Raw genomic sequence first — 116,682 nt, 5'->3', positions numbered from 1 at the left:
ACGTTTGCTAGTTCAGTACCCTTATCTCAAAATGACATATAATTCGATACTCTTTTGTGAAGTTATCCTTAAAACTTATTTGAACAGGTGGGTTTCATATCAACCAAGGACAGAGGGAGGGGAGCTGGCAAGGGCATGCCCCCCCCACCAATTTCCTTAAAAAAAAAAAATATATAAAGTGGGAAAAAAATTTATAAAAAATAAAAAAATATAAGGTAAAAAATAAAAATTTAGCCTATTAGCCTCTACCAAAAAAAATTTGGTCATTAGCCCTTGCCCATAAAAACTTCGGACTCCATCCCTGATATCGACTCTCTCATATTTACTGTCCACATCTAATTTGAACAAGTGGATTTCATATCAACTTTTTATTTACCGTCCAAATCTTATTTGAATAGGTTGTTCCATATCACATTTTTTATGTTTACTGTTCAAATTACTAACAATTTAAGCACGAACATGTTAAAGTATTGATTAAGTGATGAAATTTATTTGTTCCTATTAACTTAAATTTTTAAGACAAGTAATAATTTATAACCATTAATATGGATGTCTATCCTTTGAAGTGCCATTATTGTGTTCCCCATTTTCTCTGGTGGAAGCCCACCTTATGATTCGATCATTCGATAGTGATAGTGATAGTGTTGTCTAGGCATTTCATCTTTAACCCCATCCCTTGCTCAGTTGTTCGTAATAGGAACGTAATCCAACATGTTAGTTAAATATGAGGAACAGGAACCACCTTAATTAAACTAGGAGATTTTATTATAAGAATTGAATCTCAAATCTTGAAAATTAATTAATCTTACAAATTTGCCCATCAGATTGTATAACCATGAGTTATATATATATATATATATATATATATATATATATATAAGGAAGAGGTTCTTGACCGAGATTTACAATTTCAAATTTAAAAACCGATAAATTATAAGAATTTTTGAGATATGATTTGTCTTTCAAAATGAGTAAACCGAAGCACGATAATTGTAAGGCCTTGCAATGGCGGACATGTGGTGGTTGCACTGTCTTTCAGAGTTGCCAAATCACCGCCACGGCAGCCACCGTGAAGTAATAACTTTTTATTTTATTATATACAAATATTTCTTAGTTTTTTATTTTTCAGAAACACCCTTCAAAATTTTACCAAAAGAATTTTCTTTTGTGAACCCCACATTCTTTTAAAATATGGCGCCCACCTAATCAATTATCACTTTTTACCTTTTTCAAAATTCAAATCACTTCTCAAAACTTTACCAAATCAAAAGGTTTAATATAATCATGTTGAGCTTATTTTATCAAAAATATGAAAAAGACCAAGCCTCTAGCTTGGCATCAATGACAAGACTAACCCCCAAGACAATGGGGGTGGGGGGGGGGGGGGAACCCAAAAAATGGTCAGTGGAATAATTCAAAGGGAAAAGCTACTCAGAGCCCCTTGTTAATAACAATAACAGCAATAATTAATAATTGCAAATAATAACAAGATTCCCAGCACCCGACCAGCTAAACAGGTCGAACGTGAGAACGAGGAGCAACTGATATGCAGATAAATAACCCAATTCCCCACTCAAACAAAGACTACTAGATGCTAGAAAATTATGCAGCACCCCAAGGATTGCCTCCAAAGAATCTAGCACAAGAAGGGTCACAATCCCTAAAAAAAAATTAGGTATAACCTTTACAACCCTTAAAAAACACTATTGAATTTCTCTTTCAAAATATTATATGACTTAACCATTAAAGACTCTTTACTAGCTCCCGGACATATATGCGCCACTTCAATGGTCTAATCCTTAATTTAGAAGACATTCATCATCTATATTTCATTTGAAATTAATAATTTTATTTATTGTCTAGATGACGTTAATATTAACACGTCTTTTAAAATATTTTTAAAATGTAACATCATGCACACTTTAAATCCTGATCGTTGATTCCATCCGAATGCACGAAAACCTGCTTCATCATTTATCAGTGCGGACTGGCTGCAAGCCTGCAACTTAATTATGCGCCCACTCATTGATTTGGGTCCACTCGAACAGCTCGTCCAGACTTAAATATTTTCTTAGTAGCTTTTGATTGTCTGCTGTAGCTAGGCCTTGTTTACTTCCTATTTAGTTGGGCCTGGGTTGATGAATGCAATTCTAGAGATTTGGGCTTGGAAGGCCCTAGTTGTCGGTCCAAGCAGTCATTTCCAACACAATTGGGTCCCATGAAGCACGTTTCATTATTGAATTCTACCAGGCCCTTGCACATGGAATTGCAGTCCAAAAGCAGCCACTCCTTTCATTTCAGGCCCATTTGCCCAAGACACTTCCTCCACGGACAAGTTTCTAGCCTACCTTTAGGGTTGTTTTCTTGGGGTTTTAGCGTTTCTCCCTATTCTGATCCAGTTGGGCTTCAAACTTACTGTCCTTGAAATAGATATAATTTGCTTCCACTGTGTTTTCTTACTCCCGACGGTTTTATCTATCATTTTGGGCTGCATCCTTCTTTGGTTGCATTCCAATATAATTACATAAAATTCTCTTACTCTTGATAGTTGTAACCATCATATTGGGCTACATCTTTCCCTAACTGCATTTCCGCTCGATTTTCACCAACTTGATTTCTCTCAATTGCAATGAGGTGCTAGTTGTTTGTTTAGTTTGAGTGTTCCGGTTGAGTTGATTGTATTACACAAGCCTTTCTTACCGTGCTTGCTAGATATACAAACAAATTAAACCACATAAGAAAAGCAAGCTCCCTATATGCTTCCCATTTTCCTTGCTCTACCTATTAAGTGACACAAATTATCTAACTTGAAAGGGCAACTGAACATAAACAAAACACATATTGGCAGTCTAGTATTTAGTTAAAAAAAACATAGGGGCCTAGCTTGTTTGATAACTAGAGCCTAATACATAAACAAAATACAAGTGTCCACTCGTGCTTTCAGGTGGGACAAAGTCGGATTTTAACTAAACCGACTTGAAGAAACGAATGCGGTCTCTCTCTCTCTCTCTGTGTAAATACTACCATAATTAGGTCACAGACAAACAAGAAAAAGAGGGGAAAACGTTTTATGTTGAATGTGGATTAATTATGTGGATGGGAAGCTCTATAAAAATGGAGAATAATTATGGAGGCGAGGCCGATGCACGTCCTGAGGTGGCCGGGGATAAGCCCCCCTTCGTTTCACCATCCACTGTCGTTTTTGGCAGGCAGCACATGCCGCAGATACTCGCTCATGGGTACTTATCTGTCACACGCGAGACGTACGGTCCATGACAACTCTCACAATTATTGTTATTTTGTCCGCAACCGATCGACCATGTGCCATTTTTTGGATTTTTGTGGATCCGTAAATGATTCGGTTCTTTCATCACATCATGCCAGCTCATACTGTCCCCCTCCAACATCCTTAAGCCGCAAGAAACAAAAAATATCGTCACAGTTTTCACTTCTAGACCTACTTTAATTGTGTGCCCTCCCACGCGTTGATTCTCATTTCTCCGCACTTAATTATTTTTCACGAACTACATTAAATTTTACAATTTTAATTTATGGAAAATAATTCCGTTTTCTTCGTTCTGTAAAGTGAGAATGTTTGGTTTTAAGAATCTTTTTTTTAAAATTAAATTTAAGGGAAGACAGAAAAATACGGAAACATGTGACAGTCGAGAAAAATATACGCACATCGGCACATGATAGTGTCGTTTATGAATCGAATGAAGGTGGCATACATTGTATGTTCCTCCATCGAGATTCTGTATTGTCTGAGGTCAAACTAAGTGGCCGGGTTTACGTCTCTTTCTTAACTTAATAAGGTCTTAGATATATATATGAGCATCGAGCACCGGCCAAGAAGAAGATATTTATAGGTCATTTTCGAACAATATTCGATAAGCACAGAAAGAGATAAAATGCCTCAAAGCCTTTGATCTATGGAGCTGATTATCAAGTGCACCAAAAAGTCATCTTTCTTTTTGGACAGAAACACAAGTCATAGTTGAAATCTATCACTTAATCACAGTCAAAAACTTTAAAGAAATAATGTAGGTTAAAAACTTAAACACGTAATTCTTTATAGGTCATAGTTGATTATCAAGTGCACCAAAAAGTGATTCCCCAATGGCACCAGCCGAGACGTGTTTACCATCTGTCACCATGCATGTACATAACAACAACATCAACATAAGTTCGTATCAATCATATTACGTGTATATCTTTTGTTACCACAGGACGACAACAACAATCATATAAGTCCGTACAATCAACAAAAGGTATAAAGACATGTAACGTATATATCTTTGCACGTTGATCAATTTTATTTTTTTTTATCATGTCCGGCCTCAAAAAATAGCATAAAAGAGTAAAAGACCAGAAGAGATGGGTAAGATGTAGGTTGAATTTAAGAAATAATAAATGGGAAACAAACAAGGCTCACCTTGCCCATCTACTTTCGTTTCTTTTGAAGAAATTAAATGGGGTAGTACTTTCAGGGTCCCCCACCCCGTCCATGCATCTCCTTTAATTTCTTTTGCGAGCTAGCTACCAAACACAAAAAATAATAAGCTAGACTGCAAAAGCAATAGGTAGGACTATGGCCTGAGTGCACCAAATGATGCCAAATTGTCCTATCAATGGCCATGAATGAGGTACTTTAAACGGATAGACATCTTCCTTCCCCACTTTTCCTCAATTTTCCTGACTAGATGGTTAGCAATGGGACAGAAAATAAAAGTGCGAGAGTTTCTACGTGATTATATATGCTATTCAATTAAGATATGATACAATATTTATAACTTTTAAATAATTTTTATATAATTTTAATATTTTTTGTAGATTAATTATTAGATATTTAAGACCCACATGTAAGAAAATAGATTCAATGATTAGTTTAAAAAAAAAGTTGTTAGAGTTATACAAAAATCATTTCTCATTCAAATAAGGGGCTAAAAAACTCATAATTTATATAGAACTCAGTTGTTAGGTAAGTGGTTAGACAACTCAAAATTTATTTAGACATATGAGTTTTATGAGATATGTTATTTTTACAACTCTTACATAATAATTGCATAACAATGCTGATGTGTCCAGTATTTTTTTTTTAAAAAAAAAATATAAAATGATGGATACATCAGCATTATTGTGTAATTGTTGTGCATCTAACATATCTCAAAATTTATATGGGCTATGTCACAATTGTTAGCAATTATGTGTGTATGAATGTGAAACATGATATATATTTGTTAAAATATTAATTAAACGATTATATGCCGGGATTATTCTTAACATATTTGAATTCTTTGTTAATTCTAATAAACAAACCTTCAAATATCAAAATTTATCGATTAACAAATAACTAAAATCTATAATTGGATGGACTTATTATAGATAGTGTATTAACGTTGGAGTTTGTGGTGCCTTTCTCTCATTTACTCATATATATATATATATATATATATATATATATATATATATATATATATAATGATTTTCATTGAATTTATCAGAGAAAAGTATCAAACCAACAAATAGGTATACATACTTGATCAAAACATCAAAGTGAATTCTTATGAATTATTGAGTGATTAAATTCTAAAAAAGTATACAAAATAAATTAAAATCACCATCTTTTCTATGGAAAAACAACCTTCTGAAATTTTTTAATTTCGATATTTTTTATTTCTTGCCACCAGCCTCATTAGAGTAGAATACGGTCCTTAAATAGAGAGTATAGAAATGTCTCATGCACAACAATTGTCCAGGAATCATGTCTCGAGTATATTGGTTATGTTTAGCAAAGACATGACATAAATAGAATAATGGGTTGTTAGTGAGTAGTTAATTTTGAAATTATAAAAAGTGATAAATGTGATATAAAGTAAAAAGTATTTGTATAGAAAAATGAAAAATAAAAATAAAAAATTGTATTGTAATGAATTTTTTATTTGAATAATAATAAAAAAAATTATTAATGTGATATAAAAAATAAATAAATATTTTAATATCGATTGTTATTAAAAAAATATAAAAATGAAACAAAAAATATAAATTTTTTTTCTCCCACTACTTTTTCCATGGCATACCTTTGCCAAACATAGCCATTGGGTTCTGTTGAAAGGTGCAGTACAAAGATGTACAGAGTACCCGAAGCCCTGTTACGGATCATGGGACTGGGCCCCACCTCTACCACGGCGACCACGTGGCGGGCCCCAGCTGGCATGTCCTTTTCCTTTGTATTTATATTGCAGCCTTTTCGCAGGGCAATCAGGGATCAAAATGTTTGGAAAGGACATGGCGGCCTTGATTTTCTAGTGTCGATTCAGTTTTTGTGACATTCGACGTCTGTAATTATATTTAACAACTACATTATATTTCAAAAAAAAAAAAAAAAAAAAACTACATTATTAAATAAAATAAAATAAAATTTTACCCATAAAATAAATCTTTCCTATTCCTAGTCCACTGTTATTGAATTCGAATTTGAAAATAAACGGGAGAATAGCCGATTTCATATAATTGGGAGGCGTTTTTGTCCAACAAAAAGTAAAATACCATTCAAATATAACTTTTCTTTAGTTTACTTGAACCAAAGAGAATTGAGATCATTAAATTCATTATTGTTTTCAAAATATAATGGGTGTGTTTGATAAATCTTTTGTTGTGTTTTTATTTTTTTTAATGTTCTGTTTGTTTGTTTTGATGTAAAATATTTTCTTTCGATGAAATTATTTTTTAGAAATTATGATTTTTCGTAAAATATTTTTCGACGTTTGACTCGTACGAAAAAATTGTCAATGGCATAAAACAGAATGTAGCAACGTCCGGCCGTCATTGCTAGATTCCGACAAATCAAATTCTAAAAAGCTTTTTTAAAAAATATTTTATACCGAAACAAACAGAACATAAACAATAATAAAAAAGTGATTAATGTGATATAAAAAATTAAAATGTTTTGAATTTAATTTTTTTTTTTTTTTTTTTTTTTAGGTTGTGCGTGATTGTAGTTAACAGATATATTTCAAAAAAGATAATAAAATGTTATCAAAGTAATACTCGAGAGTAATTAGGACATTTTATATTTTGGACACTTGCCTAAAGATATAGTTTGAGAAGTGGCCATGTATAATTGGACGGTTCACCCGCCCCAATGGTAAAAAAGTTGATGAGTGAGTTCAGCAATAATAATGATCAAGTCTCCAAGATTTTTATGGGGTAAAATCCAAATGTAAACTCTCAACCGATCAAGATTTTTATGAGGTAAAATCCAAATGTAAACTCTCAACCCATCAAGATTTTTATGACTTTACTAGTTTTCATAATATATATATATATATATATATATATATATATATATATATATATATATATATATATATATATAATTTTTGAATGGTTAACAATTTAGATAATAAATATAAAAAAAAAATGAATATATGATCTATTTATTTATGCAAATTTTGGACGGTCCACTTATTTGTTCTCGCATATTTTATATTCAAATTGTTAACTATTCGGACAAAAAATTGTTGAAGATTGGAATATGAACACTATAATTATGTTAATTGATCTCTAGCTTTGAAAGATGAACCAAAGTCATCCTGATCAAGACTGTTGCTTACAATTTTTTTTTAGCGGTCGTAAAAAATAATTGATGTGATATAAAATATAAAAAAATTATAAGAAAAAGTGAAAAAAAAAAAAAAAAAAAAAACTCATTACATTTTTTTTTTTTTTTTATTAAGTACATCAGTAACCGATTACAAGGAAAAATAAATAACACAAATACAATAGGGTATGGGCAACCCAAATATTAAACTAAGAACGTAAGTACGCAGGGGCAATGCTTTCGAAGATGCGGGCCCTTTGACTCGAGGCACGGATGCCACAAAGTCGGGGTCACCATTAAAGGTGATTTCACAAGTATATTGAGTTACAAGGATCCAAACACTAAAACAGGGGTAAACAGGGGGAGAGGGGTACAACAAGTAAGCCCAAAAAAACAGTAATACAAAAACATTAAAATAAACAGTAGCAGTCCAGAGGAAGGCGGGGTGGGAGCCGTCCATGACGGCGCGTGGGGAACACGCGCCGCCAAGGAGAGGCCTCTCATCAGCCGGATTCGCCGGCGTGGCCCAGAAACACCGGACACGGTCGAGGGGGGAAGTGGGGAGCGCAAACGTGGCATACACGCGCGAAGGAGAGCAAAGAGCTCGCTGGAGCGTGTGTGCCACGCGCGGGGGAGCAGAAGACGGCTGAGGAAAAAACGACCGTCGATGGAAACCGGAGACGCCGGTGAACTCGGTGGTGAGGCGCGTGTCTTGTAATTATTTGCGGAGGAGTGTAGATCTAAATCTGAAAAATTGAAACAAAACCCCTTGCAAAAAATTACAAAAAACTCGGTAGAAGGCGGAGGAAAATAGCCTGAACAGACGTTGTAGAGACACAAAAACCAGTAAAAAGCATGTAAGATAGGTGGGTAGATGGAGCTTATGCCTTAACTCCAAAGGCTTGAAAAACTGGAAAGAAGGTAGAAGGTTGAAGAGATAGATGATGGAAAGTGAGAAGTAAGGGTGGTCGGATATTGGGGTGGAAGAAGAAGAGAGGAAAACGGAGATGGGTGGTGGGGAGGGAAGCACAGTGCTTCCCTCCCATGGCGGCTTACACAGGAAAAAAATCAGGGAGAAAAGGATGGAGGAGAGAGAATGGAGAGTTTTTTTTTTGGTCAAATTAATTTAGATTGAGTTTTTTTATTTGAATAGTAATAAAAAGAATTGTTGATGTGAGAAAAAATTAAAAAAAAAATTATATATATAAATTTTTTTTATTTAAAAAAAAAAAAAAAAAAAAAAAAAAAAAAAAAAAGGCTGGTGGGGGTGGAGGGGAGAGAGAGAGGGGGTTGTGAAACGAGGCCTTGTCAACATTAATTAGGAGGAATCTATCGAAGATTTCCCAAGCGATACAAGTGAATTTGCAAGCATCCACGCAAACCATATGGGACCAAATCTCATCTACCCAAACTTGATCATTTCACTCCATCAATTTTGATAGCCGTCTCCGTCTATTGAGAAAAAGATTTGTGTTGTTAGTGGATATAAAAAATAGAAGAAAAAAGATGCTAGATTTATTATCCATTAAAAAAAATAATAATAATAAATTGATGTCGCAACAGGATCTGCCGATATGGGACTGCCACATCCACTCCCAAATGAGTAATGCTACGAGTAATGCTAAAAGTTCATCTTATGTCCCTTTAATAATGAGGTGATTTTTAAAATTACTACTGGACTTGTGATTGATTACTATTGAATTTTGACCAAATTATAATTTTAAAAGACACAAAAATAACATATGAAAAACTTCTAAAAATTTAAAGTAATTCTACAAGTCCTTCATTTATCATTTTTGTGTCCCTTTAAAAGTAATAGCATTATATTACTCTATTTTTATCCTTATCCTTGTAAAAGTGCCCTGCCACGCCAGTGAACTTTTAGCAAAGAGAAAGTGAACTAAAAGTGTAAGGGTAATCAATTATTTAAGAAATGTTACTCTAAGTGGCCACCACTTTAGTCACTAATTAAATAAATAAAAAATGAATTAGGATGATGAACACCACATAAATAATGAATGGCCAGAATGTTTATAAAGTAAAATCGTATAGTTTCTCCATCAAGTCACTGACCCTGATCACTCTCGATCAATCAACGCCAGGGCTTTAATTAGAACGGTGCATATATTTTCTAAATGATCGACAAAATGTAGAAGTTCATCGATCTCCCATCATGTTATCTTGTTATTAGCACCACTTACAACATAAATGGACCCTAATGACCAATGACCATGGGGCACATGCCCTTTTCAGGATAAGCTTTTGTTGATCCAGGAAGCTAGCATCTATATATATTGGATGCTGAAAAGAAGACAGAGGATTAGAAATGTCTATTGAAAGTTCAGTAATTAAGACTATTTTTTTGATGCTTAAGTCAGTGAAAATAGATGTCTACCTGGTGAAGTATCATCTGCAGGTAATGAAAAAATAAGAAAGACATTGGGACAATCTGAAGGTAGTTTTGACGGTACTTCACCTCAGCAATTCAAAACTTCTGGACGATACGAAGACCTTCCGAGCGTTATATATCAAAGAAATTAATATAAACTCAAACTATTAATATAACTGATGAATGGTCAAACCATAAGATGTGTAGATTATTTCACCTTAATATTATATGGTAAACACGCTAAACAACACACGTTATGAGCAAATATGGCATCTTCCTCGATGTAAGGATATTGAATAGAAAACAAATAAATATCTACAAAAATAACATTAAAAAAATAATAAAATAATAAAATACAAATAAATGGGTTCAACTGTTCAAGACCTACTCCAAGTACAACCTTACCAAATTAAGCAGCCCTTTGCCCCTTTCGATCCAACTGTAATGCGCAAAGAAACTTTTTTTTCTTAATAATTTTTTAACCAGGGCTAATCCAACCATGATTAGACTTTATCACTTAATTTTATGAAATATTTATAATATATGCGGTAATAATGGCATGTAATAATTGTAGACTTTATGATCACTTAGAGAGCAAAAGAAGACTAAGTAGCTGGGTGTCAATGGGAGAGGTTTCACGCCTCCCTCTCTTAATGGTGTTTCCCTGGCCTCCTTGCCCTTCTAGGGTGAGAGAGATTTTTTGCTCATCTTTGACAAGAGTTAGTGGAGTTTTTGATGTTTTCCATCTATTAGGACATTAGAGTTTTTGTTCCCCCCGAGTTAGACTCGATAGTGGTTAATGTTTCCAGACAGAAGACTTCATAGAATTTGAGTTGGGGAGCGACTTTCTGGTGTGTTTTCTAGCGGAGTTTCTGACTTTGTTTTTTTTGTTTAGGTTTCTTTATTTGGAGTCAAATCTGCTCACTTCGGCTAGTTTTTCCATGACACGCGTCTTTCCACTGTGGTCGCCGACTTCTTTTGATCCAGCAGCCTCCAGCCACAGCCGTGCCGGTTTTTCACGCTCGGTGCGTGGCTTACACACGCCAGGGAGGTCACTCCCTGGACCAGGGCTTGTGGGTCATGGCTTGTCTTCCAGGGTGCGGTTGGGAGTTTTTCAGCGGATCAAAGGTCTTCTAACAGATTTCTGCTGCAGAGAAGGTCTCCGGTGGCAATGCGTGCTGCCTGCGACAGCGCCACCTGACGCCAATCCCCGTTTTGGCTTCTGTTTAGGATGTTTTATGTTTTCTTTTCTTTTCTTTTCACAGTTGGCCTCTATGATGCTTAAATGTTACTGAACTATTTGTTGGCTTACGTGCTAGATTTACCCTCTTTTATTTGTTGATTATGCTTAAATGTAAAGAGTGGCTCAGTGTTGTCCCTGTAATGGTTATGTATTGCTTTGGTTGTTGTTCAAGTCAGATTTATCTAGCTTAGGGTGTATAAGTCTTGTACTTCTGGTTTTCATCCTTGCTCTGGGGCTTTCTTAAATAATATATGATAGCACATGTTATTTGTTCAAAAAAAAAAAAAAAAACCACAACTTAAAAAATAGAGGGGTGGTAAAAGGCCGTTCAACCATCACCAAAAGAGAATAGTGAGTGGTCGAAACACTCGAAACTTGTCAAGAAGTGACTGAACCAACCCTTATGATTGAAGGGTAGTTGGGCCACCCATTTATATGTTTTAATGAAAAATACATATATCTAACTCAAACTAATATCCAATTTGTAATGTTTCTTGAACTATCAATTGCTTCAATGTTTCTCCCAAAATTATCAAAAAATTTCAATGTATCCCTTGTCCCGGAAAAAATGTAAAAATGGCCATAATTTTTTTTTGAAAAGACAAATATCTTTATAAATTCAAAAAAGCAAACAAAAAAAAAAACACGATGAATAGGGCAGGGTATTAGTTAAATCGGTGATGGTAGGGTATTTTTTTCCTACCGAACCCAAAAAGCCGGTTAATCATTAGCTTTTATATTGGACCAAACATATTTTTATGAACCAAAATGGGTCTTTTTGGCGTAAACAATTGTTTTTTGGACTAAACAAATGTTTATTGGACATGCTTTTGGACTAAACAAGTAATTAGAACTTGGTTCGGTTCGATTAACTAATGAAATAAAATTTCTACAGGCTACCGAATCTAACCGACGCTAAAACACTTTTTTTATACTGACTGTCGAAAGTACGTTAGTAGGCCGTTCGTAGTGGTTACTAGATAGCAATCGGATATTTTGCGCACCCCTAACGGTGGCCGTGGGTCACTAATTTTTTTTTTTTTTTCTAAATTTTGATAAAGGGTATTTTTGTTATTTTTTGTACAAATTATGTGCATTGTAATTTTTTTGTAGTTTGAGAGATATTGACGAAATATTTAGTGTAGTTTTTTTTTGGTGGGGGAGGAGGAGTTCGTTACAAATTTACAAATAGAGTCTTAGTTCGAGCATGTAAGTGTACATTTTCCTCTCTCTCTCTCTCTCTCTCTCTCTATATATATATATATATATATATTTATTTATTTTTTCTGTGTTGCTATATTTTTTTGGGTTAAATCCCTCTTTTGGTAACGAGATTTTGGACTTTTATCAAATGAATTTTCAAAATAATCAGAAGTTGTGCAGTTGTTCCAGTAACTTTTTAATCCCTCCTCCAATATTCGGTTCAAAAATTTAATGACATGCCATATCAACGCTTATTAAAAACACAATGCCAAATGAGATATGATTCCCTGCTAGCTTTTCACACAATTAAAAACATAATTATCATATGTAGCAGGGAATCATACTCTTTAAAAAAAAAAAAATAATAATTGTTTTACATTACATTACTCTACAACAATCTTACATAAAGACATATAGGGTGTGAGACTCATGCATGTAAGTCTTATATACATGAGTTCTACACCCCGTGTATCTTGGTGTAAGATTAATATAAAATAATGCGATATAAGAATAACACATCTCGAAAACTATATTTTATGCCAAATATTTCATATACCATGTCAGCATTATTTTAAAAGTAAAATTTAAAATTTAAAATTTAAAATTTAAAATTTAAAATTAAAAAAAAAAAAAAAAAAGAAAAAAAAATAAAAAAAAGAAAAGGTAGTTGGGGAGGGGATCCCACCCATCGGCAGGGGATCTTCTCCCTCATGGGTGGGTAAAATTTAGGATTTGACACTTAGCACTAAGCTAAAAAATGATATCGTACTATCTGATCTGTATTTAAAAATATGAACCCCCTATTCCAGTAAAATGAGTTTGCTTTAGCTTCTGACCAGAAAAAACGTCATATTAAATCCTCTGTCAATGGCCTTTTCTAGCTGTAAGCCTGTAGTGTAAGATAAACATCAAATAGAAAATAGACAAAAATAATAAATAATAATAAAAATAAAAATAAAAGAAAAAGGGCCCCACACTACTTTGGTACTTTAATGACGTACCCACGTTTTATAGACAAGTGTCTGAACTTTCTCTGTTGCCTTCTCTCTTATAAATACCGCCTCATTCCTTACCAAAACCACCACCACCACCACCACCACAAACGCCTCTAAGCACCACCGCAACGCATCTTCTTCGCTAAGATTTTTTCGTTGTTTTCAATTAATATCACTAGCTTTTGCATGGCAGTGAGCTTGTTGGCGCATGTGGTATCCGACCTCTGTCTCGGCAAGCCAGCCCTGAGGTCCTTGACCGTCTCCGCCACCGTCGCTGACGCCTTGGCCGCCTTGAAAAACTCCGACGAAAACTTCATCAGCGTATGGGACTGTGTCCACCACTCCGCCAAGGCTGGATTTGGTGACGACCACGGCGCCGGCAGCGTTGGCGACGAGTGCCGTTGCGTTGGCAAGCTGTGCATGGTGGACGTGATATGCTATCTTTGCAAGGATGAGAACCTGTTGTCTCCGTCTGCTGCTCTCAAGGCACCTGTCTCTTCGGTCTTGCCAAAGATTCCAGGACTCGTGATTCATGTGGAACCATCTTTGAGGTACTGATATAGACTCATAATTTTGTCTCTGTCTCTGTTCTCACATTGGATTAGCTTTTCCAATGCAGGGTGTCAAAAATCTCATTTGGGTTTTCCTTCAATTTCGGTTTTAATATCTCCATAGGAGTTTTTCATGATTTTAAATGGTCTGTTGAAAGTCGAGCGTTATATTTGTTTACACTCTGTAATTTTCATCATCGCAGCTTATCCCTGCCATTTCATTCAATTCTTGACAATTCCTGTTCGAAATTAACTTTTCCTCTTGAAATTCCAGTTGGTTTCTTTAGCTTCCTGAATGTTTTGATTTCCTTGTAGCATTTCTAGTTTTAATCTGAATTAGCAGAAAGACGAAAGCAACTTTACCCAATTAAACCAAGCCTCCTCTGTTTCAATAAGTTTAATTGCATAACGTGAATCTCTTTTTTTTTTTGTGTGTGTGTTTCAGCTTACTAGAAGCCATTGATCTCATCCTTCAAGGAGCCCAGAACCTTGTGGTACCAATACAAACAAAACCAAGCAGCTATTCAAGAAGAAAACAGCTCCAAAAGCCCTCAACCACCGGCCCTACCATCCACAACGGCCATGAATTCTGCTGGCTAACTCAAGAGGACGTGATCCGGTTCCTCCTCAGCTCCATCGGCCTGTTCTCCCCAATCCCGGCGCTATCCATCGACAGTCTCGGCATTATCACCAACGACATCTTGGCCATCGAGTATCACTCCCCTGCCTCTTCGGCTGTTAAAGCTATATCGCGCTCCCTCGCAGAGCAAACTTCCGTGGCAGTGGTCGACAGCGACGGATGCCTGATCGGCGAGATCTCACCCTTCACCCTCGCCTGCTGCGACGAGACGGTGGCAGCAGCCATCGCCACCCTGTCCTGCGGCGACCTCATGGCCTACGTGGACTGCGGAGGACCCCCGGAGGACCTTGTCAGGGTCGTGAAGGCCAGGTTGAAGGAAAAGAACTTAGAAGGCATGTTGGAAGAGTTCACCATTCTGTCTGATTCGGGAACTTCATTGTCGTCGCCTTTTTCGTCGGACGAGGAGTCCATGTTATCTCCTCCACGGTCAGGGCGGTATGGCAGGTCAATGAGTTACTCGGCGAGGATGGTAAGAAGGGCAGAGGCCATAGTCTGCCACCCCAAAAGCTCCTTGGTGGCGGTGATGATCCAGGCAATTGCTCACCGCGTGAATTACGTTTGGGTCATTGAGGATGACTGTAGCTTGGTTGGAATCGTCACCTTTTCTGACATGTTGAAGGTTTTCCGGGAACATTTGGACACCATGGGATAGGAAGCAAGGTTTTCGTTAATTAATCATCATGGGGGGCCAAGAAAAAAAAAAAAAAAAAATGCTGTGAATAGGTAAACTTTTTTGGGTTTTTAATTTAATGGGAAGTGAAGTTGGGTATGATCCTTCGTATCGTGTATTTTTCTCCATTTTTTTTTTTTTTTGTAGTGTTTGTTGTCATGAAAGAGCAGAAAATCAGGCACCGGCAGATTTGATCTTTTTGGCTCCTTGTTAATTGTTTCCATTTATTTGAAGGTTTTAATTTAATTATTATTATATATTACATATAATGTCTGATGTCTCTCAGATCGAGAATGGGGTTAAAAAGGTCAATAAATAAATCAAAAAGAATTCTGGATCAACTGTATGGATTAAAAAGTTGGCTTTGATGTCCCTGTGTAGCAAGTCTCCTGCCTCAAAAGGGTTTCAAGGGGCTCCTTTTATAGGAGTCGTCCAACTCTTCATGATGACAGCTCATGTCATGACTCATGACTGGACCGCATCCCACTTTATCTATCATGCATTAACCTCGAATTCCATGGCCATGGCCATGTTGGAATGGCTATATACCATATTTGATTATGACTATAATATTTTGCACACTTCAATGTGTATGATTTTTCGCATTAAGTTATTATGCGGGTCGTACCTGAATGTTGACCTAATTGCTTTACAAAATGCATTATTTCTTTTTTCTCTAATGACATAATAACGTAGATAACACTTACCAATTTATTCAAAAATCATGTTATTTCTAGAGCGACATTCTTATTGGTTATTCTCAATTAGACCAGGCTTACTACACGAGCTAAGTTTCGTTTGTGATTTACTTGTTGAGTCATAAATTTACGCAGTTATTTTTGTAATGCTTCTTAATTTAATTAACTCGATATATCTCTTCGAACCTATTTATCAAGTAAATAAGCCCCAAGTGATGCTTCTACTTCTCAATAAGAGAGAACTAAGTAGTAGAAATACATGACTTTTCTTCTATTCTACTAACATTAACCATTACGACCAGAAAATTTACTAAGAACCATCACATTAACTTTAAAAATAATTACATTGTACACATCATTGCTATAAATAAGATCCTTACTAAACCTTAATACACTATCGCATCTCAAAATACTAATTTTGCAACGTCGCCCAAAAGTACTAATTACTATGAGCAGTATGCAAAATTCTATAATGAGTCCTCAAAGAATATTTAGATCAATATCATTATGCCAAACCACCACATCTGCCCTGAGGTTCTTTTTACCTAAAACCTAATTGGCTCATATGTAAAACGAAGATGTTTTACAGGTGAAGAAGGTAAATCGTAAGTCCATGACTTAGTAAATAAGTAAGCTAGTACTAGTGTGTGACTATGAACATTTCATTATGCAGATAAAAGTATATGTAATGCAATGTTCTTTTCCAAAATTAACTTTTTAGAACCTTTGTAAGTATCACCATTTCTTACATAGAGTATCCATACAAATATCACAAGCTCTGCATCACGCCCAAAGCAAGGTTGTGCTTGTTCTACACATCACCTTTCAACAATGATTGGTCCATACATCCCCTATTTGTGGAACCCTATCAGCCTAGCCCTTTTTTCTTACGGCAAACGGCTGATAACAACATATCCCAACTAATAGTGTGTTAAATATCCTCCATATATATTAAATTACATGATACTAGTGTCAACATTCATTACTTTATTTCATATTTCATCTATTTTTCATAACATTTTGCATATAACTATATATAAGCATTCATATATGTATAAAAAGCAATCGTTAAAATATTTCGTTTGTGATTTGAGACAACGTTTATAAAAGTAAACCATGCTACACATTTCGTACATTTCAAGATGCTTAGAAGATAACCCAGGCTTTTCTTTGAAAACCTTACATAACATTGTACATAAAATGAGCCGGTTCAATATTTATAAAATTATTAGCACAGTGATAGCTTGTTTACCTCGGTCACTTAAACTCCCCTTTCGGCTCTAATCGTTGCGTTTGTCCTATTATTGTATTCAATCCATTGAAAATCCTCTTGAAGTCCTTACACAAAACCCTTCAACTTTTTCACATAATTTCCTTAATTAGAAATGTCCCTTATAAAAACCCTGGATTTGTTTGTTAAACTCAGGGACAATACATAATAGTGTCTGTCACTATTCACATTTATTTTATTTTATTTTTTTCATTTTTCATTTTCCAATAACAATCAACATCAAAACATTTCCACTTTTTCACTTTTTATATTACATCAATAATTTTTTATTACTATTCAAATAAAAAAATTCACTACAATACAAAACTTTTTCACTTTTTTTATACAAATTCTTTTTATTTTATATCACATCATCACTTTTTACTAATTCTAAAACTAACAACCAACTACTCTGTTCTGTTCTGTTCTTTGCCAAACAAGCCCCCTATCTTAGTGCCTAACCCCAAAAAAGTGCACTACACCTTGGCACCGCTCAATTGTTACTAATACAAATCAATTGCTTTTGTAGTGCCATAGATTATTAATAGGGTTAATTAGGTCTTAATTAGAAATCATGACTTTTTGACTTTTGCGTTGACTGAACTTTCGTTTTGAATTGAAAATGTTCGAAGTTCCTACCGAGAATGTTCGATGACGTGTTGTATTGTGTATCAGAAGGTACGTCCCACACTTTCGGCATGTGTGTCAGATCATACATTAAACGATCGAAATCGTACAAAGAATGTTCGTCTTAACCTAAATAATACAAGTGCACAAACATTCGAGCCTCGCTTGACGAATGTTTTCTAATTGATAGATCAATTTATCCTTATCCCCTACTACTTTTCCCCAATAAATACCCTTGCCCCTCTGTTTATTGTGTATTTCCGACTTTTGGAGCTAGTGTTACTCCGCTAAGAGTGTGTGAGATCGTTTTGGTGTGAGAGAAGCATTTTCGCTTTAAGGAGGTAATGCCTCCACCCTTGTGTCAAACTAACCATAAGATTTATTTTTCTACATGTGGGTGACAATGGGTCATACTTATTCAATGGTTAATTTTAAAAAAAGTTGTTGTCGTTGTACAAGAGTTGTATAGAAGTTGTAAACGTATCATATCTCTTAGTAATTTTTTACACGAACAAATCTGTTAGGAATGAATTCCACTCAAAATCGGGATCAAAACTCTACTTGAAGTCGAATTGAGGGTAGGAGTCACAATCCGAGGACTCATTGAAGAATCTGGTCAATGGTCCTACTCCCAGTTTGTTTTGGATAGGACTCTCATACCAAATCAAACTTTAGGAACTCTTAGTTTAAGTTGGAGTACAAAACTTAATTCATGTTTGAATCCACCTCTTTCCTTAAAAATATGATTATACCCCATGTATAAACTACAGACTGAATATTTTATGCATAAAACATATTTTAATCTCAGGGACTGACTTAGGCATCAGAGCGAGATCCCTATAAGGGTTTCTTGATTTTAGTTTGCAGTATTTTTTGGGAACGTGAAGAACATCGAATAACTTGCTATTCACATCGTACCAGAATCTATTCTAACAAAATCTAGCATAAAATTAAAGGGTTAAGATTAAAGATCTGACTTATTTAATTAAATGGGTCCGATTATGATTGACTTATATAGTCTTATACCCATATTTCGACATGACTCAAACTCGACACGCGATATAATGCAAACGGTTTTTGACCTGAGCTTCAAACCATACATAAATCCAATACAAAATTAAAAGATTAGGATTGCGAGGCTTGACCCATTTAATTAAATGGGTCGGATTAAGGTTGACCTATATAGTCTTATACACACGCTTTGACACGATTCGAACCTAACACGCAAACATGAACAATCAACCGTACTTTTAAACCAACAACATAATTTAATATAATATTAGAATAAGTTTATTTGTTATGTACCTTTGTTTTGAGTAATTCTTTTTTTTAAAAAAAAAAAAAAAAGAAGTTAGAACCTCAAAAAGAGTAAATGAATTGCCTCCTTTGTGCGTCCAATAAATAAGCAAAATATATATTTAAAGTAGTGAATGCAGTTGTTTGTCTAAATTAATACCATTGAATTTTCTTATTTAGATTTTAATTCTTGGCATGCACTAGAAGAAAATCAAACTGACATGAGCTAATGTTTCAATCCCCATTGAATTTAATGGCAATTAAAATGGCCTTTGTTGGTAGTTATTCAAAACTATGCTTCTAATGATCTTAATTAAGTAATAAATTCCCTTTCCACTTTACTAATCCTAATTAATTTATCCTTAATCGTGCAAGGGTTGCGTCTCTTCGATCTTGACATGCAGCACGGTCCACCTGACCAACTCGTAAACCTAATCAACCAATTTGCAAATTTTTAACACATTTTTCTTGCCAATTAATATATAAAGCATGCGAGCATGATGATGCTAACAATTTTTATTTATTTATTTATTATTATTTTTTTAATTTTAATTATTTTTAATTTATTTTTTTTGTACTTAATTTGAGAAACGTGGAATTGCCGTCACAACGAGTCCCAACACGCGCTTGCGTTAACTGCAGCATAATTGCATTATTAATTTTGTTTTTCTTCTGTTGACGAAATTTAACGTATCGATTAATATGGGGTGGAGCTGTTGCCAAAAACGTTAAAGAATATTATATATACAAATGGAGGGATTTGCGAGACTAATTTAACCAATATTTCATACACCCACTAAGAAAAATGAACGGCAATATGTGTAATTAAAATCCCAAAAGCCTAAAAGAAAAAGGTTATATATATATATATAGCTCATAAATGCTTCATTTATATAGACAAGTAAATCCGCTATATAAGTTTCTAATTTTCTTAATTAATTCAATGAAGTTTTATCCATATATACTTTAATATAATAGAGATAAATGTTAGAGTTCTTTATAGTGTCATTCTGAATGATGTAAATTTAATTTTTTTCTTTAAAAAATTAGATTTTGTAAGTCACCTTTTGAGATAATTTTTTATTTTTATTAAATCCATTTCATCTGGAAGGACGCTAGAAGAAGTTCTAGCATTTATAGGCCCATCCGCTCAAATTTCCATTCTGCTTTTCACGTGCAATTTTAGACGTGAAAGACCACAATCTCCAACAGATCAATTCATAAAATACCATACACTTGAAAAAATTACCCAAAAAAAAATAAAAAAAATACAAACAAATAATAATAATTAAAAAAAAAAAAAAAAAAGAGGCCGCTCTCTCAAACAATTATATTTTTATAAGAATATTATATATATATATATATACGTCTTTTTGGATGAGAATCAGAATGGGTGTCGGCGGGAGGGGATGAGATGGATTCCCAGCAATTCGGCGGAAGGAGCCAAATTCCGATGCCATTCCTCATTAGGAGTAACACGTGCGCACGCGCGCACGCACGCACAGGCTCATATTTAATTATTAGATTTATTGTTCATCTTTCCTGCTCCCACGATCCCCTCGCCAAAGACATTGAGACAACTTATCATCACGTCTTCATCATAAAAGATATTATTATTTTTTTTTTCTATTTAATCATAAAAGATATTAAATGTAAGTAAATATACTTCAATCTTGCAGGACAGTAGGGGGTAGTTCAATCAAAAATTGAACCAAAATAATTTTTTTTTCCATAAAAGTTGGAGTTTGAAATTCCAACACCCACCTAAATGTTAGATGATGAATAATCAGCTTCAAACAAAATTGAAAGGCCAATTGCAAATAATCATATTTTTTTGAGACATGATTAAGAGTGGTAATTCGTGTTTGGATTCGTTTCGAATTCGTAGATCGTATAAAAAATTTCTACCTTTTATGTTGCATGTCGAGTTCAATTCGTATCGAGACATGAGCATATGATTATATAGGTTAACCTAACTCTACCCATTTAATTAAACGGATTAAAATTTTCAATCATAACTTACTAATTTTAAGTTGAATTCGTCTCGAATTTGCAAGTTGTAAAAAATTGTCAGCTGTAGACCTAATGGTAATTTCTTGTCATTTCCCAATGATACGAAGCGAGACTAGTCACTTTTGAGGTTATTTCTTCAATCATCTCAAATTTCTTCATCTTATAAGAGCATTCACAGTAACTTCCTTTGAAGGATTCTGTTCCTTAAATTTTAGGAAAAATCTTTAAAAAGTCACAAAAAGCCATCTACATTAGCTTCCCTATATTTTTCTGTTAGTTAGGAATGTTGAAGCACTAGCATTCGCAAGGCATTATTAGAGTACTCCCATCAGTTTCCGAACCATTTTCCCTATATTTAGGGAACAAAACTACTTTTTGTTTCCCTATAAAAAAACACCCCACAGTAGATTCCTTAAATTTTTCTTATATCAATTAAATACTCTTTCTTTATCTTATTTTATTATTTTTTCTCTTTCTTATTTTATTTCTTTATTTTTTTTTATTTTTATTTTTTTTCCTCTCTTCCCCTCTCTTGTCTTCTCTAGAAACTTCCTCAAATCCCTCCTCTCTCGCCTCCGCCTCCCTCACCCTCCACGGCCTCCTCAATCCTCTTCCCAAATTCCACCACTCCTCTCACCTCCAAGCGTATGACACGATCCATTTTAGGAATAAAGGCTGATCTTCCACAGTGGGTGGAGGTACGAGTCCTCTCGCTTTCACTTTTCGCCGCATGAAACGGCGTCATCCTCCGATGTTGGTTGGGGATTGGACGGTTCTTGTTGGGGTGGGCGAAGGGGTTGGGTGGTGGAATCGTCGCCGTCCATTTGGAGAGGAGTGGAAGGTCGAAAGTTTAGAGTTTGAGTTCGAGATGGTTCATTATCCGGTCGCTTTTCGCCGCATGAAACGGCGTGATCCGCCAATGTTGGTTCGGGAATGGACAGTTCTTGTTGGGTGGTGGAATCGTCGCTGTCCATTTGGAGAGGAGTGGAAGGTTAAGGGTTTAGGGTTTGGGTTGGAGATGGTTCGTTATCCGGAGATGACGCCATTGGAGCAACTGGCTGTGCTATGGTGCTAGGAGAGAGGAGAGAGCCGTTTTCTTTTTTTATTAGAATAATGGGTTGGGAAGTAACAATGCTTCCCAACCAAAAAACCCAAATTTAGGGTATCTGCTAGAGGTTAGTTTTTGGTGTTTTTTATGATATTTTCCCTAAACATAGGGAAAGGAACTATTTTAGGGAGTCTGATGGGAGTGCTCTTAGAGCATTCCTAACAGCTTCCCAACCATTTTTCTTAAATATAGAGAACAAAACTACTTTTTGCTTCCCTCTAAAAAAATATCTCACAACAGCTTCCCATTACTTTTCTCTATAACATTAAAATATTGTTTTTTTACTTACTTTTACTTTTTCTTTTCCTTCTTAATTCTCTCTCTCGTTGTCTTTGTCAAGCAAGCCCCTCATCCCTACCGTGCTCAGTTTATTAACCAATTCATGTACAAACAAACACAAGAAAATCGAAAAGCATAGCAATAGAATAAGTATCAAACTCGCAATTTTTTTTTGGATTTTGGTTTCTTCTGGGTACTAGGTTTTTATTTTTCCTCAAAAATTTTCTTATTTTCCATCTGATTTCCCCAAATTCCTTCTGATTCCTTCTCTTGATATTCCAATTGGAAAGCAATCTTGCAAAGTTCAGTTGGAGAGTGGAGTTTGGCCGTTTTGAAGATTACCCATTTGATTATTTGCTTAATAGATTCTTTCTTTGGAATCGCTTTGATGGTTGATCCTATATTGCAAGCTTTGTCCAGTTCATGCAGGAATCTAGTGCGGAGGGTGGCCTCAAAAAATGATTCAGGCTTAAAGAAGGCGAAGCAATCGGCGTGCTCCGTCCAGGGAGGACGCTGGGCGAGGCCATGGCCCATGGAGGTCAAGCTCCCTCCAGAACCGCAAGATGCAGACCCATCGTCGTCTCCCTCAGTCGATTCAACCCCCTCCGCTGGCCCCACCCAACCATCCCTCCTCGTCGGCGGTTCTGGAGGGCATGGGTCGTCGTGGTGGAGGAACACAGAGAGAGAGAGAGAGAGAGAGAGAGAGAGAGGTAGAATTTTGGAGCTTGATATTCAGAGTTGAGAACGAGAAGGGAGATGGGAGAGACGTTGAAGGAAGAGAGAGAAGGAATTTTGTGAATAAAAAAATGCGTTGGGAAATGAACAATGCATTGGGAAGCACTGTTCATTTATTAGGGAATAGAAAATTTTAGGGAAGCTACTGTGGAGGGGTTTTTGTGACTTTTTTTGAAATTTTTCCTAAAATTTAGGGAACAGACCCCCATTAGAGCACTCTCGTCAGTCTATGTATATTGGTTCCCTTCCCTATATTTAGGAAAAATATCATAAAAAACACCAAAAACTAACCCACAGCAAATACCCTAAATTTGCATTTTCTGGTTGGGAAGCATTGCTGCTTCCCAACCCATTATTTTAATTAAAAAAAAAAAAAAAAAAAAACGGCTCTCTCCTCTCTCCTTCCCCCTTCCTACGTCCGAAAGATGAGTTCGCTGGAAACGATTTTCCAACACCATTGCCAGATGACTAAGAAGCTTGTTACTGATTTTCCTTCACTTTCTCACCAAACAAACAAATAACCACCTTAATCACACACACAAAATCCACAAAATTCAACTGTGAGAACAATTGGAAAGAAAGAAAAAAAAAAAATCTCAAATCCATGTCTTCCAAACAAAGTAATCAGAATACAGATTCATTGAAGGAGAACTACCAGATCTTGTAGTCTTGTGGAACCACACCATGTAGTTCGGCAATCCTTGTCGGAAAATCGGCTCTACTCAACTGGAAATCGCGTCTCCTCCGTCAATCCACGGGAAATTCGGTCCTTGTGTCACCAACAACACCCAACGGAGATCCACTGGAGATTCGGTGCCTTTGCTCTCCCCTTTCAACTTATCGGGTCTTCGAGTCTTCGTGGATCAACCCTTCTGCATCTTCGATTCTCTCTCTCAAGCTCTGGCTTTCCGTCTCTATTTCATTCTCTCCCTCGATCTCTCTCTCTCAGTATATCTCTCTCTTGGTTTCTGATGAGAGTAAAGAAAGGTAACTGGAAGAACGGAGAAGGTTAGTTTTGAGAGAGAGAGAGGGGACGGAGAAGACGAGGAATTTTTTTTTTTTTTTTTTTAAAATAACAATAATAAAAAAATAAAAGTAGGAAAGAGAAAGAATAATAAAATAAAAGTAAAAAATAGTATTTAATTGATATAGAAAAAAATTAAGGGAATCGTGGGGTATTTTTTTTAGAGGGAAACAAAAAATAGTTTTGTTCCTTAAATATAAGAAAAATGGTTGAAAATCTACTGTGAGTGCTCTTAGGGAAGCTGCTAGGAATGCTCTTATAATCATAAAAAAAAAAAAAAAAAAAAAAAAAAAAAAAAAAAAAAAAACTAACTCTCTCCTCTCGCATCTTTTCACGCTCCTTTCTTTTTTTTTCTTCGTCCATTCTTCTTCTTCTTCGTTGTCCATTGCCGTCCTGCTTCTTCTTCTTCGTTTTTTCTACTTCTTCTTCTTCTTCGTTGAAGATGGACTCGGATAAGAGTTCTTGCTGGAGGGTTGTGATGAGAGAGGACAGATCCAGAGTGGGTTCTTCTTCCTCTGCCTCGAGCAGAGAGAGAACTCAAACCAAACCCCCTAAAAATGCTGCAACCTTCGGACATACAGAACTCGAACCTGACCAAACTCGAACAATAAGGCGTTGTTGTCGTCCTCTCCTGAGACCCAAACCCACAAAGCGTGAGACTAGAATCCCCATGACCTCAACTCGATCGATAATTCTCTGCCATTTTTCTCATTCCTCCAATTCATGGGCTCCAAAGTTCTTCCTCAGGTTCTCTCTCTCTCGTATTCTCAATTTTTTGTTTATTCGAAAACGCTTTGAATGAAGTTTACGCTTTGTTGTCAGAGAAGAATCAAATCCTGAGGCCGAAGAAGAAGCGAATGCGGAAGCAGAGGTGGCTAAGAGTGTTGATTTCCTCTGAATTCTGCTTGCTCCGGTTGATTTCCTCTGATGAGCTTGAATGTAATACCCTTGATATTTCTTAGGCAACTTTTCCAAAGAACGACCAGAAATGTAATGAATAAAGAAAGAATGAATGAAGAAAGAACTGTGTATATTATTGCAAGTAAGGTAGGTTGACTCGAGCTCAACCTAAGCTCCAAAGAAAGAAACAAAAGAAAACAAATGATCCAAGATTTTCATGCTGAATTCAGAATCTAACTCTGTTTATAAAGCTTGACACTTACAACTGAAACTAACTGTTACAACTGAAACTAACTGTTACAACTGAATACCGCTCGGCTAACTTCTCTCTCAGTGAGCACTACATTGAACCAGACTGAACTCGACAAAGGCTCCTTTTTCTTTTTGATTCACACCAGCAGTTGAGATCGAAAATTCGTAAGTCACGATCTGACATCCCCAAACCCCGAAAATCTGACGAATTTATAAAACAAGGAATTAAAATTGATGCTGACACCCTCTGCCACTCACATGCAACAGGGCCTACTTTTCATGACATGAACACTATCGCTCTCTTCTTGTTTTTATTATTTCAAAGAAAAATGTGCCAAAAAAATTATGGATTCAATAGAACTACGAGGCATTTGACATGCAGAGATGGTGAATGTTTAATAGATGAAGAGTGAAGACTATCCAGAACTTGATAATTTAGAAAAGTATCACATGCTACAATTAAGTTCATCTTTTAAAATAATAATAATAATAATAATAATGATAAGAATTTATCAAACATTCACAATTACAATTTTATGCAAATCTACAGGAATGACGGGGAAAGAAAATCTTATGGTGCTCACTTATGATACAAAACTAAAACAACAAACCAGCAGAAAGCCGCCGATGGGAGCTCCCTGAGCGTCATCCGCTTTCTAAAACAACTTGTGTGTCATCTGCCATTTCTGGGATAAAAATTTCGGTGGGCTCGAGGCATCCTCTCAATGTGTCATGCCCAAGTTGTGCTCTTTCATTGTCTCCAAACCCAAAGAGTTGTCCACGGTTAGTGACTACAACAGTGTGGTACAACCCAGTGCTAATTTGAGAAACATGGTGAGCTCTTAAGCATTCAAGGATTTGAGGCCTCATTACTTTTTCGGATACTCCCCGGTCTGGGAACCCGAGGCTACCAAACCCCATCCACCCAAAGCCATAAACTGAACCATCATCAACCAGAACATAGGTTTTCCTCTTTCTGGCACAGACCTACATCATATAGGCATCAAGCATTGTCATGGATGGCAATCAGCAGTTCAGTCACAAGAAAGGAGTAAAGCAGGAGGAGTTGGACAAAAATGGTTCTAGCTTGACAAAAGAGATGCCAGACAACAGCAGTTTACTTGATATGTAATGACAAATTTAATCATAAATGATAAAGTATATGGACGAAACAACCTGCACAGCAAGATGGCTCTTAAGGCTGTCCAATAGTTCTGGAGTAGTCTTATCAACCTCATCTCCATGTCCTAATGCACCACAGTAGCCTTTGCCCCAAGTATATACCTGCAATCACCATAGCAGAAAGTTAGATCTTCCAAGAACTGAAAGATTAATCAAAATCATGCATAATCAATTTCAATCAATAAGAAAAGGAAAGCTCTTAGCCCATATTAAGAATAATAATATCTTGAGCACGGAGACTAACAAGTCCATTGGAATCTAGTGCCACAGCATGCTCGTCACCAGCAGAGACATGGACCACGTGAATACCCTTTCTCCGAAATGTCTGGATTACACGTGGCTGGAACTCATCATGCTGCTCTCCATGGCCAAGACAAAAATTAGAACCCGATCCAAAAGAGTAGGCTGTTCCATTGTCAGTAACAGCTAAGACATAACTTGGACCTGCAGCAATCTGAACTACAGTTCCAACTCCCTCAAGTACTTCAATGATTTTGGGAGTTGGTCTGTCTAAGGTGTCACCATGACCAAGCTGGCCATGTGTGTTGGCCCCACACGTATAAACCCGGCCTTGTCTTGTGAGGAACACTGTAAAATTAAGCCCCGCAGCAACCTGAAACAAGTTCCAACTCCTTAAAATTAACTACTTATGGCAAGATTCATAATGAACCCTTCTTATTTAACACTTCAGAATGAGAAAGACAAATATATCATTGGAAGAAAACACATTTAGACATGGCTTAGAGTGTCAGAACCAGCCAGCATAAACTCATTAATAAATTATAAATTTCACTGATGGTTCATGTCCGGACTCCATGCATATATTTCACCTCTGAACCACAACATATATCTGTTAAGTGCAGCAGAAAATCATTGAGCATAAAAAGCAAGACAACAATAGTCTTGAGAAGGAAAGTTACGCTTTGTGAGGTAGGACATGCGATGTAGGACATGTGCGGTCATAAAAAAAATAAATAGTTTTATTTATTTATTATATAATATTTTCCTTCTAGGATTATGTTTACTATTACTGCTAGGATTATGTATCTATTGCTACTAAGAATAGGTTTACTATTGCTACTAGGAATAGGTTTCTTTTCTCTACAAGTATTTCTCTTCTATAAATAGGCTTGCTATGTAAAACTCAATCAATTGAATTATTATCAATTCAGAGACTTCTCTCTCAAATACTCTACGGAGTCCTATATTTCTTTTAGCCTGTGAGCTTGTTTTTATCTTCTTTTTTTTGTAGAAGATGAAGACGTTTCTCCTTGCAGAATCAAAAACACTACACTTTGATTAATTACCTTAGTTTTCTGCTACGTCACTTTGGATGACAACTAATCAATCATAATACCAGACGATAACCAATAACTCCAATTCAAAAACTTCCTTGTTCACTATTAAAATTGAAGGAAAACAAAATGGAAAAAGAAATTATGCTATGATATGTGAAAGCTAACACACATTAGCATGCCAATCTGTATCAACTATATTATATACATTAAACCTGGAATCCAATTAACGATATTCTCCACAAATTTTTATTTTAAAATATAAGAATGGTGGTATGCAAATACCTGCTTGCAATGAACTCCCTTCAATGCTTCAACAAGCCTAGGCCTAAAAATGGGGCGGCTTGTATCTCTATGCCCACAACAAAATGACGAATTGTCTCCGCATGTGAAAACCTGCATCAATAATGGCCAACATCACATGATTATGGCAGCCACTTCATCAAAATCGAACAAAGTATGCATCTCAATGACACAGAGCAAAGTAAAATATATCTGAAAACTTGTCACTAAAATATCAAGGCTCAGGAATTTAGGCAACAGAAAAGTAGAAAAATATCAAACACGTCTTATCACCAACATGTAAGCTTCATTTTAGCCACTTACCCTGGATAATAATCTTGAAGAAAATCAGATATGGTACCCTAAGCTCTTTTTTCTTTTTCTTTTTGACTGGTAAGTCACAACACACCCACTGGTTCTTAAATTGATGACCTCACCCTTAATCAGTGGAGGAGCCAGGTTTTATACCTTGGGGAACCAGACTAATATATAGAAAGCCAACGAACAAAGAAGCAAACAAGAGTTAAGAAATAGGTACCTTAGAAATTTGTTATGTACAACAAACCAAACCAAAGAACTGGGAAAAGAGAGAAAAAAGAAGACAATTTTCCTTCCCAAAACTGAAACATAAAGATACAAAAACTCTTGCACACTGTTTTTGCACTCTCTCTCTCTCTTCTGAGAGTTATGTTTTTGCAAATTGTTCAGCCTCACAAACCATACCTTCCAACACATGAAAGGAGAATGGTAATACCACAATTAACATCTCACTTTCCTGTTTCATAGGCACAAGTAGTGTCATAAATAACATACGGTCTAAACGAATTAAAAACACATTTATATTTACAAGAGGCTTGATACAGTTTCTAGACACGTAATATTCACAAATATCTTTTCTTGACATTTCCAAAACATTTTTTTTTTTTTCTATAGGCAATCCTTATAAATCCTAGTCAATCTTCCTTATATTTTGATAGAAAGAGTTTTCTTCCTATACCAAAAGACTAAAAAGATTGACTAAATTCCATTAATTAAAATAAATGTGAACAACACAATTATTATAAACACTAATTGAACAAATGAGAAAAGCATAATTTTAACAACATTAAATTAATTTGAGGGGCCATGTTCAAGATTTTTGGGGGGCCATCCCCCAGCCCGCCCCTATCTTCTTTGTTGCCCTCAATTCTATCCTTACATGTGCAGAGGTGCCATTTGAGCAAGAACTCATTGGCAGATATGGTGCCCTAAACTAAACCACCTTGAACCCGCTAATATCTAGTAGTTTGTTCAGAATAAAATGGTTTGAAAAAATGTGAGCAGTGACTAACCTCTCCAGACTCCGTGACAAAAGCAGCATGATTTTGGGAAGCTGAAACTTGCATGACATGAGCCAAAGTTGGGAAATCAATCCGGGTAAATGCTACACATTGTGTTGTTTCAGGACCATGACCAAGAACACCACACAAGCTGGAACCACAAGAATAAACTGATGAATTGTTGATCAGCAATGTGTGATACCTTCCAGTGGTAATCTGCATCTGCTTAGAAAATTTAATAATAAATTACTCCTAGCCTACAAGTCTTCATCAAATAAAGGAGGAGCATAATGACAACATTACAATTAAAAAAATCAGTCAACTATCTTGCAGATTATTATTATTATTATGTTTTTTCTTAAAAAAAAATTAGAGATGCTCAAACAATATTCTCATGATTCCATGCTCAATAGCTTAAGGGTTGTTGGGTTGCAATTCCAGATTGGTCAATGTAATCGCACATGATATTCATTCCAGAGCAAACAATTTCTAACAATGATACAACCGTTATTTAACATGCAAAAAGTGGAGGAGGGGAAGGGGGGAGCAAATGCCCTCAAATGAGCTTGTCTTACACGCAAATTCATTTAAAAACAAAGCAAGGGATGCAAACAAGAAGTATACAAAAGAGGAGCACCTCAGACAACAGGAAAAAAAAAAATGGTATCTTCTTTTCACATGTTTGAGGTACCATATCAAGTAAAAACTCAAAAGTAAGCAAATGCGATCTCCACCCAAATTCCAATATAGTCAGATATTATTGCTTCCCATAGGATAATCAAACTAGTTATTTATCTATGAAGCCCAGCTCCCAATAATGTGCATACAACAGTTCATTCATTTAAAAGCAACAGCAAGTATAAAAGAAGTAGTACATTGCCTGATGTGGTCTCGACCATCTCAGACGATTGCTCCACTGACTGCAAGAACCTCAAAACCCGCTTCCAGTTCCCATTACACCGATCAAACAACTCTCTCTGAGCATTGCAACTCATCCGAGCATATATCATATTGGACGTGCACAGCTGATACGCCGCAAAGTCCACCAACGACCGGAACTTATGAGGGTACAATCCATGACTCCCACCAAAAGCCCTAGAAGTCAACTCTAAACAAACAAGATCAATTGATCTGAGCCGGCCTGCCGTCAAAATCTCCAATATCAAATGGGATGGCAAGTCCTCGATAGAAACCGACCTAAAGCGATCCCCCATTTAACTAAATTCTCAGTCTCTCAACCCCACAGGTAGAAACCCAAATTATATTTTTTCTCAAGTACTTCCCTTTTAAACGTTAATTCAAACTAAGCAAGCAATTTACCGATCGAACGCACAAGAAATATCAAATTTTTAGGCGAAATCTAAGGCAATTAAAGCAGCATATAAAGAAGACATCAGAGGGAAGAAAAATATAGGAAATTGAGTAGGATAATGGGGGTCTAGATGAAAAATTCACTGGTGGTTGAAACAGTGTCCGGAAATAAATCATCAGAAGAGTAAAATCCACACACCGGACTACCGTAAATTCGAATAAATGCGAAGTTTTACCTGCAAAGTCAGCACAAAAACCAATCAAATAATAGAAAATTATAACAACAACAACAACAAAAATAGATTAATAGCTAAAGATACAGAAATTGGCTCTGATTCAGAAGAAAAAAAAAATAGCTACTTGGTAATTGCAGGTGATGGAGAATGTAGGTTATGGGGAAAGAATTTCCATGAAATAGCTAAAGAAAAGCACATAATTGACGACATCTTACCGAGAAAAAAGTGAAATTAGAGAAGCATTTCGGTGCCGATCCCTGACTTGTTCGCCGAAAAATTGGTAAACTAAGCTCTAAATTAGAAAATTCTAGAAACTGAAAAAAGAAAGTGGAAAAAGAAGTAATTGGGCGAGTGAGATTGGTGACAAAGTTTGCCACTAAGAGAGAGAGAAGTTAGGGTTTAGAGCTCTCTTTATGGCGACATTTCCTCGCTGTCATGCTTTCTCACGCTCCCTGTCCGTGACCTTTTCTTTTCTCTAGCTCCACTCTAAGGAATCTCCGTGCGTGGAATTTCATGGTCTGGCCTGCTCCTGGATTCGACTTCGTTGTTTTCTGTGTGGTTTGACACGTGGAGGTCTCTGGTTGTGCCGCGTGAGCAGAATGATGGCACTGTTGCGTCAGAGGGCACTATTATTGGTGTTTGGTATTACGGGACGGGAGGATTATACGAAAGCTGATCGCGCGGGTGCTCTAGAAACTAAACTCGCGCTCTCTGAGGACCACGTGTCCAAGACCCGGAGTTGAGAGTATAAGAATACCATGTCACGTCCGTTACAGGAGTTGCCCAAATTGGGATGTGACCCGAAAGAGAAAAATAAAAGAGGTGAGGTGAGTAGAATTAATTTATTATTATTTTTTTAAAAAAATAACTTTGTAAAAATTTATCGAACTATCAACTGTTTTGATAAAAAAAAAGTACTAAAGATTTAAGCATGGGTAGTTTTATAAATTTCGCTAAATTCTTACCAACACCTAAATTTTAGCAATTTTTTTTTTTATTTCCTAAAAGAAAATGGATATTTCAAGATTTTACAAGATTTAACAGCAAATCCTGACGAATTATCTTTTATTAAAACGTTTAAAAATTTGGATACTCTAATTTGAGACGTTTAGAAGCTCAGTATCATTTTTTAAAAAAAAGTCGATAATTCGATACCATTCTATAAAATTATCTTTAATTTTTTAGTAATTAGCCTCGGAATTCGCATTATAATTGAATTCAAATTTAAAAAAAAAAAAAAATCCAACACCTAACGTACCATAAACAATAGAAAAATGTATAATCCCGAAAGTGTCAAACGCTGTTAAAGTCCACTTCAGTGTAGACTAAAAAATCATTAGGCCGTAAAAAATAAGCTGTCAAAAGTTGAATAAATTGTGTTGGTAGGTTGGAGAACAATACATCAAGTGGTGCGTCTGTATTCACAAAGCGGCTCATCACTAAAACACAAATCATTTCTTTTTTCTCCAAAACACGTCTCTCTTCACTGAAAACACACCTCTCAACAACATTTATTTCTCCTCCTTCACCCAAATCTTCTTTTACATTTCTTTCTTTCTCGGTCACTCTTAAGAATTATTAGTCTTATTGCATGTGTTTTGTTTTTGTTATTAATCTTAAGAATTACTCTACTTGCACGTGAAATGAATGTTCTTTCATATGTGTTTGTTTTTGTTTGTACGTGGTTTTCATATAGATAATAACTTCTATGTGGTCTTGGCAGAAAGCTCCAATGAAGAATGGACACATAAGCATGTTAAACCAAATCAAATAAACACACACACACACACACAAAAAAAAAAAAAAAACACTTATTATCCTCAAGTATCACAAAACTCTATTCTTTCCCATTTAGACCTTACCCATTACCCCCCCACTGCCCACACCACCGACCCCACGCCTCTCCTCTGAAATCTAGGGTGAAGAACGTGATCGTCTCCATCAACAAGTTCCTCTTCGCGTGCCATTGCTACTTCGTCAAGTTTTTCTCCAAGTTGGTCGATTCGTCACCCCCAACCTAAACTGCCACCACAAGGACCAAGCGCTATCGACTCCACCACTAATTGCACTAAAGAGAATGGTGGTTTTGGGCTTAGACAAGACCCTGATAGACCAAAATGTCGGACCGGTTCGACTTCCTGGTGAGGCCGAGGATCGATGACGAGATCATGAACTTCTACCTGCTACAGCGATCAAGTGTCAACGATCCTACTAACTGCGTTGGGTGAATGATATTGAGGCTGTGACGCTCCATGTGAGTGCTGATAAGGATGGTAAATCACTTTGATGGATAGTAAATCACATTCTTCGCCAAAGATTTCAGCGGAGGAGAGACGGTGAGGTCGGCGGCACTCGACAGTAACGTGGACAGTGAGTAAGGTTTGAACGGAAAAGAGAAGAGTTTTGTTATACCTTGAAGAGTAATAGTGCGTTTATATGTTTATTTGATTTGGTGTAATAAATATGCTGATGTTTCCATTCCTTATTGAAGGGCACAAAGGTCTTGGTTTATGCCAAGACCACATAGAATTCGTTCTCTTTCATATATGTGTTTGTTTTTTCCGTTGATTAAGTGTTTGCAAGAATATAATAAAAAGAAAAATGAGAAATAATATTTAAAAGCAAATAGAGAAGATAATAGAGAATCTGCTAAAGTGTGTATAAAAAAAAAAAAGTAGTAACTAAAGTAGAAAGTTGTACTTTTTTAGTAGCTATTTCAGCTACTATTGCTGGAGTTGCTCACATTTATAACCATTTTTGGGCTTATTATAAATACATTCACTAAATGTATTGAGAATTCAGTACTACTATTCCCTAATACAAGCCTGACAATTCAAAAATCCAATGTTGTATAATTATATAAAGATATAACTTATGAAAAAAACTTTTTCATAAACATCATTTCAACGAAATAAAGCCATGATGATTTTTTTTTTTAGTCTATAAGATTCTCTATTTTCACTCAAGCTTTCTAAAGTTTTACGAAAAAAAAAAAAAAAAAAAAAAAAAAAGGAAAGAAGAAGAAGAAGAAGAAAGAAAGGAAGGAAGGAAGGAAGGAAGGAAAGCCAAGGAAAAGGTTGGAGCGCGTGGCCTACTCCTCGTGTTGGTGCACGCGCTAGCTTCGGTTGTTTATTGTAAATTCGGAGTCATCCCCAGCGTGGAGCAAGGGGTTGGTGGACTGCTTAAAACCAAATAAACCCTTCAAAAAAAAAAAAAATAAAGACCAATAAAAGAGAGAGAGACACCGAATGACCCAATGCTGGCCCTGGCCCGGGCCCTGGTCAACTGGTCATGCCTTAACCTTTAAGCTTGTTATAGATTTAAAACTTATTAAATCAGCTCAAGCTATTGAATTCAAACTTTGCTTCAGATGCAAGGAAATGTTGAAGAGGATTCCATTATATTTCAAGGGAAATTAAAAGGATACAACTGTTTTTTTTTTTTATATATATATATATATAAAGTCCAAATTACTGAAAGTTAAATTTGTAGTACAAAAATACACTTGTACGTGTTGTGCTAATCTTGTATTTTACAAGAATAATGATTCATTACCACCTAAATATACAACTTTTCACCACCTTGCCTATGTGGCAAGGTGGTTCCCCACTACTTTTTAAGTTTTTTTATTTTTTAAAAATAAATTAAAGTGGAAGACCACCTTGCCACATAGACAAGGTGGTAAAAAGTTGTATATTTAGGTGGTAGTGAATCGTTACTCTTAAATCATACCTGTATTACTCCTTTTTACGATATGGAGCTACTCCTGTGTAGTGTACACATGGAAACACACGTCCTAAATAGGAAGAACCAGAACCACATGAGTACAAAAAAAGAGAAATACAGTGAGTATGTTTGGTAAATATTTTTTAAGTGTGTTTTTTTTTTAATAGTAAAAAAAGTTATTGATATGATATAAAGTAGAAAAAAGTCTTAAATTTTTTTTTTATAAGAAAAAGTGAAAAAAAAAAAAAGGAAAAAAGAAAAAAGGTTGTTAAACAGTGATTGATGTGACTTAAAAAGTAGGAAAAATTACAAAATTACTCCGTTAGATTTACTTTATTTATAATTAACTCTATGCGGTATCAAAATGAACTCAGGAGTATGCAAAAAATACAAATAATTCTCTACAGTCAAATTCTGTCAAAACACTAGACGGATTCTGTTAATGCGCCACGTCAGTCCAAATAAAATGACGACATAATAATAATAATAATAATAATAATAATATATTGTATGAATTTCATTTTTTCACAGCGGCTAATCTGAAAGTAGTTTGCATATTTTTCTACTATTGTCATCAACCCTAAATTTGATTTTTGTTTCCTGCAGATAGCAAAGTTCAGTAGCCAAGTGCCACAGGAGAAGGCTTTTTGCGTATTGATACTCCACGATTCTCCATTTTAGTTTGAAATAGATAGCTCTAGAAGTCTGCAAAAGAGCCTAATCGCCTCTTTGTGAAAATGCATCCATGGCAGCTCTTAAGTTGTTTGCAATCAGGTTTCATTCTCAGAACTCCTTTAGATTTTCGCTAACCGTCTTTGAATATGAAGGACGCAAGATTGTTATCTTCTCTAGAATTCCCCCAGCCACCTCTGGTGGTGGTTGCCAAGCCACCCATTAGTTTTTTTTTTTTTTTAATATATATTTTATAGTTTTTATTAACAACACATCATCATTTTATTGGCACTGACATGGCACACTAACATAATCCGTCAAGTGTTTTAACAGAATTTGACTGCAGGGAGTGATTAGTATTTTTTGCATAATCTAGGGACCTCTGAGTTCATTTTGATATCACAAAAGTTAATTGTAAATCAGATAAACCACAATGACTTTTTACAATTTTTTTTTTTTCCTAGAAAGTAGAATGTTTTGAAGCCCTATAAATCCCACGGACTCTAGTTAAGTAGTGGACTGACTTGAAGTTGCATTTCTGTATCACTTGGCATCTAATGTTTCAATAAGCATCCTAAACAAGGGCACTCCCCAACTGGCAGAAAAGGAATATTTACAAAATCAGGACGGTTCAAAAAGAACCCATACATCTTTTTTTTTTGTGTTTAAAAAACAGAAAACAGTTTTTGAACTAGTTTGATCAGACCCAAAGGTTGTATTGCTACTCGCCATTCCTATAATGTAGTCAAGAAACTTAAGCAATGGCTCCGATTCCTAGTTTAAGAGTCTGAATGGATTTTGGAAACGCCAGAGGAAATTTCATTGTGAACTTACTCATTTAGCCTGCTCAGCTGTTGCAAATTGAATGTCAGTATCAGGTGCCAATCTAAACTTTAGAATCTTTTGAAGCTGCGCTACCGGTTTCACATGATTGCTTGGAGTTTGATTTGGATCTATTATACATTTTCCTGAGAAAAGGTTTGCTTCAGACGGCCCAGTTTCTTCATGAACCACTGGGGTACCATCTGCAAAAGAACCCAATTTAGCAGAAATTCTTAGTCAGCAAAAGAGAGGAAAGAAGATTTTGTGCAACATAACTCCATTTCAGTGAAACATATACGACAAATAAATCTAAAGATGATACAATCTTGGATCAAATGGTCAACATGACTTCTTGTGTCATATAGGTGGCTCAACACAGCTTCAGTGATCATTCAAGTGATATTGATCTACAATGACTGCAACACAACTAATCACATGCCTACCACAAGAATATTAAGCACGCATTTCATGAAGGCCTCCCAAAATAGTCTATTATAAGGGTTCGTTTGGTTTAGCATATTCAAGACGTGCGATTTGAAAAATAGCAATTTCAAAACACAATTAATGAAAATGTGATTTTTAAGAACGTAGTGTAGAGTTTGGTAAAATCACGATTCAGTCTTTAAAATCGTGTGTTTTTAAAAACACCCCTTTACCTAAGATTTAAAAAGGTGAATTTTTCCACGTTTTCAAACCTTTATTTTTTTTCAAGCAGATTCCCAAACGGGACACCTTCTACGATTTTTTTTAAAAACAGACTTTTGGCCTGCGAAATTGCAGGGCCAAACCAACTCTGAGAATCATAGCATGCAATGGAGTTAGCAAGGATGCAAGACCAGATATGAGTTGAAAGTTTTGCTTCCAGGTAAACTAATGCATGCCTAAGGGAAATTGAGTAAATTGTAGAATAAATTGCTGGATAGGCCTTCCTCTGAATAATTCTATTCATCACTAACCCCCTCCCCCCCCCCAAAAAAACCCCCCTCAAAGCCTATCTGGTGTGGTCCCCCCAACTAAAAAACCAATCTTCATGCACCAAATGCTATGGGGGACCACGCCACATAGGCTTGGGGGGAGGATGTATAGCATTACTCGCCTTCCTCTAGCCTCTGGCCCTCTTTAAGAAAAGGCTATGTTTGTTAAAAGTTTTGAAAACTTTTTATTTTAATTTGAAAAAGTTTTTCATGCGGCAGAAAGTTGAGAAGTGTTTTCAATGGGGTCCACATTTAGAAAATGTTGTCCGTGGTGTCAGCTTAAGAAAATTGTTTGGTAAACATTTTGAAAATAGCTCTGTTTTCAAAGAAACAAATACTAACATGCAAGACCAATTTATTTTTTCAAGTGTGGAGGCTGACTTTCTTACTCATAAAAGATAAATAAAAATAAAAGAGGGAGGGAGGGAGGGAGTGGCCACACGGCCACCCTCTCCTCCGTTGGGGGTGGCAACTCTCTCTATTTTATTTTTTTGATAAGAAAAATATATTGAAAATGCGCAAAGGGGCGCAACCCAAAGTACACAGGATGTATACAAGGAACCCCTAATGTAAAGAACATAGAGAACATCTATCTAAGAAATCAAAATAGGAACAGTCATGCATAAACTTGATTCTATCTCTCCACATAAACAACATTTGAAGCATCTTTCTCTTCAGATTAGACAAACCAGTCTCACAATCTTCAAAACAGCGAGCATTCCGTTCCCTCCAAACGCACCACATCAAACACAACGGAGCCATGCGCCAAATCTGTATCGAAGTCCGCTTACCCTTCTGGCCCCTCCAACTCCCCAACATGTCTTTCACCGACCCCGGCATAACCCACTCCACCCCAAACAATTGCAGAAGCGCCCTCCACAATTCTGTAGCCACAATTCTCTCTATTTTATTTAGAAGTAATAAATCATCCTCTGAGAAAAAATAAGTATATGTTTTTTCAAAATATTCTTATAAGGTGTAGGAAGTTTTCTAAAAAGTGTATTGTGTTTTATCTTTTGAAAAGTATTGTGTTTTTTTTTGGAAAACAGAAAAGCCAAGCTTCTTATTATCTGAGTTAAGAGTTCAAAAAACTATGACTTTAACTTCAGATAGTAACAGAGGCAATAGAGTTCAAAAAAGTATGAGTTAAGCAGTACTGATATGAGAAATATTCAAACATGTTCCATCCCCTATGAGGATTTGGTCCTGGCCGTGGTACTCCTCTTGGGCTAAGTTGAGATTCTGAAGATGGCCGGTGAGATGGTGAGTTGCACCGGTGTCAGGATACCACAGTTCTTCAGTTGGCAGTACGGGTGTGGAGTAATAACCTTGGGGATTGGACAGCTAGTACGACTCGGGCTGTTGAGACAACTCAGGTTGGTCCTGTGGGTAGTAGCAACGGACTGCTGTGTGTCCAAGCTTGCCACAAATTTGGCAGGTATGTCGAGAAGATGCTGCATCCGTGGAGAAATAGGAACCTTGTCCTCTGTTGTGGAAAGATCCACGTCCCCGATTGTAGGAATGACCACCACGACCACGGAAACCTCGACCGTGAAAATTTGACGTGCGGGTGGTGATGTTCGCAGCAGGTGGGTGAACATCAACGCTCGGGATTTGTTGTTCCAGTCGCATCTCGTGAGCAAGTAAGTGGCTGTAAAGTTCATCAACGGACAATGGGTTGACTCTGGTTGTGACCGATGTCACAAAAGGATCGTAATCGGAGCCGAGCCCTTTGAGAAGAAAAGAAACACTCTCAAAATCGTTGAGAGGCTGTCCGGCGGCAGAAAGGGTATCACTGAGCGTCTTTATGGTCTGAAAATACTAAGGATCATCTGATCCCGTTGGTTCCAGGCGAGGAAGCCAGGGTTGACGACGGTAGCAAGAGCTCCGACAATAGTGTTCGGATTCGGAATCGTCTGGGCAAGAGGTAGAGAGGAACCATCAAGGAATCCATAAGCGTCTTGGCCTTTAATATAGGCAAGAATTTGAGTCCGCCAGGCCATGAAGTTACCTTTGGTGAGTTTGATACTAAGGTTATGGTTCATATTTGGGACGGAAAAGACGACAGTGGACTGGACGGGTGGTGGGGGATGTGACGCCATGGATTCGGTGTCGTTAGCCGTGGATCATGACGTTGGTCGATGATTGGGCTCTGATACCATGATAGAAATAATGTATTAGGCTGTAAAACCGTGCTCTATAGATGAGCTTTCATTGAATATATATAGGAGTATTACAAGAGATAAACATAAACAAGGACTCCTATACATAATTGATCTAGGACTTCTTTAGCTCTCAACTAACTAGAATACAATTTATCTTAGAACTCTATCTTCAGATTAGGACTCCGGATAGGATTAGAACTCTTCTCAATAGTCTTCAAATTGTGTTGTGCCGCACAACACTCATAAGTGGAATTGGAGTCTTGTGTTGGAGTTGTGTTAATAGTCGGCTAGAACATTGAGACCATACTTTCTGACAGTTATACCACATAGATAATGAAGCAAGATTCAACACATATAGAGAAACCATGTGACGTATAGAGAAAGATTCAACACATAATAGAGAAACCAAGTGAAAAGGTGAATGACCCTAGCATGGGGGCAGTTAATCCTGCTTATGTAACAGAACCTACTCCTAATTAATGAAATGGAGGAACTAACTTCTTGGCAAACAAATTAAGTGTGACACATAACAAGCTCACCTTCTTCCTTGAAAACCAAGCATGTGCCAATTGTTTCTTCATATTCTCCTATCTGTAAAAAGACCAGAATCAGTAAAGGTCTGAAGGGAACCATGAGTCAGGCCTCACAAATTAACATGAGACTCGATGAGAAAAACAAAAGCAGAGCCAATAGGACTTAAAGAAACCAAAATGCTAAATTATAAAGTTATTCCAGCAACACAGCAAGCTCCCCAATCTTCATCCTGACGGTTATACTAACTAACAATAGAATGAATAGATCAAAGCTAAAATTTCCACTTAGACTATCATGGAGCAAGTAAAGAGAATGGTAGATATGAGAAATGCTACACACACTCCCAAGTACACACTCTCTGACGCGGCACTAAAACTCACCATTAGATTTTGAATGGATCACTATTGAATTTTGGATCCAATTGTGATTTTTAGTGCCATATCAAAGAATGTGTATTTGAGAGTGTAGGAGTAAGGGTGCGTGTATCATTTCTCTGATACATATAAGTAATTTCTGACTATTTCTAGCTGAAAGACTAAATTATAAAGGTCAGCCATGGTTTATGAAAGATACAGACATCTCCACAAAATTGAGTGGTTAAAGGATGCATAATATGCTCTGTCGGGAGCCACTGTGACCGCGGATCCGACTTTGTCAGCTATTCTTGGGTGCTCTCTTCAGACGGAACCACCATCGTTGCCTTCTCTTGGGGCGGTTCCGTATCTGCCTTCTTCCGGGAGAGGGGCTAGCGTTTTCTTCTTTCCCCCAATGCCGGCTTCTGATCCGTCTTGTCCGGCAGATCCAACTCCTTCTCCGGTTCCTGCCTCTTCTTGTCTGATTCCTGGTTGTGCTGACAGTGAGACGCCAGTTAAGAAGGTTGCAGATTCTCCAGAGCCCCCAGTGAAGTTGGGTCTTAAGAAGGGGTTTCTCAACCATCGTCCGAAGGTGCCAGTTTCTCCCCCCTTGCCTCGGAAGGCAAATGTTTTAGGGATGGTTGGCCCTTCCTCCCCTTCGAGAGGCTGCCAATCTCGAAATTGGCCGGTCGGATTTGATCATAACGGGGAGGTTGTGGTTTGGGAGGACGTCAATGATTTTTGGGATGGTTTGCCCTTGGATTGGGATATGGACGGTGATTTTGAGGAGGAGGCTTTGGCTATTCGGGATGCCATGGAAGAGGAATTTCTGCGTGAGAAGATGATAGCACGCCAGAAATCGAAGGGAAAGAGGGAGTTGCTGAATTTGCAAAGTTCCATTAACTATGGTGTTGCTTCAGACTCCTCTAGGCGCAGGAAAGGAAAGGGCCTCAAGTTGTAGGGTAGTGTTCATTAGAGGGCCTTTGGGTTGTCTCTAGGTTTCTTTTGTGGGTTGTTTTGGGTTTTTTTTCGGGTTCTCGGGTTTTCCTTTTGGAGTTTTTGGTGGGTTTCGGGCTTGGTCCTCTTGGGGTATTTTTGGGTTTTTTTTTCTTTTTTTGTGCTGGCTTTGGCTGCTCGTGTATACCCCCGGTGTACTTAAGGGCGTCTTACACTTTTTAATAAGCTTACTTACTTATCAAAAAAAAAAAAAAAAGAATATTGAATTATTCCAGAATATCACATCATAACGAAATTATACATTATACATTGTATCTATTGACATACCCCAACAACTGATAAAATATAGCCTCCTACATTGCTATATTTCTGAAAATTCTTGATATTCCAGAACAAACAAATATGCGGGATATGATACTCTATTTATTCCAATATTATATTGCTATTACTTATGAAATTATTTACAAGTTATTTTCACAACATATTCGACTAAGTCACTCTTCATACATCTTATTCTTCTCTTCCCGAATAGAGTGATAGTTCCCATTTACATTCAATCCTAATTTTCCTCCATTTTTACCTTTGTCAGTCTACTCCATTTTTTTTAATGATCAAATCACCAATAATTTTTAATTCATCAAATCCCACTGAATTCATTTTGTAAAACACCTTGTATTTTTTTTTTTAATCCGTACCCTAAACATCTTCACATGTTACATTGTTTTTTTCCCAATATACATGTGCAAGTATAAAAAAATGTTCGATCCCACATTGGATAATTGTTACAAGTGCTAGTGATTAATATAATACAATTTTTTCTCTTTTGTTGATAAAATTTCATTATCATTAAATAAGCGCAAAGAGGCGCAACCTTAGTAAACAGAGAATATACAAGAGAACCTCTAATCTGGAGAAAAAAAAGAACAAAAGTTCAAAAAATTTGCAAAACTAGAAACAAGCAAACTATGATGAGCAGATATCCAAGAATATAAAGTATTGATCACAATCTTCCACAACTGTCACCGAAGTCCCACATCTTCAAAGCTCCGAGCATTCCTATCTCGCCAATGACACCACATTAGGCACAATGGAACCAACCTCCATACTCCCATCATTATACCACGCCCAACCTGTTCTCCCCAATTAACCCATTCCACACAAATTAGATTAAGAACGGAACTTCATAATTCTCTTGTTTTTTTTTATAAGTAATTCTCTTGTTACTTCACAATGAATCAATAAATGATCAATGGACTCCCCACTTCTCTTACACATACAACACCACTCAACCACGACAATATTTCCCTTTATCAAGTTATCAAGTGTTACTATTTTCCCTAATGTTGTCCACACAAAGAACGCCACCTACAATGGAGCCTTGATTCTCCATATACTCTTCCAAGGAAAAAATGATCCATTCAGGTTATTTAACACTTGATAAAACAACTTCACTTCAAACTTGCTCCTTTTGGAAGGACTCCATCTTATTCTATCCTCCTCTCCTTGTCTTAGTTGGAAAGAATACAACCTCTCAAAAAAATATACTACCACCTCCAACTCCCAATCTTGATATGTTATAGTAAAAAATTACATTCTACTAAATAATCTCTTCTTGAAACAGCATGTTATCCACCACCCATGCATCCTTTCTCTAAGCAATACTAAACAAATCCGAGTAAGACATTTTCAACGGTCTATCCCCACATCAAACATCATGCCAAAAACTAACCTTTGACACAACCCCACGTCGAATCTAACAACTTGGAAAACCTATCCCACCCCTTTCTAATATATTTCCACACTCCCACTCCAAATGCCCCCGTTACCTCCTTAGAGCACCAACCTTCCCTGATACTATTATATTTAGTCTCTGTCACCAATCTCCATAATGCCTCTCTATCCATGGCATACCGCCACAACTACTTTCCCAAAAGGGCTCGATTAAATTGAATCAAATTTCTAACTCTCAACCCACCTGATTTTATCGAAGAGCAAATCCTTTCCCAATTCACTAAATGGAATTTAGACTCATCTCCAATACCACCCCATAAAAAATCCTTATGTAGTCTCTCAAGCCTATTGGTCACTCCCACAGGAATAGGGAACAAAGACAAGTAATACGTAGGTAGGTTGGATAGAGTCCTCTTGATTAGAGTTAATCAACCACCCTTAGATAAATAAAGTTTCTTCCAAACAGCCAACCGATGTCCAATTTTTTCAATAACACCATTCCAAATAGAAGTGGCCTTATAAGAAGCTCCCAAAGGCAAACCCACATACTTCATTGACAATGAAGAGACTCTAAACCCAAGAATACTGGCCAGTTCTTCTACATCTTCCACTTCACCTGCAAGAAGAATTTCTGATTTTGCTAAATTGATTTTCAATCCCGAAACTGCTTCAAAACATAAGGAAATACACCGCAAATGTCGAATTTGTTCGGAATTTGCATCACAAAAAATCAGTGTATCATTAGCAAACAATAAATGAGATACTACCAACTCTTCATTATTCCTTGATGCCACTGAAAACCTGTCAAAAGACCCCTATCCATTGTTGCAATCATCATTCGACTCAACGCCCCCATAACAACCAGGAACAACAACGGTGATGAAGGATCCCCTTGTTTCAACCCACGAGAGCTAGAAAAAAAAATCCAAACGATGTTCCATTCACAAGAATGGAAATTGCACCGTAGATATACAATGCTCCATTCAATCCCTCCATTTCTCCCGAATCCGCATCTCTTTAACAAATAAAGCAAGAACTCCCAATTTAATATAATTGAATCCAAGCCCATACATTTAAGCTTTTAAATTGAATGATGTCTCAATATATTATATTATGGTTTTACTGTAGGACTTTCCAAGAAGTTAATCTCCCGAAAAGTTTTTTTGTCTCAAAAAATAAAAATAACTCTTCAAGTTTTATCTTGTTTATTTCTACTAACTCTCACCATTTATCCCCAACATCTGCTGCCTCCCTGACTTTCCATGTTGACCGAACTATAACTTATTCAATAATACCAAAGTCCCAAATTATCACCACTTTGACCTACCAAAAAGGTCCTAGTTGATTATCATCGAACAAGGTAACAGCCAGCACCAACACTAGTACAAGGAAAAAATACAGTTTTTATATCAGTAATAAATTTTTATGAAAAGAACAAAAGGGCGAACATTAATGTGCGGGAGATGTAAAAGGGCACATTTAAAAATAAATAGAAAAAATTATTTTTCGAAATCTTGAGATGAACATATTGAAAAGCAAAAGGGGAAGAAGAAAAAAACCTCATTCAAATGCCACCCAAGACAGGATGAACACAATGTCTAATGTGACAAAATCAACAAAAGCTGAGTTGTATGAACTCAATTTAAATGCTGCATTCAAATCATGAAATGACATAACTGTTATATATATAAGATATTCCCATTACAGTATCAACTTTAATTAAGGAGCAAGGGAATCAAGTGGCAGCATCTTATCACAATAGTGCTCTACCAAAATAATAGAGTTGGACAGAGTGGGAAACAACTTCATTTTTGCATGAAGAGGGGACAGAACATTTAAAGAAAACACAACTAATGCGTGTCCCAAGGCACAGATAAATTCAGATTCTGATAAAGGAAAGAAGAAGAAAAAATAATAATAAAAAGAAACCTGTTTAGATAATGAACTGTCACACTAAAAGCAAATACAGGATTACCACGGGAAATTAACGCACCAGCTTCACCTTGTCATCTATAACTAACACTGGATTCAATGTGTCCAGCCCCTACAATTAAAAAACAAAGTAATGGTAATAGATTTGAAGGGGGAAAGAATCCATTTCCAGAAATTAAGAAAGCAAAAAAAAAAAAATGGCAAAAAGAAAGCCAACTCCTAAAGAACTGACACGTTAGATAAACCAGTGATGATAAAGAGGCCATCATCTTCAAGCCATAAATTAACGAAATTGAAGCAAAAACTATAAAAGAAAATGTCCCACTACCAAAAACTTTGCAGGGCACGAAAGTTTCTTTTAAGCCATCCATATTAAAAACTTGGCATCCTCTACAACTAAAGAAAATAATTTGGATTATCCAAGCAATACTCCATATAGATATGCATGTCTGTGTGAGTGTCAAAGTTTTTTACTTAATTTGATAAATCTCAAAGAATTGCCTCTCTCCAGTCTGGAACATACAGATAGAACATATGGTGCATTTGGTGGGGTGTCAAGTATCCCAGAAAGACAGTTGAGATCAAGCAATACAAATTCTTCTTCATCCTTATGATCTTGTTGCACCGAATTCACCTCCATATCCTAAACACACCAACAAAAACAGGTAAAAAGGATGTCAGAGAGACGTATAGAACTGTGTTCACCATTCAAAACAATAATCACACATAGCCTATGAAAATAGAGAAGGGAAAGGAGAATAGTTTTCAGCCAACCTTCCATTGCAAAGTACCCAACTGCAACAGACCTACGGTTATAGAATCTGTTGTTTACAGATTTCTATTGTAATGGAAGTGTATTGTAATTGAATGAATGGGTTGTGTTGATGTAAATGGAAAACTATGGATTTAATGGAATGAAGTCAGAAAAACAAAAATAAACTTCTGGTTATTTGGAGGATAACCAAACCTCCAAGAACAAAGCTAATTTCATACAATTCAGATAATCACCCCTTTCTCAATTTTCCCCCTCTTTATACAATGAGAACAATTACAAAACAAACTAACCCAAACCACTAACTAACTACCCAATTCACACAGTCCAACCCATTACAAGGACAATCCAGTTTAGTTGCTCAGTCAGCTCCACGTGGTGCCACATCAGCCTTATTTAGGATTCCCATATTTTTCCACACACCACACACACTCTTCCTTCAGAACTTGCCACGTCACCGACCCCCTCTAATCTACTGCCATCTGGATCCCACTACTTAACACCTCTCACACCTCGGAGTGTTGTCGTGTGGAAGATGGTGCCTTTGGAGATAACGAAATTACATAAATTTTGAGGACCGAGAAAATACGTTAGAGGAGCTCAAAACCTTCTTCTTTTATTCTCTTTTTACTTGGGCAGCTGCGTACTTAGCTCCCTTAGTGATTAGCTTTAATGATTTGCTTGCACTTTTTTCTTCTCCTAATTAGGCGTTTCTCTTGTATACTTTATGAGTACCTAGGTTGCACTTCGAGCTTTTAATAATAATCAGCTTGTAAAAAAAAAACCCTCTCACACCTTGTTCTTGATTGTCCTGCAATAGGGTCACTATGCACATAGTGAATATTTGATCCTTAAGGGTTTGACAATCTCTTATATATATTTTTCTATTATATAGGAGAATTACATCCTTGCAAAATTTCTTAAATCTAACTCTCCAATTTTCATTTTAGACATTAGATTATGCAACTCCTCTTCCACTTCATACTGAGCCCTCAACTCATCTACCCAGTTGATTGTAGGGATTGAAATAAGAGATAAGACCACTTGTTCCTCCAATTCTTCATTTCTTGACAGAGCATCAGCCACACTGTTGTCAATACCCTTCTTATACTCCACTATAAAATCATACCCCAATAGCTTTGTGATCCCTTTTTGTTGTAATGAAGTGCCTACTTTTTGCTCTAATAAGAACTTCAAACTTTGTTGGTCAGTCCTAACTATGAAGGACTAACCCCAAGTGGTAAGGGCCTTGGTCTTTGTAGTAGTCCAATGAAGTCTAAGGTTCGAATCCCCTTAAGTGCAAACAATTCCTTAGAGCCAACTTGCTGACGAAGCTGGAGTATCATCCAGTCCGTGTGGATGGGGCACTTTGGCACTTTACATGGTCCAATATTTACCTGACAGTGATGGGTACACAAAGTGGCCTTGCCTTGGAGGGGTTATTCGTCATTAAAAAAAGAAAAAAAGAAGAGAGAGAGTCATAACTATGAAGTCCTAAAAAGTATGGCCTCCCACTTCTGGATTGTTGTTACTAGGGCAAACAACTCCTTCTCATAGGTAGACATGTAAAGCCTTCCCTTTTAAGACCTTGCTCAAATAAGCAATAGGTTTTTGTGATTGCAGCCTTGAGCTTTTGGAAGGCCTCTTTGGCTAAGTCATCCCAACTAAAAGCATTCTTTCTCAACATAGCTGTTAGTGGGGTAGCAATAGTGCCATAACCTTTAATGAATTTTCTATAATATCCTGTCAGCCCTAAAAATCATAAAGCACTTTAATTAATGTTTTTGGAAATGCCAATCAACCACAGCCCCATAGGCCTAATCTTATTAGGCCTTGCCTTCACCCCATGTTTTGAAACAATGTGTCCCAAGTACTCAACTTCTTGGCACCCGAACCTACACTTAGACATCTTAGCATATAATTGATTTTTCCTTAGTATGTCCAGTGTAGTTTTGAGATGTTCAAGGTGTTCATCCAAACTTCTACTATACACCAGAATATCATTAAAAAAAAAAAAAAAAAAACAGAATGAACCTTCTCAAATAAGGTTCAAAAATTTGGTTCATTGGTAAGCCCAAAGGGCATTACCAAAAACTCATAGTGGCCTCCATGAGTTATGAATTTTTTTAACGGTTATCTTCGGTAACCACCCAAATTTGGTGATACCCTGGCCTTAAATCAAGTTTGGAAAAGAAAAAAAAAAATTGTAACCCTTAGCTCATCTAACAATTCATCCACAACTGGTATAAGATACACATTCTCCAGCTTCCATCCGCCTAACTAATATGGGACAGGAGAATGGGCTGTGACTGATTTTGATCACGCCTGAATCCAAAAACTCCCAAACAATTTTTTCAATCTCCTCTTTCTGATGATAGGGGTACCGGTAGGGTCTCACTAAAACTGGTTGTGCTCCTTTTACAGGGTATTGAAGACCTCTCAATTCCTTTTACAGGACTGCCATGGACGTCGGATTCAGAAATGTGGTGGAATTTTACGATCCCAAGTGTCCCACATTGGTTAAGATTACAATCTTAGCCATCTGTATATAAATTCTTGAGCACTCTCCCCTTCAACCCGGTTTTTAATGGTAACTTCTACCTAAGGTTTATTACATCAACATCTCAAATTTCAAAATTTTTCCTTTTCTGTTGCTAATCGCGAGTAAACAAATAGGGGTTTAGCGGTTTAAGAGATTTCAAATTTCGATACTATAAGCCATAGCCAAAACTCTCCCATTCCCTAAGCTATTTTTCATACCCACATCAGTGACATCACCAACTTACACAATCAACTTATGCAAGCCCAGGAAAAGGCATAAACAAACACAATTTAGCCGGTATAGACTAAGAGCCAAAACCCAATGCACAAATTTTAATAGAACAAGTGTTTTAACCTTGATTTCTAGAGCGAGTTCCCTTCGATTTTCCAGTAAGCTCGCCGGAAGAAAGACGCACCGGTACAAAGAGGTGTCCGGCGGTGGTGGTGGTGTGGCTGCCGCAGAGCTGAGATACGAGGAGATAAATAGAGGGGGTGGGGAGAGTAGCGAGTGACGGAGAAAGCCGTATCAGCCTTATTACCTAAGCTTGAAATCGTGTTTGGAGTTTGGCGTCTGTTTTGAACTCGCAATTTTTGTGTAAGATCGTGTTTCGAGCATTCATAGTAGCCGCGGCAAATTTAATAATTTATTAGCCAAAAGAATTAAAAAAATTATTTATTTATTTATTTTAGCTATCACTACTTATCATCTATTTTAGTTATTATTTTTACTATTTTATTTAAAAACATTTTTCAAAAAAAAAAATCTTTCTTAGCTAAATAAACTGAACACATCCGTCGAGTTCCACGTGGTCGACCACTCTCTCTCTCTCTAGTTTGGGCCGTTTGGCCGAGAAGGTTGCCCAACTTGCCCATTCAATTTTTAGGGCACTGTTTTGTAGTTTTGTTGAATTAAGTTGTTGATTCTAGAGGAATGAACCATTTTTTTTATGGCTGTGATTTCGGAATTGTAATATACCCGGAGTGATGTTACTATTTTGATATGTATTTTGCTGAATTTTGTGTATGTAAATGATGGTATGATTATGGAATAGAATGAATTTGTTGTATTGAAATGAAATGGACTCCAATTGATTGGATCAATTCGAGATGATCAATCTCCTTTTAACAAGACTAAGATTCTAAGCTAATCAAGAACTATGAACTAAGTTATTAAACTAACATTTTATGCCAAAGGTTTTGAATGAATGAAAATACAAAAGAGTGACCCTTTTATTCTATAGTTTATTTACATGACAGCTCAGTTCAAGTGGTTAACCCACTTGCATGACAGTTTAGCCAAGTATAGTTATAACTAATTCATAACCTACTTGCTAAAAGTCCATGTGCTTAAAACCCATTTATACTAATCCACTCAGCACTTGCCACGTAAACCACCTTACATGTAGACATTTGACAGGAATAGCCGGGTTGCTTATGGTTGTGATTTCAGTATTGTCCATCTTAGTTTTGGGGGTTTTCTTGCTTGGCCGATTTGGGGAGAAATGGAATGCTTGATTGTGGTTCTCTTGTAGAAGGGAATTTTTGTAATTGGTTTTCTGTGGAGGAGCCTTGAGCTTTGGTGAGAAATCTTGAGAACCAGTGCATGCAAGGACTTTTTTTTTTTTTTTTTTTTTCAGCAATTTGCCTCACCAAAGCTATTTCTGTGAGTGCTCTCAAAAATGGAAATTCGCATCTCGAAATTGGAACGACCAAATGCAAACAAGAGAAGAGAGAATTTCACGCATATTTCACACAAATACAAACACTATCAAATTCTTCAACACATTTTGTTAAACTTATGATCGCCACAATTCAACTGGATCCATTTATGGGTTGTAAACAATACTTTTATTAGTTATGATTTATGATCTTTTTTAATGTACCTTTTTTTTGTGATTTATCAAAGTACTAATTTTAATTATTTGTGAAATATGTCCTTGTTGGCAACTTGTATATGAAACCACACATTTATACCAATGTTATCCAAACACTCAATTTACATAAACACTCCTTAACAAATTTTACCAAACGCTAATTTAAGATTTTAAAAATTGTGTTTTCATAAGCGCGTTTTGAAATCGCAAAACTGCAATTCCAAACAAACTATTTACAATCTATTTGCCGAGCACTGATACACGGGGAACGGTTTACCGTTCCCTAGCCTTCCCTTTTAAATAAAAAAAAAAAAAAAAAAAAATTGATTTTAATAAAAAAGTTGTCTCTGATGTCACATCAAAGACAACTTTTTTATTAAAATCAATTTTTTTAAGATAAAGTGGGTGCGGAGGACGGTCAACTGTCCCCCAAAAATCATTTCCCCTATTTACCACCCCATCCCCCAACAAATATATATATATATATATATATATATATATATATATATATATATATATATATATATATATATATATATATATATATATATATATATATATATATATTATTAAGTGCCAAGGCCCAAGGGGGAAAAAGCTAATTTTAAAGAACTTATAACATGTTTGAGATTGTGTTAGAGCTTTGTCTATAGAAAAGAAGAAAAAATAAATAAACTCATTTTTTAAGCTTTTTCCAAAGAGTAATACTATACACCATCCCCACATCCCACTGAAGCCTATGTGGCGTGGTCCCCATAGCATTTTGTGCATGAAGAGTGATTTTTTGGTTGGAGGACCTCCCCCTCCCATCCCCGCCTATGTAGAGTGGTCCCCTATAGCAATTAGTACATGAAGAATGAAATGTTTGGTTAAAAGAACCCCGCCACATAAGCTTTAGGGGGATGTGGGGATTGTTTACTCTTTCCCAAAACACAGTTTTGAGCTTTTTTAGAGCAAAAAAGTGTTGTTTAAGTTTTTTTTTTATTGGCACAGCTTTTTATGTACTAAAAGTACTCTTTAAACTCATTAACACATTCACAAACACGCTCTTAGGAGGATAAAATATATTTAAATTTTTATATGTTCGGTGCAATTTTATTAACACCTCTGCATTACTAATTTGTCTAATAATAACTTTAACAATATCCAATTGTTTTGATCTATTCTATCCACTTCCCATTAAAACCAACATCGAAAACTATTCACATAAAAATAATTACATGCTACAGGAGTATAATAGTGAGAGATGTAGGTGAATGAGTGTAAGAGGACCTCCCATCCGTTTCATGTAATGAATTTCCTTAACGATTTTAACAAGAAATTAATAAAAGTAATTGACCATAATAATTGGATACAAAACAGATGTGATTACAACAATAGAAAACTCAGGGGTACCATGAGAATTGTATTAGACCACAATGGAAAAGGAAAGAAGTACAACAAACGAAAAGCAAATTTTGGGAAAATAAACAACAGAATAACCCAGAAGTACATTGATAAACGATAGTCGTGCATTATACAAATTATCACACTCAAGAGATGTACAACAATGTAGTCTTTAACATCAAGCTTTCAAACCAGAACCGTAGAAAAGGAGTGAAAATTTACCGCAGCCAAGAGAAGGAGAATCATGTGAACAAACTACTACTCTGGAATTCTATCTTTCAAATAGTTCAGAACAGCTTTGGTTCCTCGGTCTAAAATTGACCTCCGGATGCTGTAAAAAGAAAAAGAGCATCGTGTAACTCCATACCCCTTGTAATTAGATCAAATACTTTTATCTTAATGATATTACTAGCAAAACTATTTCAAGCAACATGAGCAGTAAAATATTTGAAATGCTATTACTTGGTTTTACTCTTTTTGTTTCACATGCTACCATGTATATACAGAGTACACAAAATGGGGATAATAAATATGCCTCCAAAACAGTTAATGAAGATTATATGATTCACATAGAAAGGGTACTTGTACTCCACATGCATACCGGTAAGCATCTTGACCTAGTGTTAAGTAGCAAACCCTGCGGAGCTAATGTAATAATAGGCTCCAATCCTTCTTTTTTTGGATAAGGAAGCAGAGAAATTTTATAAAAAATGTAGACGCTCCTGAACATACAGGAAGTATAAAAAATGACACAAAAACAGAAAAGGCAAAACAGACAAGAGAAACAAGAAATAAAAAACACCCACAAAGTCCCAACCACAACAGAAAACCCAAAACACCTCAACAAAAGCCCAAATCCTGTAGGCTCCAATACTGTTCCTTAGGGAAACTAAATCACACAATAGCCTCCTACATGGCATTAATAAATTTACACAAGTCTGCCTTCCTTCCTCAATTGGTAGTCCTTTTCTCTGCTAAGCAAGATCTAGAATATAAATTTCTAGTAAATAACAATATTTCAGTTCTGCAAAAATAGATTTCGTAATCTTGCATTTTTGTGCACTAGTGCATCAATATCATCTGAGAAAAATAACAATATTAGTAATACTATAATAATTTTCATTGATATCACAGGCACCCTGATGTTTACAGTATGTCTTCATGCGTCCCCCATAAATAGATTGCCCTCAGGTTTAACTCTCAAGAAGTTCACATCACTAAGGTAGAGAAAACTGGAAGGATTTGAGATTTATTTATTAGTCAATGCCCTTTTTCGTCTGGGAATTTCTTAGGCTACAATCCCAACATACCACAAAATCACAGCAAAGCTTATGAAGCTTCCAACAGAATCTAAATAATGCTAAAAAAAAAAAAAAAATTACAAAAAGAAAATATGTAGCATACCTTCTCAATGAATTTCCGTCAAGTCTCAATGCCTGTAGGCTCGGTTCAAGTACACCCTGAGCAAAGAACTCTTTAGTTTTTAACTTAGATAACGTAACAAATCACTGAAATAAGTCTGGACAAATGTATCATGCGAAGCAGTGGATAACTCCCCAAGTCAAATGCTTATTGTTCAATGCATATTAATGTGATCTATTGGTTGGGGAATGGGTTCTTATTACTTTAAAATCAAGAAAGGAAAAGACAAGGATAGAAGTTTAAATTAGTTAAGCTAAGAAAAAAGTGATTATAGGATTGTTTATGTTAAGAGAAATGTTAGATACTATATTTCTATCCAACATTCATCCAACAAAACTGACGTGGCACTCTCAACTAATCCTTGAATTAATCCTTTCAAAATAACAAAAATTAAAAAGATACAATGGTTAATTTGGAGTGCCACGTCAACATTGTTAGACAATTGGAGGATAAAAATATAGTACTTGGCATTACTTTTATGCTAAATGACATGTGAATTGAACGAACCATCATAGGACGATTCTTTGGTGATATGAGAATACATAGTCAGAATTATGCCCCCAAAAAATGCTTTAGGGGACTTTCCATCATTCAGTTTGCTTTTGAAAAAAATACGGAAAAAAAGATAAATAAATAAAAGCTAAGACAGAATAAGTATACTAGGAGTACACCAACTTCACAACCCCATTAAACTAATAGAATAAGTATCTATCAAAACACTAGTTAATTTTATGATTTGATTTGTCAGAAAATGATGGCTCCAGTTTCTCGAAATTTCAAGAGACAATATGATAAGTGCTGCTGAAATTAAACACTAGGTAGACCATACAGATTCTAGGTAGCATCATATCTTATCAAAACCATACTTCAAAACCTATAATCAAAATTACAGTGAAAGGATTCCATATCCTCACCAGCTCGGGGGGAAGCACTGAGATGTTGTTGTCAGATAGGTCAAGCTCAGTAAGAGAAGTAAGATTTTGGAACCCCTGCATGCCAATATTAACACACTCACAAACTTGGCAGTTGATGCGCCCAAAAAAGGAAAAAAATTGCACCTATAGATAAGATTTATGAACTAGGATTTATCTCAAAGTAACAATATATAGCACCAGAATATCGCTACTTCTACAGCTCCTAATATGTGGATAGTAATTAATCTCCTACCAACAGGCCAATTCAAAGATCCATGGACCAGTTACATGGTCAATGTGACAAATATAACCTTCCAACCATTTTTTTTATTTTTTATTTTTGAGCTATCCCTTGGGGTGACAAATATAACCTTCCAACCATGCAAAAAAGAAAACGAATAAAGAACTAAAAGACCTAAGAGATAAAAGCGTTAAACTAAAGATGACAAATTTACTTTCTTTGGGAATGTACATCTTCTAAGTGGAAACCTGAACTTTTAACCTGTAACACTTTACAGACCTTGATCCATAACATCCATTTCCATACTCAAAAAATGACCAAGAAAAAATCTTTTAACTTGAATGAACCAAATGAAAACAATTTTATCCCAACTGTCAAGGAAAATAGAATTCTGAAACCAGTTATGTACAACATGGATCATTTTCTAAGTCTTTTACCACAACATAATTGAAAGAGAAGAAGAAAAAATGGAGGAAGTAGGGAAAAAACAGTTTTATTTTCCTTGATGATCAACAATCCAAGTATACGTGTTTAAATAGAAAAGTATTACAATCTTACATGGAAAGTAATTAATGCAAAATAATGAGAAGAAAATAAAATCAGCTGCATATCACAAAAGTTTCCTTCTTCAATACTCCCCCTCAAACTGAGGCGAAGATGTCTCACATGCCCAACTTGCACAATGTTGAATGAAGACGCTACTGGATACTCCTCTTGTCAAAATACCTGCAAATTGTTCTTCTGACTTTGCATACGGTGTACAGATTAATCTTGCACGTAACTTCTCCTTGATACAACGCCTATCAACTTCAATGTGTTTGGTTGTGTTGGACTAGATTATGTGCAACGTTGATTGCAACTTTATTATCACAATACAATCTTATGGGATCGTTAGAATCACCCTCAAGTTCCTTCAACAAGATTTTTAACCATAATAACTCACATACTCTAGGTGCCACGTCTTGGAATTCAGCTCCTACGTTTGACCTGCAACAACTAATTGATTTTTACTATGCCAGGTAACTGGATTGCCTCCCACCAGTGTACAATATCCTGAAGTAGTTCTCCGATCTGTAACTAATTCAGCCCTATCTGCATCTGTATAGACCTCTAGTTTCGTCAGGTGATCATGTCGAGTGAACAACAAACCTTTGCACAGTGAAGATTTTAGATAGTGAAGAATACGATAAACTGCCTCCAAATAGGACTCTCGTCGTGCATAGATAATGTTTGGACAAGTGTGCGACAAGCAAATTAATTTACCAACCAATCATTGGTATCTGCCTTTCTCCAATAGAGCTCTCATCCATTTCTTCCAATTTTTTATTCAGCTCTATTGGATTGTCAACAAACTTACAACTGCGCATCCCTGTTTCCTTGAATAGATCAAGGACATATTTCCGCAGGGAGAGGATGATGCCATGTCTCGATCTTGCTACTTTAATGCCCATAAAATATTTTAAGTTGCCAAAGTCTTTTATCTCAAATTCACTGGCCAAATATTTTTTCAATCTTTGTATTTCCTCATCATCATTTCTAGTCAACACGATATCATCTACATAAACAATTAAGGACAGAAATTTCCTACAAACCGGTTTGTAGGAAATTTCATACAACCCGCATATAAGATTGACATGTATCCCTTGGCATGTGAGAAGCACATGTTGTTTTAATAGCATTAATAAAAAAACATGTAGTTCTCACGTGTTTAAAGGACACAGTCATTCTTATATGTGGGTTGTATGAAATTTCCTACAAACCGGTTTGTAAGAAATTTATGTCCAACAATTAAAGCAGTTACCTTTCTTTGTGACGAATGTTTGATAAACAATGTATGGATTGCCTGACTTTGTTTATAGCCGAATCTCTGCATAGCTCGGAAAAATCTATCAAACCAAGCCCTTGGAGATTGTTTCAGTCCATATAAGACCTTCACTTTACAAACTTTACCCCTAACAAAGGAGAATTGAGGACCAAGAGGAAGTTCCATGAATAATTCTTCCTCTAAATCTCCATGAAGGAACGTGTTCTTCACATAAAGCTGCCACACTGGTCAATCTAAGTTTGTTGCCAAAGAAAATTGAATTCATCTTTGCTACCAGGCCAAACGTCTCCTCGTAGTCTATCCCATAAGTTTGAGCAAATCATTTTGCCACCAATCGTGTCTTATATCTTTCCACTAATCCAGCAGCCTTATGCTTCACTGTAAAAGTATTTAAATCAGGGGTAGAAGTACTATTACCTGAGTCAAGGTCAGATGTTTGGCAAGAAGCATCAGGAATAACCTTACTTTTTTGGCGTCTGGAGTAAGCTCTCAGCTCCTCCACTGGCAATGGCTCATACGACTCATCACTAAAAGATTAATTTTTTTTAGATAAGTACGAAAAGTTTTATTAAAAAGTGTAAGGCGCCCCTAAGTGTACCGGTAGTATACGCAGAAGTAACCAAAAGCTAGCCAAAAGAAGAGCCCAAACAAACCCTACAAACCAAACAACCCAAGACCACAAAACCCACCAAAGAGAACACAACCCTACGTCATGGGATCCTTTCCTTTTCGATGTCTTGAGGGAGCGCTCACATATCCATAGTTAACGGAGCTTTTCAAATTCAAAAGCTCCCTCTTGCCTTTGGTCTTTTTGCAAGCTACCAATTGATCTTGATAAAAATCCTCTGTAATAGCATCGAGATTAATTTTTTTTTTTTATAGGTAAAAGAATCGAGATTAATTAGCAAGCGATTGTTATTTGTCATGCTCTAGCACATGAGTAGGGATAGGTAAAGGACTACTCATAGAAGACTTCTCTTCACTCTGACTCTCCCCTTGAAGAGAAGTGTTGGTTGATGAAAAATATGGGTGCGACTCAAAAAAGGTAACATCCATCAAGACAAAACGCTTCTGTGAAGGAGGATGATAACATTTATACCACTTTTGAGGAGGGGTAAAGCCCACAAAGATACATTTGAGATTACGACAATCTAATTCTTCCCGAATCAGACCATGAATGCGAACAAAACAAACAAAACCAAACAAATTTGGAAGTAGATAAAGGTGGGGATAACACCTCAAGAGGTGTATTGAAATCTAAGACACATGAGGGCATCCTATTGATAAGATATGCTGCAGTGAGTATGACATCATCTCAATAAGATTTAGGGACATACATATCAATCATTAAGGACTGAGTTACATCAAGAAGATGTCGATTTTTCCGCTCAGCAACTCCATTTTGTTGGGGAGTATAAACACAAGTGGTTTTGATGGATAATACCATGATCACGAAAAAATGTACCAAGACTACTAGCCAGATACTCACCCCTATTATTAGAACGGACAATTTTGATAGAGGCATTAAACTGGGTCTAAATCATGATGTGAAATATCTAAAAAACAAAGGACATCTCACTTTTTCTTTTTTTCTTTTTTTCTTTTTTTGATAAGTAAGAAAACTTTATAAATAAGCGTAAGGCGCCCCTAAGTACACCGGGAGTATACACAAGAACAGCCAAAGCTAACCCATAAAAAGAAAAACCCAAACAAACCCACAAGAACCAACCCTATAACTCGCATGCAGCACCCACAACACCCAGAATCACAAGAAACCCAAAGCCCAAACCTCACTTTTATCTTTTAATAAATAGACTTAGGTGGTCCAAAAAAAAATATCAATGAAAGATACAAACCACCGATGACTAGGTAAAGAAACCACCAGTGAAGGACTCCAAACATTAGTATGAACAAGAAAAAAATGCACATCGCTTTTAGTTAAACTAGGAGGAAATGATACCCGCTAATGTTTAGTAAGTTCACAAGTTTGACATTGAAACTTAGAATTAGGATTATGCAAAAATTAGGAAAATCCACTACAATAACCAAAAAGAAGGATGCCCTAACCGCTGATGTCAAAGTCAGATTCTTGTTGCAAAGTCATCTAATCGAACGGTGTGATAAGCTTGTGTGAGTTGACTTTGTGATGTGGGCTGAAAATCCAGATAATACAGACCATCTCTCAAGCTACCGTAACTAATTATCCTCCCCGTGACTAGGTCCTAAAAAAACAATAATCAGAATAAAATGACTCTACAATTTAACTCACGGGTAATACGAGCAATAGACAATAAATTGGCTGCAAATCTGGGATATGAAGGGCAGAGGACAATGACAAGGAGGTGTGACAAGAATGGTGCCTTTACCAGACACTAACGATAGAAAACCATAAGCTATTCTAACATTTTCCTTCTCGGAGCAAAGATTATAAGAAGAAAACAAGGAAAATACACCAGTATTATGATCGGACGCCCCTGAGTCAGTGATCCAAGAATCATCAAATGGAGTAGGAGATGCATTCAGAGACATGACCAAGTTACTTGTATAGGCAAAAAAGTGCAAAAGCAAATATTTGCAGTAGAGACAAAAGCCAACAAAGTGTCTACTTCTTCCTTGCTAAAAACATCAACAAATGTTTCCAATCGATACATAAGACGAAAAGTAGAACTATAATCTAGTGTAAGAAAAATCTTCCCTACCACAAAAGTATGATTGGCCCAAGGCCTGGTTCTTCCTCCTTGACCTCTTGTAGAACGACCACGAAATCTCCAACAAGTCTCCCGACATCTTGAGCCTCCTGTATGGAGAGTTGGATTCTCACTATGGGAGGTCACTTGACTCTCTATCCCCTTTTTGTGAGTTTCCAAAGTCTGACTCATTTCTAACATCTTGAGTTCAGACATCCAACCAAATAATTTTTTATTTTTTTTTTGATAGGTAAGAAATCAATTTTATTAGAAAAGTGTAAGGCGCCCCTTAGTACACTGGAAGTATACAAGGAAAACACCTAACTAGAGATAGAAAAGCGAGTGAGAAAGTCAGAAAAAGAAATAAACAAAGGATGGACATAAGCCGAAGTCCAACAATACAAAGAATGATAGAACAAAGAAAGAGTCTCTTCCAAGGTTCTTTCCAAGTCTTCAAAATTCCTATCGTTTTGAATACACAATAAACTCCAATACACAATCAGCAATGCAATGTATCAAGCATGAATGACTAAAGACAAGAAACTCCAATACACACCAAATACACGCCACTATCGATTGTCGTTTTCTCTGGGGAGACAACAGGAGCTCAAAACCCCTGTGCTTCGACCACTTCTAGGATACATAGAGAAGAAGCGCATGAGACCCCAAGCAAAACCTTGTAGCTCCTATCACCCTGGCGTCAGCATTTGGATGACGCAAGGGACGTCGATCGAGTTTTTGGTCTCCCACCACCACTGACAGACTCCTATCTCCTAAGATGCTAACGATGTTATACCAAATTGAAAGAGAAGGAAAAAATTGAAGGAAAAAGTGGGAAAAATAGTCTTATTTTCCTTGATGATCGACGATACAAGTACGTGTTTAAATTGAAAAATTATTACAATCTTACATGGAAAGTAATTAATGCAAAATAATGAGAATAAAATAAAATCAGCCACATATCACAAAAGTTTCCTTCTTCAACAAACATTAGAGCCAAGGCAATCAATGTTCACTTTAACAAGTCCTAAATTAAATAGTGGCATTATTACATGTTGAATATTTACTTTAAGAAAGATATATATTACCCTTGGAATTGATTGAAGGGAATTTTGGCTCAAGTCAAGGATCCGCAGTTGCTGTAAGCTACATATATCTAATGGGACTTCACATAGTTGCATTCTTCTGTCAAGTCAAATCAGATGTAACAGAAATAGCTCAGGCATTGGAGAAAATACCAACATGTACAAGCATAGAAGCACAAGAAACATGCAGGCATATAAAGCAGACATATACATAAAATGTTTGTGTATATGCATCTATATGAAAGATTCCAGCTGACTGACCTCAGGTAAAGCTCTTGCAGATGAGGAATGCTGGAAAATACTGGATGCTCTGGTAATGAAGCAGCATTACCACTCAGATCCAGAACCCGAACCCTAGAGACTGCTTGAAATCCAACAGATGGAATCTGCAGGTGAAGTAGCAAGAGGGTAGTCAGATTATAGTGGTGACAGGTACACAAACACATTGTAGAACATGCACACAAGGAAAAATATCCGCATAGATTTGGAATCCCACCACCCCCTCATCACTAGGTCTCAAAATATGGACATGCAACAAAATAACTCCAGAGATTTTTATAATGTCGAACTGACTGCAGTGGTTCTTAACTTCTAACAAGACTAATCTCATGACAATTGTCATACAATGAGAAGCCTCTAGATTGACAAGAGACTTACAACAAAAATGTATGTTTGTGTGTATGTCTATTATTAAGGAAAGGTTCTAATTCTATTGGAAGTCCTAACCTTTTTGCCAGATACAGTTATGCCACATATCTAGGAGCATACCATCTATATCCATGTTGGGAAGTCCAGTGGCAAATTCACCGTGAGTTTAAATCACCAATCTCTGAAATGGACTATTTAATGTGCTTTATGCTACACACATTAAATAGAGAGGACCGTGAGAGGACTGTGGATGAGATTAAGTCTCGATTTTTCAATACCTTGTATCTTTGAACAACTGATTTTGTTTCTCCATTGGTGATTAGTTATCATGATTTCATTGTTCTTTTTGCTCCTACTAACTAGGTGGTTTCTCTTGTATACTTCTTGTGTATCTAGGGTCACCTTATACTTTTAATGATATTTTGATTACTTATAAAAAAGAAAAAGAAAAGTGCTTTATCTGCTAGGCTAATGGTGGAGGTTTCTAATTTATCAATCTACCCTGTGTGATTCCTGATTTCGCATACACTTAACTCATTTGTGTTTGTGTGTGTTCATGCATGCATGTTTTTTATAGGGGAGGGGGAAGACAGAGAGAGATGGGAACTTTTGGATTGGTGAGGCCGTCAAGGTATATAAAGAGTGAAATTAATTTCATTCAAAGAATCAAAAGCATGTCCTTAAACATCACAATAACTGGAAAAATTAATTGATTGATCAATTATGTCCCCTGAATATTCCCATAAGAGCTCTTAATAAATTTTGATCTCATCAAGTTAATTCATAGACAAGTAGAATACAGAAAAAGACTCTTTGAAACTGTCAATCATAAAATAGATCTGCTTTACCTGTCTGAGTGGATTATTGTCCAGCTTCAAACACGAAAGATTAGGAAGTGACTTTAAAATTGAACCTGGCCAGTCTTTAATCTGGTTCCTGGATAAAATCAGAGTCTGCAAATTTGGAAAAGAATTTGATGTATTAATAGACAGTTTCAGATTCCAACAAGCCAATTTATCATTATGAAAATTCCTAGATTAACTTGGACCCAGCCAAAGCTGATCTGGAATAGGATGGACAAAGTATTTGACAAGGAAGTTCTATATAATTTGATCTAGCATGATACCTTTGGTAAAATGGCTTGAGCAACCAATGAGTTTTAGCTCCTCCCTTTGTAGCAAGGTGGAGGGTGAGGTCGTGGGTTTGAGTCCCACCAAGTGCATGTAACTTACCATTAAAAAAAATGGCTTGAACAATAGACTATTTGTTACATACCCAAGAAGCAACAATATATTTCATGGAAACAATCTTTTCAACTGAACTCAACTAAGCCATAATCCAAATGAAAAGGGTTGACTATGGATCCTCATCGACTAATTAGAGATGCCCACATGCAATTTTTTCTGTCATTATGTTCTATCTAAAACCATAGTTTCTATTGCCTTCCTATTAAACATATTCTTTGTCACTACTTCTACCCATGTTATTTTAGGACTACCTTTATCTCACTCTTTTTCACCAGTGAACCACTGAGTCTCCAATGCACATGGTTTAGTCACATTAAAAAAAAAAAGTGACTAAATTTTTTTTTTTTATATAAGTAATTCAATCTCATTAAAAAGCGCAAAGATGTGCAACTCAAGTACACAAGAAATATATAGGAGAGAACCCCTTATTAGGGATTAAAAAAAAAAAAAAAAGGTACAAAAATGAAGTAAACTAGAAAAAAGTGAGGACTATTGCACGCCATTGTCCATGCATAAAAGGATTTGAACGCAACGGACTTTAGCTCTACCACCGAAATCTCGCAATCTTCAAAGCTCTTTTGCGCTCTACTCTCTCCAAATTCACCATATTAAGCAAAAAGGAATCATCCTCCAAACTTCTAAAATATTACAGCTTCCAACTGACCTCTTTAGCTAGCCATTAGCCAACAACTTTGTCACCCTTCTAGGAATAATCCACTCAACACCAAAAAGACAGAAGAGCGCAATCCATAATTCTCTCGCCACTTCACAATGAAGAAAAAGATAATCTATGGATTCCCCACTCCTCTTACACATACAACACCAATCTACCACAATGATGTTCCTCTTCCTCAAGTTATCCAAAGTTAAGATCTTCCCTAATGCCGTCCACACAAAGAATGCCACTCTCGACAGAGCCTTACCGCTCCAAATGCTTTTCCAAGAAAATGGGGAGGCAGCAGGAATGGACAACACGTGATAAAAGGATCTTATTTCAAAATCATAGTCAAGGATATTAATTTGACGCATAGTCAATATCGGACTGCAGAACAGCATAAGATTTTGGCTTACATACAAAATGTTAAAAATTGGGAGTAAGGCTTAGTTGAATTGAGTGGAGCATATAATATGTTGAACCTGACAGGAATCTCAATACTTAAAGCACATGGATACAAATTAAGGCTTTAACAGCAACCTTCCATAACCATCAAAGCCACTGGGCTTCCAAAAAGCATGTCTATATAATTTATTATCTGCTGGACCTTATGGCAACAAAATGACTGCTTTAATTTCAAATTTTAGCACTTAGCATTCAAAGAATCTGCAAGAGACATATCTTTCCATTAATCAGGGAATACACTAACTTGGACTGTGATAGAAACTGGTTCTGGATTTAATCAAAAGATTGAAGCTTCCATTACTTAAAAGATCAGTAGAGTCACTTAGGTTGACCAATACAAATAGCATTTAACTTTATCATTATTTGCCATAACAGCTAATGAGCAAGCAGAGGAAAACTAAGAAATTTACCTGGAGAGAAACACATGAGGAAAGTTCAACCGGCAGCTCTTGGATGGCATTCCTAGAAAGATCTACTTTTATAACATCACCCGATTCCCATACTTCTGATGGAATAGCACTCAAACCAAGCCCTTCCAAAGAAAGTTCCTGAAATTACGACATTTATTATAGGTGAAGTTTCCTATTTGAAGACAGAAAAATTAATGAAAGGTGAATCACAAGCTCTCTGGCTAAAATAACTGAAATCACAGTGGAGGAAGAAGTGGGCAGAGTAATAAAACAACACGATAAATAAATCACATGCGGCCCAACATTTAATGCCCAAAAGTGTTAGATTTGAACCCAAGATGAATCTGAATCTCACCCCATCCTTTAGATGGCCATGGCCCAAATTTGCAATTTTCAATTCTATACCCAGAAAGTGAGAATCAAACCAATATCTGTTAAATTACCACTTATCTCAAAAACTTAAGCTAATAAGAAAATGTAAATTTAATCAATTAATCAATACTTTAACACTTCCCCTCACATGTGGGCTCAAACTCTCTTTTTAATAGGTGAGGCCCACCACGTGGAATATTTAATTGAAATGGGTAAATGACGGAGCCAAAGTTCGAAGTCAGGATCTTCGGCTCTGATACCAAGTAGAAAAGAAAAACCGAGAAAGGGAAGAAGAAATTCTTATTCAATTGTCTTTGTTTCATACGACTACATAGGTTTAAATAGAAGAAGCCTATAGACTAATATGGAAAGAAACAAAGAATATTACAATCAGATAAACTTAAGGAGAATAAAATCATAGTATGTTGGTAGTTTCCATCTTCAACAATATCATCGAAAACTTTCAAATACCATGAATAGAATGATTTAGAAAATGGAAAGTGTCAATTATTCAACTCAACAGAGTTTACACCTTGCTACTTGGGATCAGCTAGCCATCCGGCTCGACCATAAAAAAGCCTGTTAAATTACAATGAGTGATACCTTTGAAGTGATAGACAATCTAGCTGCCATGGCAACTACATCCCCTTTTGTTGTTGTTGTAGTTTCGGAACCTACATGAGACACTTGAATCTAATTACTCAAAACAGAAAAACAAAACAAAACAAAACAAAATAAAAAACAAACAAACAAACAAGCTTAAATCTGTAAATCATGAAATTTGGTGTAGCATGAAAAATCTAGAACTCTTTCAACAACAGAGACAATAGACTTTGTATGTTAATGACCATAAAATTGAAGCATGATTAACAAGAACTGATATACCGGCCAAAGTCGGTGGTGGGTCAAGGAAAACACGAAGATGTGGGTTTTCTCAGGCGGGGGTTTCTTGGGTCGAGCTCCTCCTCTCTTTCACAGGCAGATCGTAGTTTCTCAAGCGCTCGCCCTCTCAATTCTGTGGGTGGTCTCCAGGCTATCTCTCCTTTGGAGTTGTCTTTGGCATGCTCTTCGTTTTTCGGGGATAAGGGGGATAGAACTATGGCTTTCCTCTCTGCCCTTGATGAGGACCATAGGCGGTGGGATATGATTGAAGATTGTAAGCTTTAGGGGCTTAGAGTTGGGTTGTTTTGTGGGCTGTTCCTTGTAGGGTCGGTGGTGAGGCTGTTGCTTCTTGTATACTCCGTGTGTACTAGGGGCGCCTTACGCTCTTTTTTTAATAAAATTGCAATTCCTTATCAAAAAAAGAACTAATATACCTTCACCTTCAGAAAGTCTACTTTGAAGATACTTCAGTAATCCAGTTGTTGGTCCAGAAACCAATGAACTACAGGAGGAAATGAATCAGTTGGATAATCCCTTAATCAAAAGACACATTTAACATGTTAAGGACAAAAATAATGACTCTCACCTTCGAAGAGTTCGCAAAGGATTGCCAGTAAGCAAAAGTTTTCGTAGGGTAGTCATCTTGCCTAGACAAACAATAAGTTAGGTTATCCACCATCTATTAATCATATTAATTCCCAATTTTAGCATTGTTTTTCAGTGCTTAAATTTAAAAATCTAAGATTCATAAAGAAAATCTGAGAGAGAAGGGGTTAAATTTACTTCAGATTTCAGTTGAGTTAAAAAAAATTAAAAAGAAAATTAGAAGGAAAAAAAGAAAAAAGAAGAAGAAGCTTAGATTCGGCATTAAAATGATAAGATTCCTTTGCGAAAAGTTAAACCAAGATTTATCTTGGCCTACAAGATCTTCCTGTTTGGACTAATTGGATAAATCTGATCATATTGTTTAAAATGATTGATGCAAGATTTCTTCAAAGTATCATAAGCTATTCAGGAACCTGAAATTCCTACAAAAATATAACAGATGACTTGATACCACTCTATAACTTGCTAACCTTACCCATTTCAGGGGGCAATCCAGTCAATGAATTATTTGAAAGATCCAGGACTGAAAGACGCAATTTGCACGCCTCCACTGGATATTCCTTCAACTGCATGCATATGAAGCAATTAGCAGGCTAAGTTTAAATTTAGCGATCCAAAACCTGAGTATTCTAGACCCCCCCAAAAAAAAAGCAAAAGAAAATATGGCAGGCAAAAATATTTTCTTTCGATTAGTAAGTTAGACATGCATCTAGCGAGTTTTGAATCCATGAGCTCACCCTCAACCTTCATCTTACAAATGGAGGAAGCATCATTTGAAATAGAGTGGAATGCACGGAGCTTTGAAGATATAGAGACTTCGGTGGTAGAGCTGAAAAGGATTATGTTCAACGCTTTATACACATGGATAGCAGCACATCATAGCTTGCTTTTTTCTAGTTTTTCTGATTTTTTGAACTTTTGATCATCTTTTTCTCCTGATTAGGGGGTTCTCTTATATATTTCCTATGTACTAAGATTGTGCCGCTTTGCACTTTTCTGATGAGATTGAATTACTTATTAAAAAAAAAAAAAAAGTCATTTGAAATAGAGCTCATTTTGCAATTTGGTGGACAAAAATATGTTGAACAACTAAATAAATAACATGTGAAGGAATAACCGTTTACCCTGCTCAGAACTCAAAGAACAGTGGACAAGAAGTAGCAAGGACCTTTTTCATGCATTTACTCAAATGTATCACTAGAACAAAAACTTGTATATCTATAACATTTCATATAGTAGCAAGGATCTCCTTTCATGCATGCACTCAAATGTATCACTAGAACAAACACTTGTATATCTATAACATTTCATATAGTACCACTCAATACTAATGGGAATTGACTCCACCACTACTACTTAATTTCACATACAAGTTAGCTCACGCAATCAAATCTATGGACTTATAGAATTTACATGAAAAGTAATTATAATCAGATCTGAGCAACAGAATTCGAAGAGGTAATAACTGAAAAGGCTGAACATAAGGACCACACAAAAATATCATTCTAGCCTAGCCTATCTGTCTTAACAAACTAATAGAAGCAAGATCTTATTCCCAAATAATATACCATATTTCTACCAAAGACAAATAGATCATTATAGCTACCTGGTTTGAGTGAAGATCAAAAGTCCCTAAATGCGAAAGCACCCCAATCTCCGCCGGTAATGAAGACAGTGTGTTATTCCTGAAATGTGATGCCACCAAAGCCATATAAATATCAAAGGTGCAGATATTTCAAGTAGGAAAAAATCCCACATAATTATCAAGAAAAAATAAATGAGAAAATGACCCCATATAGAACTCCACAAGAGAAGAGCAACCCATTATTGATGGTGGGATTGATGAAATTCCTGCAGAACTCGTTACAAAGAAAAATTGTGAGAAGAGGTGGAAGAAATGGGCTTAAATAACACCAAAATAAATAAAAAAGAAGTGAACCCTTTGCTTAGTTGACTCACTGTTCTGGTGAAGGTCAAGACGAATGAGACGTGAAAGATTCCCAATGTTCTCTGGTATACCACCCAATAAATTTTTTGCTGCATCGATTAAAGTAACAAACACAAGTTTAATATATCTGCAGATATACAAGTAGGACCTAATACCCAAAAAAGCTATAGATAATTACATGCATTGAGTTCATTAAGCAGGGTCCACGATGAAATCAAATTCTCGGATAGCATAGTTAGCTTGTTTCCCTGGGACAGATAGAAGATACAATACACATTTGTAGCCACAAATAGATCAACAATAATTACTTTCCAGTATCTGTACAAGCAGACCAGCCATCATCAAGTACTCGAAGTAAAGATCTCACTAATACCTCCACATCTAGTTTTGTCAATTTTGAACAGTTTGCTAGATCTTCCGGCAAGCTGGTAATAACATTGTTTGATGCCTGGGGAAAAAGTGTCATAAGCCAAATGTTATCAAAGAACACGTGCGACACAGAAAACAAATAAAAAATTGCTTTTATGTCAGGATGGTTTAGAAGATCACCAAAAGAGCAAAGTGCACACTTTTCTTTTTTGGATAAGTAATCGCAAATTCATTAAAAAGCGCAAGGTGCAACCCAAATATACATGAAGTATACAAAAGAGAAGCCTAGCAAGTAGCGGAGAAGAGATCTAAGAAAGCATGAAAGTTTCGAAATACTACAATCTGAGGCAAAAGCACAAAGAAAGAGAGTCTTCAAGAATAAAGCCTTTAATTTCACTAAGGTCCTGTTGTGGTCCTCAAAGCTACGATCGTTTCTTTCCCTCCTTAAACACTACATTAGGAAAGGCGGAATCATCTTCCAAACTGCATCAAGCTGAAACCTAGCCCCTGGTGTTCTCCAATAGACAAAGAGATCTACCACCCTTCTAGGCATAACCCAAACTAGCCCTACACTGCTGAAGATACTATTCCAAAGAGCACCTGCGATCTCACAATGGAGTAAAAGATGATGTTGAAGATGGAAACTATTTATTCTCTCTGGTTTTATTTTATTGTAATCTCCTCGTATTTTGTTTCCATAATAGGTATGTATTCTATCCTATTTAAACCCATGTCAACATGGGGAATTATATAATCGAATAAAGAGTTTCTCTTCTTCTATATTTTTGTTCTTCTTTTCTAATTGATATCAGAACTAGAAATCATAAGTTTGAATTCTGACTCCACAATTCACCCCCATTTTAGTTAAACGTTCCATGTGTTAGGCCTCACTTGTTGAGGGAGAGTTTGAACCCACAGTGAGGATAGGACTGTAAATAAACTAGACCGTACGACAACTCGCTTGAAACCTGCTCGGTTAAACTCGACCCAAACTCGAACTCGTGATTGGACAAACCCACTCGATTAGTGAGTGATACATACCCGACTCGCGAGCCTAACTCATATAAAGCTCAACTCGCTCGCCCAACTCAGTTAAGACTTTTTCTTTTTATAAAAGAAATATCATTAAAAAAAGCAAAGCGCAATCAAGTACACAGAATATACAAGATAAACATCTAAGAAGAACAATAAAAAAAGAATAAGAAAATCATGAAAGCTAATCCCTAAGGGAGCTAGGAACGCAGTAGTCCAAAATGCATCTAGGGGTGGCCTTCGGGCCAACCCCAACCTCTGGGGGAGGCCGCGCACCACCCCTAGAGGTGGTCGGGGGTGGCACGCGACCACCCCCAGGTGCCAGGGGTGGCCTAGGGTGGTTGCCCAACCGGCAGCCACCCCTTTTTTCTTTTCAAATTTTTCTTTTTAAAAATAATAATAATAATTTTTAAGTTTTATTTATTAATATTTTTAATATATTTATATTTTTTTATTATGATTAACACGTGTCGCCATCTTATTGGCGCTGACATGACGCTTAATAAAATCTGTTAAAATTTTTAACGAAATTTGACTCTAGGGAGCGATTTATAATTTAGGCCTACCACAGAGACCAATGATGCAATTTTTCCTTTTATTAATAACGGGGGAGAAAGGGGAAAAGGTCTTCACGAAACCACTTGCTACCACCTTTTTTCCTGTGATTTTTCTTTTCTTTTCTTCTCTAGATACCACTTGCTACAACTTTTTCTGGATCTTTTCTTTTCTCATTTTCTGGATACCACTTGCCACTGATTTCCTTTACTGCCAGCCTGTTAAAGATTTGACTCAACACTAACTGAGGAATGTGATTTCTCTTCCCAACACGTCCTCAGTTCTCGAGACTCCAATTTCCTACGCAAGTCTCTTCCCAACACATCCAAATGCCGATTTATCTACATCTAGAATACTCAACCTGGTACTGTCCCGAGGTTAAACTTTACAAAAATCACATGCTACAAGCAGGCAACTAAATAGTTGCGTTAAATTTTACCAACCACATAGCCACTCCCTGATGTTTGTCATTCCATCATGAAAAAGCATTACCTTCAAATCAGATAACTCTAAACATCGTCCAATGGAGCTTGGAAGTTCCTTAAGCTGATTGGAAGAACAATCAAACCTGGAATGATCATATAAAATCTGGCCATATCATTGAAGGAAAAATGGGGAAGAAGAAGAAGAAGAAGACAAACAGTCGTGCACAAATAAACAAAGTAACAAAAAATCCTACATATTGAAAACAAAAAGATTTTGTTATATATGGGTACCAGAAAATTGCAGATCAATATGTATATGTAATAAAGTGGTTTTTGAGTAACAATGGATGGTGACCTATGAGTCTCATCACAATCTCATCTTGAAATCGCTAAAATGTCACATTGATTATGAATGAATAGTCTAAATTAGATTCGTTAGAAACATAAATCATAAAAAGTGATTCGATCTCAATTTCATGTCAATGTCTTTCACTTAAGCCAAAACTCAAGTTAGTTTTGATGAAACAAGGTAAAAAGGTAAGCTTCCTTCATCTTTCAACTTGGTACCAAAGAATCAACAACTCTAAGATCTAGGATTGTCTTCCTTACACAGGAAAATGGTGGCTGTATTTTTATTATTTGGTTTTGTATTTTTTACCATTTTTTTCTTACAAGTAGATTTTCATTTCAATTTAAGACTTCTTACGTTCGGTCCATTCCAGAAAGAGCTACCAAAAGAAATTCTCAATCATTTCTGACACTCATTATACAAGTTATTATTCTTATTTCCTTTCATTAGCATTCTTCAATACAAGAAAAGATCAAATAAGAAAATTATGCTTCAATAAGAAGCAAGAGGTTGCGTTAGTTTTAAGATTAGAAGAGTGGAAGTCACCAAGGACGGGTCATAGATGTGCAGCAAAGACCAATAAATGCCCTACTAAGAAAATGTAATATAATTCAAGTTTAAGGCACTCAAATGATGGCAGGACGAGCCAAAAGGATGATTACATGCACATAGGACACAATCACAACAAATAATTTGGAGGATATGAACCTTTCCAGAGAAGAGCGGCAGTCATTCCCCCACCCCCCCCCCCCCCCCCCCGAAAAAAAAAAAAGAAAAGGAGACAGAGAGAGAAGACATGTAGCTTCCTCAAATTCAATCAGTTGGAGGCTAAGGCTATATACAATGCTCATAATACCAATGCAGCTCAATATTTTCTTGTTTATTGCTCAGATGTTTCAAACACTAAAAATAAAAAAGAAAAAAGAAAAAAAAGATGCAAACCAGACACAGAAACAGCAACAAGGATGAATAAAATCTACTAGATTTTGATATTAAAAAAAAAAGGAAGAAGAAGAAGAAGAAGAAGAGGAGGAGGAGGAAGAGAAAGAAAGAAAGAATAAGAATACTTGACAAGAGAAGTTGCTGATCCAATTTCCTCAGGTACTTTTAGTATTGAGTTGAAGGACACGTCTAATGATTTTAGCATAGGAAGCCTGTCAAATAGGTCAAGAAAATACAAAATCACACATTAAACATGCATAAATAACATTAAAAAATATGGGAAAACATTTTTAAAAAATATGATAGCTATATATGTTCACAAAACCCACTCTCCTATCGCAGCTGGAAGTTTGGAAAGTCTATTGTGGCTAACATTCAATACAATCAGTTGAGGTAAATTCCTAAGGTCTTCTTTCAATGATTCGATACTATTATGAGCCAAAATAAGCTTTTGCAGCTCCACAGCCTGCAATTCGAGCAATGAAGCCATAAGTCCACTTTTATACATCTTTCTTGATTGTATGAAACTTCATGTATCTCAAACAAAGGGAATAAAGAAAAAAATTCAAAATAAATTACCTCCCACCACTTTTCATCCCCTCCAACTGCATTCAGATTCTGGTACACCTCATTGGGCACATCCCTGAGAATACAAACACGAGTAAATAACATCATACTTTGCTAGGATGAATTACGATTTAAGTGAACCACCATAAGTTGGCAATTAACATTTTTTCCTAAATTTGTGCCATTCTTGTCATCCGGAAACAGTAAAAGAGAATAAGTATATCTTTTACTGTTGGAGAATAAAATTATTGCAATTTTCATACATGTCATAGGAACTAAACACCAAACATGTTCAAAAGCATAATGCAGAAAGAAAGTAACTCTACTCCTAATATTTGACAGAGCCAAGATGAATAACTCCCGGGTTTTTCAATACAATCAAATAAGATGTGTCGAGTTGACACCCGTAAATGTATAATCGGTGCTAAGAACAAATTTTTACAGCATGAACATTCTTCAAGAACTTCGAATTGACACGTGCAAATCCATTCTCAATTCAGAAATCGATAAGACTATCTAATCAACCTCAATATCCAACAGATACTAATCTGCTATCCACTTATCTTGACGCATTTCCTTCTAGCATTAATCAATTATCTTCATAATGCAATCGATACCACAAATTTTACAAAACAACAATCATAAACCAGTTGGATTTATTAGCAATATTAACTAAAAATGAAAGAATTTGACTTATATCAGCTATGAGTAGATATAGATTTGTCCAGATTTTGAAGGTGACGAAATGTGAAGAACTAATTGAATGTGATTAATGGAGAAATTGCTTCCGGGGTGGGGGATTGCCTGAGGGAGCGATTTGATAGGTTGAGAGAACCGGAGCTTCTTGCAGCTTTGAGCACCCTATCCATCGCGATACGCTTCCTCGGACATGTACTGCAGCTTGAGCTTTGCTTTCAGATCTCAGCTCCTCCCTTAATTAGTTGGCAAGAATGACGTTGCTATGAGAACTGGGGTTTGGGCTTTTTCTTTAAATTCTACTTAACATAGTTATATCTTTCTATTATACAATTTTATTAAAAATCAGTTATTAAATCAGCATTTGATTTTTAAAAAGTTTTATATTTATATGGGAAATTTACAGAAATATGTTTTTTAGACTTTCTCATATATTATAATTATATTGAAGGTTCTTCTAACAATGTTGTCGTCACACTCTCAATTAATTTTTAAATAATTATTATTTAATAAAAAAAATCAATAATTGGCTAAGAAAATGTTAAAAGAGTTCCAAAACTAATATTTATATTTTACAAATTGATCAATTCCTTCTACCGTCTAAAACCTAAAATAATTTTTGTCACTTGCATAAAAAATCATATAAGGCTAATAAAATAAAGATGTGATCTTTTGCTATCCCAAAATACAACTCTTGATTACCTTGCTTATCTGGCAATATGATCCCCTAACTAGCTTTTGGGTTTTTTTTTAAGAGATGTATTTGTTACATAACCGAAAACATATTGGTAGGACCCATGTATGTAGATTTCACTAAGGGAAATACTAGAATTACAAGTGCATAACTCCAAGGTATATTGGAGGAGACTCACATGTGTGGGCCTCACCCTAATGTACTTTAGAATTGTGCACTTGTAATGCATGTATCACTTTCCTTTCACCGATATGTTTTGAGTTGTGAAAGAGTTGTTCATTTGAATTGTATAAAAATTAGTTTCTTTTTTTAAAATTATAAATAAATAAATAAATATAAAAGTTGTCACGTAGTAAAAATGGTCAAAAATTATATCTTTAAATGGTAATGTATCATATCTATAAAACATTACAGCCTCTTACCTTAAGCAACTTAGGGGCAAGGTCCCGCCGCCCTGAATAAAGTTTTGAAGGTGGAGTGGGCAGTCCAACCACCACGTCACCACTTTTGTTTATGTTTTAATTTTTTCTTTTTCTTTTTCTTAATGTACTAAAATTTTAAAAGAGCAATATGGTACGAACAAGAGCATTAGCAATAGACATACTAAATTTTATTTTATTTTTTAAATATAGAAAAATCTCTTAAAAAGCCGCATGCAACACAATCCCTATATTTCATCTCTCTCTTTTATTTAAAATAATACTTAAATTGCATATAAAAAAGAAATGAGAGAAGTTATTGTGAAATTTATTTAAATAGAAAAGCAATTTAGGTTTTATTATTGGATCGCCCTATTTGTCATCTTATATTGTTTTGTAAGCTTGAACCGACATTCAACCAAACCCAAAACCACAATGGTGCAATCCAACATAGTTTTGATTCCGGTATGGGATTGAACCGAGCACCGGAGGTGGGGGACATCACAGGCTCATCATCGTTGTACACTCTCAAGCACTTGGTTTTGACGTCTTTAGCACTTGGTTTGAGAAGATAAGGTTTTGGGTCAGCCTGATTTTTTGTTATTTGGGTGTAGAACCTGAACGAGTGAAGGGTTTTTGCATCGGAGTCTTAGGATGTGTTTGGCAACCGAGTGGAATAATTATTCCACTCGGATTTTTTCTAAAACCCGCCCACCCGCCCGAATACTCGGATTTGACCCGAATTTTGTTTGAATTTTAAGCTGATAATCTGAGTACTGGCTGGGCCCCACGCGCAGGACAAATTGTCTCCCAAAAAGCGCGTGGGTCCCACATATAAATAATAAAATAATACAAATTTAAATAAAAAAAAATAAAAGAAATTAATTAAAAACAATAGGGGTGGCCGCGCGGTCACCCCCGACCAGCGGGGGTGGCCGCGCGGGCCTCCCCCGGCCAGCGGGGGTGGCCGCGCGGTCACCCCCGACCCTTGGGGGTGGCCGCGCGGCCTCCCTCGGCCACGGGGGGTGGCCGCGCGGCCTCCCCCGGCCACCCCCAAAGGGGTGGCTGCCAACCGGCAGCCACCCCTACATCATTTTTTTTTTTTTAATTTTTTTTTAAAATTTTTTATTTATTTTTTAATTAAATAATCAATATATAATAAATTATTATTATTTAAATTATTATTTTACACAACTTTTCAAAATACCAATCATTATACACAACTTTTTAAACTTCCAATCATTTTTTACCATTAAAATATAATATTTTTCAATCTCAAAATTCAACATCCAAACACAATTTTTTACCTCGATATTTATAAATAGAATTAGAATTCAATTCTAATTCTCAAAATTCAATACCCAAACGCACCTAGAATTTCAACGGTGACGCCGAAGGACGGTGTAACAGAGGGTAATGCGGGATTTTATTTTATTTTTTGCCTCCAGTTGCTTTTGACGTGGCAGGTTTTACACCTTTGATTTTTTTAAAAGAAATCTTAACCATCAACCGGCTCCTCTATCCGGATCCTCATTCTACAGTCAAACAAAAAGCACCGTATTCGGAGAGAGCGAAAACCGACCCATCTCTGCCCTCGCCTTAAACCCTAGGTTACGTCTTCCCTAAATTTTCCCACACTTTCACAGCAACCAGGCAGGATCCAAGATGGCGAAGAAGACGAAGGAGAGGAACGTAAACATCTCGGGAAAGCCGAAGCACTCCCTGGACGCGAACCGTACGGACGGGAGCAATGGTTCACGTACCGCTGCCACGGTTCGGCGGCTCAAGATGTACAAAACGAGGCCCAAGCGGAACCGATCAGGCAAGATCCTCAAGAACGAGTTTCAGTCCAAGGAGCTTCCCAACACTCGAATCCAACCTGACCGCCGCTGGTTCGGTAAGATATACCTATATATGCACACGCACAACTTTATGCATTCGTGAGTTGAAGTTCTTAGTAGTCATCAATAGATGAATTGGATTGCAATGAATGCCACTGTGTAGGTTGTTGAATTGTTAGGGTTTAATGTCTGCTTATGGCTGGATTAAAGAGTGCCTGTGTTGGAATTTGCAAGTATTGTTGAGAAAACAATATAATTTTATTAGGGAATACAATAGAAGTTTGGAAAATTACTTTTTAGTCGTATATTATTTTGCCCTAATCCTTCTGGAAGCTTTATTACATTTGCAATTGAAGAAACAAGATTTACATCATGGTTCATGTACACTAACTTATTTAAGTTTATTCTGAAAGGAAAGTTTTTCTCAGAGCGATAATCAATGTTAGAACATATTTCCAAATAGCTACTTTTGTGTAGAGAATTTTTTTATGCGAAGGAAATGCTGAGTGTTGCAGCAGTTTTCCTCACCAAGAAGTGGAAAAATGAGACCATTCTCTAATTTTGGGGATAATTAACGAAGTTACAATTTTTATTGATTTTTTGTTGGCTGAATTTGCAGGGAATACCCGAGTTGTGAATCAGAAAGAGCTTGAATTTTTCCGTGAAGAGCTTCAAAATCGTATGTCTAGTAGCTATAATGTCATTTTGAAGGAGAAGAAATTGCCCTTGTCCCTCTTGAATGATCGCCAAAAGGTATGCGGCCTTTCTGAATTTGAGCTTTAGTGCATTTAGTACTACCAATGGGAGGGTGGCCGGTAGCTATGCAGGAGCTGTTAGAGGCCCTACCTTTCCCACGGGCAAAGCATTTCCATTTTGAGGCAGAGTAAGAAATTTAATTACACCTTGTACACCCAAGGGAAAAAGGGAAATCACTTTTACCATTTTTAGCTGAACTATTGTTGTTTTGTTCCTCTGCCTTGAGTGTCGCATGGTTATCTTCCATGCTTACCATTTCTTGGAAATATCTAGATTACTAATTTACTATTAAAATGAGGTTATCAATATCAGTTTGGCAGTGCATGAATAATTAAATTGTCAAACGTTAATCAATATAGTTTGACAAAGTTACCTGATTTAGATGCATGTAGTCGGTGTAATACTTGTTTGGAGCTTGGATTAATTTTAAGTAAACTCATCAAATGATGAGCTTTATTCTTTGCTCCCAAATATGCTTGTTCTATTGATCATATTTTTCTTAAGTTTCCAATACTATCAACTTCAGATATGGTCTGCCAAGCCTCACTTGGGGATTGAAAATTTTCGTATCTTGTTGGGGATCTAAGATTTCTCCATTCTCCCATGTGGAACTTTTTTTAATCCTAGTTATGTTAGAGCATCTCATATAATATATGAGAAGCGTGGGTCTTTTTTGGATGGTTATTAAGAATTGTCAATGGAAATAGGAACATGTTTATCCTTCAAGCAACTGCTGAAGGCAGAGCCTTATCTTGTTGCTGCAAGCATTATGTATTTATGTTCGCTATTTATTTATATTTACCAACAGAGTGCGTTTTTATGTCTTGAAGCAAGCCAGAGTTCATCTTCTTGATACTGAGCCTTTTGGGGATGCATTTGGACCTAAGACAAAGAGGAAGCGTCCAAAGCTCTTGGCAGCAGATTATGAGTCATTGGCTAAGAAAGCTGATGGTTCTCAGGGTATATGAATGTTCTTGTCTCTCTCTTCTCCTGTTCTCCTTCTTTCCATTTAGTTGGTCATGGTGGTTGTAAAAATTAAACTTTTTCTTACTAATGGTTAGTTACTTGATTTTTTTCCTTTTAATTGCGTAGATACCTTTGAGCAGAAGCATGCTACCAATGCCTCTGCAGAAGGAGATGAAGAAGATGGACTTAGGGACCTGGTTCGGCATACAATGTTTGAGAAGGGTCAAAGTAAACGCATATGGGGTGAGCTCTATAAAGTAATAGACTCTTCGGATGTGGTTGTCCAGGTTAGTGTTTCTTTTTTACTTGGTTGAAATGTATAAAACTATTCTCATACATGGGTTAGATTCAGGAAATATATGGGATGAGATTGAACTCTGGTGCTTCTTTTCACTATTCTCCAAATTCATGTACCTTAGTTGGATCATGCTCATCCTTCCATGGTTTCTTGAAGTTCTATTTTTATGACAGTGCTTGCTTCATCCTCCTAGACATTATTTTAGATAGTTAAAAATCTGTGACCATGTTGCAGAAGGAGCTTGTTACATGGATGGTTGGAATAATTAGATATTTTAGTATAGTTTCCAATTTTGTGATTGATTTTGTTATGCTTGCTTGCCATACTTGTCCTTGCCAGCATACTTCTGGTAGGACATGTTCATAATTGAACATACGCCCTTCCCCAACTATTTTCTTTTGTTTCTCTCAATTTGTTCTTATGCATTACAGGTTTTGGACGCTAGGGACCCACAAGGTACAAGATGTTACCATCTAGAGAGACATTTGAAAGAGCATTGCAAGCATAAACACTTGATCCTTTTGATAAACAAGGTTTGTTGCATTTCACAATTTGAGAGTTCTGTGGGATCATTAAGGATTTCCTTATTCTTCCACGTTTCCTGTTAAACTGCTTGAGCATTTTAATACCTGGTTTTCTCAGTGTGATTTGGTTCCTGCTTGGGCAACTAAAGGGTGGCTTAGAGTGTTATCTAAGGAATATCCAACTCTTGCATTCCATGCGAGCATCAACAAGTCATTTGGCAAGGTACCCTATCTGCTCATGTAACTTTGTGGTCATGATGGTACCTGTTGATTTCTTGAATTTTGACAAACTTTCATATGCTTTGCATATTAATTCTGGTTATCTCAATGAAAAATGTTTTTTTTTCTATAATATTATCTTATCTTTTATTTACTCTGCTATACTGAGCACTTTCAATTCAATCTCCTTGCATTTAGAAAAGAATTTATTATACTTTTAGCTCTAGATGTGCAAGTTTCCATGTTAAAAGTGCCATTACTAGATGCATCCCACCTTATAAACAGAATATGCATTTCTAGGATTTTTTTTTTTTTATAAGTAAAAATTCATTAAAAAGCGCAGAGGGGCGCAACCCTAGTACATAGAAAGTATACAAAGGAGCCCCTAATTAGAGGACCGAAACGAACAAGAAAGTAAAAAATCAGCGTACGGCATACTACTCACGCTATACGCCGACACCCAAAGATATAATATATTAAGCACATTTCTACAAAGAGCCCCAACCTGAACCTACACATCCTCAAAAAGCCTAGAATTTCTCTCACGCCACAAGCCCCACAAAACACAAAGAGGAACGTGCTTCCAAATACGGTGAACAGGACCACGACCCAGCAAAGCGCCCCAAGTACTTAATAAATCCAAGACACTACTAGGCATAACCCACTCCACCCCAAACAAACTATGAAAGAAACTCCAAACAACCCGAGCCACGTCACAATGGAGAAGGAGGTGATCAACGGATTCCCCATGCTTTTTACACATAACACACCACTCAACCACCACAATGCCACGCCTTCGAAGGTTGTCATGAGTTAAAATCTTTCCTAAAGCTGCTGTCCATACAAAGAACGCAACCCGCTTCGGAGCTTTAACACGCCATATACCCTTCCAAGGAAAAGAAACCGCCTCGTGACAAGCTAAAGCTTTATAGAAGGTCTTCACTTCAAAATTCCTCCTCTTGGAAAGAATCCACACCGCCCTATCAACCTCCCCATGCCGAACCCGAGTAGAGTATAATTGTTCAAAGGACATCACCATCTCCAACTCCCAATCCGGAGCATTGCGCGTAAAGAGAACATTCTAATGATCCCCTACCATAGACAAATTATCCACCACCCAAGCGTCAGGAGAACGCGCAATAGTATACAAAGTTGGAAAACAGAGCTTGAGAGGCCTGTCCCCACACCATAAATCATGCCAGAAGCGAATATGGGACCCATCACCCACCTCAAAACGCAAAAACTTGGCAACATTGTCCCACCCCCTTCGAATAAACTTCCAAACACTGACACCATAAGGCCCCGTCACCGGTAAAGAACACCAACCTCCCCTCACACTCCCATACTTCACCTCAATCACCGATCTCCACAAAGCATCGCGCTCCTGAGAAAACCTCCAGATCCACTTCCCCAATAAGGCTTGATTAAAATTAATAACATTACGAACTCCCAGACCACCAGCCTTGATTGGAGAACAAATACGATGCCAATTGACTAAATGAAATTTAGTCTCATCACCCATACCGTTCCAGAGAAAATTCCTTTGAAGCCGCTCCAGTTTTTTAGCTACACACAGGAATAGGGAACATAGATAAATAATAAGAAGGAATGCTGGAAAGAGTACTGTGGATCAACGTCACCCTACCACCCTTGGATAAATAAAGTTTCTTCCAACTAGCCAGCCTTCGATCCACCTTCTCGATAACCCCGTTCCAAATAGAAACAGATTTGAAAGACAACTAAAAAAAATAGAAACAGATTATTAACTAAATAGGTTTTAAGTAAAAAAAAATAGCTTCATTTAGTTGGGCCTTGAAGAATGTCTCATCATAGCTTAAATGTTTTTACGCATGCAGAATTTTTAAATTTATTTTCTGTTCGTTCCTCTTAGGGTTGCACCCCTTTGCGCTTTATTAATGAATTGACATTACTTATCAAAAAAAAAAAACACTTATGTTGGCAGACAACTAAAAAAAAAATAGCTTCATTTAGTTGAATTAACTAAATTGTAGTTCTAATGCAAGTTTTTCAAATTTGTCTCTTTGTTGGACTCAGGGTTCTCTTCTATCAGTATTGAGACAATTTGCTCGATTAAAAAGCGACAAGCAAGCTATATCTGTCGGATTTGTTGGGTATCCTAATGTTGGAAAGTCTTCGGTCATCAACACACTACGTACGAAGAATGTAATATTTCTCTTTCTCCTTTGCTGCCTCTGATTTTGTAGTTCTTGGGCACGATTAATTTAATAAGCACATGCACACAAGTAATATACAATACACACAAATATACATATATGTAAGCCTTTTTGTATAGAATGGATATATATGTTGTATTTGATATTTTATAGTAATTTGATTGTTGGAGTTTGGAAAAAAAAAATTGAGCAATTTGCTTCACCCTTTGCACATGTGTGCATACATACATAGCATACTTCTCATTTCAGATAGTTACCTGAGTGGTAGTTTTGTGGTCAGTTTGCCCTTTTTTTTAGCTGATATAAGGTGTAGCTTGTTTTACAATATTCTCAACCTCCTTGTGCTTATGGTGTCATTATGTCAGGGTGTAGATCAACCTACTGTATGAATTACTTTGCACATGCACAAGTTGGGAGCTTTTGAGGGCTAAATACAAGAAAACATTATTAAATCCATGCAGCAAACTTCATGGTTGTGCAATTGTTGTAGGAATTTTGTTTTAGTCCTGCCAGCAGAAGTTATTTTGTCATGTGATATCTATGCAATTATGGTGCTTTCGTTTCTGCTTGAATCTCAATCTTATTTGCAAGTGGATTTCTTTGGGTGCCTCAAATTATACATACCATGTACATTCTACTATTACTGTCACTACTAAGAAGCTTGCCTGCAAAGGACATATTGTTAGAGAGTCCCATTCTTAGGATTTTATATCTTAGTGTTCCTTCTTGAGGGAGAAGTTCAATTTTGCTTATCCATAAAATGAAAGAGAGTCCGATTTTAGTGACTTTTGTTGCTTTTGTGTAACAAAGTTGTTGATGAAGCTTGCTACTCTATTGGTTTAGTTTAGCTGACATACTTGTGTGCTTCTTTTCCTCTCAAGGTTTGCAAGGTTGCTCCTATTCCAGGTGAGACTAAAGTGTGGCAGTACATAACTCTCACAAAGAGGATCTTCTTGATTGACTGCCCCGGAGTTGTTTACCAGAACAATGACTCCGAAACAGATATTGTATTGAAGGGTGTGGTATGTTCCTAATTTTATGCTTCCATGGAAAAAGTTCTGTTACAATTTTTGAAACATTGATTTGCTAATGCTATTTGTTGAAAGTATCCTAGTTTTTTTTTTTTGTCAACTTTGCTTTTGTTTTTTTAATTTGTGAATAACAAGCATGATTGAGTTGCATTATGTGAGAATGTCATAGTCAAACTTCTACTGTATGTGTGTGTGTGATAAGGCCTCATGTTCAAAGTGCCTTGATGTTTGAGTTAAAATGGTACAAGGTTAATTTAGTGTATCTTAAAAACAGAAGCCCATGCAACAATAAGAAACATTTCTTCTGCATATGTCAATGTTCCAGTTCTGCAGAACATTTTAATGCTGAAATGTATATTTCAGTTGCTATTCTTCCTAATTAGTTATTCTTAGCCTTGTATAACAATGCCCAGAAAATTTTAAAACTATTGAATTTAGTCATATTTTGGCGTGCCAAATTTTATATGATTTTTGGGTTCATATGTCTGAACTTTTTAAAAAGTTTGCATATGTTGTACTTGCTATATAAGAATCCCCTTATCATATCAGTAAATAAATTGTTGCCTTAACACTTTTAATGATATCTCAATTATTTATATAAAAAATAAATAAATAAATAAAAAATCAGTAAATAAATTGTACCTCATATCTTGTGTTTGGGGCTAGCCTATTTGGATTTACTTTGTTATATATGTCCCCTTGACCCCTTTTCGCACCCAATGATTGCAGTACTAGATCTGTAGGATTATTAAATCCTGTCTTGTGTTCTCAATCCTTTTGAAGGAGTTTATTGTGTGCCGGTTTATATCTTATTATTGTCTTCCAGTGTTTTATTAGACAAATCAATCTTTTATGAATCATCTATGTCGTTTTAAAATAATGATTTTGCCCTTGCATCCAGGTACGTGTCACAAACTTGCAGGATGCTTCAGAACACATTGGAGAAGTTTTGAAACGTGTGAAGAAGCAGCACTTGGAAAGAGCATATAAGATAAAGGACTGGTGTGTCAACTCTCTCTGTAGTTGGAATTTTAACGTCATGTCATGATTAAAAATGGAACCTTTTAGAGCATCCTGACTCCCCAGTGGTCTCTTTGCAGTTTTTTTTTTGGATGAATGGGTCTCTTCGCAATTTCCATTTCCTAACGTTCCTTAGTGTTAGAACTGCAGCTATTAGCAAAGTTTCAAATCTTCACAATTCAAAATTCATGCTACTTTTATTCCTGCTCATTTATTTGTCTCCTTGATGTCAGTATCCCAATAATGGGATATTAGATATAAACTTGCATGGATCACTGCTTGCTTTTAATTGATTTCAGGTGATACTCATCTTTAAGTCTTGGCTTTAGTGAATTTGAAATCGGTGTAGTTCAATATTTGCCTTTTTTTCTAATCTAGGAATTCGTTAACAAGTGCTGCAAACTGCAATTACTTAGTTCCAGTACTTTATTTTGCTTGCTTTTGCCTAAGTTTCTGTATGAGACTCCAAATTCCTTTATCCGACACTGTTTTCACAACTTAAATATTTTCTCACGGTGATATTCTCAGGGAGGATGAAAATGACTTTTTGGTTCAGCTATGCAAATTGACAGGCAAGCTTTTGAAGGTACTTGTTTTAACTTTCATGCTTAATGGTGATTTTTTTTTTTTTGGGATAAGTAATCGAAATTTTATTAAGAGCGAAAGGGCTCTACCTACACAAGAAGTATACAAGAGAAATGCCTAATCAGAAGAAGACTAGAGATCACGAGTCAGGAAAATTAGAAAAAAGCAAACAATAATAGGCAGCTGTCCATTAGTAGAGAGTTTTGAACAAGAAGGCCTTTATTTCTACCATCCTCTTCCTGCAATTTTCAAAACCTGTAGTGTTTCTTTCTCTCCTGATGCACTACATTATGGTGGAATCATCTTCCACTCTGCTGCACTCCAAAAGCTACCAAAATGCCCTTTCCAACTTGTATAGAGACCCACCACCCATCAAGGCATAACCCACTCTAACCCACAAAGACCGAAGACAGAATTCCATAAGGACTTAGTGCCCTCATAGTGGAGTAGAAGGTGATCTACAGTTTCCCTACTCTTCTGACACATGCAACACACACTATGAGATCCCGCTTTCTTAAGTTATCTGTAATGAGGATCTTCCCCAAAGCAGCCAACCTGGCGAAGAAAGTCACTCTCAAAGAAATCTTTTTCCACAATATACTCCTAGGGTCAGGGAGCACTGTCATGGGGGCTAAGGGCAAAATAGAAAGATTTGACCTCAAACAACACTCTCTTGGAAGGGGTTCAAACAAGCTTGTCTTCCACGCCCCCTCATCCTAATAGAATACAACAAATTGAAAAAACAAGAAGGAATTCGCCTCCCAATCATGTGTTGAGTCACTAGAAAGCTGTAAGTGATCAGCAAGAGAAGCATCCTTAAGGCGAGCTATACTAAATAACTTCAGGTATGCTACCTTAAGGGCTTGGACCCCACATTATACGACATGCCAAAATCTAATCTTGGAACTATCCCTTACTGCAAAAGTAGTGAATCTAGAGAACACCCCCCTAGCCCCTCATGATATTTTTCCAGAGACCAACCATATGCGACCCATTTACCTCATTAGAACTCGACCCTCACCGCATGCTTCCATATTTAGAATCCCCTAGCACTCTTCATAGAGCCTCACTCTCTAAAGCATAGCGCCATGATCACTTCCGAAAGAGAGCTCGATTAAATAGGAGTAAATTTTGGACCCCCAACCCTCCTTAGAAATCGGAGAACAAACCTTGTTCCAACCTACCAAATGAAATTTGAACTCTTCGCTAATACCACCCACAAGAAATCCTGCTGAATCTTCTTTATACTATTGGCAATGCCCAAAGGGAGTGGAAAAAAAAATATATATATATATGTAGGCACATTAGAGAGGGTACTCTTATAAACGACACTCAATCTTCTCTAAGGGTGGCATGTTTACATTGGTTTTGTTAAGAGTCCCACATTGCCAAGGTATACTTGGGTCTTGAGCAAATTTATTCCCTTAAGGTGCATTTTGTGAAAGAGTAAAGCTCAATGGATTTTATCAGGTTTAGCCTTATAAGAAGCTACCAAAGGAAGACCAAGATATTCGAAGGCAAGGAAGACACCCTGCAACCGAGGATGCGCGCCAAATCTTCTACATCATTAACATTACCAATAGGGACCAGTTTTGATTTAGCCAAATTAATCTTCAAGCTTGAAACTTCCTCAAAACATAAGAACAAGCAATGCAAATGACAGAGGTATTTTGGATTTGCCCTGTAGAATGTTAAAGTGTCATCCGCAATAAGATGAGAAATGTTAAGCACCACCATTTCTAGACCCCACAGAAAAGCTAGATAAGAAACCCCTGTTCACTGAAGCGGTGATCGTTTTACTTAGCGCCTCTATAACTATGACAACAACAAAGGAGACAAAGGATCTTCCTGTCTCAAGCCACAAGAACTATTGGAAAACCAGACGGAGAGTCATTCACCAACATAGAAAAGTATGCTTAATGGTGATATTGCGATACTAATTTTGTCAAATGCTCACGATATTCTACACTCAACTTAGCATGATGATTTTCACCCATTATCATCATCTTCCACAAAAAGGGGGGATATTCTACACTTCCTGTCTCTGCTTGATTATCCTCCCCTTCCCCTTGGGGCTATTTAACCACAAAAAAGAGAGGGGGGGGGGGGGGGGGGGTGTTATATCATACACATATTTGAGTTGATATATCTCGAATGCCTGTAGAATAGAGCTGAATAAAATTATTTGAAAAACTTTTTATAGGCAAGTATAACTCATGCATGCATATGGGTTGAACCTGTGAGTGTTACCCACCAACCCTTACTTATGATGGGGTAGGAGATGCCATTTAGTTTTTTTTTTTTTTTTTTTAAAAAAAAAAAAGCATTGGTTTATTAGGAAAGGCAGCAATAAGGCCACTTAGGATATTGAGATTAAATATTGTGGAAGCTGGAAATTTATGTACATGTCAAGCGTGGTGCAATTTATATGTTTTAAGTCATTTGGTGTTGAAATAGTGGAAAGTTTGCATGAGATGATGATTCATGAGAGCTTAGGGGGAAATGAGCAGATACAAGTTGACAGTTAATTTGGACAAGGTGAATGTTAGAGAAGGCCATTAACTTTCAGCTGTGAGAGATGAATGGCTGCTGGGAATGTGGTGGTAGATTCTGTTTAGCACTTTAGCTGGCTGGGTAAATTGAAACCATTACTTCTCTTGGCCTTGGATAATGGGTTATATTTTTCCTTCTTTTCCCCAAAAATAATGCAATTGCCTATAAATATGATTTAATTCCAGCCAGCAAATCCTTTGGGGCGGTTAATATATGCAATGCCTGTGGCTACTTACTTTTGATGCTTCACAATTGTCCTTACCTAATTATGCTTTATCTAAACTATGCATTGCAACTAATTAGCTCTCTATATCTTAATGTTTTCCTTTTGCTTTTGAAATAAACAAAGTGCTTCGTGACTGACTTTGTGTTTTGAATGGTGGTTGTGTAGGGTGGAGAACCTGACTTGATGACGGCGGGAAAGATGATCCTTCACGACTGGCAGAGGGGTAAGATACCCTTTTTTGTGCCCCCTCCACGACAAGAAGTTGAATCCTTGGAGGAACCCAATGTTTTTGGCGCTGACAAAGATGAAGGTGTGGAGAGCAGTCAAGCATCTGCTGCTTTTAAAGCCATTGCAAGTGTTATTTCATCCCAGCAACAAAAATCTGTCCCTGTTCAAAGGGATCTCTTCAGTGAGAAAGAGTTAGAGGGTGATACAGATGCGCAGCTCCCAGCTGCCGAGAGTAATATGCCTGAGCTTCTTCCTCCAACTGAGGACGACCAACTTCCTGCTAGTGAGCCGTAATTTATACCGGGGAGCAAGAGTCACTTTTTGTAGTCTGGGAAGTTTTGAATGTCTAGTTCTTTTTTGTTAGTGCCTGCCAGATTTGTTTTGATTATACTATTTAATTATATTCTATCACAAGGTTTTTTTCTTTTTCCAATATCATGTACAAGGAATTCGATTGACAAATTTGAATTTTTCACTCGACTGGAATGTCTTAAAGGCCATAAGCCCCCTTAAAATTGGAAGGTGCATTGCTGTTATCTCTGAAAATGGAAATTACATTAAGGTTCCGTTTGGTTCTATGTAGAATATTTTTTTTTTATATATATATAGTGTTTTTAGTTAAAAACTGTTTTTTGGAAACTGCTGATTTTTTGGTTGTTGACTCTCAACCTAAAAATTTGTTTTTGAATACATGCTTTGCTGCATGCTTTGCACTGAAAATATGAAATGATTAACATCTAAAATTACTTAAAAGGTTAATAACTCAATCTTAAACTCAAGCCGATTTAATCAAACTCTGGCTTAGTGTCTAGAACAACTGAAATGCAACAATCCACCATGTGGTCACACGATAGAGCATTCAAAGTTCAATCGCAAATGAATTGTTCAATCCTTGCAACTGCAACTTTACTTACTACTCACGCTCTTTCTCAAAATTTTCGAAGATTGTCAATCGAACTCCACGCATTGTCGACATTGAAAGAGAATAAACGAGTTGCAATTGAGACATGCATCTATGTTGTTGGGTTGGGAGGAGGTGGGGGTTGTGCTTGCAAAGGGTGGCTCCAGAAGAGGTTGCCTTGCCGGTGTTGGTGAGGGTGGTTTCGGCAAAGGAGAATGGGTAGTAGTATATGGGGTTTGAAGAGAGGAGTTTTGGGCAACCTTAAAAAAAAAATGTTGGGTAATTATCTTTTCTCCCTCATGAACTACATGTCATTGTCAACATGACACCACGACATATCAACCAAAAAATAGCATGCAATTACTATTTTTGTATTTTTACCCCCCTTCTATTAGGGGGGTAAAGATACAAAAAAAATAGAGGGGGTGGCTGCTACCCCCTCTTTTCCTTTTCCTTTTTTTTTTTTTTTTTAATTGTTTAATTTTAAGGTATTATATGTAAATTTGAAACTTGAGTTAGGGTATTTGAGTCTTTTCACGAATTTAACTTACAGAAGGAGGTAAAGGTACAAAAATTGTAATTACATGCTCTCTTTTAGTCAATATGTCAGTTTGTGTGGCATGTTGACAATGACCGGTAGTTCATGGGAGAAAAAAGGTAATTACCCCAAAAATTGTAAAATTATTTTATGGAAAATAAAGGGTTATTTAGGCTCTCCTACCTCCCTCTTATCTTTCAACTCCTTTCAGGCGCTTGGGATTTTGATTTGAGATGCCGTAATAACCAGCGTCCAAATTCACAATGCATAAGATTGAGCACCTTCCATTTAGGATTATGACACGCATCTACAATGGTAGTCTGAAGTCTCTCTACTCGTCGGGGTGAACAAGTTCATCCTACTCGCTCTTGCAATGATCACCTTTGTTTTCATCAATCCAACCGGGATCCTCCGATTAGCTAATGCTCTCAAATCGCCGGAATACTTCGCAAGCAAGCCTTCCATTGGATCAACCGACCAAGTGTTTTGTCCATTTATATTTTATTGTATTATAGTAGCATTGTTTCTTGCTGATCTGATGTTGTTCTTTGATCTTCTTCTAAGTTATTTGTTCAGGAAAAAAACAACCAAGCCAATATCGAGCCTTGCTACTGGAACTGCTGCTTGCATCTCACCTAACACGAACCTCATCATGCCGTCTTTCCAAAATCTTAAGAGCCTATTTGAAATTCCGTTGGAAAGCAGAGCTTTTGAAGTAAAAAATAACTTCTAAAAAAGAACATTTTAAAGCTTTTCTAAAAGGTACGTTTTAGCTATTTTTAGATTAAAAAAGTCAAAGAAAATACTTTTGGAGTTTTTTATCAAACATACCAACTTTTCGTTTGGCGCACACAGCCTTTTAGGTACTAAAAGTATTTTTTAAACTTTTTAACGCAATCTCATGAAGGCTCTTAGTGTCGTCGGGCGTCCAAAACTTAAAATTGTTGGGTTATATTTGTGTTTATGAAAAAATTCAAAACCGAATACAATTTCTTTCTCACAATCTTGAATTGTATTTAACATTTTTTTTAAAAAAAAATAAAAAATCTTTTCTAAGAAGAATGTCATAAAAGGAGAGGCAAAAATTTTGAGTACCAGCAGTGCCTCTTTAAAGCATGCGTTCTGCTCTCTATCTCTCTCTCTCTCATCTGGTTATGTACTGAATCTCTGCATGTTCTCTCAACCATTCAAGCACCTTTGCTCCCTCCATTATCTCCTGTACCTACACAATTCCAGAGGGGAAATTAGTTCATTGTCAACAACCCTTGAGTTATCCTACCAAGAGAGACACGAGGGGAACGGGTAATTTTGGACTAAAGGTTATCATGTATGCCAAAAAAGAAAGAAAATGAAGGTCAATGACAGAAATTTTGAGAACATAAAAAGCACAGTATGGTTTATCAACAAGATGAGTTCTTAATTCCAAAGGTATACTTGTTCAACTAAAATGTTCTATGGCCCTTCTGAATGCCTTAAAGATAACAGAATTGGCTTATAAGAAGGTTTAGCCAAAATGAAAGCAGTGTCATTACTCCACTTCTTTAGAAGGATGGTGTACACAAACCTGTTCCCTAATCCTCTCCTCATCATATTCTTGTCTTTGGCGTTTAAATTCAGTAATGGAGTTCTCGACCTCTTTCACAAGCTCATCCGCGGAAAACTGCAGACCACCAAACCAGATATTCATATCGTTGTAAAAAGCAACATATTGTCAGATTTCGTTTCAGTAAAGCAAGTGATACTTCTTTTTTTTAACCAGCAAATGATATTTATTAAAATTTTAAAAAGGCTAATTCTGATGAGATCAATTGGAAGGCCACTGAACACTTCCCATCCTGTGAAGCCCATACAACACAATAGGAAGCATCACAGTCAAGAGCAGAAAGACAAAATAAATTCACAAAATTCATGAGAAAATTATCTCTAAATATTGATATTTACCTGCAAATTTTCACGTTTATATATATCTCCAACTGCCAAATTCTGTTTTATTGCATTCAATATATTGTCCTTCTGGTGTTCCAGAAACTCGTTTACTGCCTTTGGACTTGATAGAGAAGCTAACTGTTGTTCATTTAGTTTCACATTCGCCTGTACCACCATAATACTAGAATGAGAACTGAGATACACAACAATTGAGGAAATGAGAGACAGTTGAAACCAAAACATGCTTATAGGTAGAATTTTGGAACCTTACAAAACTGAATTGGGTACCCTGAAATAATACATATTTTCCAAGTACCAACCTGTATCTCTAGAAGTTTGGCTCCATAAAGCTGCCTACCTTGTTCCTCAAACAAAGATTGAGGAACATCAACCTCGACCATCTGAAAATAACAATACACGTACAATATATATAATGAAAATTCAAAATTATTAGAAAAGGAAGGAAGGTTTTCAAGTAGGGATCATAGTTTCACTATAATGCTCGCGATTGATTTATCATATTTCCTCTGACAGGATGAACTAAATGATAGATTTGATCAACATCAATTCAAGTTGTTATTTACAGGCTGGCTACATGGTCTCATCAAAATATAGATCCCGTCAAGAGAGAGGATCATAATGCCAAAAGAAAGTTCAATGGTACATCATGTTTCTCCGTGATATTTATGATTTCTAAATCATGTAAGACTCATGCATGGACTATGTGGATCCACTAGAAAAGTAGGTCATGTCACCTACATTCATGTGAATGCAAGTGTTCCAACATGCAATTGGATAATGTTTATGTGCCTACACGGATAATCAAGAACCCTTATCTGATAAGTTTTTTTTTTTTTTTTTAACACGTAAATACATATTTAAAAAAAAAAGAATTTTTTTCCATCATAAGTTTATGCAACACAGGCACGACACTCAAAAGTAGAAAAAGAGTAAAGCCATGCATAGCAATGTTCAGAAGGGCAGGCACCAATCAAAAGCCACAAGAAACGAATTCAATTTTGATTGTGCTATTTCTGAAGAATAATACACCTTTTGAAGCTGGTCTAGAATCGCATTATCTGTTGCTTGTTCTCTAGCCGTTTGCTCCACTTCTAGATATCTCTGTAATAATGATTCCTTAACCTGCAAATTTTTAAAGCACAAAAAATTTCATTCAGAGTTGATAGGATAGGGAGCTTATGTTTTTTAAGTATGTGCGAGTGCACAAGGGTTACCTGCTTCAGAGTGGTGCATCCATGAAGAAGCCTGTCAGAAAGGGAGTCATCCAACTCAGGTAAGTCTCTGTAAAATAGTTCTTTGCATTCAACCTAAAAATGAGTATATAATTAATATAAACATTTTCTTAAGCTGAGTACTATGAGCATACATTGATTATCAAAGAAAACAATTTAAGCATGTTTGACAGATTGAACTATTGAAGAGGAGGCTGATAAGAACCATGTCTTCTCTCCCCCCCCCCCCACACCAAAAAAAAAAAAAAACAGAAAACATGCAATGATGTTTCATGTATATGTGTATCTCTTCATTTTATAATTGGACCTTTTTGAAATGAAGGCACTCACAGTAAATTGAGCATGAATACCACGGAGATTTTCTTGTTTCCATGATTCAGGAAATACAAGAGGAAAGGTCTTTGTTTCACCTCCTTGAATTCCTATAATGGAATCAAGAAAACCAGGAAGTACTTTACCACCATCTTCTGTATCAAAATGAAAACCTGCACGCAGAATGTAGAGTTGAGCAAGGAAATGCATACATTACACACGAAAAAACGGACAGAATGTGTATAATCTTCGGTGCATACTGGCAGACCTTTACTCTCTGCAGATGGAATCTTTTGAACCTCATCTTGATCCATTGTTGTTGCTGATATGTCAAGGACAGCAACATCACCTATCTGTGGAAGGTTCAAGCTTTTATGATTTACCAAAATCATATGAAAATAAACCAAACAAAAATCAGGAGGAAACAAAAGAATTATGGTCAAAGAATATAAGAATCAATAAATGAATTTCTTTGTATGGCATCAAGTGCTGTAATCTGTTGATTATTGCATGACTGCTGCAAAAGAAAGGTTGAATAGTTTATGCTGGCCAAACTTTTTCCATGCACTTTTTGACAGGATCTAGAAGAGCTTATCTTCCTTTAAACTAAATAAACCATGAAGGTTTGAATTAAAAATATTCCTTTTTTTTTTTAAAAAAAAAAAGATAAAAATGAAGTTAAAAGGAAAAAGCAACCAGTTATATGTTTGTCAGACTAAATTAACTTGACTTACCTGCAATCCTCTATCAGTTACAATTCTCAGCAAACCAATGGACTTGTGACGTCGTCTCAGTTCTTGATCAGAAGCCCTCTGAGCATCTATGTCACTATCTATTTCAACAACAATCTTCAAGTTCTTGTATCCATTCTCAGGAACCCATTTAACTTGAGGTGCCACATCAACAATGACATCATATCTGGAGCACAAGTCAATAAGCAAGCATGATTCACACACACACACAATGTACATATATAAAAATATATGCCTCTCCTTATAATATACAATGAATAAAGATAGTAAGATCATGCAAGTGAACTGTAGCTTATAAGACGAATACACGACAAACCTGAGAGAGTTCAGAGAAGAATAGGTCTGCTCCATCTCGGAAAATTTGGTTACAATGCGGACTGAATCTCTCAAAGCCGTTCCTGTTACCTATAGAATAAAAGAGTGTCAAGACTCAAGAGGAAAAAGGTCAAGATAGGGTCTTTGGCCTAAATAATCTACAAAATCAACGCTCACTGTGAAATAAATGGTGCAAAGCTCTTTCTTCCAGAAGAACTGAGCTATATATCAGTTCAAATCCTCACTGAAAGGCAATTCACAGCCAAAATGATTTCTTCTTTTAACAGCTGATGCAACTTTCATAGGCTTTGGTGAGCAGCAAATGGTTTTCATTTGGGGTTTGGGGAATGTATAATAAAACAATGTGCTGCATACTTTCTTTTACAGAAATCAAACTTTGGAACTCTTGCAAATATGTTAGAGATCATGAACCATCTAACTTATTTAATTTAAACAGGGCAGCATGGACCCTTTAAATGCTATTACATAGAACTTGAAACAATAAATCGGAACTCGCAAATTCCACACTCAATGCAAGCATATATATGGATGTAAATACGATGAAATGAAGTGAATCCGGCAATATGTAAAATAGCAATCTTTTTTTGATAGGTTGTAAAATAGCAATCTTGTAAGTTTTCAAAACAGAAACAGGAAAAAAAGAAAAGAAAAAGTAACTGAATGTTACTTTCAACGTACCGAGGACATGGCATGTGGAAGTGTCCTCTTTAAAATAGATTCAACGGTAGCCTTTTGGACATTTTTCTTCCCAACATAATTTACAAGAATACTTTCGGGAACTATCTTTCCGGGGCGAAATCCAGGGACCTAAGTACATGAAAAACCATAATAAAACATAAGAAATTTCCTTTTGCACAGGCTAAAACATCTTTCCTCCCATAAGAACCTTCGCTTTCTTCATGAACTCATTTATGACTCTGTTGTAGCAATCCTCGCATACAGCTGGTGGAACTTGTACACTCAATCTAACCTGCACAAAGAGAGAATATAGGAATAGAGATTTCATTCATACCTATTACTAATAAAATAACAATAACCACAAATTCGAGCCACATTTACCCAAAAACATATATGCCGTACTTTTAAAGTACTTGAATTTTATAATTATTTTTTAAAGAAAAAGAGGCATACATTAACATCTTGAATTATGCGAAAATAGAAGACCCAGTTGGATTAAGTAACCAATAATCCACTCGGAAGTGCTAGAAAAAGGCCCATTCAAGCCAAAAACCAGAGAGAGGGAGAGAAGCTTTTTAGCTGATGAAGGAACCCAGTTGAATTAACCAAGTAAAACTCAAATCAATGATATTAATATGAAGAAATAATAACAACATTTATCTTGAAAAATATCTCAGACAATTAAGTAGCGAAAGAAAGACTCACCCTGCAATTGGGTTCTTCGGTCTCCTCGACCTCGATATCGGCCGGAAGCCGATCTTCTTTTTCATTGCCAAGAGCGACCGAAGAAGAAGAAGAAGAAGAAGAAGACGCTGAAGCAGCGAAATGACACGGGTTTCGAGGAAATGGAAGTGGTTGTAGGTAGTGGATTAGGCGGGAAGGAGAGAGAAGCTTGAGAGAACCGAAGGGTCTGTGCTTGAATTGGAGAACTGGGTTTCTGAGAGAAGAAGCAGAGGTTGAACAGATAAGGGTGTGAGGGGGTCGACATGGGTTCTTGTTGAGGAGCTTCGTAGAGCTACTGATGCATAGCTCCATTGTTGGTCTATGCAAGAGCTAAAAGATAAAACAGTGAGAGACTGAGAGAGCTTTGTAGGATATTTGTGTGTGAGAGCCTAGATGTCGTCAAAGGACAGCTATTTGTTATTCTAATGGCGCACTAAACGACAGTCGTTGTTTTCTTGGATGTTACTTTTTGTGAAGGATCTGTAAGGGCGACTTCCGTCAGAATAAAGTTCTTCAGTGACGAAAACGGTACAAATTGTTACGACGTATTAGACTTGAGACGCTAATTATTTATTAAGTCCCAATTTTCCAAGTATTGTTGTCTTATATTTGCATGGTTTTACCCATTTATGATGCATTTTTTTTTATTATTTCACAAAAAAAATCTACGACAATAATTCGTTATAGAATAAAATAAAACAAATTTACATAAATACGTCAAAAAATTTAAAAGCCTTTACTGATTTTGCTTTTAATTCAACCATCCGTACAATTTACCTTTTTCTTCTTCTTCTTCTAAATTTATGTAAATTTTTTAAGTCTATATATATATATATATTCTAGGATTATGATTTTCTTCTTATGCATAAAGGGTTAAAACTATATATGTTAAGTTAATGTCTAACTGTTTACTATATATGTATATTTAATTTGAAGGATTTTTCAGGGTTTCATTAAAGACTCATAAGAAACATCTTGATGAATAAGTACAATATAATATTATAATTAAAGGATTTGAACCGTTTAATTAAATTGGTTAGGTTATAATTTATTTATATAATCTTATAATCATGTATTGAAATGACTCAATTCCGACACACGATATAAAATTTGATAATTTTTTATACGACTCATATTCCATATAAAATTAGCAAGTCAGGGTTGAACGGTCTTTTCCGTTTAATTAAATAGTTAAAGTTAAAGGTAACTTATATTATTTTATAAATATATATTGATATCATCCAAATCCAACTTACGAACACAAATTACCGCCCCCTAATTATTCCAAGCTAGAACGTACCACTTGAGCTTGGAGCCAACTTTGCTCTTTATACCTAACCAACAAATAAATAAAAATAAAAATAAAATAAAAAAACTTACTCGTTGTGAGATTAGTTGTGGAAAATCACATCAAATGTATGTTTTGCAAATTACAAGTCTTACACCACGTGGATATTTAAACAAATTCGTATTTTATAGCGGTGTTTAGGTGGGTGGTTAGAAATCGCTTGCATTTGCTGTATGTCTGTCCACAATCCGCATAGGTTAAGGGCAAGTCCTAATCTCGGGTGGGCAGATAATGTATATATATATATATATATATATATATATATGAAAAAAAAAAATTGTTTTATAAAACAACAATGTCGTTTCAAGATTTAGTTTCAAAACGACGTTGTTTCAATAAGAATTTACTTTATAAATACTAATTTTGTCTAATATTTACAATTCAATTTCTATTTTCATATTACAATTTACAAGTGTATTTAGTTCAAAAACTAGATTAAGCCCATATAAAAAAAGCTCATAAAAAACTTTAAAATAATAAAAAAAAAATGGCATATATAAATTAAGTCCATAGTAATTTTTTATTTTTTATTTTTAATTTTTTTTTAAAAAAAAAACATAAAAAAGCCTACAAGAAGCCCAAAAAGAACCCAAAATGCAAAGCCTATTGTGCCATTGTCCTAATAAATGCTTACCTCTGCCTTGAGCCAATGAAGTGTCTGCTCATCACCACCTAGAATTACAAAGGTACACTTAATGGAGAGTAAAAAAAAGGTGTATGGTATTTTTTTTGTTCTATTTTTTATCTGTTTCGAGTTGTTGTTTGGGTTGTCCACCCATTTTCTGTGTTTTTAATTGTTGTAATTTTCCTTTTTCGTTCCTCATATTTAAATAGAAAATAAAAAAATAAAAAAGGTGTATCAGCACACACATCAGAAGCATAATTTTTGAATGTTTGGCGCCAAGTCTTAGAGGCATTCAATAAATGCTGATTAGGTCATCTCATAAATCAGAGTAATTTCTTGCTTAAAAGCAGGGGCCAAAACTTTAGTGTTTTAGTCACGCATTGCTGGTAGCTAGGTTTTTTGCTCAACAACTATAATCTAGTATGGCAACATTTAAGTAGTCAATCATGCAACTTGCACTTAGTATTTTAATGGTGTAGGCTTTGGTCTTTGGTGGTTCGAATTCTCATAAGTCATAAGTGATATCAATATCCCTTGAGGTCACGTATCTTAATCTTGCTTGGTTTGCGTTGACGGTGCGGTTTGCACGAACCTAAGGTTTGTACTTCAAAATAGGTACATAGAGTGGCGTTACCCGAAAAAAGTTTTTCTTCATAAAAAAAGAAAAGAAAAGAGAAAAAAAGAGCGTTTGTGTTAGTTTTTCTCCTCGGTAAGCCATCAAAATTAAATATTAATTATTGTTCAATCTATCCTAGTTCTTCACAACATTTATCTTAATGTTAAACTCCCTCATTATAAATAAATTAAAAGAAAAAAACAGTAAGAAGCTAATGTTTATAAGGAGATGACTGAAATGGCTTAAAGTAGGATATGGATTGAGACTTGATGGACATGTTTCAATATTATTAGGACTTGATGCACTGGTTGGGCCGATCGAGCTATTGATCGAAGTCTTTTTTTTTTTTTTTTTTTATGAATTTGATCGAAGTCTTTCAAACTTCAATTATTGATTTTGTTGACAACTTGCTTTAACCTAATAAACATTGGAATTGGAAAATGTTTGTGGCATATGGCCTAGCTTGTGGAGTTTTTATGTTGGATGGCGTTCCCATCCAATAGCAAATTGTGACTATCACATGATTTTTTAATAAGCACGTGAGTAGTGCAGTTTATAAAATTGTTATGTGGTTTAATTTTTGAACATGTAAAAAGTACAAACTTTTTTAATATGTCTATTAAAAAATTATTTGCTTCTCACATATTAATTAAAAAAATTATATAATTTTCATATGCTAAATAATAAAAAAAAATTATTTGTGACGGTGTAAATTAATTAGTTGGGTGGATTATGGTTGACTCCTAGACAAGGATGTCATTTTCATGATGCATGTATCACCTAAAAGCCGATTCTCGATTATGGCGTTAGGATCATGCGATGTCTAAGTTTATTAATTATGCCATGCCGAAAAGATTGGGTTGAAGGCCGGTGGCAATTAATTAATGGCTTTTATTATTCTCGTGGACGTACAGAAAGGGTCAAAATTTGAACAGCCTCACCATTATTTCAATCAATGGACTCAATGACTATATTAATTACTGTTCGTTCACTAAATAAAAATTACTATTTTATTAAAGGTTATTAAGAAAGGTTTTTGTGCTTTTTAATTGTTATAATGTATGATGTGATCCACATATTCCTCCTCTTCTAGTCTTCTTCTTTTTTTTTTTTTTTGAAAATATATTCTAAGATTAAAATAATTTAAAAATTATTTTGATGTGTCTATTTAGTTTTTAACTAATTAGTCCATCATCCAATGTGAATGCAATATCCTTCTAAATTCCTATAAATTTCTCCAGCTATGCAAATGGATTAATTGTACAACATTTTTCCATAGGATGATGTGATGACGTGTGGAAAAAGTGGTTTTTTTTTTAATTTTTTTTTAAAAATTTATTTATTTAAGTACAGCAAAAGATAAACAGTCTCTTTTATATATATATATAACAAAAGATAAACAGTCAAATATAAGAAAAAGGGTGAGGAAAATGGAAATACAGTGAAACAATTTCCAGCTGCCGCCCAATATGTCCCGTAATGAGCGTAGAAATTAGTAACCATAAAAAAAGAAAAAAGAAAAAGAAAAAGAAAAAGAAGGGATGATGAAAAGTTTTACCGGAAAATGGCGTGGGGAAAAGTTGTGATCATGAAGAAAGGAAAAAAAAAAGAAAAAGAGAGGATATTAAGATATTTTACAAAATGATGCGACGGTACTTTTTGCATGTGAAATGCATGAAGATTTTTGTCGTGTATTATACGTGTCCTCATCAAAAAGTTTTCACGTAAATACTGTAGTATACATAACTTTGTATGGTAAAATATTACTGTATTTTTTTTTTTTTTTTTAAAAAAATAAAATTATGAAATAATGATGCCTATATGTTATATATTGCAATTTCATTTTGGTGGGAGGCAAACCAATGTAATTATTATTATTTTTTTTAAATGTACGTTTAAAGACCGAGCCATTTTAGTGACACGTGCTTTATCGGGGAAAACGTATGAAATACCTTTTCATTTATTTATTATTGTAAAAGTTTTTATTTTTTTTTTATTGTATATTGTATCAAATACAATTAGTAAAGTGTTGTTAATGCATGACACTATAACTTTTACCATAAATTTTTCAAAAATAGACGTAGAAGTTCACCTCATAGTTATCGCAATCATGTCGGTCACTAAAATATAAATTAGAATGCATAATTTTATAGTTTTATGACACTTATTTTTATAAAATTTAAACTATTAACGTGAAATGTAATTACCATGTGACAGTGACAGTATTTTCAGTTGTTGGATCAAACAAAATAGCTAGAATAGTGTGTGTGTTCTTTATTTTTATCATAAACAATAATTAGTTGTTGATGTTTATAATTAAAGATGTTTGAAGGAGTCATGTGGGTGGTGGAACCCAACTAGCCTTTTCGAAAGTCATTAAAGCTGCGTCATTGTCTCCAACTGCTGATCCCAGTTGAAAACTACTTCACGCCAAATTCCGCCATTATGGGAGGCGTTCAAAAGTAGAATACAACCAAAAGAACTCAATAGGAAAGAAAGAAAGAAAAGATATTGAAGAAGAAAAAGAGGAGGAGAAGGAGGTCACATCTTTTACTTTTTCTCTGAGTTAATTAATATATTAACTTGTAATTACACTAATATAGATTGTTTGTCCATATATATAACATAATTTTGATCGTTTATTCAGAAACATTTGGAGCAATATCTTGATTTGTTTTCTTTTTAAATAATCTGGGTTGAAAGGATATAAATTTATTAAATCAAATATAAGCTAAAATAATTTTTTTTATGCAGATTCACATGCATTTGCATGTGCATAAAAAAAAAATGTAACATCGGATTACAAGCACTCCCAAAATCCCGCGGTTGGTACATAAAAAACAACTTAAAAACTTATTATTTTATATATATATATATTATTGACCATGAGAAAATAGACAACGGAAGAATTTTATATAAAAATCGCCTAGAAGCTCTATCCTACAGATTTTTAGAATCAGAAAAGCAAGAAAACACTTTTTGTAGCGTCTTCCTACTGCCCTCAATTAGCGGGGACGCGGGGTGGGAAAAGAACCACTGTGCAGAGTCAGCAGTCTTAATTACACGAACAACGTTGAACGTTGTAAGATTATTTGAGATCTTTCCTGGTGAAGGTTTATTTGGTCATAAAATAAATGTGTACTTGTTTTGTTTTATTTGACCAAGTAGTGTGGGTTACTGTGTAGTGTGTACCAAATGGCGGTTCTCCAAGCTAAAGGAGAAGAAGTTCATGCAAAATGAATTCTTGGATTTGGCAAAGGACCAGCTGTCACTTTCTCATGTGGGTGTCGAATTTCTGAATCTGTTGTCTGTGTTGAAGTAGATCCGAGCTGAATGTGGGGGCTTTAGAGCTAATCTCGGTGGTGTATTTTCCAAAATGTGAGCGAGAATCTTCCAGGAAAAGAAGTTGCACATGTAAAGGAAAAGAGAAGCTGCAGACAAAGACAGTCCAGAGGCTTGTAAGTTCAAAGAGACAGAACTTTCTAGAGAGAGAGAGAGAGAGAGAGAGAGAGAGAAACAAGCAGTTCATTTGGGGTTTACTATTCAAGTCGACAATTTTTTTTTTTTTCCAGTATAAGAAAGATTTAGTCTTTGTTTTATGAAAAATCGAGTCTTTAAGTCAATGTTAGTGATAATTTCCAGTTTCAAAGGTTGTTGAAGCTTTATCTGATTCTGGGAGCCAAGATTGGAAGGATTACAGGTTTTTTTACAGACCCTTTTTCGCATTTGTCATTTTGTGGGTGTGTTTTAGCTTGAAATAAGATTTGAGAGATACCCTTTTTTTTTTCTGTTGGCTTCTCATGTATGTATTTCTATTTAGGTGAGTGGAACTGTGTTATTCTTGAAGTAAGGGATCACATATTTGAACTTACCGTGATTCACATTATGCAATACTAGTGTGTGTTTTTAGAGCACCAGGGAATGATTCTGATTGTGTATTTGTAATATGGGTTCTGTTTTATAGTCAAGGACGTGGATTTTCGACAAAATTCTGATGGGATTGGTGTAGGATGCGAATTTTTTGGGTGTATTTGTGATTAAGGTTTAGGCCTGTAGGTAGGATTGTTCAGAATGGCGGAAAATGCACAAGAAATGCGATCCTTGGCCTTGACACCGACGTGGTCTGTTGCTACTGTGTTGACGATCTTTGTCGCCGTTTCTTTTCTTGTGGAACGATCAATTCATCGATTAAGCCATGTGAGTAATATTCGCTAATTCCTTTGCTTGTGAGTCCAACATGGTCATTTTAATAAAGTTTTGCAATATATATACTTCTGCTTGTATCTACCAGGGACAATCTGGGACAGTTATTCTTGCATGAAACTTTAGTCTATTGTACAGTTATTTCTATATTTGTTTGTGCATGATGGTGAGACAATTTTACATTGTTGATGATTGGATGTAAAGTTTCTGCTAAGGCAACTTGCTTGGATATGTAGTATATTTGACTCTTTTTTGTAGAATAGATCCGAATTTCTTATATTTGAATGTTCTTTGTGACGCCATTTGCTTTTCCCATTGAATGGGTTTACTCCTAGGCTTGCCTAGGTGCTTTGAACCTTTGGTGACTATCAACATGATCAAAGTGATCAAGCTCCTTGAAGTTCTCAGCTGCTTGTAAATGATCTATTTAATAATAATAAACACCATTCTTGAGATTTATGCATAGACAAAGTCTTTGGTGGCAAATACCATTGCACCTCACCATCTTAGGTTCTTATGGGCGGTTTTCTGTGAACTGCCAAACAGAATTTGTCAGATAAGCTTTTGGTATCAGAGAAAATGTCCTAAGTTCGAATCATGTCTCCATCATTCACATCCTATTTCAATTAAATATTCCACGTGTTGAGCCTTACCTATTAAAAGGAAGTTTGAGTTCACACGTGAGGGAGAGTATTAGAATATAAATTGAATAATTAAAGTCATCACTTCCTATCAGTTTTTTGTTTTTGTTTTTCTCTGAGCATCAGATAAACTGTTTTATATATCATTTATTTAGGTGGATAAATGCTGATTACACAACCTTGAAATGTTCCACCTATTACTTGAACTTATTTTATTTTTCTAGGCCTGAAGCACAGTAGATCCTCATGCTTTTATATACAACCTTCCCTTGTTTCCACTTAATAACTTTGAATTTGTTGGACAACTCTGGTAAGAAGCTTCTGGTTTGACTAAATGCATTTTGGTTGCTGAACCATTTTGGGATGAAGCCATATTGAGTTGTGTTGTGTACTAGAATGTTCCATGTTGAGTCATATATGTCATTGACTATTATATGGTCAGAGGTTATCTTGTAGTGGCCCTCATACCACACAAATGTTCACACGTTCTTCTAGAGTTACTTAAGAATGTAATTAGGGTTTGAAGCTAAAATCCAGGCAGGCTGAGGCAGCTTGCTATATACAGCGAGTCATTGTACAGTGATTTGAAAGCTTCAAATTCCTTGATATTTTGAAGCTAAGAATTACTTTAAAATATCTGAATCTTGCTCATTTTCTCCTTACCTGAAAGTATATTGATTTGCCTTATTAGCATTACCTGTAATAATATATACAACTTATGCATCTACTCTATCTGAGGTTGTGGTTTTTCTGTTGTTTCAGTGGTTGCGGAAAACTAACCGAAAACCCCTGCTTGCAGCTGTGGAGAAAATGAAAGAAGGTATTTTGCATTACGGTCTTATGTTTTGGTAATTAGTGACTCTTATTTATGTGTTTGTTCATTATGCTATTATTAAACTTTCATTTTGTGGATTTCTGTCCTCAGAGTTGATGCTGCTTGGATTTATTTCCCTACTTTTAACAGCTACCTCAAGCATGATAGCCAATATTTGCATCCCATCAAAGTTCTATGATAGCACTTTTGCTCCATGCTCCAGATCAGAGATCGATGAAGAACTTGAAAGGAATTTATCCCAGGACCGTAAACTCTTGATGGTTTCTGTTCCACCTCACTTGTTTAGGAGGATGTTGAATGGGTTGAATCAGAATACCTGCAAAAAAGTACGTGACTTCTCCATAAAAAATAAATGATCAATTTATTTTTTCTTGTATACATGCATATTACATATGTATGTATATTTATGAATGTCTATATAGTATATTTTAGATCCTGCTTACTTTCTGACTAATCTTGAAGTCATTCAGAATTTCTTCTGTCACACAGGATCATGAGCCATTTGTTTCATATGAAGGTCTTGAGCAATTGCACCGCTTTATCTTTGTCATGGCAATAACTCACATATCTTACAGCTGCTTAACAATGTTGCTGGCCATTGTAAAGGTTAGACATTCTGTATTGTACTTACACTGACTGGAACTGAGAAGTCCGTTCATTTCTTTATTTATTTGTTGTAGTAGCTGCAAAGTCTCAGAGAAATATTGATGTACTGTTTAGTGTAATTTCATATTTAAGTTGAATCTGGATATTCTTATCTCCTAACTGCAAGCTACAACTAATATGAATCATGTTAACTTTGATACAAAGAGCAGTCTTTAAGCTATTGGTCAGGTCCTGCCAACATGGGCTATGTACAGCAGAAGAGCCATCTGAAGCAGAGGTTGATACTTTTTTGTATCCAGTTGATGATATCAAGTAGATATGGATAGTTGTAGAGTACTGCTTTCCTTGAATGAGGAATTGTGAACACCCAAAAGAACAACAAAAGAAAATTGAGTGGTTATACATTTCATTGGGAACCATGAAAGCAATGTTAATTAGTCCTTTGTGCTACTGAGATGGTTTGCGTGCAGTGAGAATCTTGGAACTCCGACTGGAGTAATAGTTTGAAACTTCTTTTGGTTCAAAACTTGATATTTATTTTTTTTTATTTTTGTGGGGAGTGGGGTGTGGTGGGGTGTTCACCAAATAAAATTTTTGACCACCAAAAGTACATGCAGAATTCAAGTACAAACCCCAGCCTACTTTGGTTCAGGACACACAAGAGGAACCTAGAACTAATTACCTGAACAAAAAACCTACCAAACCAGAAATAAACACATGGAAAGTTTAGAAACATGGACTAACCAGGTACCGTATAGGTCCTATATAGTTCAGTCATGATACAAAATGGCTTTTTAATTTTTTTTATACGAGTAGCATCTCTTGGTGCCACTTAGGTTCTCATGACTTAATATATTGCTTTATGTAAGTGAAATTAGAATGTTTGATGTGCAGCCCAATATCTTTTCCGTCAATCTTAATGTGGTCTCTGTCAAATAGCTTTTGAAGGAAATGGTACATTAGTTTACTTGCATTCATCCTTCTCTGAAGTTTACTCATACTTTTGATATGCTGGGTTATTTAATTTGAAACAATGAAATAGAAGACAAACGTCTTTCTTGTATTGGCATATTTTTAACATTGTAACAATTTCACCAGATTCACAGTTGGAGGCTATGGGAGGATGAGGCTCATCTGGACAGGCACGATTCATTAACTGGTAAGCTCTAAGGTGGTTGTGAGTAATAATTGAATAAAACCTCTTTGGTAGTTCTTCTGCCGGTTAAATCCTTTTATTAGATAACTAATACTCTACACATTTTTGTATATCATTCGAGGGTATTCACAATTCCTCAACAAAAGATAATGAACACCCATATAACATCTTCAGAGTTTTCTGCTTTGTAAATAATTATATGGGTGCTATAATTGAATGAACCATGTTGATACTGGATCTAATAAAGTCAGCACTCCAGTAATTAGTATTATCTGGAAGTAAACCAGGATTTATAGGAGAGGATTTGAAGAAGTTAAGAAAAAACTCAGAGCAAGTGAAGGTGAGATGAATTAGGTTTTAGTAACTTAGCAGAGAATAGTTCCCTGCCATAAATTTTTTTTGATAAGTGATCGAGATATCATTAAAAGCGTAAGTTGCCCCCAGGTAGATATGAAATATACATGAGAAAGAGACTAACTAGAAGGAGAAAAAAGAATAAGGAAATTATGATAACTAATTACCAAATGAGAAACAAAAGCTGCTGTCCAAAGATAGAAAGTATAGAAAAATAACGACTTAAGTTCCTTCAAAGTCCTCTCACAGTCCTCAAAACTTTTGTCATTCACTTTTGTCCATGGATACCACAAGAGGCATGAAAGCACCATCTTTCACATAGCAACACTCTTAGCACTCCTGGCAGCCAACCGACACGCATATAAGTCAACTACTCGTCAAGGCATAACCCAAGACAATCCAAATCAACTGAAGAATACATCCCATAAGGCACTAACAGCCTCACAATGGAGAAGATGATGGCCTACGGACTCTCCATTTCTTTTATACATACGACACCTATCAACCACAACGACATGTTGTTTCCTCAGATTATGTATGGTAACGATCTTTCTTAGGGCCGACAACCAAGCGAAAAAGGCCGCCGTCAAAGGAATCTTAGTCTGCCAAACACTCTTTCAAGGGAAGTGTGAGCCATCATTGCGAGCCAAGACATTGTAGAAGGATCTACAAACGAACAACCCTCTTTTGGAGGAGACCCACCAAAGCTTGTCTTCACTTTGCTATCTCACTCTAGCTGAATACAACACCCTGAAGAAAGAGGCGATGACATCTACCTCCCAATCATGAGTCGCTGTAGCAAAGCTTACCAATGAAAAATAGAGATCTATGTTTCTGGTGCTGAAGGAGATGCTTTACCATCTAGTCAGAGATTTTCTCAACATCCTTACCCATCCATTAAGTTTTTTAGCTATAAAGATTTCTGTATAATATTAAGTACTCTTACCAATCCAAAACTCTTGGTGGTTCGTATAGGTTCTTAAATAACTTGCTCCTTCCTCAGATACACAACATTGCAAACCTTCATGGTGTAAGTTTGCCTTTCAAGAACATGTGGTGAGTGAGGCTTTCTGGCTTCTGAAGTTACAGAAGTTATATACCATGAAAGCTCAATGAGACAGGAAACTATAGTGTTAGTATCCTTCTTTTTCATCATTTAGGTATATTCTTTTGTTCTAACCAGCAAAGTAATTACAATCCCATACCTAGGTGAATTTTACATCTAATACAATTAAACCTAAGAGCAATTGTGGGCATAGTTTAATTCTATTTGGTCCAAGTATCCTTTACTCATTCCCACATCATATTTTTTAACCTTTTCTTTTTTAGGTGAAAAGTGTTTGATGGGCAAAGCTGCCCAATAAGATTGGCTTCTTTGGCCTACAGCTCTGGGAAGATAATTATAGTGGATAATCTTCTTAAGTGGAAACAAGTTGTGATTGACTGACAAGTTAGAGGAGCATAGGGACTATGGATCACTTTTTACTTCAATCTGAAGTTCCCCGATAGCTTTGGTCACTTGTTTTTGTTCTAACTGGTATACTGATGATGCCTAGAACAGTTGTAGAGTTGTAAGTGTATTGATGGAGCACTTTGCTAAGAATAGGTGCTAGCTGATTTGAAATATGGTTCCTTCATGCCTTATACGGTATATTTGCTGCTAAACAATAGGACGTTTGATGATGTTGAGCCTCCACATCTTAGGATTCAGTTGCTTCTTTTACGATTGCTTTTTAATTGAATATTTGCACGAAGTTGCCACTTTGAATTTTTTTTTTTGGTGGAAAAAATGCAAAACCAGTCCTTGTGGTTAGGGCTGTTAAAACGGGTTGACCCGACGCGTTTGACCAGCGAGCATGTTAAGGGTCAAACCTGACACGATCTGTTTAGATAAAAGGGTCAAATTCTTAAACCCTAACATGACCCTGCTAAATAATGGGTTGACCCGACCCGTTTGACCCGTTTATTGATAAAATCTATAAAAATATAAATAAAAACACAAGTTTAAATTTTTTTAAAAATCATATTGTTTGAATAATCATATTATTTCACAGTTGAAATATAAAATATTTAGTTGTTTTATTATTTACTTGTTTTGCTTCAACTTCTAAGTTCGAAAACTTGAAAGAAAAAAAAACTCCGCTAATTTTTTTAGTCTTTGCCTTTTTTGTTCAAGTTCTAACTCAATAAAAGAAAAAGACTAGTTTTGTTTTTTGTGAGATTTTTTTTAGTTTAGTCTTTATTCTTTAGAGAGTGAGAAAAAGATAGAGGTAATATGATTGTTTAAATTAAATTTTTAATGTTAAAAAAAATGTTTAAGTATACGGGTCAAACGGGTCGACCCACGGGTCAAGCATGTTGACCCTGTAACGACCATTTTATTAAACAGGTCTAACGGGTCAACCCTTTTATGACCCAAACCCTTTTAAGCTTAACCCTAACCCTTTTAACTTTGTGTCGAGTTCGCGGGTCGTGTTAAAAATTGTCAGCCCTACTTGTGGTGCGCCAATTTGTAATAAGCTCCCTAGGGTTTAAAAAGTGGCTTAAAATTCTTCGTGGTAAGCATAAATTGCAAATAACTCCCTACCCTAAACTTCAATTCGAAATTTGGACACAAACCGACAGTGTCACATTAGCACCAATAATTATACATGTAAAAAATATAAAAGGAAAAAAAAATAAAATCCATGGGGAGGTCGGATTGCCCCCAAAAGCTTGCAGGTAGTTCAACCACCCCCTCTAGCCGAATCTAGGGGTGGTTTTGTAACGCCTCGATAAATTAATTAACTTTATAGTTCACCTCCTAGTCAAATTTCGCAAGGAATAAGACCAAGGGATCTCTAATCCACAAAAGGGAATACCAAGCAGCGGAAACACATGACTTTCTAACATTCTATCAACATTAGTAATTACAATCAGAGCATTTACTAATAATCATCACAATAATTGAAATCATTGCACTATACACATCAACAATAAAAAAGATCCAAACTAAATCTTAAACATAAACACGCCTCAAGACTCAAAGTCTATAACATCACTCAAAAAAATACTAATTACCATGAGCAGTCGACATAATCTTGCAATAAGTCCTCAAGCGCTAATCAGATCGTTATTTACACGCCAAATGGCCACAACTGCCTCAAGTTCTTTCTCGAATCCGACATCTATTGATAAGCCAATTATAAAACAACACATGGTTTACAGGTTGAAAATATACAAGCGTAAGTCCACAACTTAGTAAGTCTAGATACACATGATTACAGGTTATTGTATTTGTGAACTCAGTTTGAGTAAAAAGGTCATTTAGCTTTCCAAACATTAATATGCAATACCGTCATCAGTTATAAACTTATGGATGCAATATAGATATAATGTACATGATAATTAAGGAAAGATGTTACAGTGTACTCCATTTGGTTTATCCAAGCCTTTAGCCCCTTTTTTGGTAGGGTTGGCGTTGTACTGAGTGACCTATAGTATAACACTGGTGCTCCAATGTTGCCGCATACTGTCATCGTTAGTGGCCCGACTGGATTTAAACCCTGAGTGATCTACACCATTAACGATGCCGTTATTGTAACCACCAATCAAACATTCTTGCGTCGGTCACCTAGAAAACCATTGGATCCAATGCCAAACATGAAAGTAAATCTCTTGACCATAGGGATTAACCTATATAATAGCAGCCCACAACCTTTATTTGTACATGAAGCATCATGTCATACGGTGCAATTTACAGTTGTCTTTATATGCATGCATTTACAAATTCTCATTTACATCTTATCGTTTCTAACTCATGTTTTTCATAAATGAATTATAGTTATTCTAAAACGATATTTCATGAGAGTTGCAAATATGCATGTTCATCATAAAAAGTAGTCATGTTATGAAGTAATATGAAATAACATGTATTTGTGTAAGTTTACTCACCGTGGTCGCAAGGCTCCAAATAGACTTCCTGAGTCTTGCCACCCTTGAAACTTGAGAAAAAATCACTAATCAGAAGTTAATGTAGGCTAATACGTCCTAAATCTTAATATGATGACATAACGGTCATTTTTCTAGACAATCGATCAATCGTTACCGATCATTTGACTAGACCATCGAACGTTCAGTTCTCTGCTAGAAACTGTTACATCCAACTCCAACCAATCTAGCCCATCCTAACCACAATCTAAGGTCCTAACATGCATCCTAACACTATCCTAATTAGGAACACATCATCCATACATAATAAACCAATCAACCCAACACTAAACAATCAAAGATTCAAGTCCAAGCATATAGTTTATTTCCCCACTTATAATCAGAAGACAATTACTCCCAATAACTCAATATCAAATGATAATCATTCTCCAAGATCATCTAGCCATTAATGCTTGCATAACTCAATCGAAAACAACCTAGATATCACAATCTACTAAACCTTACAAAATCATATGATCAATGGACTAATACCGCAAGTAAAACAAGTAGAAACAGACTAGAAATAGTAACTAGAACGAATTAAACAAGAAGATTACCTCTTCTTGAGTGTAAACCCTCAAGATACGCTTTCTCTCTCCTCCTCCCTTCTCTCTCTCTCTCTCTAAAGTGTCCAAAGGCTGCGAAATAATGAGATGAGGCTAAAGGGTTGAGAAGCATCTCTTTAAACAAACTCATGCACGTCGTAGAAGGTATGAACGTCTTAAAATCAAGTTGTAACTGTCCATCGATCGTTCGAGACTAGGGTTTCATCGATTGATGTTTTATCCTAATCGATCATTTGATTACTCACAAGTTCCTTAAAAGTCTAAAGTCTCAAATTCAACACGTCTCCAAAGATCCAAAGTTAATTAAAGCACACTTGAACTTAATTAAAACAAATTTATTCGCTTGTTGGTGGATGGGTGGACGCTCTTGGAGTGCTGTTGTGTGGAAGATGGTGCTTTCTTGCCTTTTGTGATGCCTGTGGAGGGAACGAAATGATAGAAAATTTGAGGACCAAGAAAGAACGAGGAGCTCAAGACCTTCTTTTATTCTCTTTTTACTTGGACAATTGTGTACTTAGCTCCCTTAGCGATTAGCTTTAATGATTTTCTTGTATTTTCAACCATAGCTCTACCACAAAAATAATTAACACCCACGAAAATACCTACAAATGAGTCAGATGCCTCATTTGTGCTCTAAGTTCCCTCACTTCAACCTTTACACACTTCACTTCTTTTCGCAACCCATATGAGACTCCCATTGTGCAAGAACATGCTGTAGGATCATACCAAGCAGAAAAATGACATAGCCTAACTCTCTGTTAGAAAGGAAAAGTTAGAACAACTACTACTTTGAATTATTTTTTTTTATATTTATTTTGTAACAGAAATCACAAGAGAGCAGACATTGCGAAGGCAATCAACATTTGTCAAGGTCCATGCATCAAAGCCTTTTGTCAGGAATAGTTTCCTTGTCTGGGTGGTAGGTACTTGACTTTCTTTTATTTGTTGTGTTATGCTGTATTCTTAAGAATAGAGTAGTGCTTAAAAACAAAAAAGAAGAAATAATTATAGGCTAGCAATATTTAATTGATAAAGCAGCATTAGGAAAATCTTGTTTAGCTATAGAGAATTCCAATTGCTTACTGTATTTGAAATGAAATTCTGGCAATATATTGCTGTAAGTTGAAAGGATGAGATGTAATTTAAATACTAGAATTGCCAACGTTGCCATAATGCAGTTGTAAAACATCAATGGGGTGCTAGGGGTTGTTCATTTCTAGTAATCTGCAAAATTTCAGCGAAGAATTTGTATTGTATTTCATGTGCAATAAGTGAGCTACCTTATGGTAATTGCTACGAGAATTATACTTTCTCTTCTCCACACCAGGCTGTTTTCATTTATTTTTTAATTTTTAATTTTTGTTTAAAAATTCTTGCTGTTGATCTAATTGGTCTTCTCTTGTTTTTATCTTACGTTCTTCTAATTTTTCCTCACACCACACACACCTATATTGCTTTGTAGTGAAGTCCGTGCGTGTGTGCTCTCTTTACACTATTTCTTAAGTGTAAGAGTATTACTTTTTTGATATTTCCAATTGAAAGAGCATCAATATTTATTCTACTTTTGAAGTTGTGTTGGTATAATATTTATACTAAGGTTTTCGGTTTTCTTATATTGCAGACATGTTTCTTCAGGCAATTTGGACGTTCAGTTGTTCGTGCTGACTACCTTACACTTCGTAATGGCTTCATCATGGTATGTGATATTCTCACACATACGAGGCATAACTACAGTCTAGCATATGATGCTTTTACTTTCAGACCTACAAATTTTTTTATAGCGGAAACTACACTTACCCCTCGAATTGACACTCGATTTGCAATCACCCCACCAAACTTTAAAAAGTGATAATTGATCCCTGCAAATTACCAAGAACTTTCAATTTGCCCCCTCCATCTGCATTTTCTGTTAATAGACAATAGTCATGTGATTCATTTTCCGTCCAAGTTAATAGAAAAAACTAACGGAGGGGGCAAATTGAAAGTGTTGGGTAGTTTGAGGGGGTCGATTGACACTTTTTAAAGTTTGGTGGGATAATTGCAAATTGGGTATCATTTCGAGGAGGGTAAGTGTAGTTTCTCTCTCTCCTTTTTTATTTTTATTTTTTTAGTCTCCCATTGGTTTGGTCTTCCACAGATTACACCTTTGAGTTATTAATTATATCCAGAAATGTGAGTCAATCTTAATATTGTCAATTGGGTTTGCATGTCTGTCTTGCTGGGGAAAAAACACATTAAATCATGCTCAAGACAAACTTATGTGATGTTCAAATATTTTGCTGGAAAAATGGTTATTTGAAAACTTTCTGATAATATTGAGGAAGATGATTTCTATCTATGGACTTGTAGGATAGTTTTGGATGACAATCTTATGGTCACTATCTGTTAAACTAGCATTCCTCCCATAGTAATACATAGCAAACTCTACGTATCATCTTCGAATTGTTTTAGCTAGTATTTTCAATCTATTTTCAGGTTGTATATCTTTTAAAACTTTTGCATGCTTTATCATCTTGGCAAGTCTTCACAATCTTGAACTGGTCTCGGCTTCCACTGTGGAACTCTATTATGGATTTTCTATAGTGATGGTTTTATGCAGTCCCATCTGTTATGTTTACAACATTCTAAAATCTGATTTCTTCTCATCTCTCCACTCCTGATATTTAAATTGTCGAGGCATTTTGCATTGTAAGAGTTATCTTCTGCTGATATATTAGGAATGCTATTATGCCTACTGCTTTATGAATAATTTCTTCTTCTTTTTCTTATTTATGGCAGAATCACAACCTCACACTGAAATATGATTTTCACAGCTATATGATTCGCTCCATGGAAGAAGAATTCCAAATGATAGTTGGTGTGAGGTGACTAATATTTTAAAGCCACTATTTCATTGCATCATGTTCAAAGCTTTGGTAGTAATTTCTGTTCATATATGAGGACCTCTTATCTCCACTTTATTGAGCTGTAAGCATCACTTTTGGAATTATTTTTGCTAATGAGATCAAAATCCAATATTATTCCATTCTGTTGGTTACATACTTCCTGAACATGATTACCAAAAAGGCATTCATGAGTTTTATTTACCTTATGGGTTCATATGTTAATCATACAATTCTGCCTTCTTTATCTCAAAAGCTTACTCTAGTTACAAATTCCTTGAATAAAATAGTTAAGGTGAAAATGGTGTAAAGAACCGTAATTGAACTCTTACTGAGGGTGAGGTGGAGGTCCATGTCAAGGGCTTACATGGAAGGACTCTTTTAGAATACCTAACAATGCATTTAGCCTAAGGGGGAAGCGCTAGCCACATCTACACTAAACCCAAAATGACTAGTAAAGTTACAATTAGAGCTCCCTAAAGCCACCTATATAATTCTTTTTCACCTAGTTCCCACTCAATATGAGATTTGACTTTCACAGTCTGGGGTATTACAGCTGGACGAGGGAATATAATTTATGTGTGAATGCTTCTTGTTTCCTTTTAGTTTTCATTATATAGGCGTATTTGATGCATCAGGAAGTTTGCTGTTTAGTCTAGGACAAGCAGGAGTTTAAGGACACTGCCACTGGGTTGTACTTGCCTCTGGGGACCCTTGGCCATCTTTTCTGGGTCGCTAATTATTTTTCCTGGATGTTAGTATTATTTTGGATTATTGATTTCCTTTGTGAAATTGGCATCTAAATTGTCTGTGTTTAATCTCTTTCAGTGGCCCACTGTGGGGATTCGTTGTTGCTTTCATGCTGTTTAATGTAAAAGGTATTGCACATTATGGAAAAGGAGGCCATAAATAGTTGTTTTATGATTTCTTTGGTTAAATGCAGGAAAATTTTACTTGTGCTCGAATTATTATACTTCTTGTCCCCCCTCCTTTTTCAAGTGGTTCTTTCTGCTGGAAGTTTCCAGTCTCAGTCTCAGTGATCAATATTACTTGTAGCCTTGTACTTTTCTCATCTAGTTGTCTATCCCATCGGTAGATTGTGTCTGATCTGATCATAATTGGTAATCTGAACTCTCTAAACATACAATTTTTTTTTTCTTTTTTTTTTTCTGGTGCTTGATACAGGGTCTAATCTATATTTCTGGATAGCGATCATTCCTATTACTGTAAGTTTTCTTTTTCACTTGTAGCTTTTGCAGTTACTTCTGTGCTCATTGAATACATTGTACATTCTGAAGTGGCAGCATAGATGTGTGTTGACGAACTAACATATACATAAGAATCAACATATTACACCTTAACTTTAAATCTCCAGTTGCTGGAACTACAACAAGAGTGAATTTAAGTTAAACCTGCATCTATCTAAAGACTTGTTATATGGATGCAAGTTCCCTGACGTACATGTCCTGTAATTTGGTTCTACATGTTTGTGTGCAGCTTGTTCTTCTAGTGGGCACAAAGCTGCAGCATGTTATTGCAACCTTGGCATTAGAGAATGCATTCTTCACAGGAGCAAAGCTGAGGCCTCGGAATGATCTTTTCTGGTTTAAGAAGCCAGAACTATTGCTATCCTTGATCCATTTTATTCTGTTCCAGGTTGGCAAAAATTATTATGATGCAAAGTTATTTTCTTCTTCTTCTTTGAATGATCTGTTCTCTACTTTTCAATCTAGAAAGTAAAACTGATATGTATGTTTCTTTCTTTATTTTACCTCCCTTTGCAGAATGCATTTGAATTGGCTTCATTCTTTTGGTTCTGGGTACTTTCTCTTCCTTGACTAGATTGGTATTTGGAGTGCTGGAGATGACTTTTTTCAACTCAATCTTGACCAATTGGAAATTTATTTCTATTTTTTAATTGCTCGTCTTCTGTGAACTCTCTTTTTCTCTCCCATGTTTACTGTTCTTCATTTTACAAAGATTAGTTGAGGAAATGATTTGATTTTGATTAAGCTGTTTAAAATATATAGAAAGCATTTAAGCGGTTACAAGATCATAGACCTCAAAGATACAGAAGGGGGAAAATGAATTTTTTTCTTCTTTACTTAAATATCCAAGGATGGAGGATCTGTGCAGTTTCAACTAAACCATCTTTTGATATGCTTACAGTGGCAGTTTGGGTATCGTTCTTGCTATATTAGGAATCATTTGCTCGTGTACCTAAGGCTGATTTTGGGGTAGGCATACTTTGAACTAGTTGTGTTGATCTCGATCTGGATATGTTATTGGTCATGGTCCCTTTTTTACTGTCATTATCCTGTAGGTTTGCTGGACAGTTCCTCTGCAGCTACAGCACCTTGCCACTATATGCACTGGTTACTCAGGTATTATTACTTGTAAACAGTTTAGAGTTGAAATATAGCATATGCTTGAGATTACATATTCATAAAATATGAGTACTCTCCTGTGACCTAAATTTGATAGGAAATGTGATTAATTGAGGAATTATGAGATTACTTCTACAACAAAAGCTAACTAATTATAATACTTGGTGGGAACTGATCTTTGAGAACATGCTCATTTTGATGGTAAAAGTTTGTCTGATAAACTTCTATTTTTATAGGTCAATACAACTCGCACACCGAGATAAATATGTTTTCGTCTCTTGGCATGCTTTAAACCTCAACTATAACCTCTGTAATTTTTTTTTAAAAAAAATTCTGTGGACGATTAAGCTTCTTTCTAACTTGATGGGTCACTGCGACGTACTTATGGATTTTTGAAGTCCAAAACATATTATTACAAAACTTTCTATTTACTTGTGTGCAATTTTAGGGTGTACAATTAATGTTTGCTAGTTATATTGCTTTGCAGATAATTCTTGAACACCTATGAATAATATAACATGTATTTCCTCTGTCAGTTGTTTTTGCCAGTTTTATCAATTCTTGATATTCCTTTTTTTTTTTAACAAAAAAGAATGGACGTAGTTACTACATTTATTTGTGTTCTTTCCATGTTATTATGTAGCAGTAAATCCTGACTCCCCATTACTGGTAGGACAGTGGGTTTGCCTTATTCTGCTGTCTATTGTTGTTTAGGATACGATATGTGTGTCCTCTCCATTTCATAGTATCCATTTCATGGTTTGGATTTAAAATTTGTGCATCTAACGATATATATTAAGTCAATGTTGGCACATAATAATGTGGAATCATGTACATTGTTAGATTCACCAACTTTAAATCCTGACCATGAAATTGAGAGGATCTTTGTCTGAATGTAGTACAATACTCAATAAAGATGCATCAAATGAAGCATTTAATATGGATCGCATGAAAGCAAATGCTTGGTGCCGTAACATTTCATCTACTAAGATTCCCAAAAGTAATGGGTTATTTTTTTCTTCTTCTTTTCAGATGGGAACAAACTATAAGGCAGCCTTAATTCCTCAGAGGATAAGGGAGACTATACATGGATGGGGGAAGGCAGCCAGGAGGAGGAGGAGGCTTGGTATTTTCGCTGATGATTCCACTATACACACAGACACGAGCACGGTAATGTCAATTGAGGAAGATGATCGTGAGTTGCTCGATGCCCCTGGAACTGCCGCCGGTGCATGCACTGAAATTGAGTTACAACCAGCTTCTGCCACTGCAACCAGCCCTTCCCCAGTCGCTAATGAAACCTCAAGCAGGGTAGGTACACCCCTGCTTCGACCCTCTGCTTCCATTTCTTCGTCAGTCGCATTGACTATCAAGGCAGAAGGTATTCTGAGATCTTATTCTATGCCAACCAGAGGAGAATGAAGCAACAATGGTGATGAAGAAAATAGAAGCAAAGAAATATAACGTATGATAAGTGTAGGTTTTATTTGGATTACAGAAAAAAAGAAAAGAAAAGAAAGAGATGTCAATATGCGAGCTTTTCATGATTAAGTAGATGTCAATATACGAGCTTTTCATGTAACAGATTCATATACTTCAAAAATGTAAACTCACATATAGTGATGATGTTAGGTTCTAGTTTCTCAGAATTTTATCATTAACCATCATCCCTTTAACAGTGGAGCACAAATAGAAGGAAAGAGACACTTCTGCAGCATAAAAATGTTAAATTTGTTAGGTATTTATACCCGTTAGATCCAAAGCAAACAAATTGTCTATCTCCTTGAGCCATCTCAACAGAACAATTACTGATATTGTCCCCTGTATCAGTTGAGCATTAGTGACCTGAGATTTGAGTGGTTTGTGGTGCTGCCCTTTTGGACAGCAAGAACCCACCCAACTATGATTAATTGCAATCATTACATTAGCGTATCAACTAACTAGTGTGGATAGGCACTTAGAATGAGAAATTTTCGGCAAAAAGTGCCTATCATTTTGAAAAGGAAAGATGCAGGCAAGAGAGGAGAATGTTTAACATTCTCAATTTATAGCAATGTGTGGAAGAGAATTTGGAAGGTGCGAACACCAAGGCTGGTGAAGATGTCTTTCTGGAAAGCTTGTAATAATTTATTACCAACAAAGGAAAATCTTTTTTCAAAAGAAAGGATAGTGCAGGATCCTGTGTCTTATTTGTGGGTTGGCTGCAAAGACCATTGGCCATCATCAACTGATGTATGGACGGAATGCAATAAAAGTATTCATAAGTGTCCAAGTACTGAAAATGATTTGCTTTGCTTATTAGGGAAACTAATGAAGAGAATAGAAGATGAAGAATTGGAGTTGATGGCAAAAATAGTTAGAAGGATTTGGCTTCGTAGAAATACAAATAGTCTTTGGAGGTGCCCTTATATACCCTTCCCATTTAGCCACCTGTTGGGGTGGTAAATATACATGGGATGTAGTTATAGATAAAATTGAAAAGATGGGTACAAGGGTCATTATTATAGACTATAAGGCTAATGTATTGACATCTATGTATACTATAAAGTCTTTTATAATAGACCCAATAGTAGCCGAGGCTGTGGCAGCATGGAAAGCGGTAGAGTTTGGTAGAGATTTGGAGATCGAACGTGTCAAAGTAGAAGGGGATGCATTGGAAATTGGGGATGAATTGTGGCATGATGGATGTTGGAGTCAGTATGGCCAATTGATTTATGATATAAAAACTATGTTGAATAGTTTTTAGTCATTCTATGTGGAGCATACTAATAGGGAAGTCAACAGAGTACCTCACTATTTAGTGAAAGTAACTCTTCTCTAATTATTGGAGTGTCTGGCCAATTTTTTATTTAAAATATTGTACTTGCTGAGCAAGATGATTCTTCTTGAATTTTAATGAAAATACGAAAGATTTACTCTTCTTTTTTTTTTGGGAGGGGGGGGGGGGGGGGGGGGGTTATAAAAAAAAGTGTCTTACGTCAAGAGAGAACATTCATAATTTCATATCGTTGAATCATAAAAAATATATTATCAGATGCTTTTATTGCTAGGTATTTTCTTAATTAGATGTTGAGATGTTTCATGGTCGAAGCTCTTTTGATCGAGTCTGTTAGTTTCTCAGACTAATGGTGGGCATCATTGGCTGGCTCATGTGACAAGCTTGGTGGGCTGGGTTCAGCATCTTCCTTGATGGGCTTTTGGGCCCCATATTAAGTAGGCTTATTTCCATCCAAATGGCCTCATTCTGGAGGATATTGACAAATTGGTACATAAATAGGTTGTCCAAGGATGCATTTCATGTCTCCAGTTCTTTTAACTCCTTGGAATCCAACCCCAATCTCTGAACCAACTCCACTACCTAAGCCGTGTCCAGTTCCAACTCCTGCTCCATAACCAAATCCAGCACACCAAATCCTGGTATAAATGGAACAGACCAGCATCCAACTCTTGGAACACTGCCGTATCATGGGATGGGCCCATACCAGAGCCAAAGCCAATTCCCAAGCCATATCCGTTGGTCACCTCCTGAGCCATACCCAATATAACTTCCCATCCTATGGCCAGTGCCACCTCCACTACCGGTGTCGATGACGGTTCCTAGGGCTGACCCAGTTTTTT

At 36.0% G+C, this 116,682-nt stretch overlaps 8 protein-coding genes across 17 annotated transcripts; 4 read left to right on the top strand and 4 right to left on the bottom strand.

Moving 5' to 3' along the window:
* The first annotated feature begins 13,512 nt into the window (after positions 1–13,512).
* On the top strand, positions 13,513–15,559 carry LOC133875240 (CBS domain-containing protein CBSX5-like). Its single transcript, XM_062313290.1, has 2 exons — positions 13,513–13,984; positions 14,430–15,559. The coding sequence occupies exons 1-2, from the start codon at positions 13,620–13,622 to the stop codon at positions 15,274–15,276; spliced, it is 1,212 nt and encodes a 403-aa protein (XP_062169274.1). The 5' UTR covers positions 13,513–13,619; the 3' UTR covers positions 15,277–15,559.
* Positions 15,560–24,736: 9,177 nt separating this feature from the next.
* On the top strand, positions 24,737–25,342 carry LOC133875255 (uncharacterized). Its single transcript, XM_062313312.1, has 2 exons — positions 24,737–25,091; positions 25,167–25,342. The coding sequence occupies exons 1-2, from the start codon at positions 24,787–24,789 to the stop codon at positions 25,240–25,242; spliced, it is 381 nt and encodes a 126-aa protein (XP_062169296.1). The 5' UTR covers positions 24,737–24,786; the 3' UTR covers positions 25,243–25,342.
* A 613-nt stretch (positions 25,343–25,955) lies between these two features.
* LOC133875254 (ultraviolet-B receptor UVR8) lies at positions 25,956–31,659 on the bottom strand. Its single transcript, XM_062313311.1, has 7 exons — positions 31,337–31,659; positions 30,450–31,121; positions 29,587–29,796; positions 28,259–28,369; positions 26,923–27,291; positions 26,673–26,780; positions 25,956–26,483 (listed from the first exon to the last, which is right to left on the bottom strand). Exons 2-7 carry the CDS (start codon positions 30,786–30,788, stop codon positions 26,142–26,144), a joined length of 1,479 nt encoding a protein of 492 aa, XP_062169295.1. The 5' UTR covers positions 30,789–31,121; positions 31,337–31,659; the 3' UTR covers positions 25,956–26,141.
* Positions 31,660–34,812: 3,153 nt separating this feature from the next.
* On the bottom strand, positions 34,813–48,907 carry LOC133874494 (uncharacterized). 4 transcript variants are annotated; one of them, XM_062312327.1, is made up of 6 exons: positions 48,656–48,907; positions 45,511–45,630; positions 45,049–45,099; positions 40,020–40,071; positions 36,354–36,544; positions 34,813–34,917 (listed from the first exon to the last, which is right to left on the bottom strand). In XM_062312327.1, the coding sequence occupies exons 2-5, from the start codon at positions 45,625–45,627 to the stop codon at positions 36,354–36,356; spliced, it is 411 nt and encodes a 136-aa protein (XP_062168311.1). In that variant the 5' UTR covers positions 45,628–45,630; positions 48,656–48,907; the 3' UTR covers positions 34,813–34,917. The 4 variants fall into 4 exon arrangements, with proteins under 4 accessions (XP_062168311.1, XP_062168310.1, XP_062168309.1 ...); XM_062312326.1 differs by lacking the exon at positions 34,813–34,917 and adding an exon at positions 36,040–36,253; XM_062312325.1 differs by lacking the exon at positions 34,813–34,917 and having other exon boundaries at positions 36,040–36,544.
* A 2,745-nt stretch (positions 48,908–51,652) lies between these two features.
* Positions 51,653–72,187, bottom strand: LOC133875732 (plant intracellular Ras-group-related LRR protein 6). Of its 2 annotated transcripts, none has more exons than XM_062313950.1 (21): positions 72,011–72,187; positions 71,219–71,282; positions 70,969–71,105; positions 70,765–70,851; positions 69,416–69,491; positions 67,341–67,415; positions 67,146–67,215; positions 66,979–67,056; positions 66,810–66,870; positions 66,626–66,704; positions 65,495–65,585; positions 65,000–65,060; positions 64,854–64,915; positions 64,135–64,205; positions 63,160–63,297; positions 61,231–61,335; positions 59,996–60,120; positions 59,738–59,834; positions 53,897–53,971; positions 52,965–53,020; positions 51,653–51,891 (listed from the first exon to the last, which is right to left on the bottom strand). In XM_062313950.1, the coding sequence occupies exons 1-21, from the start codon at positions 72,073–72,075 to the stop codon at positions 51,819–51,821; spliced, it is 1,746 nt and encodes a 581-aa protein (XP_062169934.1). In that variant the 5' UTR covers positions 72,076–72,187; the 3' UTR covers positions 51,653–51,818. The 2 variants fall into 2 exon arrangements, with proteins under 2 accessions (XP_062169934.1, XP_062169933.1); XM_062313949.1 differs by having other exon boundaries at positions 64,848–64,915; positions 72,011–72,186.
* A 2,223-nt stretch (positions 72,188–74,410) lies between these two features.
* Positions 74,411–85,937, top strand: LOC133875192 (nuclear/nucleolar GTPase 2). Its single transcript, XM_062313225.1, has 11 exons — positions 74,411–74,912; positions 75,476–75,609; positions 76,443–76,572; positions 76,705–76,865; positions 77,308–77,409; positions 77,519–77,623; positions 79,675–79,803; positions 80,696–80,836; positions 81,747–81,847; positions 82,394–82,451; positions 85,395–85,937. The coding sequence occupies exons 1-11, from the start codon at positions 74,681–74,683 to the stop codon at positions 85,749–85,751; spliced, it is 1,650 nt and encodes a 549-aa protein (XP_062169209.1). The 5' UTR covers positions 74,411–74,680; the 3' UTR covers positions 85,752–85,937.
* A 1,935-nt stretch (positions 85,938–87,872) lies between these two features.
* LOC133875306 (trigger factor-like protein TIG, Chloroplastic) lies at positions 87,873–93,241 on the bottom strand. Its single transcript, XM_062313398.1, has 13 exons — positions 92,859–93,241; positions 92,362–92,445; positions 92,154–92,282; positions 91,456–91,544; positions 91,122–91,305; positions 90,656–90,740; positions 90,406–90,560; positions 90,058–90,150; positions 89,873–89,965; positions 89,143–89,223; positions 88,838–88,987; positions 88,461–88,556; positions 87,873–88,118 (listed from the first exon to the last, which is right to left on the bottom strand). Exons 1-13 carry the CDS (start codon positions 93,186–93,188, stop codon positions 88,041–88,043), a joined length of 1,647 nt encoding a protein of 548 aa, XP_062169382.1. The 5' UTR covers positions 93,189–93,241; the 3' UTR covers positions 87,873–88,040.
* Positions 93,242–98,422: 5,181 nt separating this feature from the next.
* LOC133875626 (MLO-like protein 11) lies at positions 98,423–114,778 on the top strand. 6 transcript variants are annotated; one of them, XM_062313817.1, is made up of 17 exons: positions 98,423–98,547; positions 98,651–99,165; positions 99,430–99,662; positions 101,072–101,129; positions 101,235–101,470; positions 101,634–101,750; positions 102,849–102,909; positions 108,620–108,714; positions 109,417–109,491; positions 110,574–110,659; positions 111,506–111,555; positions 111,863–111,903; positions 112,175–112,333; positions 112,462–112,497; positions 112,847–112,914; positions 113,001–113,061; positions 114,097–114,778. In XM_062313817.1, the coding sequence occupies exons 3-17, from the start codon at positions 99,537–99,539 to the stop codon at positions 114,484–114,486; spliced, it is 1,659 nt and encodes a 552-aa protein (XP_062169801.1). In that variant the 5' UTR covers positions 98,423–98,547; positions 98,651–99,165; positions 99,430–99,536; the 3' UTR covers positions 114,487–114,778. The 6 variants fall into 6 exon arrangements, with proteins under 6 accessions (XP_062169801.1, XP_062169805.1, XP_062169803.1 ...); XM_062313821.1 differs by lacking the exon at positions 98,423–98,547 and having other exon boundaries at positions 98,590–98,923; positions 99,108–99,165; XM_062313819.1 differs by lacking the exon at positions 98,423–98,547 and having other exon boundaries at positions 98,590–98,923.
* The last annotated feature ends 1,904 nt before the right edge of the window (positions 114,779–116,682 follow it).

The sequence above is a fragment of the Alnus glutinosa genome, chromosome 8 (assembly GCF_958979055.1).
Source record: "Alnus glutinosa chromosome 8, dhAlnGlut1.1, whole genome shotgun sequence".
Classification (NCBI taxonomy): Eukaryota; Viridiplantae; Streptophyta; class Magnoliopsida; order Fagales; family Betulaceae; genus Alnus; species Alnus glutinosa.
The sequence above is the reverse complement of the archived record's forward strand: the minus strand, read 5'-3'. Positions and strand labels throughout refer to the sequence as shown.

Excerpts from the sequence above, each read along its gene's own strand:
- LOC133875255 (XM_062313312.1), top strand. The coding sequence starts at position 24,787 with ATGGACTCGGATAAGAGTTCTTGCTGGAGGGTTGTGATGAGAGAGGAC. Across the intron at positions 25,092-25,166 it reads GCTCCAAAGTTCTTCCTCAG|AGAAGAATCAAATCCTGAGG; the intron begins GTTCTCTCTCTC and ends CTTTGTTGTCAG.
- LOC133875306 (XM_062313398.1), bottom strand. The coding sequence starts at position 93,188 with ATGGAGCTATGCATCAGTAGCTCTACGAAGCTCCTCAACAAGAACCCA. Across the intron at positions 91,306-91,455 it reads TCTTCTCTGAACTCTCTCAG|ATATGATGTCATTGTTGATG; the intron begins GTTTGTCGTGTA and ends CTTGTGCTCCAG. Across the intron at positions 90,151-90,405 it reads GTATTCATGCTCAATTTACT|GTTGAATGCAAAGAACTATT; the intron begins GTGAGTGCCTTC and ends ACTCATTTTTAG.
- LOC133875626 (XM_062313817.1), top strand. The coding sequence starts at position 99,537 with ATGGCGGAAAATGCACAAGAAATGCGATCCTTGGCCTTGACACCGACG. Across the intron at positions 111,556-111,862 it reads CATGCTGTTTAATGTAAAAG|GGTCTAATCTATATTTCTGG; the intron begins GTATTGCACATT and ends TGCTTGATACAG. Across the intron at positions 111,904-112,174 it reads TAGCGATCATTCCTATTACT|CTTGTTCTTCTAGTGGGCAC; the intron begins GTAAGTTTTCTT and ends GTTTGTGTGCAG.
- LOC133874494 (XM_062312327.1), bottom strand. The coding sequence starts at position 45,627 with ATGGAGGTGAATTCGGTGCAACAAGATCATAAGGATGAAGAAGAATTT. Across the intron at positions 40,072-45,048 it reads TAGATGACAAGGTGAAGCTG|ATAGGAGAATATGAAGAAAC; the intron begins GTGCGTTAATTT and ends GTCTTTTTACAG. Across the intron at positions 36,545-40,019 it reads CTTGGTTTTCAAGGAAGAAG|ATGGTACCCCAGTGGTTCAT; the intron begins GTGAGCTTGTTA and ends GTTCTTTTGCAG.
- LOC133875192 (XM_062313225.1), top strand. The coding sequence starts at position 74,681 with ATGGCGAAGAAGACGAAGGAGAGGAACGTAAACATCTCGGGAAAGCCG. Across the intron at positions 74,913-75,475 it reads ACCTGACCGCCGCTGGTTCG|GGAATACCCGAGTTGTGAAT; the intron begins GTAAGATATACC and ends CTGAATTTGCAG. Across the intron at positions 77,624-79,674 it reads TCAACAAGTCATTTGGCAAG|GGTTCTCTTCTATCAGTATT; the intron begins GTACCCTATCTG and ends TGTTGGACTCAG.
- LOC133875240 (XM_062313290.1), top strand. The coding sequence starts at position 13,620 with ATGGCAGTGAGCTTGTTGGCGCATGTGGTATCCGACCTCTGTCTCGGC. Across the intron at positions 13,985-14,429 it reads CATGTGGAACCATCTTTGAG|CTTACTAGAAGCCATTGATC; the intron begins GTACTGATATAG and ends TGTGTGTTTCAG.
- LOC133875254 (XM_062313311.1), bottom strand. The coding sequence starts at position 30,788 with ATGGGGGATCGCTTTAGGTCGGTTTCTATCGAGGACTTGCCATCCCAT. Across the intron at positions 26,781-26,922 it reads CACTAGATTCCAATGGACTT|GTATATACTTGGGGCAAAGG; the intron begins GTTAGTCTCCGT and ends TGGTGATTGCAG. Across the intron at positions 26,484-26,672 it reads AGAGCCATCTTGCTGTGCAG|GTCTGTGCCAGAAAGAGGAA; the intron begins GTTGTTTCGTCC and ends TATATGATGTAG.
- LOC133875732 (XM_062313949.1), bottom strand. The coding sequence starts at position 72,075 with ATGGATAGGGTGCTCAAAGCTGCAAGAAGCTCCGGTTCTCTCAACCTA. Across the intron at positions 65,586-66,625 it reads TTGATCTTCACTCAAACCAG|TTGAAGGAATATCCAGTGGA; the intron begins GTAGCTATAATG and ends ATATGCATGCAG. Across the intron at positions 60,121-61,230 it reads ACAATAATCCACTCAGACAG|ATTCCATCTGTTGGATTTCA; the intron begins GTAAAGCAGATC and ends CTTCACCTGCAG.